General features: G+C 37.2%; 1 protein-coding gene across 8 annotated transcripts; it reads right to left on the bottom strand.

Annotated features, from left to right (window-relative positions):
• Positions 1-13604: 13604 nt before the first annotated feature.
• On the bottom strand, positions 13605-88562 carry PHF20L1 (PHD finger protein 20 like 1; the record flags this gene model as incomplete). 8 transcript variants are annotated; one of them, XM_079722777.1, is made up of 21 exons in its annotated part: positions 88328-88418; positions 86059-86178; positions 72071-72242; positions 71841-71925; positions 68017-68105; positions 67699-67788; positions 62835-63048; positions 62093-62218; positions 56919-57001; positions 53150-53402; positions 50818-51006; positions 50350-50556; positions 43788-43844; positions 42417-42524; positions 26905-27069; positions 23011-23192; positions 21919-22018; positions 20513-20708; positions 17033-17393; positions 15595-15757; positions 13605-13747 (listed from the first exon to the last, which is right to left on the bottom strand). In XM_079722777.1, exons 2-21 carry the CDS (start codon positions 86139-86141, stop codon positions 13605-13607), a joined length of 3066 nt encoding a protein of 1021 aa, XP_079578903.1. In that variant the 5' UTR covers positions 86142-86178; positions 88328-88418. The 8 variants fall into 8 exon arrangements, with proteins under 8 accessions (XP_079578903.1, XP_079578897.1, XP_079578896.1 ...); XM_079722771.1 differs by lacking the exon at positions 67699-67788 and having other exon boundaries at positions 62093-62221; positions 72071-72260; positions 86059-86174; positions 88328-88562; XM_079722770.1 differs by lacking the exon at positions 67699-67788 and having other exon boundaries at positions 62093-62221; positions 72071-72260.
• Between the last annotated feature and the right edge of the window lie 14420 nt (positions 88563-102982).

Genomic DNA, 102982 nt, shown 5'->3' with positions numbered 1-102982 from the left:
GTGTCTTCCACACGAAGCCTGCACATCAGTGTGTTTTCTCCACTTGCTTCTCCACTGGAAGGGGTAGGGGATGGAGGCTCACTCCACAGGTGCTCAGAAGGAAGCATGGGCAGGTCTTGAAGAGCACTTGGCCGTGGGGTCAGGGAGATAACTAACAACGCGACTTAGATTTCAGGCAAAGGTGATCTGAGGAGATGTGTTGGCATTTACTGGAAAATTAGAACTCCCCCCCATGTGGCCCCTTGCTACCCCCATTACACGGGGTAGTTCTACACATGCTATGGAGACCCTATAACAATATAATAAGCGTAGCCTTCTACAGCCCCTGCCATCTTTCCAGGTCCAGGTGTTCTAAAGTAGACTTTTCTAAAACATTGAAACCACAGTTAGAGGTCTACCAGAAACCCCACTCACCATGCTTCCTACTACCCCCAACACGCATGCACGGACCTTGCACAGGTCAGCCTGTGTGCTGAGTCATTCTCATTGGTCTGGCCTCTGGGAAGCAACAGAGTGGAGTCAACGAGGGTGAAAGCGTGCAGCCAGTGGGCCAGAGCCACATGGGCTTCCTTGAGAGTCAGCATGACGCATACCTGGAAGGAGAGGTGCTTCTCTCCACCCAAGCGATGGAGCGGTAAGCTTGGAGAGAACCACACCAAGACGCTGCCTCCTCACCATGAAAACCCCTTTCTCGTGATGACTCAGCTCCTTGTCACTGCTCTCACCTGATCCCCCCTGAGCTGGGAGGATGTACAAGTTTTTGTGGTAACTCTGAGTGGCAGTGCCCTGGTCTGGCCTCCCCCAGTCTGCTCCTGGCTCAGGCCTCCATCACTCCAGCAGGCTCTTCACCACTGGCCCTGTCACCTCTCCCTCCCTCCTCGATCCTAATACAATCACATAATCTTCTCGTTCATCTCTTTCATTCTTGAAGACTAGGGTGCTAGGTATAATAAGCACCTACTGGAGATTTGGGGGAAATGGAGAATAATTGGAATCCAGAGGAGGAAATTGCTTCAAAACAAACATCAGATGCCACTCTTTCTGGCCCACCACAGAGAACTGCTTACTAGCCATCTCTCCTAGAACTCCGCTTGCTGCCATGTTGCTGGGTCCCCTGCCACTGCCTTGGACAGCTACTCTCATCTCCCACATAACCAGTGACTCAAAGCCACATTCCTCTTTCTCCTTGGTTGCCAGAGCAATAATCAAAATTCCTGGAACTTGACTTCTGCTTCCAGAAGATGGAATAGACACATTTTTTCCCTATTCCTCCTGCTAGTACATCTAAAACCCCTGGATATTATATGTAACACAAACAGAATAAGACACTAAAAGATGGATAGAAGAAGACAACCATCAAGCAACCTCAGGACCAGAGGAACAATATGGTAGCAAGTTCCCTGAATGTTATTTTGCCTCATGTATCTCAGACTGGGTGTTAGAGAAGACAGCAACCAGAAATGCCAATAAGCACAGACCCCCAAAAAAGCCCCGAGAAAAGCTTTTCGAGCCAAAGGTCCAGGAAAGGGGAGCCTGGCAAGACAGAAAACTTTGAGACAATAATTGCTCTATTCCAGCAACCCTCACAGGAAAACACTGTGGCTCCACCCCAACCCATGCCAGCAAAAGCCAGCGGGGGAGACTTGGGAATTCCACCCTTGCCAAGTTAAGGAGGCTCTCCAAGCCCCCACCAGGGTGGTGACTGAAAGGCCATGTGAGAAGCCAGAATTTTTACCCCAGTTGGGCTGGAATGAGCCCCCTCTCTCTGTGGGGTCAGTAGAGACCATGTGGGCAGCCTGAACTTCCACCCACCCCCAGCCAGCAATAGTAAGGATGCCAACCCTCCCAGCTAGGGTTGCATCAGCAATGGCCAACAGGGGAGCCTAAACTCCCACACCCAACCAACTGATATCTGTCAGGTGGCAATGGAGATGGAGCAAGAATTTGGACATCTATCCTTACGAACAGCAACGAGGTGGTGTCCCTTTTCTCCCACCTCAGTGATGTCAAGAGTTCTACTAAAACAAAAGATTTAATAAGATCTAGATTTTCTTAACACACAACCAAACTGTCCAGGTTTTGACCAAAAATCACTCATCCTACCAAGAATCAGGAAAATATCAACTAGAATGAGAAACGACAATCAGCAAATGCCAATAACAAGATGATACAGATATTATTATTTTAAAAGAATTTTAAAGCAGTAATTATAAAAATGCTTCAACGAACAATTATGAACATACTCAAAACAAGTGGAACTATAGAAAGTTTCAGTAAAGGCATAGTCACGAACAAAGAAACAGAAGATGTAAAAAAGAACCATATGGAAATTTTAGAGCTAAAAAATAAAATAACCAAAATAAAAAACTTTGTATATGGGTTAAACAATAAAGTGGAAGGAACAGAGCAAAGTATTCATGAACTTGAAGACAGAACAATAAAAATGACCCAACCTGAACAACCAGACAGAAATGTATCAAGGATATGGAAGAACTCAACAGCACCATCAACCAGAGGATCTAATCAACATTCACAGAACACTCCAACCCACAAGAGCAGAATACACATTCTTCTCAACACCCATGGAGTATATACTAAGATCATATCCTGGGTCATAAAACAAATCTCAACAACTCTAAAAGATTTGATGTCATACTCTGACTACAATGGAAATGAACTAGAAATCAATGCCAGAAAGACAACAGGAAAATTTTCAAACAACTAAACATCAGACTTGTAAATAATCCATGGGTCAAAGAGGAAGTCTCAAGGGAAATTTAAAAATATGTTGAAGTGAATGAAAATGTAAACACAACATATCAAAATTTGTGGGACACAGCTAAAGCAGTAATGAGAGGGAAATTTATAGCACAATGTTTACATTAGAAAAAAGGGAGTTACCTGCCAACCTGGTAACTAACAACATCCATGGAAAAGTAAGGGGTGGAATAAGGGGCCAAGAGCACTTAAGGGAAAATCCCTTCTCATGGACTGAAAACCAGGAACAAGGCAGGGCATTTACCTTCTAACAATTCTCTAACATACTCCTCCATCCATAAATCCAATAGTCTTAACCATTTAAAGCAGAATGGCTAAGTCTTGGAGAGGAAAATTTCATCCATCAGAGTAGTCCTACTCCCACCTCAATGAGATCCTACCAAGAGTACCAATGGCATGACCTTGGACAAGCTACTTAATCTCTCCATGCCCCAATTTTTCCATCTATGAAGTTGTAATGTAATTAGTGCCCAAACTCATAGGATGATGTGATTACTAAATACATAAATATAAGATGCATAGTGCAGGGCCTGGCACACAATAAGCACACGATGTTCTTTTTCTTGTAAAACTGAGAAATTTCCAGTGGTGGGAGCACCAGACATCAGTCTCATTTAAGGTACATTTCTTTCCCTTCAACATACTTAAAATCTCAACTTCTATTTCCTCTTTAAGCTCAATGTGCTGCACTGAAGGTAGGTGTTTATCTGGCAATACCTCATCCACTAGCTTGGGTGGGCAGTCATTCACAGCCTTGCCCCACACTGACTGTCGTCCTGGAATTTTGTCACCCTCTTAAACCTTGGCCTTGGCAATGTTTCCTCCTCATCACCATTTTTTTCAGCTGTAGAATCATTCTCAGCTCATTGCAGCTTTTGAAGTCCATGGCACCATGGAACTGGTGGGACCATGTCAACTGAAACAAAAATGCCCAGTGTAAGAGTTGTGAGTTTTTTTTATTCAGGAATCTTGCTGAGGACTGTAGCCTGGGAGATGGTCTTTTAGTAGTTCTGAAGATGTAGGGGAGAAACCAGCTTCTAAATGCTTTTTGGCTAGGGAATACATGTAGGCAGGCATACATCTTGGTAAAAGACTGCTAGTCACAAAGAACAGATACCACGAGTTAATAATTTAGTGCTTTTCTATGTATGGGAAGATGCAAGAATCTGGGTTCATTAAAATTCTTCCTGAGATATACATCTAACTATCTTATCTAAGGGGCCTGTTTTCCCAAAGCACAGAGTGCCTCATTCTGTTCTTCATCCTGAATTCCTCGCAGGGTGCATTGTGAGTCACTGACTGCAGTGCCTGACAACTTAATCCTTGTAGAACTGGGGGGTGAGCAACGCTCTTTGTTCTTTGTTTGCAACCAGAAGCCTGATGCTCCTGAATCATCGCTCCTCCTCACTTTCAACTCTTCAGGTCTTGAGCAGTATGTGTTTTGCTGTATTATTTTCTGCAACAGAGGAATATGATGCTGACATTTTAATTACCATGGTGGTTCTCCTTTTGCTTTCAGGAAGGCTCAGCCTATTTTCTAATGCTTTAAATAGCTTCTTAAGTCACTCACTTCTCTCCTCTGGTTCATTTTGACTGGTATTGTTTGCTGGATTTGAGTTTCTCTCTTTCCCCTTTTCCTTATGGAAAATACATATATTTAACATCTATGTCTCATGTATGTCTCTAGGTTTTGTCCTTCTGGGTCTTTCAAGTTGGAAGAGATAAAAATCATGAAGCTCAGGGACTGGCAGAGCATCAGTTATTCAGCCCAATCTTGTCTGCTGCCATGTCCTCTGCTGTCACAGTCAAGGCATTCTGCCATCCAATCAAGAAACCGAACACGGATGCTGTCTTGTTCTGCCCAGCTTCCCTCCAATGGGTTTCTTATCTGTGTGCCTTAACTTTAGAGTCAACATTTGATAAAATCCTCAGGCATGTTCCTCAGGGCATAAGTACTATCTGTACTTCTACCTCTGCATGAAGGTGGCTGCCTCACCTTGAAACTCACTGAAATTACTTGGAGTATTCTGTGCTGATCTTCCTGGTCCAATCTTCTCACATCTGTCTAGATTTTCTGTAAGCATCTCACACAATGGCCCATTCAAGGTGTTGGAGAGAAGACATTTTCCTTTACTCTTCTAGGTTCTTCTCGCTAGTCCAAGAATTAAGTCAACATGAGACAAATTAACAGGTGAAAATCAAAAGTTTAATAACATGTACACATGGGAGAGACCCACAAGAACTGAATAATGTGCCAAAATGGCCTAAATCCTCACCTTAAATACTATCTTCAGCTACAAACAAGGATATTATGGGTAGTGATCTGGGACTTCAAAGGGGAGGAAAGCAATTGGCATGGAGATGGAAAAGCAAATGTTTGGTAAACAAATGCTTGCTGGGCCAAGCAGAGACAATGAGACCCAGAGTGGACTCTGATCTCCAGGCCCTGCTGAGTTCCCCACCCCAACTCAACCCATATTCTTTGCAGAGATCTCCAGTGATAGCTCTGTTCTGGAACAAGCCCTGTATCTAAATTCTCTTAGGCAGTTACGAGGAAGCTCAAAGTTTCTTCCGGAGTCTTTTGGGCCTCAATTGTTTTCAGCTCAAAATAACCCACATTGCTGAAGAGACATTTGGGGGTGGCAAATTTTGCTCCCCTATAAAGGGATGGTTCCCCCTCACTCTTACTATGAGCCCTCCATTTGTGGCTTTAAGATGGAGCTTCTCAATAGTCTCCTGATCACCTTACATTTCATTTACCTATAAGGTCTCCTTAGTTTCCTCCCTAGAAAATAGTTTGAAATATGCAAAAATTCTAGGATTAATAAGTGAGTTTGACAATGTTATAGGATACAAGATATAAAAAATCAATTTTATTCATATTCTAGTAATTAAACATCTGAAAACAAAATTGAGGAAACAGTTCCATTTACAATATCATCAAAAAGAAGAAAATACTTAGAAATAAATTTAACAAGTGCAAAATCTGAACACTGAAAACTACAAAATTTTGCTGAAAAAAAAATACAGAAATCCTAAACAAATGGAGAAACACAGCATGCTCTTGGATCAAAAGACTCAATGGTGTTAGAATGGTAACTGATCTGTAGATTCTGTGCAATTCCTGTCAAAATGCCAGCAGGTTTTTAAAAGAAGGTAACAAATCTGATCCTAAAACTTTTATAGAAATGCAAAGAAACCAAAATTGGCAAAAACAGGTAAGAAAGAACATAATTAAAGGAATTACACCATCCAATTGATTCCAAACCTTACTCTTAAGCTACAGTAATCAAGATAGTGTGACATTTGCATAAGGACATATAGATCAATGGGAGGAGTGTGGAAATAAACCTACATAATTATGGTCAACTGATTTTTGACAAAGGAACCTAGGTAATTCAAAGGGAAAATAATATTTTTAACAAAAGGCACTGGAGCAATTGGATATCTACTTGCAAATTAAAAGGATGTATCACTTCACACCTATTAAAATGGTTAACATCCAAAACATTGGCAAACACCAAATAAACACTGGCAAGGAAGGATGTGGAACAACAAGAACTCTCCTTCATTCAATTGACCATATTTTTTTAGGTCGATTTCTAGATTCCCTATTCTGTACTATCAATCTACATCTCTATCTTTATGCTACTTCTACACCACCTTGGCTACTATAGCTTATTAAGACACCAAGTCAGAAATTATATGTCCCTCAACTTTAGTTCTTCCTTCTCAAAATTGTTCAGGGTATTCTAGGTCCTTTACATTTCCATATAAAATTTAGAATCAGTTCACTAATTTCTATTTCAAAAAGTCTGCTGGGATTTTACTCAGGATTGCATTATATTTATCAATCCATTTTGGGAGAACTGACAAATGTTAACAGTACTGTGTCTTCCAATCCATGTTCTTAGTGTATCTTTCTATTCATTTATCTCTTTATTCTAGGCATTGTTTTATAGTTTTCTGTGTACAGGTTCTGCATGTTTTCAGATGTTATGTATTTTTTTATGCTATTGAAAATGGCATTTAAAAAACTCTAACTTCCAATATCCCCTTGCTAATGTATAGAAACATTAGTTCTAGTGGCATTTTGATAGGCTCCTTAGACTTTTCCAGGTACACAGCACATCATCTGCAAATGTTTCTTCTTCCTTTCCAAGTGCTATGCCTTTTATTTTTCCTCCTTTATTGCCCAGTGCCATATTGCACTAGCAGGACCTCCAGATTAATGTTGGATAATAACGGTGATACTGGATATTCTGGACTTGCTCCTTAGAGAAAAGTATTCATTTACCACTATGAGGTTTAAGTTTCTTGATGGATGCCCTATATTGTTATACAAATTCTTTTCTATCCTTTTCTGGTAGTTTTTAATCATGAATGGATACTGAAATTTATGAAAACCTTTATCTTAATTTAGTGAGATTAACATAATTTCATTATTTTATTGACATTAAACCAACTTTGTATTGGTCTCCTTGTATTGGTATTCCTGTGGAATACCCAACTTGATCTTGATAATATTATCCTTATTGTATAGGACTGGGTTCACACTGCTAATATTTTGTGGGGACTGTGTCTATGTTCAAAAGGGATATATATTAGTCTGTAATTTCCTTTCCTTGCAGTGTTTTTTTCTGGTTCTGGCATGAGGTCAAAGTTGGTCTTGAAACAAGTGTTCCTTTCTTCTCTATTTTCTGTCAGTGCTTGTGTAAAATCAAGTTTTCTTCCTTAAATGTTTGATAGAAGTCACATTTAGGCCTGGAGTTTTTTTTTTAAAGAAGGGATTGGGTCTTTTTTTTTTTTTTAATTTGTTTATTTTTGGCTGCTTTGGGTTTTCGTTGCCAGGCGTGGGCTTCCTCTAGTTGCAGCGAGCAGGGGCTACTCTTCATTGCAGTGTGTGGGCTTCTCATTGCAGTGGCTTCTCTTGTTATGGAGCATGGGCTCTAGGCACATGGGCTGCAGTAGTTGTGGCACGCAGGCTCAGTAGTTGTGGCTTGCGGGCTATAGAGCACAAGGCCTGGAGTTCTGAGGGAACATTTTCAATTTCAAATTCAATTTATTTAATTTCTTGAGTCAGTTTTGCTAACTTGTATCTTTTGAGGAATTTCTCTGTTTCATGTAAGCTGTTAAACTTACTGGCACTGGTTTTTCATAATACCCTTTTAAAAAAAATTGTATGTTGGATGTTTTAATGTTCCCTCTTCCATTCTAATTTCCGATCAGTCTATGTAGGAGTTAACCAATTTTATCTTTCTGTGCAAAGAATCAGCTTTTTCATTTATATTGATGCTTCCCTACTATTCGTCCATTTAGTATTTCATTGATTTCAGCACATTTCTTTCCTTTTCCATTTATTTTGGTTTTAATTTGTTTGTTTTTCTAGTTTTTTTAAAATCTTAAACCAGTGATTTTGTACCTTTTATATTTAAAATGTCTATGTTTTTTAATTGAGGCATAATTGACATTAGTTTCAGGTGTACAATAAGATTCAATATTTGTATATATTGCAAAATGACAAGTCTAGTTAAAATCTGTACCTTGCTTTTTATTATAAGCATTAAAAACCGTAAATTTCCCTCTAATATTGAGCTGCATCCCACAAATTTTAACATGATGTATTTTCATTTTCATTCAATTAAAAATATTTTTTAATTTTACTTGTAACTTTTTTGAGTCATGGATTGTTTTACAAGTATGTGATAATTTCCAAACACATTGGGGTTTTTTCAGTTATCTAATACTGACTTCCAGTTTAATTTCATTATTGTTGGAGAACATGTTATGCATTTCAATTTTAAATGAGTTGAGACCTGTTTTGTAGCCTAGTATGTAGTCCATCTTTTTGAGTGTTCCATGTGTATTAAAAAGGAAATTTGTATTCTCATGTTGTTGGGTGAAACAGTCTATCAATGTCAATTACGTCAAGTTGAGTGTTCATCTTTGTTCAAGTCTTCTATCCTGATTTTCTGTCTACTTGTTCTATCAATTAGTGTTAAAGGAGGGCTAAAATCTTCAACTATAATTGCAGATTTTTCTATTTTCTATTCAGTGATATTAGTGTTTGCTTCATGTATTTTGATACTCTATTAAGAAGCCTATAAATACGTTTTAAAAATGCAATTTACTTTTTTGTGTGTATGTGGACAAAAGTACAAGAGGATGACAAAGGCCTGTAAGTATAAAAGAAGATAACATTCTATTAGGAAGCAAACTGAAAAGGCAAAAAATAGAATATAAAATTTGTAAAATTTTCAAATGTTAAAGAAGAGCTTGCTCATGTATTTTTAAAATAGATGTTGGTAAGTAGCAAAATTGTATTGATTCTATTGCATACATTTTAAAATAACAGGTTGATTTTAATAGGCCAATATTTACAAATTAGAAATCACACTCTTTGTAACTGTTTAAATTTATGATGAACAATTTCAAATGGCAGAATCAAAGCCCCACTGCCCACAGCACTGTTCTCAATTGTGCATATTTACCTTGGCTTTTTCCTCTCCTTCCCTACCTTTCCCTCTTCCTCACTCCAACTTCCTCTTAAATAAACGAAATACACTTAAGTCTTGTCTCCAGATCTCCAGGTACCAGAAATGAATTACAATTTTTCAAAATTCGTACAGAGAGGTCACAGTCAAAAAACATTCAAAGATCACCACTTTAATTAACATATATATTCTATGTCCCCCAAACCTCTCCACCTACAAGTCTAGTTATCTTTCCTTTCTTTTGCCTCTGTGGTTCCTTACACTCTTTGCTGTCACCTATCTTGTTGAAAAAATATTTTTTAATGTTTCCGTTAGCCTGTAGACTGTGGTTCCATTAATGTTAACTCCATAACCAACCATATGACTTAATGGCTGGCACACAGATGGCATTCAATGTGTCTCCTATATTTAACTTTCAACTTTATAATTTAAATACTTTATTTGCTTCATTTAACTCACAAAACCAGGTTCTAGCCTAAGTATTATTCCCATTTTATACATAAGAAAACCAAAGCTCAGACACATCACTGCTGGTAAACGCCAGAGTGAAAATCTGAGTAGAGAATTGCAAAGCTCATGCCTGTTCCACTACAGGAAATATATTATTCAGTGACAAGGTTCCTGCACGTCAGTAAAATGCAGGATACTATAAGAGGCCTTCAACAATGGACTGCTTCTCTTAGGAAGAGAAAGTGAAACCTGAAGAACTGTCTGCATTTATAGAGACACAACAAACAAAGGAGAATTTTCCAGAAGAGGAAAATAATATGAAGGCAAGAGATGGAAACAAGCATAGTCTATCTAAACAGTGAGGCTATATTTAAATGGATTTGAGAATTGGTTAGGTAAAATACAAAAGATCCAGATTACACAGACCTGACTTGGTTTGAAATAGGGAGTCACCAATGATATCAGAAAACACAAATGACAGGAATAGGTGAAACACTCCTGCTAGGAAAAGAACATGAGTTTGAACAGCACAGGGTTTGCGTCTTGAACCTGCCACTGACCTATGACAAGTCTCTAAATGTTTCTAAACCTCAGCTTCCCCATCTTAAAAATGATCCTGTCTTACCTTTCCACAAAAGAACGAAATTAGATGCTGCAGGTAACATGTACAATACCCGGCACAGAGCAGTCACTCAATGTTAATCCCCTAGCTTGACAGTGACCATTTTGATGAATCAGAATGAAGACAAAATTAAAATTTCAGAAGCCCACAGTAATACCTCCATGACATGATTTTATAAAAGACAGTGTACTACTGGTGGGATTGAGAAGGAGGAAGATGACACCATCCATTTTGAGGAACCAGCACATCTAGTGAAGAAATGGATAAGGGGGAGGGACTGCAAGTTTCAAGCCGGGGCTCTTAGGGTGGTGATATTAAAGCAGAGAGAGTGAAGCTGGCAGGAGACCCAGTTGGCTGGAGGGGAAATGGGCTCCTTCATTTTGAACATACAGAATATGAACATCTGAGAGGATGGAAGTCAGTGGAAATAAGGTGAGTGTTAGGAAAAAGGATTTTACCTGAAATTATGAGAATAATCAATTTCCTTTAAGGAAAGTGTGCATTACTCTTAAGTTTGAAAATAATAAGTCAGTAGAAACACACAGGAGCATGAGGAAGTACAAATTATACTTATCAGTACCATACTAAGAAGGATCCTTCCCCACCAATGTCAGTCTATTCTGTCTGGGTAGCAATGAAAAGTTACCTTTTCAAGAAACACCCTCTCTAATTTATTGCTTATATTTAAATATATATACTCACATTTTTAAAGTAAGACTAAGTGGAAAGAAAACTCATCTGAAACCTCACACAATGGACTTACTTCTCAAAAATGAATTCACTTTCCTAAATTAAGGAATGACTCAGCCTGCTAGTTGCTAAAAGGCTTCAACCAATTGTTGATATACTCTATATTAAGTGGGTATGTGCATACAAGTAATCTGATACAGATTTACTTTAAAAATATAAAGTAAAAATTCAGACTCCCAATTCATATGCATAAAAGCAGAGCAAAAATTCAATATTCTAATTATTAGTTGAACTTCTAGTTTGCTGGCTGCTAACAAATAAAGTGATCTAATTTTAAGATACTCCAAGAACAAATGCACATTAACTTAACTGTGGTCATCAGGGATTAAGAATATGAGTGTCACTGGGTACAAAGGGTCCTCTGTGCATGTGACAAGAATCTAGGCAACACCGCTATTCACAGCCTGTTAAGGATGCTACTTGCTCCATTCTGAAAAAAAAGATATAAATTAAATGTCTAGAATTTAACCATAATAGGGAAAAGATTAGAGCCATTGTTTTAAAACACAAATGAAAGACAAAGTATCAAACTTGAAATACAGACATTAGCAAATTTACTCCACACATGAAATATAGGCACTATTATTTTTACTTTAATATGCAAATTTAATAACTACTTCATATCCCTCTACTAAAGCTTTTCACTTCTCAGTAAGATTTTTGACAAAGTTAATGTATCATAAGTAAATACACAGGGCTGTATTTTATGTCTGTGATCTTTGGCACATTTGTCAAGTTGGAGAATGTCAAAAGGCAATAAAAATGTCTAATGACTGTTTTGCACATTCTTTTAATCATCTTTACATCAAAATATAAGGCTGCAAAAAGGCAAGCTGAAATTTTATGATATGTGGAATTGTTTTAATAAAGAGTTTTACATACAGTACCTTACATATAGAACAGTGTGTTTGCAAATTTAAATAATATCTGAATGTACAGTGGCATGTATTCTTATCAAAGATAAATTCAAGTTTACTGTCCATCAGTTCTAAAATGCATTTATACAGATTGCTAGAACTGATAAACAGAACGAGGCATAAAATATTCAAGTGTTATATGTCATCAAATAGCCTCCTAACAGTCTTTTTTCCTCTTTTTAAAAAAGTTTCAAAACCTGTACATACATTTTTAATTTTTAAAAACAGTCTGTTAAAAGGTAACATTTCATGTTAACCACCAATTCTTATAGTCTATAGTAATAAAACTAGATATGTGTAGATATAAATATGTGTAGATTATGTACATATGTACGTTGAGTGTTTGTTTCAAACAAGCACACACACTTAACGCATACCTGCACGCAGAGCACTGGGGGCAGCACACAACTCACAAGAGCACTGGCAGACGGGAGGGCCTGGGCTCGAAATCCAGCAAGAGCTGACACAGCAACTGAGTTGCCTTTGGTTTCAGAAATCTGTCCATTTGTGATCAAAGCTAAGAGTTTTGAGAGCGTATGTATTTTTTAAAAATAAAATTCATCTTCAGAAATGAAGCTTTTCCAGTATTCCACTACCAGCAGTTAAAAAATCCACAGCCACAAATTATTTTGATATTTTTGTCACTCCTCATCCCAGCTGAGGTTATTTACAACTTCTTTTTTTCTGAAGGCAAAAACCAAGCATACTCAGGATCAAACTGTACGTTGAAACCTGAATACTGAAATTTGACTACATATATTCTCTATATAGTATATGTGATATATGCGTTTCTGATGGGCTGATGGCATTATGTAAGACTTGGGTGAGAGAACTCCCACAGGATTTAAAATTCTCTTTCCAGCAGTAACATCATCATTTGGCACACTGACCCTTCTGTGAGCCATTCTGTTTTTTACAGTGAGCTTAATGCCAGCAATAAACTCCAATTATTTTGTTGTTTGTTTTTACAATATATTCATAATGAAGTAAGAATTCCACAACTGTTTTCCTCAGAAGTGAGACTTCTACTGTCAGTTTTCTGATTAAGGACATTCATCACCTAAGAAACAGCTCATGATCCTATAAAAGTTTCTATACTCTAAACTTCAGTGCAGCTAGATCAACTGCAGAGAAGACAGTTCTTACAACAAGCTTATAGAACTCTCCAGAATTTAAATTTCCTCTACAATTTTGGTTTGGGCCAAATGTTGGTTTATAAACATAGATCTTTCTACTAAAAACTATGTAATACACCATATTTCTTTCTACAGGTATCTCGAGCTTCATGTTAGCAACTATTCAAAACTCCTGCCAGTCTGATTCCCTTAGCACAGATTATATTCTACCTCCACTGATCCTTGGCATATGACACGTTATCATTTGTATCTAGCTCATAAATTTTTTTAATATTAGCTTCCTTGATAAAGTTGTTCTTCATTTTCCTTTCCAAGGTGCCATCCTATTGATGTCACAAATCAGTAATGACCAAACATCACTAAGCTTTTTAACTATCCACTTAGCAGCCGTGTGGATAATAAAAATTAGTCGACTGAACAGAGCCACATTCTTTGCATTAGGTGTTGTTCACTGCTGTCATACAGAGCAGAGAGTTGCTATTTGTTGTACTTTGCCCATGTCAATTAGGAGCTGTTTGATGTGGCGTTTAAGTTGGGGCAGCCTCGCGAGAGGATCAGGTGGCTCCAACTCCCCTGTGAAATCAAGCCAGCTTTCCAGAACTAAAAGAGAGAAGAGAAGAACAAACACATTTAAACGGCAACTGAAAACAGTCAAAAAATGGTATAATTAGAAGGCTGAAAAAGTGACGGAGAAAGAGTTCACTTCCCTTTCGCTAGAAAGCCAATCTGTAGAAGTCACTTCTGAGCAGTTAAGCATCCTCTACACCTCATCCCACAAGAATTCTAGCCCCTCTTAGTAATCCTTATCTGTTGTTCTATCTGTCGTGATTTTAGGTAATTTTTCCTTTTAAAGATATAAAGTAACTGCATTTTGAGTGTCTCCTTTTACCCTCTTCTGGAACAGGAAACAACATTCCCTGTTCCTGCTCAAGCTTTCTATTAATTTAGGCTTAAATCATCTCCATTTTAAATGAAACTTAGCTACTCTAACCATTTTTTTAAATCTAGAAGTTCTTTTTAACAAAGGAAAGGAGGTAGCAATTTCTTAGTGTCCTTTCATTCCCACGATTTTATCAGTACTTTAAAAAAAAAAGAAGCATATTAGAAGTTCAGGCAGAATGCAATTAATTACATTCTATACTTTTTATTAATAATAATAGGGGATAGCATCAAGTTGCATTTTCTTCTTCTTCAAAAATCTACTTAAGGGCTTCCCTGGTGGCACAGTGGTTGAGAATCTGCCTGCCAATGCAGGAGACACGGGTTCGAGCCCTGGTCCAGGAAGATCCCACATGCTGCAGAGCAACTAAGCCCATGCACCACAACTACTGAGCCTGCAAGCCACAACTACTGAAGCGCGCCTAGATCCCATGCTCCACAACAAGAGAAGCCACCGCAATGAGAAGCCTGCGCACCACAACAAAGAGCAGCCCCCGCTCCCTTCAAATAGAGAAAGCCCGCGCACAGCAATGAAGACCCAATGCAGCCAAAATAAATAAATTAAATAAATAAATTTATATATATAAAAAATCTACTTAAAACTAACTAAACTAACTCTACAACTGGCTTATAACCAAATGGAAGATGCTTCTGAAATGGGTTTCCATTTCTTCTTTTCACAGGGAAAAACGAAGCAGTAGAAACTCTAACTTACTGGGGGAGGAAAGCAGCACATACTTTTGCAAATAAAAAAGGGGGGGGTGGGCAGGAGGTACAATCTATGAGGTTAAAAAAATGGAGTCAAAAAGCATAGGAAAACACTAGATTAGGAATCGAGTAATCTAAATTACTCTATCTTCTCAACTATAAAATTGGGATAACATTTTTCCTGTCCACTCCTTAGGCCTCCGGTGCAATAAAATTTTTAAATATAAAAGAAAAACATTTGAAAATGTGTATGCAAACTTAAGGATTATCTACTTAAACTTGCAGGAGTTCTTTGTTGTTAATTTCACTAAACAAACACTGTCCAAAGTGAAAACAAAATGTTTTCCCCCATATTTCAAATATGCTTAAAGTCCTTATGCTGACTTCCAAAAAAACCCACAGTTCAATGAAAATATTCATTGAATATTATTTATAGAATAATAATTTATTGAATAATATTATTCAATGAATAATAATAATATTATTTTTCATTGAATAAAAAATATTCCATATGGTATATACTGAGCCTGGCAGGTGGGCAATATTTAATAAATATCCATCTTAAAAAACAAAATCCCTAAAATATCCAGTCATATTGTCTTGAGACTAAAAGACCCTAAATGCCAGATGTGTTAAATACAATGTAAAGGGAGCAGCAAAGCACCATCAGCCTGGACAGCATCTGTAGTTTTTGTCCCATAATTTCAAAACTTCAAATAACTTCAATTAAATTATTCAAAAGTGTAATAAATACACTTTACAGACTACAGCAATTGTATTTCAGTTCTTTCTTAAATTACCATCAACTTCTTTTTCTATCAGGTCCATCCTGCTGGTGACTTCATTCTGCACATTCTCTATGTGTGTAAGGAGATTGAGTTGCCACTGAAGATGTGAGTCTCCCGGGTCTTCAGTGCCCTTTTTATCATTATAAACAAATACTGTATTCCTTTCAGCTGAATTCTTCTCCAAAGAGCCAACAGAAAAAACAAAGAATTGGATGAAATGTAATGTCATAAAGGGAAAGATGCATTAAAAATCTCATTACCCACAATGATCGGTAAAATCCAACCTGACTCCCAGAATATTTTTAAAGGAAGTACTAGCACATAACTAAATTACATCTGATGGTCCTGAAAAGCAGACATGCCTGCTATGTCTCTTCACAATGCCTAGTGGAGTGAGTGCTACACAGGGTAGAAGGCCTTCAATAAAACCTGCTGAAGAAATGAAAGGAGCTAATTATATTCTGTAACTAGAAAGCCCAGCTAATTTAGACTGACCCTTTCCTCAGTTTATCTAAGCTGTGTCACAAGTGGAGTGAAGGCAAAAAGCAGTGATGGAAAAAAATTAAGATAGTTGGCAAAGGCTAGTATAAAGCCTAATTAACTGCAGACTGGATTTTATTATGGCAGCTAAATCAATGAGGTGAGGGAAAGAGAAAAACCCCTTAAAAACTTAAAAAGTGCAGACAGCTTAACACACACACAAAATCTGACCTCAGTTTCACCAGCAATAACTCATTTCATAAGAGGGATATTAATTTGACAAAATAATTTACCACAAAATTTCGGGTAATATAAGCTTTTCAAATTCAGTTAAGTATTTATTTATAGAACTTACTTGATAAAAGAGGCCAGAAAAATAAAGAATTTTAAAGCAGTATTGCTAATTGAAAAATCAATAAAAAATGAAGGCACGACATCTCTAAGTTGTGAACAAGAAATAAGCTTACAAATATTCAATGTACACAGAGCTATAAGAATTCAACTTAGTGCATAATGTGATTGATATGTATATACAAATATGCTATAATTTTTAAAAAGATGATTTTTTAGATAAAAAGTGCCACTTTTTATCTAAAACACATACAAAAGGAACACAAATTATATTAATATATACACACCCACATGCACTTTCATGTCTTCACACGCAGACATTCTCATTTGGAAAAAAATGTGGCTCATGGTTTTTAGAGGCATCTAAGTGTACTTATAAACTTGAAACTTTTGTTAAGGCAAAAGTTTAATGAATTACTACATTTCTGAATTAGGGGATAATTAAATGTTCAAATGGCCAGTGTTCTCCTGTAGCGAAAGCAAAAAATGTCTTTACCCTAACAAGGTACTTGTGAACTTGGAAATGTAAGTAAAATCTGGGATCTCAGTATGTTTTATTTCACAAAATTTTCCTTTGTTCTATCGTATTTCCAAGCAAAGACAAATGAACTAGTTATACCTTTCCGGGCTTTCCATCTTCTTTTACTGGGTATTGTAAACGGTTTTTATCTCTCATGTGAAATTCCTGTTCTTCTTCAAAACTACTAACATCATCATCATCTGAGCTCCCAGGGTCTGCGAGAGTTTTGCAGTCTTGACCAAAACTTTGTGGCTTTTGGTAGCTGTGTTCACTTGTTATATAAGTTCCCTCCACTTTTAGGGGCAAACGAGGTGGTTCTTTATGGTTCTGTACATGATACTTCTTTTCTTCCACATTAACTGTGTCTTGCACCATTAGTTTTCTTTCCACCCCAGCAATTACTTGATCTTTCCTCTTCCCAGAACAAGCCCAGAGACGAAGGTCAGGATGATGTTTATTCCTTAAAATAAAGTTGGAGAAACAGCAGCTCAGAAAAAAAAAAGTCCAGTAACAAGTATAATGCCACAATAAATTTCAGAAGGTACAATTACATAGTTAACCCTCAGTTATCCATGCCTTTTGTATGTTCAGTGTACTGACTTAGGTGGACCGATCCCCACCTCTCTATTGAAGACCTAGACCACTGCCAAGCGAACAAGGTTAGCAGGAGGTCAGGCACTCAAGACAAAAGTAAAGGTACTTTCTAGGTTAACCTGCCCCAGAACTTCATCCAAAATGTAAATTTTCATAATTTTATAGAAATAAAACTCAGGTAGAAAAGCAATAATGAATGTACTTTTGTGATAGTTCACATCATCATCTGATATATTCATTTCTTTTACTCATTTTTCATTGTATTTTTTAAAATTGTACAACATGAAAAACTTTTACATGAGCATATTTTAACATCTTTAGTCAATCAAAAAGTGATACTTCCTCATGACAAAAAATTCAGATTATAAATGTGTACAAAGTAAAAACCTCCCTGCCATGGCAATCATAATCTTCCACACTTTTTCTGTACATATAAAATTATTTTTTAAGTGGGTAAGCACACCCTTTTTCTTTTTACACAAATGGGGCTCTCATACAATTTGCCTTCTTCATATATAACACGTAAGGGCATCTTGCCTTGTGAGTACATAGAGATTTTCCCTTACTTTCACTCTAGTAGCTGAACAGTATTAATGTGCTGCAGTCTAGTCTCACCAACCAATTCCCCGCCAATACACGTGTGTGTGTTTGCATGTGTGTACCTCTGCATACAAGTGGGAATTTATCAGTCAGATAAATTTCTAGATATGAAATTCCTAGATAACGTATGCACATTTTAATTCTGACAGGTACTGCCAAAGTGGCCTCCAAAGAGGCTGTGCTAATTACATGCTCACTAACCGTCCATGATAATATCCCTTTACCCCCATCCTCACTAAACATGTGAGCATAATATCGCATAGTTAATTCTGTAGTAATTAAAATTCTGTAGTAAACAAAAGAGGAATCCATTCATCATATTCTGTAGTAAGTAAAAGGAGGATATTCTGGAGGCATAAACCTTTGAGAAGGCTCAATAATGTTTGTGAACTGATAATTTCCAAATTAGATAAATACCAGGAAACAAATTAGTTTTCTTTCTAATAATAAGCCTTGTTTCTGAAATTATAAATTTTATCTTTTGAACCCCTAATAGTTTAATAGCCAGAAAATACAAAAATTCTTCAACAGTAAAAGGCATAGTAGAAGGAAAGCTAGACTTGTAATTCAATAGTCCAACGTGTTGAATCCTGCTGTGCCTTAGAGGAGGAGTTTGGACAAGTTACAGAACCTCTATCTTTGACTACCCATCTATCAAGCAAAGTAAGAACTTTATTGTAAGGATTAAATGAAATAGCACATGAAACCACCAATTTCAGGTTTTGTAGTAGACTTCCAATAAATAGTAGCTAGTGATAATAACTATTATTATTAGAAAAATTAACACAAAGAGAGCCTATAGGCATAAGGCAAAATTTGTCCAGTTGAAATCCTTAGTGAAATTATGAATGTACAGAAATTCATATTGATGTCAAGGACAACCAGGTTTTAAAAAAAAAGCTTAGCTTAATAATTTAGTTTCTCCTTTGAGTTTTAGCATTTGCATGGCCTTTTTACAAATAAATCCATATTCAGGTTTATGACATAAAACTGAAGCAAATTCCATTCAACAATTACTGAGTACTTATCCCTCCACTAACCTCTAGGAATAAAATGATGAATAAGACACAAGCCCTACCTTCAAGGAATCCATGGCTTAGTAAGGGGAGGCAGACATAAACAAGGTGCACCAAAGTGCCTGAAACGCATGGAGTCTGCCAAGGATGCGATCAGCTCTAGTTGGGAAGGTAATCGTGAAAAAGCATTTGCTAGAAGGACTAATGGTAGAAGGTTATTCTGGCTCTGAGTAAAGGCCTGGAGCTATGAAAAAGCATGCTTCATTCAGCGATTATGGTTTGGTACAGCTGGAACATTTGGGGGAAAAATTAGGAGAGGGAACACATGACAACAAAATGACAGAGAGAATACGCATCGTGGAAGGATTCAGAGTGCATGCTGAACAAGCCTGCACTCTTCTCACTGGGCACTGGGAAGACACGATGGTATATTAAGCTCCAAAGAGACAAACTCCTCTTTATCTTTCACTAGATCACATTGGCAACAGTATGAAGGACGAACTGAAAGAACACAAGACTGGAGCCACCGGGAATTTACAAGGTACGGCAACTGTTCACGTGAGAAGAACAGCCCGCTCAGACAGTCTTGGTGAGGAGAGAGACGGGGACGGTAAGGAACCACAGGGACAGAGTACTCAGTGGGCCTCGCCACTGTGGGAGGGGCGGGACGGAGATGGAAGGAAGGGAAGGGGCACGTTCCCGGCCCAGGCAAGTGAGTCAAAATAAAGAAAATCTTGTGAAGAACCAGTGAATCACCCTGTTCTATATAAAATATGTATACTTTTAAAGAGAAATCCTAGGGAGGTATTAGGAAGAACTAAAAACAAGGACTTCAAGAACATTCTGATACGTATGGAGGCTCAGTGTTTTTTCTGTTTTTGTTTTGTTTTGTTTTTAAGGAGAAATTGCCCGGGATGACTAAAACATATTTGGCGCACAGGAGACAAATGGATTACATGACCTATTGGCTCCCTTCAAAGCCAATCTTAAGGTAATTTAAAAATATACCTTTGCATCTATTTCATCGGGACAGCATTCCTGAAGGAGGACACACACCAAAGGGTTCACCACAGCAACTGTACTTTTGTGCACAAGGTGAGCCCACAAAACAGTGTGACGGGACTAACATTTGCTGAAATACTAGACGCCGTTGTTATTCACCCACGCTTCTCTATTCCAGGACAATAGGCATGAAGGAGCTATTCATCCAAAAAGTTACTAACCTTTCCTTTTTTCTAAAGTTAAAATTTGTTCAAATATCTATTCTGTCTTCCAAGCTGCTAATCTGAACCTGCAAAAAGCCAACCGATTTAGTTTAAATTAAAATTCACACTAAAGTATGCCCCTCCCTTCGGCGCCCTTCACTTACTTTAGGATTCCAATCTTCAGCTGTAACCCATGCAGGACTTCTGTAACACCATAGACATCAGCAAGCAGGTGGTGTGTGGAAACTATCTTTTTGGCATTGAGATGAGAGTAGTTTTCTTTTAAAAATGATAATCCGCACATTCTCCCATTATTCAACCAATCCTTATCATAACGATATTTTGCGCTCCATCTCTGACCTGTAGAAAAAGTTGACATTAAAGTGACAAACTCCATAAAGGATGTGGTCAGTGGCAGGTCACACCTGCAGAGGAACCTTGAGTGTGTTGCTTTCCATTTTTTATGTCTCTGTCATCTGTTTTCTAAAAAGGCCAAAAGGGCTCGATAGAAATTAGACAGGGGCACCTGTTTCTCTCACTAACATTTGTTTTGAACTGGGCGAAACAAAGAGTTCTAGTTAACTGACTAAGGACCCCTCCCTCACATCTAAGAGCTCACAGAATCCAATATAATCCTATATCTTCACCACCGATAGTAATTATTTCCTATTACAATTAGTTGCTTCTATGTCTGTGTCCCCTACTATACTGTGAGAGAGAGGAAGGCGTGGTTAGAATCAATCACCTTACCTCTCACCACAGATTTTGGCAAATAGAAAGCATCCGATAAATGCTGCTGAATGAATGAATGAACAAATGCCTACCTTCATGTAGGTTTGGATAACTCTCCTGCTTCTTAATGTTATTATTATTATTATTATTTCTGATAGACAGAACAAGGCAGCAGCCTTTCATTTGAGATGTCTAGATGGGTTCTGCCTCGGAGATGGAAGTGCACACGATATGCAGACACTGCTGCTCAGAGAGCCTCTGCGTGGAGGAAGGCACCTAGTGGACAGAGAGCCCAAAGGCACAGGTCTTCCTCTCAGTGCGGCCAGTCTAGCACCATCCTTGTGCACGAGGCATGCGACATTCTGTGCCCTAGCTGCCTCATCAGTAAACTAAAGGGGTTGGGCGTGATAACTGGACATCCCTTCTGCTCTAACGTTAGGTTCATTTGCAACACTATCAGACACTCATTCAAAACCATGTCAGGAGGAGCATGAGTTCAGACTCTGAGTCCGTTCAAATAGCCGTATGTTAATCTATTTAGAAATCAATACACAGGAGTAGATTAAGGAGCTAGTTCTTTTCAGGTGAAAGCCACAACCCTCTCCTCCCAGTAAGGCAGTTAATTATGCTGAGGAATTTATGCTAATGCTTTTGCCTAAATAATTAATATGGAAAATGAAACTATAACATACAGCGAAAACCACTTTTAAATTTTAACATGGAAGCGGAGTCTAGCTGACACAGAAGTCATGGTGTCTCAGACAGCTGACGTACAATGGAACCTGTATGTAACAAGACATCCAGACACCTTGCGATGAGCACGGGGACCGAAGCTTACCTGGAGGGTCCCGGCAGATGTAGCAGAGGTACTGCTCCGGGATGCTCTCCTCCAGCAGCCCCATGCACACGCTGTGCTGCCAGCACAGGCACTCTTCACACTGCCGGGAAACAACCGTGCTTTACTCGCTAGAAATCAAGACAGACCCCCTTCTCTTCAACTAGCTGGCTGAGTCTTGCTGTGGCAGCGGCTGCGGCAGCTGCCACCAGTTCAATTCTTAATCCACGTAACAAAAGCAAGTGATGACTTACGAGAAATTTCACTTCTGAAACAGTCAGCTATTTCAAGCACTTCCTCTCGTTGCACCCATTAAAATGTGCTTTGATAAACTGGTTTAACCATAAAAAAGGCATAAGATTATTTCTCCCATCTATTTCACACATCCTTAGAACTCTTAAAAATAGCTTATTGAAGTGCAAAAATTAAAAAAAGAAAAAGGCGACTTTGTAGCAGTGCGTTAGGTAACAACCTCTTAAAGTACTACCTGTGTGGTGAACCTATAAATTTGTAGTTCCCTTATTGAGAAAACCACTGAAAAGGGGGAAAGAGATGATTACTTTTTCTTCATTTCTATAACTAACATCTCCGAATCTTCCAAATGTAACCACAAAATATGGGTTATGCTTTCCTTTTTTCTTAAAGATACTTTTTCTACAGGGAGAGGTTATTTGTAATGGTAATCTTTGCAACAAAGCTTTCCTTTAATCTTCAATATTGTGGAAACTTTTCTACCCTTTGAAGGGTGACTATATAACATAAATTATTAAACAACAGGATCCAGACCAGCAGGAAAAGAATTGCTATGGTCTACCCTTCAGTGTGGATGCTTAGCCACCTTAATGGCTCTTGTAAAGAATTTCAGCTAGAAGACCTCATAATAAACACCCCCGAGAGAGATCCTCATGTAAGAAAACAGTCTACTTCATCTGGAGAAGAGATCTGCCAATCATTACAACTGGTACTTTAAACTTGATGCTAAGCTAGAAGCCTCCATCTTCAAAAGGACGGTGAGGAAAAAGAGAACACAGGTGCCCCACGAACGTGCTGAGCACCTGAACTACCTCATTCAGTGCCGAAGGGAAGACAGGTCACCTGAATCATGAAGCCGTTCTCCTCGTCCATTTCACAAATGCATCGCACAATTTCATTAAGCGCATCATCTTCATCTTGAGATTCCTCAAAATTGGTTGAATCAAAGTCCTGATTGTACTCATCCCCACTTAGGAGCAAACTCTCCGTTGAAGAATCATCTAGGAAATCCACATCCGACAAGTCTAGAATATACATAAAAGCATACTCAGCATTTTTTTTCATTTTTACGTCATTTTCTAGAAAGAAAGGCACGATGGGAAGTGATTATAAGCTATTAAGTATTTAGAAAGGGAGGGCAGATGAATGGGAATACAGTATTTGTCTCTAGACAAAAAAACAAATGATTTTTGAAGCTTAGGCAACTAGGATTGTTTTACAGTAACTCAGAAAGTATCCCTTAGTCCAGGTGCTTACAGAGGTTAGGGCTAAGGTTGATATTAACAATTAAAATTTGCAGTTCTCAAATGCTTTCACAAACATCCCTTCTGATCCTCACAATGGCTTGTAAAAAGAACAGGGTTCATTATTTGCACCATACAGCTACACAGCACTTCACAGAGGTAGAAGGAGCTTGCCTGGGGTCCTAACAGCAATACTGTGATTCTTAACAGGAACAGTATCATCGACTACAACTGTACTTAATATACACCAGGTACCATCCGAAGCACTTTAAATATGACATGACTTGCTTGGTAATGCAGCCAGCCAGTGGTAAAGCCGACTGCACACCAGAACTGCCTGACTCTACAACCTGTGCTCTCTTAACGATTTCAGCATTTCTTAAACTGGGATTATGAGTTCCCTAACGAATTTTAAAATGTTTTAAGTTTCATTTTGATAAAAATCTTTAAAAAAATAAATAAGTATACCCTAGAAGTTAGGTTATATTGATGACCACTATATACAACCCTGTTTAAATCCTAGGCTTTAGGTTGTACTTATAACAGCGTTGAGTCAAAGGCTATCATTTAGCTCAGGCTACTGAGGAAAAAAAATCAAGGCAAATATAAGGAAATGTTTAATCATGACAAAGGGAAAGAAATGATGACAGGACACTACAGGTTTGCCGGAGTGTGGGTGGAGAACTGTTGGGGAAACTGAGTCATCACATGGCACGTGACACAAGACCTCACCACTGCTCACAGGCTCCTGGAATGGAGGCTGCTCCTCAGAACAGAAAGCAGAGCTGGCTCCTCCCTACCTCACCGCCCTAACCTGCAGTCACGTTCTCAACCATTCCTTCACCTGCTGCTTTCATCTCCCCTTTCTAGAATGTCAAGAGCCCATGAGAGCAAGCAAGAGTCCACTGCATTGTTGAATGCTCTGTAGTCAGTGCTTAGGATGAAGCCTGATACATATGATAGCCACTCCAGAATGTTTCTGGAAGAGGGAAGGAGGGAGTCGTTATATAGAGAAAAAATTTTCAGACTTAATCAGACCAGGTGGAAGTTGCCTGAATTCAAACTAAATAATTCATGCAATTTATATTTTAAATATTTCATATGACTTAGTGTTTTCCTTATCAGCTTCTAATCGTGCTTATTTTTTCCCTGACTCAATGTTTTTGAATGTTTTGTTTCTGATTTATAAAAGGTTAATGTTTTCTAGAAAAATAAATGTTTTCTTCTCTTTGGGATCTTAGGACATCTTGGAGAGAGTAAGGTCAGTAGAAATGAGACAATGGTACAGAAATACAAAAGAACATTCAAGGAACCAGAAGTAAATCAATTAGATATTATAAAATCTTTCTAATATTAACAATATGGGTAGTTTTGAGAACCTGAAGAATAAAGTTCATTTATTCATAATCTTGCTAACTTAAATCCAAAATTTGTACTTTCTCTTGGGCTTTCTTGAATACAAGTTCATGTTTCAAAATGGCAGACTAGAACATGGATGAACAGTTTCAAACACTGCTGCAGCACGTATGTGGTATTCAATGAATGGCAATCGTAACAGGGTTAGCAATGAATTTAATGTAAAAACTACTATCATTGAAAGGAATTAGTGTATATCTCACATAGGCTTGTATGGCCAAAGCAGCCAGGCTTTAGGGTGCTAGAAGGCAAATTTAAAATATTGGCCAGAAAATCCAGTTCAACTAACTCGCATGCATCAAAGCAGTGTTTGGCTGAATTCTGGAGGCTAAGTAAATGGGCCACTGGGTTGAAAGTTAAATAAGAAAAGCAAGTACAAGTTCTCACACTGAAATGGCCACCTGGACAACAGCTCCAACTGAGTGGCCACAGAACACTGTTATCTTGTAACTGCTGCCCCTTGAACTAACATTGCTGTTTCCCCAGACAGTATTCTCAAAGTGTGGTTTCCACATCAGCATCACCTGGAAACTTGTCAGAAATCAGAAATACTATGGGTAAGACCCAGAACTGTGTTTTAAGAAGCTCTCCAGGTGGTTCTGATGCACAGTAACATTTGAGAACCTCTCCAGTTTTCTTCTCAGAGCTCAACGCTTGAATACGTGAAGGGCAGGGGAAAGACAGTGGGACTGAGGGTGCACAGTCATGACACACTTCCCAGCCCTCTCTCTCTCTCAAGTGTTCTAGTTCCAGCAACACCGGTCATCCAGATATTATCTCCCACTCTCCATCACTCTGTATAAAAAGGCAATTTTGAGACCTTGATGGCTCACAGTATGGCTGTTATGTGATTTTCAACCCCGGCTACTGGGGCTGTCTTGCCAGGACCCACCCTCCGAGAAATCCCAGATTTGTGCTCCACTGAAGGACCTGGTATCATATATTTTAGCATCACACCAATGAATCTAATGTACACCTGAGGTTAAGAACCACTGGCCCAAAAGGGAAAAGGGGACTTGTATTTGTTAGAAAAGGGGATAGAACTTTTTCCTAATCCCCCCCAATTTTATTTTTTTTTAGATTTGAGATTAAAAAATCTCAAAAGTGCTATGTGCTTATTTTAGGGGAAAGGGAAGAATATGCTTTTCTCCACAGTGAGCTAGAGGGGAGTTAGGCCTGGAAGAGAATAGGCAGTAACAGTGCCAGAGAAAACACATGACCTGGCATCTGCTATGTAGGGCACTTAAGGAAAAGACAGGGCATTCCCCATAAATATCCCTGGGATTTTACGTAGGATGAACCCCCATCCCTCACTCTTCATTCCTTGACTCTGGTTCCTACTGTGCTAGAGCTCTGGTCTCAAGCCATCAATATCTGCCGTTGGGAGAGTTCCTCTTCCCATTGCTTCGAACACTGGCAGGTCAGAGTCCTCAACACCTTCCACTGTCAGGACTGGACCTACAGGAAAACCTTAGAGATTCCAACTCCAGGGCTTGTGTCACCACCTAACACGGCCTTCTGTCTACGTGCTTAATACCTGAATGTGTTCAAATCACTGATCTGACCACATTTCCAGACTTTTGGTTACAGACCTCTCTGTGATCAGGAATTCAAAGTGCATTTTTAAGACTATGATAAATATTTGGCAGAAAAAGCATTACCTTAGGAGTTAAGATAGACCTTGGTTTGCGTTTTAATTCTAATGCTAACTAGCCCCATAAGTTACTTAACCTATAAGCCTCTGCTTGTTTATGTAGTGGGTAACAATAGCTACTTTATAAGCGGGTAGTGAAGAATATGAAAATACATGTAAAAACACCCGCAGAAGACCAGTACATAGTAGACACTAATTGTTTCCTTACTACCTGTCCTACGGGTAAGTATAAATGCCAATTTTACTTTATATAAATTAAAAAGTAGCTCAAATTTCTAATGTTGAGATTTTCATATTAGTTCATGGAATAACTTTTTAAATTGTGTGCCCTGCTCAGATAGGCCTCATTAAAGTGTGTTTTATTTTCGGTTCCACATTTAAGACTCTTAAGACTTGTGTTAAGCATTACATGGTTACACATACTTTCACCACTAAGATCAACTGACAGAATTGCCCTTGGGTACTGATATGTTGCATTTTTCTCCGTAAACGTGCTTCGTAGAGCCAGGGAACTCCCGGAAGATCGAGGTAGTGGAGAGGAGCACCTTCCCAAACATTCTAGGCAACTGTCTTCACAGTCTGAATAGTCTGCAACATAAGATACACAGAGAAACATTAATAAGGTGTCAAGGAATCAGGAAGAGTCACTATACAAATAACGAGAAAGTCATGTTTTATGATACATACATAATCAGGCCACCACTTTCTCTTCTCATCCATGAACAGCTAGATCATTAGGCATCTGATGAACTAGGTTAGGCAAGAACACTTGGGAAATACACCCCAGGCAGTATATACATAGCGGGGAGCACCATGTTCTAACTGGTACCCATAAGCTCTTATTAAGTGGTCCAGAAGTGAAAAAGGATTATAGCTACATTTCCTCTTCATTATAGTCACAGCTATGTCTACAGTAAGATGTGCAAGATGGAAATTAACCTTTTTTTTTTTAAAGAGGTTCTCGTGATGTCTAGCATGTCAATTATTATAGTGATAATTCGATCAATAAATTCTTCAGCAGAAAACCTCTGAACTAAATTAAATGGTCCTGAAAGAAATTAGCTCTGTCTTCCTCAACTTAGAATGAGTCATGAAGATGGATAAGCAGAGTGGGGTGGGGAAGCGAAGACAGGAGAGGGTATGAGTCTAGGCACGTGGGGAGGCCACAAAGCAGAATACCTGGCACATCTGACAAACTACAAGACCGTGGTTGGAGCACACTGAGTGAGGGAGATGAGCAACGAGGCTAGAGTGACACCAGCCAGATCAGGCTAAAGTTTTTTTGTTTTTAAGTTTTATCCTGAAAGCAACAGAAAGTCAAAGTTTGTAAGGGGAAGCAAGATGTGACACACATCCGGTTCCATTTTTCAGCTGTGGAATGGAGGAAGGAGTCCAGGGAGCGCAAGTAGTGGCGGGGACACAGTTCAGAGGCAGCGGCCTGGGCTGGGAGGCAGCTGAGGTGACATTTGAGAGGCAGATGCAGTGACCTGTGGACTGGAGATAGAAGACTGAGATGCTACCTTCAAGGGCGATTTCCAGGTTTCTGCTTGAATAACTAGGTGTTGAAACTGGCATTCTGAGATGGAGCTGAAGTGTAAATGGAAGGTGGAGAAATCAGAGGAGAAATGCGGATTCAGAGGAGGGCTTTTTAAAGATGGGAGATCCTACACATTGTCCATATAAATCTAAAAATCCGGGGGTGGGGAGGCAGGCAGTGAGAAATGCCAGGATTTTAAGAAGAGAAAGACAGACAGTCTCTTCATTTTAGTAGAGGCAAAGGAGAAGATTGATATATTCAGGTAAGTATGTAGATGTGGTGGATAAGAGATGAGCAAGTGCTCATCTGGTGGCTTCTATTTCCTCAACTGAGTATGAGGCAAAGGATGTAAACTGATGCAGATTAGGGAATAAATAAGAGGTAGAAAAAGCTGAAGAAAGGTAGAGAGTGGAAAAGCAAGTTTACAAGAGAAGAGTAGTCCAATGCTGGTGTGCACTGAGTATCATGCATCAGAAGCTGGTAGTGTGGGAAGCAGAATAATGGTCCCCCAAAACGTCCACAGCCTAATCCCCAGACTTGTGAATAGGCTGGGTTACATGGCAAAGGGGAATTAAGGTTGCTGATAGAACCAGGCTGGAAATCAGCTGACCTTAAAATAAGACATTATCCTGACTTATCTGGGTTGGCCTAATATCAACACGAGGGTCCCTAAAAGTAAAAGAGGGGGCAAAAGAGTCAGTGCCAGAGTGATGTAAAGTAAGAAAAGACTCGAGCCACCACTGCTGGCTTTGCAGATGTGAGTGGGACAAGGGCCAGGACACTTGGCAGCCTCTGGAATCTGGAAAAGGCAAGAAAACGGATTCTCCCCTAGAGCCTCCAGAAAGGAATGCAGTCCTGACACACTGATTTTAGCCCAGTGAGACCCATTTTGGACTTCTGACCTTCAGAACCTTAAGGTAATCAATGTGTGTTTTTAAGTCACTGTTACATAGTTGTGGCAGCAGCAGTGGGAAGCTAATACAGTGGTCATCGTAAATATCACAGCAGAGCTCACGTTTACCAAGACCTCTCTATGTGCCAAACTGGATGGACTCTAAGTGCTTTATGTGTACTAACTCGCAATCCTCACAACTATCCAATAAGGAAGCCTCAACTGCTAGTGCTGTTTTACAAATGAAAAAACAGAGGCAGAAAAAGTTAAGTTGCCCAAGAATACACAGCTATCAATGGCAAATCCAACATTTGAGCCCAGATAGCCTGACTACAGAAGCCTTACTCTTCAACAAAAAGCATCACTAGTGGATTTCAACATTTAACGTGTACACACACTGGAAAGCTTGTTCAAACCACTTCCTGGGCCTCACGCCTGCGTCATTCAGCAGTGGGGCCACTCCCAGATGATGCTGGTGCTGTCAGCCTACTGAGCCTTCTCTCATAGCCTCCCAGAAACTGCAGAGCTGCCAGCACCATGTTACTCAAGCACAGGCATGGAAATGTGAAGAGCACTGATTAAACGCTAGCCAGGCACTGGGTTAAGTATCGATACTTCACAATTATCTTAAGGCATCCTAACAATAAACCTACATAGTAGAAACTATCATTACCATTTTACAAGTGAGGAAACTGAGGTTTATAGAATTTAAATAACTTGCCAAAGGTCACCCAAGCTCTAAGTGTTGCAATCAGGATTTGAACCCACACACTCAGCTCTCAAAAGCTGCCCCTTTCATCCATGACATGCTATAATGCCCTCTCAGCAAAAGTGAAAGCAGAAGTACTGGCTGAGTATAAAAATGGTAAAAATCTCAATTTGGTGTTAAAAATAAAACACGGCTGACATTTAATCTCTTTACATTATATTAGCAACTGAACAATATTTCTTAGCATTCTACACCCCTCCTGTATTCCCCACTCCCATGCCCTCGGGCTATTATGAATAAAAGTCTACTGCTATGTTTCAGGGTTAGAGCAATGTAATCTTCTACATAAAGCTTCTCTAAATAGAATTTATTTTGTTCTGCTTTTACCACACACAAAACACATCATACCTTTCCTAGCAGATATTTATGCATGCTTTTTACCAGTCTTAACATATACGCTTGCTTACAAGTGCCTGGAAGGGAATCTTTGTTTTTACTATACAATACTTTGAATTCTCTTTGCATTTCTCATTCTAGTTCTTTTAAACCTCTGTATGCCTTCAGTTTTCTCATATTTACAGATACATGAAAGACAAAGAGATGATGAGATTTGCTCAAAATAACAAAGTTAAAGACTGGCAAAGATGTCACTCTTAAATAGAATCCAACACGGCAATTTCTCACACAGATTGAACACAATGTTAGTTTTATATTATGTAAACTAATTCTGGTAATTGAAACATGTCAACCCACTCTTGAATGGGATAATTATAAAGAACTACATAACTCAATTACTACTTTCCATAACTTCATTTAAACAGATAACTACTGACTTAGTATGCCAACAAACACAAGGAGGGAAGGATACACAGCCTAGTAAACAATCTTTAAGACACAGAAGGTAAGATTAACAACACAGCATGATGGTTAAAGTTAAAATTAAGACTCAGAAGCCAGACTGCCTGGGTTTCAATCTGCTTTCCTCCACTTACTAGCCACGTGAGCTTGGACAACTCTCTTCATCTGTTTTAGTTAACTGTTTATAAACTGGGGATAACAGGCCCCACCGTAAAAGGTTAATGTGGGGATTAAATGAACTAGTATATGTAAAATGCTTAGCGTTTGGTACATAATAAGCACCAGCAGGATATGCAAAATCACACTGAGTCATGAAAAGAAAGATTTTTTTAAACTCCTTAATGGCAGTAATTGCAGACTAAAATACATATTCTATTAGGAACCTCACATAGTAATAATGCGAATTCTTTAAAATTAAGCTGTCTTTGAAATTTCAAAGTTACTTAAAACCCCCTATTTCCAGTTTAAAGAACACTCTTCTAATTTAATCATCTGGGGAAAAGTGTCATTTCCAAGATAAATGTAAATAGCCCAGAAAAAATTCTCCTCAAATGTAATAACTAATTGCAAAGATGTTGGTGATTACTCGACCCAACACCTGCTGTGTACGAAGAGTAATGCTTCTGTACATCGTTAGTATTTACCAGGACTCTACTTTCAAAGTTAAGATTTTCATTTATAGATCTAATTTTAAAACATTTTTTAAAGGTTTATTTTTTTAATGGCTCTTTATAAATAGGGTTACCATAGGTAATGGTGGGTTACAATTCTGAGGTGCAAATTTTCTCTGCACTTTTTTCTCTAAGACTTATTAATCCTAATCACTCTCCTTTCTTTCAAGTTACCACTTCCTGCATTCTCATAAGTACCCCTCACTTTGCTACCAGGTACGGCCCACTTCTTACTTTGTTCTTTGTCAGCCCCTCCCTGTTATCTTTTCCCCACTTTCACAGGTGTTTTGGTACACAGGATTCTGCATCTGCTGCTGTAGTACTGGAAGAGACCTGTTTGCCGATGCAACGTAAGGTGACTTAAAAAGCTTGGCCCTTCCTGCCCTCACGCCTCGGTGTCTCTGTTGGAATACCCAAGGCAGCCAAATCCCCTCAGCCTCTGCTCAGCTGCGAGTTCATCGGGCAGTCTGGTCTGCAGTGTGAAGCTTGTCATTTCTGCATTCTGATACATAATCACGGGAGGGTAGTCACTAAACAAGGGAATCTGTGGTTCATGGTTTCCTACAGAGCTCCAGAGCCTCCTAACGTTAGGTTCTCTCTAGTATGGATTCCATAGAGCTATCTGTGAAGGGGTGGGGTGGAGGAGAAAGGCTGAGGACCAGTGCAGACACAGAAGTGTCCAGAGATGTTCAAGATACTCTCCGGGAAGTGGTTTCAAGTTTTTCAATCCCATTTTGATCCCATATCTTTAAATTTACTTTGGTAACTTTAGAGTTAGAAAATGTAGAAACTTCATATCCTGTGGCAAGATTAGATATTATTTTTGGCCTATAGAGAGAGTTAAAATCTGAAGAATTTACCAAAAGTGACTACCAACTCTGAAATTACCTCGTTGGCTTTACAGTTTTTAAAACTGTTTTTTTTTTTTTTTTTTTTTTTTTTTTTTTTTTTTTTTTTTTTTTTTTTTTTTTTGTGGTACGCGGGCCTCTCACTGTTGTGGCCTCTCCCGTTGCGGAGCACAGGCTCCGGATGCGCAGGCTCAGCAGCCATGGCTCACGGGCCCAGCCGCTCCGCGGCATATGGGATCCTCCCAGACCGGGGCACGAACCCGTATCCCCTGCATCGGCAGGCGGACTCTCAACCACTGCGCCACCAGGGAGGCCCCAAAACTGTTTTTTTTTTTTTTAGTGTTTGATGAATACGGGGAAAAAATGGGTATGACATAAAGCACATAAATACTACAAAAGACTTAGGTACTCATCATAAAATTTAAGAGGATATCATTGTCAGTTTTGAAGCTTCCTTTGTACCACTTTCCAATTTGAACTAATAAATTTCCTTCGTCCACCTCAGAGGTAATCACTATCCTAAATTTCTATTCATCATTCTCTTGCTTTCCTTCATGCTTTTGATACATAGATTTGAATCTCTAAAAAATATACTTAACAGTTTTACAAATTTTTGATCTTTACATAAATGAAATCATATTACTGTACATGTTTTCTTCAGTGACTTGATTTTTATTTATTTATTCTTCTTAGTTATCCATTTTATACATATTAGTGTATACATGTCAATCCCAATCTCCCAATTCATCCCACCACCACCACCACCCCGCCACTTTCCCCCCTGGTGTCCATACGTTTATTCTCTACATCTGTGTCTCTATTTCTGCCCTGCAAACCGGTTCATCTGTACCATTTTTCTAAGTTCCACATATATGCGTTAATATACGATATTTGTTTTTCTCTTTCTGACTTACTTCACTCTGTATGACAGTCTCTAGATCCATCCACGTCTCTACAAATGACCCAACTTCATTCCTTTTTATGGCTAACACTCCATTGTGTATATGTACCACATCTTCTTTATCCATTTGTCTGTCGATGGGCATTTCAGTTGCTTCCATGACCTGCCTATGGTAAATAGTGCTGCAATGAACACTGGGGGGTGTATGTGTCTTTTTGAATTACGGTTTTCCCTGGGTATATGCCCAGTAGTGGGATTACTGGTTCATATGTTAATTCTATTTTTAGTTTTATAAGGAACCTCCATACTGTTCTCCATAGTGGCTGTATCAACTTACATTCCCACCAACAGTGCAAGAGGGTTCCCTTTTCTCCACACCCTCTCCAGCATTTATTGTTTCTAGATTTTTTGATGATGGCCATTCTGACTGGTGTGAGGTGATACCTCATTGTAGTTTTGATTTGCATTTCTCTAATGATTAGTGATGTTGAGCATCCTTTCATGTGTTTGTTGGAAATCTGTATATCTTCTTTGGAGAAATGTTTGTTTAGCTCGTCTGCCCATTATTGGATTGGGTTGTTTTTTTGATTTTGAGCTGCATGAGCAACTTGTGCATTTTGGAGATTAATCCTTTGTCAGTTGCTTCGTTTGCAAATATTTTCTCCCATTCTGAGGACTGTCTTTTAATCTTGTTTATAGTGTCCTTTGCTTTGCAAAAGCTTTTAAGTTTCATTAGGTCCCATTTGTTTATTTCTGATTTTATTTCCATTACTCTAGGAGGTGGATCAAAAAAGATCTTGCTATGATTTATGTCAAAGAGTGTTCTTCCTATGTTTTCCTCTAAGAGCTTTGTAGTGTCCAGTCTTACATTTAGGTCTCTAATCCATTTTGAATTTATTTTTGTGTATGGTGTTACGGAGTGTTCTAATTTCATTCTTTTACATGTAGCTGTCCAGTTTTCCCAGCACCATTTATTGAAGAGACTGTCTTTTCTCCATTGTATATTCTTGCCTCCTTTATCAAAGACAAGGTGACCATATGTGTGTGGGTTTATCTCTGGGATTTCTATCCTGTTCCATTGATCTATATTTCTGTTTTTGTGCCAGTACCATATTGTCTTGATTACTGTAGCTTTGTAGTACAGTCTGAAGCCAGGGAGTCTGATTCCTCCAGCTCCGTTTTTTTTTCCCTCAAGACTGCTTTGGTTATTCAGGATCTTCTGTGTCTCCATACAAATTTTAAGACTTTTTTGTTCTGGTTCTGTAAAAAATGCCATTGCTAACTAGATAGGAATTGCATTGAATCTGTAGATTGCTTTGGGTAGTATAGTCATTTTCACAATATTGATTCTTCCAGGCCAGGAAAGTGGTATATCTCTCCATCTGTTGGTATCATCTTTAATTTCTTTCATCAGTGTCTTATAGTTTTCTGCATACAGGTCTTTTGTCAACATAGGTAGCTTTATTCCTAGGTATTTTATTCTTTTTGTTGCAATGGTAAATGGGAGTGTTTCCTTAATTTATCTTTCAGATTTTTCATCATTAGTGTATAGGAACGCAAGAGATTTCTGTGCATTAATTTGGTATCCTGCAACTTTACCAAATTCATTGATTAGCTCTAGTAGTTTTCTGGTGGCATCTTTAGGATTCTCTATGTATAGTATCATGTCATCTGCAAACAGTGACAGATTACTTCTTCTTTTCCAGTTTGTATTGCTTTTATTTCTTTTCCTTCTCTGACTGCTGTGGCTAGGACTTCCAAAACTATGTAGAATAATAGTGGTGAGAGTGGACATCCTTGACTTGTTCCTGATCTTAGAGGAAATGCTTTCAGTTTTCCACCATTGAGAATGATGTTTGCTGTGGGTCTGTCGTATATGGCCTTTATTATGTTGAGGTAGGTTCCCTCTATGCCCACTTTCTGGAGAGGTTTTATCATAAAAGGTTGTTGGATTTTGTCAAAAGCTTTTTCTCCATCTATTGAGATGATCATATGGTTTTTAATTCTTCAATATATTAATATGGTGTATCACATTGATTGATTTGCATATATTGAAGAATCCCTGCATCCCTGGGATGAATCCCACTTCATCATGGTGTATGATCCTTTTAATGTGTTGTTGGATTCTGTTTGCTAGTATTTTGTTGAGGATTTTTGCATCTGTATTCATCAGTGATACTGGTAATTTTCTTTTTTTACAGTATCTTTGTCTGGTTTTGGTATCAGGGTGATGGTGGCCTCATAGAATGAGTTTGGGAGTGTTCCTTCCTCTGCATTTTTTTGGAACAGTTTGAGAAGGATGGGTGTTAGCTCTTCTCTAAATGTTTGATAGAATTCGCCTGTGAAGCCATCTGGTCCTGGACTTTTGATTGGTGTAAGATTTTTAATCACAGTTTCAATTTCATTACTTGCGATTGGTCTGTTCATATTTTCTATTTCTTCCTGGTTCACTCTTGAAAGGTTATACCTTTCTAAGAATTTGTCCATTTCTTCCAGGTTGTCCATTTTATTGGCATAGGGTTGCTTGTAGTAGTCTCTTAGGATGCTTTGTATTTCTGCGGTGTCTGTTGTAACTTCTTTTTCATTCTGATTTTATTGATTTGAGTCTTCTCCCTCTTTTTCTTGATGAGTCTGGCTAACGGTTTATCAATTTTGTTTATCTTCTTGAAGAACAAGCTTTTATTTTTATGGATCTTTGCTACTCTTTTGTTTCTATTTCACTTATTTCTGCTCTGATCTTTATGATTTCTTCCCTTCTGCTAACTTTGGGTTTTGTTTGCTCTTCTTTCTCTAGTTCCTTTAGGTGTAAGGTTAGATTGTTTATTTGAGACTTTTCTTGTTTCTTGAGGTAGGCTTGTAATGCTATAAACTTTCCTCTTAGAACGGCTTTTGCTGCATCCCATAGGTTTTCGATTGTTGTGTTTTCATTGTCATTTGTCTCTAGGTATTTTTTGATTTCCTCTTTGATTTCTTCAGTGATCTCTTGGTTATTTACTAATGTATTGTTTAGCCTCCGTGTGTTCGTTGTTTTTACATATTTTTCCCTGTAATTGATTTCTAATCTCATAGTGTTGTGGTCAGAAAAGATGCTTGATATGATTTCAACTTTCTTAAATTTACTGAAACTTGATTTGTGATCCAAGATGTGATCTACCCTGGAGAATGTTCCGTGTGCACTTGAGAAGAAAGTGTAATCTGCTGTTTTTGGATGGAATGTCCTATAAATATCAATTAAATCTATCTGGTCTATTGTGTCATTTAAAGCTTGTGTTTCCTTGTTAATTTTCTGCTTGGATGATCTGTCCATTGGTGTAAGTGAGGTGTTAAAGCCGCCACTATTATTATGTTACTGTCGATTTCCTCTTTCACAGCTGTTAGCAGTTGCCTTATGTATTGAGGTGCTCCTATGTTCAGTTCATATATATTTATGTGTTATATCATCTCCTTGGATTGATCCCTTGATCATGATGTAGTGTCCTTCCTTGTCTCTTGTAACATTCTTTATTTTAAAGTCTATTTTATCTGATAGGAGTACTGCTACTCCAGCTTTCTTTTGACTTCCATTTGCATGGAGTATCTTTTTCCATTCCCTCACTTTCAGTCTGTATGTCCCTAGGCCTGAAGTGGGTCTCTTTAGACAGCATATATATGGGTCTTGTTTTTGTATCCATTCAGCGAGCCTGTGTCTTTTGGTTGGAGCATTTAACCCATTCATGTTTAAGGTAATTATTGATATGCATGTTCCTATTACCATTTTCTTAATTGTTTTGAGTTTGTGTTTGTATGTTCTTTTCTTCTCGTTTCCCACTTAGAGAAGTTCCTTTAGCATTTGTTGTGGAGCTGGTTTGGTAGTGCTGAATTCTCTTGGCTTTTGCTTGTCTGTAAAGCTTCTGATTTCTCCATCGAATCTGAACGAGATTCTTGCCAGGTAGAGTAATCTTGGTTGTATGTTCTTCCCTTTCATCACTTTAAATATGTCATGCCACTCACTCCCTTCTGACTTGTAGAGTTTCTGCTGAGAAATCAGCTGTTAACCTTATGGGAGTTCTCTTGTATGTTATTTGTTGTTTTTCTCTTGCTGCTTTCAATAATTTTTCTTTGTCTTTAATTTTTGCCAATTTGATTACTGTGTTTCTCCTTGGGTTTATTCTGTATGGGACTCTCTGCGCTTCCTGGACTTGGGTGGCTATTTCCTTTCCCATGTTTGGGAAGTTTTCAACTATAATCTCTTCAAATATTTTCTCTGGTCCTTTCTCTCTCTCTTCTCCTTCTGGGACCCCTATAATGCGAATGTTGTTGTGTTTAATGCTGTCCCAGAGGTCTCTTAGACTGTCTTCATTTCTTTTCATTCTTTTTTCTTTATTCGGTTCTGCAGCAGTGAATTTCACCATTCTGTCTTCCAGGTCACTTATTCATTCTTCTGCCTCAGTTATTCTGCTATTGATTCCTTCTAGTGAATTTTTCATTTCAGTTATTGTATTGTTCATCTCTGTTTGTTTGTTCTTTAATTCTTCTAAGTCTTTGTTAAACATTTCTTGCATCTTCTCGCTCTTTGCCTCTATTCTTTTTCCAAGGTCCTGGATCATCTTCGTTATCATTATTCTGAATTCTTTTTCTGGAAGGTTGCCTATCTCCACTTCACGTAGTTGCTTCTCTAGGGTTTTATCTTGTTCCTTCATCTGGTACATAGCCCTCTTCTTTTTCATCTTGTCTATCTTTCTGTGAATGTGGTTTTTGTTCCACAGGCTGCAGGATTGTAGTTCTTCTTGCTTCTGCTGTCTGCCCTCCGGTGGATGAGGCTATCTAAGAGGTTTGTGCAAGTTTCCTGATGGGAGGGACTGGTGGTGGGTAGAGCTGGCTGTTGCTCTGGTGGGCAGAGCTCTGTAAAACTTTAATCTGCTTGTCTGCTGATGGATGGGGCTCTGTTCCCTCCCTGTTCGTTGTTTGGCCTGAGGTGACCCAACACTGGAACCTACCCAGGCTCTTTGATGGGGCTAATGGCAGACTCTGTGAGGAGTCACGCCAAGGAGTACTTCCTAGAACTTCTGCCGCTAGTGTCCTTGTCCTCACGGTGAGATACAGCCACCCCCCACCTCTGCAGGAGACCCTCCAACACTAGCAGGTTAAGTCTGGTTCAGTCACCTATGGGGTCACTGCTCCTTCCTGTGGGTCCCGATGTGCACACTACTTTGTGTGTGCCCTCCAAGAGTGGAGTCTCTGTTTCCCCCAGTCCTGTCAAAGTCCTGCAATCAAATCCCACTAGCTTTCAAAGTCTGATCTCTAGGAATTCCTCCTCCTGTTGCCAGACCCCCAGGTTGGGAAGCCTAATGTGGGGCTCAGAACCTTTACTCCGGTGGGTGTACTTCTGTGGTATAAGTGTTCTCCAGTCTGTGAGTCACCCACCCAGCAGTTATGGGATTTGAGTTTATTGTGATTGTGCCCCTCCTACCGTCTCATTGTGGCTTCTCCTTTGTCTTTGGATATAGGGTATCTTTTCTGGTGAGTTCCAGTGTCTTCCTGTCAATGACTGTTCAGCAGTTAGTTGTGACTCCGGTGCTCTCGCACGAGGGAGTGAGAGCACATCCTTCTACTCTGCCATCTTGAACCAATTCAGTGACTTGATTTTTAGCTTAACCATTTTGTTGATGAGATTCCAGTGGGTATAATCCATTTATTTACATAGTGTTACAGAGTCCACTGAATGGACAGGTGGACACCTGGGCCAATGCCAGTGCTGCTGTGAACGTTCTTATATATGTCTCCTGATGTACCTTCAGTGTGAGTTTAGTTAGGAATCTGAGGTCATGTGGTAAGCACATTGTCAACTCTACTGTCATCAGAAAAGCATCACTGCTTTTCTATAGCAGTTGTACAGCTGTCTCCATCTCCTCAGCAACATCTGACATCATCCACCTTGTAATTTCTGCCCATGTGGCAGATAGGAAATAGATTTCACCAGGTCCTGAAAACTGCATTATGCAGCTTCTCGTAAGAGTGAGCACTGTATTATATAATCATTTTATCATTTTCAGGTTTCCACTTCTGTGAAATACCTGTTGAAACCTTTTGTCCATTTTCATACTGGGCTTTCTTTTCCTTTTTGATCTGTAAGGGTTTGAAATACATTTTGAATACTAATGCTTTGTCAGGTATTTGCATTGCCAGTATCTTCTTATGGTTTGTACTGTGTTTTCACTCTCTTTATAATGCTTGTGATGAACCAAAGTTCATTTCAGTCTAGTCACATTTTCAACCTTTTTGTTTTGGGTTAGCATTTTTTGTTTAGAAATATCTGCCCAAAGTTCATAAAGGTGTTTTCCTATACTTTCGAAGTTCTATAGTTTTGTCTTTCACATACTAAGTCTTCAATCAACCTGGAATTGATTTTTGTGTACGGTGTAAGGTGGAGTCCAGTTTCATTCTTCTTCACCATATGGATTATAAATTGTTCTAATACCAATTACTGAAAAGTTAACCCCTTACCTGTTAAACTAAGATGCCAGCTTTGAATAAACCAAGTTTTGAAATATGTATGAATCTGCTTTGGATTATCCTGTTCTTAATAAATCTATTCTTTCAAAATATCTCACTGCTGTAATAACTATAACTGAACAGTAATTCTTCTCCTTATTCTTCTTCAAGAGTGACTGTATTATATTTGGCTCTTTACTCTTCCATATTAAGTTTTAGAATCAGCAATGAACCTATAGATTTATTTGAAGTGACATCAATAGCGAATCTACAACCCCATGAACATGAATTATTTCCCATTTGTTTAGGCCTTCTTTACGTTTCTAAATGAAGTTTTATAATCTGCTATTCATAGTTTTTTTTTCAAACATAAGTACACATGGATGTATCAAATGGTTTTTCTACATTTATCAAAACTGTAATGTTACTGTGGTGAATTTCATTGATTTTCTAATGTCAAACCAACTCTGCATTCCAAAGCTATGCGGTCATACTTTTAAATATACTGTTAGATTTAATTCCAGAACATTTATTTATGTATTTCGCATCTTTGTCCATAAATAAGAACAGCCTGTGATTGTCCTTTCCCATACCATTCTCTTCTGATTTTGAGAGCAAAGTTTCTTAAATCATCTAAAGTGAATTTGGAGTTGTATTAGTTTCCTAGGGCTGCCCCAACAAATTACCACAAATTTGGTGGACTCAAACAATAGAAATTTATTCTCTCTCAGTTTTGGGGGCCAGAAGTCCAATTAGGTCTCAGCAGGGCCATCTCCCTCTGAAGTCTCTAGGGGCAAATTCTTGCTTGCCTCTTGTAGCTTTTGGTGGCTCAAGCTCCTTGGCTTGGAACTGCATCACTCCAATCACTTCCTATGTGTTTGCACAGGCTTCTCCCCTGTGTCTCAGATCCCCCTCTCCTTTCTCTTATAAGACACCAGTCATTGGCTTTAGGGTCCACTCCAAAACCCAGATGACCTCAATCTTAATCATATCAGCAAAGATCCTATTCCCGAATGCAGTCACATTCACAGGTATGGGGGTCAGGAGTTGGACACCTACTTGTGGGGGACACGATTCATCCCACTACAGGAGTGCGCCCTCTTTTTCTACATTCTAAAATGATTTATGTAAGTTTGGAATAATCTGCTTCTTTAATGCTTGGTAGAACTTGACAGCAAAACTTGTTGGACCTGGATGTCTTTCTTTGTGAAAAGATTTTAAAATGCTGATTAAATTTCTTTCAAGGTTTGAAGACTATTCAGGTTTCTACCTTCCTGAATTGGCAATTGCCCATACCTTCAAATAACCTCTCAAGTTCACTGGCATAAAGTTGTTTACATTATCTTATTTTTATGTCTGGAGCATCTGTAGTTATGCTCTCTTTATTCTTAATATCGTTTATTTGTACATTTTGTCTTTTTTTTCTTAACAGCCTTCGCGGAGGTTTGTTGATCTTATTTGTTTTTTACAAAAAAATTAATTTTGGCATTTTTCATTTCTTCCTAGCATGTCTTTTTAGTTTATTAATTTCTGCTCATATGTTTATTATTCATATTCACTTCTACTTTTTTTGGACTTATTCTAACTTCTTAAGCTCAAGACTTAGCTGACTTTCAGTCTTCTTTTCTAATATAAGTATGTACACCAATTGATATTCTTCTTCAAAGTGCCATTTTAATTACATTCTCAAGTTTTGACACATATATAACATTTTCATCACCTGTCAGGTTCTTAACATCTTACCTTCCCTTTGGTACTGTGCTTTCATCCATAAATTACATAAAAATATTTTGCTTGATTTCTAAACAGATGGGACTTTTTGTCTTTTCAATACTGATTTTTAGTTAACTATAATATCTTTAAAATGTGTTGAGGTTTGCTTGAAGCTGCATCCCATGGTCAATTTTAATAAATGTTTGTGTCTGTTTGATAAAACTGTCTACTCTGCAGTGGCTGAGTCCAGTGTCCTGAACAGGTCTGTTAGATCAACTGTGCAGCTGCCAACTTTCTTAGTACCCTTACAGATACTTTTGAGTTTTGTTAATTTATTAATTACTAAGAAAGATATGAGGATGTTACTCAGTGATGAAATTTAGAAATTGTATGTCTAGAAACACATAAAGTGAACTGAACCTTTCTCATTATATGGTAACCTCTTACCTCCAGGAATGATTTTTGCTTTAATGACTATCTAAAAGGACATCCTTTAGAGACAGGCTATTGATAGAAAAATAATTTGTCTTTTTCCAGGTTTTTCTAAAAATATTTTCCCTCATTTTTGAAAGCTAATTCAAGGGACTGTAAGATTCTAGATTGAGAATAACTCCTTCAGTACACAGAAGGGTACTTGGTCAGGGTATCCAGTCCACCACAACGCTGGCAATGAAAGATTCTATCAGTTGCAGTGATTAATTTACAAACCACTTAACTTACAGACTGTAGTAAAACAGAGCTGCAATTTTCAAAATTAGCAAGACAAGGGAAAGCTACTACAGGAACTTCTCAGCTGTCAAGAACATGGGAATATTGTCCTACCATAATTTTGGTAGAAAAGGACAGTTGAAAGCATCTTAGAATTTTTAAAAATGGGAATCACCGGGCTTCCCTGGTGGCGCAGTGGTAGAGAATCTGCCTGCCGATGCAGGGGACAAGGGTTCATGCCCCGGTCCGGGAAGATGCCACATGCCGCGGAGCAGCTAGGCCTGTGAGCCACAGCCACTGAACCTGCACGTCTGGAGCCTGTGCTCCGCAATGGGAGAGGCCACAACAGTGAGAGGCCCGTGTACCGCAAAAAAAAAAAAAAAATGGGAATCACCATTTTAGCATACAGTCAGCACTCTGCATCCACAAGTTCTGCGACTAGGGATTTAACCAACTGCGGATCAATTTTCAATTTCCAAGGATATGGAACCACAGGTATGAAGGGCTGAATATACCATGCCATTTGATATAAGAAACTTGGGCATCAGTGGATTTTGGTATCTGCTGGGGGTCCTGGAACCAATCCCTCTCCCCACCAACCAGATACTGAGGGAAGACTGGACTTACCATGCTGCTTAGATTTCTTTTTCTTTTTCTTCTTCTTCTTCTGCTTTGGTTTGTAGTGATCTTTGTCCCTCCTCTCTTTTCTTTCTTTATCCTTTTCTTTTCTCTTACCTAAATGACCAAAGTGAGTAAGTTAGTAATCATGACTGATCCTGAGTTGTTCCTCTGTGGTTAACCTAAAAGCAGCATTTATGTTTTAATCAGCTATTCCAGTCACCTGCCCAGAGTGGATGGATTCAATTAAACTGTTCCTGTCATGAGTCTGGAACTCCTGATTAGCTTATTGGGCTATAAGAGGGGATCTTCATTAGCAGTGTTGAGAAATCCCAACTCCTGACACCTTAAAGTTAACACAGACAGTAGTTAAAATCTTTAAATGAGTAATATAACTCAGTTTCCTGATGTGGCAAGAAATAAACTCCATAACTTAAGAAAGACCTGACTGAGGAGACTCAGCATTTCCACACAAAATTTAATGAGAAAATATACTAGAAGCTTAAAAAATAAAAAACAAAAAAACTTGAACTTTTTTTCCTTTGGAAAAACAAAAAAACTAGATCATTTCCACAAATAATTCCTTCAGTCTTTCAATACTTTCCCAGTGTATACAAGAATGAAAATAAAAAGCACAAAGAAAAAAAACTTATTTCATTAAACTAAATTTTGTCCCCAAATTTTAAAATATTCCTTTTTCCCAATCATATGCACTTTAAAGAAAATGAACAGATGTTAAAACAGTTTCCTAGAGTATTTTATTTAAAATTAATTCATCACATATATTCAACTATTGTTCCAACTCAGAAAGGTTTAGCCCATAACTTATCAACCATATTAAACCAACTTTCAGTAACTCAAGCTCCAGGTAGCTAATCTGTAGAATACTTAAGACTATTATCCATTATTCTAAAACTTTTAGTCATTGTAGCACAGAAGACAGAAAAGATAGCAGAAAAACTTTTAGTCATTATAGCACAGAAGACAGAAAAGACAGCAGAAAACTTAGTAACTTTTTATAAAGTAAATTTTTTTTTAAAAGGCTGAAAAAATGACTATTTTAATTTACCATCCATTCTCTAAGTTTCAACAATATTAAATGGTAGCTTATTTTTAAACAGTCATAGTTTTAAAGATGTTCAGAAACATCAAGTTCTCAGAGAAAGCCTTAGGCTCCCTTGACAAAAAATACACATACTACTGCAAGATATGTATCTAAGAAATCACATATTTGGAGCCGAATAACACTAATAAACACTAAAACAGATGATCACTTACACCTAAAGGAGCACTAACAGGTAAAAAGCAAGGGACAGACTATGTCCTCCCACTGCCAAGCCATCTATAGCCTTTTGCTTAAAGATTACTTTCTGTTCATACCAAATGTAGTTGAGCTTTTTTCTTCCAATTTCACTTTTTTTTCTGCTTTCGATATTCCTGCAGGTTTAGGGGAAAAATATGTAAGTTTAGTCAGAAAGGGTTAAAAGTATGGGACAATGTTTTAAATTACAATTGCTCACAAAACTCTACCTAAGACTCTTTTCCCCTAAAGGTCTACATTATTTTATTGCCTGACCTAGTAACAAAGAAGTGGGATTTCTTACTTCAAAGGAATAATAAATTAAGAATGATTTTTGTTCCCTCAGACTACTCAGATTAGATTCCTAGTTCCACCATTTATTAGCTCACAGCCTCGAGTAAATCATTTAATCTCTCAGTGCTTCAGTTTCTTTATCTGCTAAATAGGACTGAGAGCATCTACCTCCTGTTGTTATCAGTATAAGGTGAGTCAAAATGTGTACTGATGAAATGCTTAGTGTCTGATAACTACTAAGTGTTTTTTTTCAATTTCTCCTTTATGGTGGGGTAATAATTTGAGACTACATCAGTTCTAGAAATAGCATAAATATGGGTCTGAACATAAAAAATGTTAGGATAAATGCACTAGGCAATCAGTTAAGATCAACTCCGGCATCACAGCCTTTGGCAATCCACGTTGAAATGCACTCCAGTGGTAGGTCCACGTAACATTTCTGCTCCTGTGACAATTATGACAAAATGCTTTTCCAGTCATCCAAATGAAATATTAAATTTCACATTAAATTATACTGGTTTTCAACAATCTGCATAAAATTTTTAAACTAATATTTAACCTCTGTTGCCTAAACAAACTGGTACCTTTGAACGCCATCATGAATGTGTTATTAGGTAACGATAAAAGCCAAAACAGAATTATTCTATAAATTATTTTGGTCTTTATCCAAATATAAGATATAAAGGCTTATTATCACATACAAAATATTCAACCTTAGTGGAACTTAGGTCTTATTATCGAATAGTCCAAAATATATTTTTAAACCAATAGTGCACCTCATGAACTGTGCTGCTGACACAGACACACTTAACCAAGCTTCTCAACTCATATTCAACCACTGCCAATGCTAATATCTTATGTGTGTCTAGGGTTAATCTAAGAAAAACACTCTAGTGCATTTAAAATACAATTTCAATCTATTAAATTATATTTTAATATCACCAGTTCTGAGTTCTTTGATTTTTAAATCACTGCAGTACAGTATCAAAAAAGCTAGCACTCTATTCATCTTACTGCAAATAATTTACATAATTTAAATAAAACACAATAAAAATGTAAAAATACCATTCAACTTGAATTAAATGCTAATAAGGCTCTAATAATTAAGTTTCAAATTAAGTAAAAATATTGATAACCTCCATGACAAAAAGATTTCTTATGACAAAAAAATGAAAAGGACATCAGAGCAAAGAGAAATACAATTAAACTTCCTTATTATCAAAACTGTTGAACAAATGCCTCACTTCCATTTACTAATTACTGTTTACTAACAATTAATGCCATAAAAATTCCACAAATTTGATGCAATTTTCTTGAAAATGACAAGGCATTTACAACAGAAACAGTAAGAGATTTGCTTTCTAAATCCTCTGTGATAGTAGAGCTATACCAGAAGCAGCCCTTGATCATCATTATTGCCTTGTAGGTCCCTCCCTAATCCCCAGGAGCACTGAATCTCCAGAGTGAAAGGTGGAGCAAGGCCAGAATCCCCTGGGGTGATTCAAATGGAAGGAACTGCCTTACAGGGCTGCCTTTCCTGACTGGAATGTGTGGGATCCCTCAGGTACTTGGAAGACAAATAAAATGGTCCTGAACCTCAGCTCCGGAACACAGGTCAGCACAGCAGAACAGATTCAGTAACTAGAAGAGTGCTTTCAGAAGAACCAGTTCTAGATTGTTTTCACATGTTCTGGTGGGTCCCAAACCTTTATATTTCTTAACTGATAAAATTTTGAAAGTAAAATTGGGGAACTGAGAAAGGCTTGTCAACATTTTACACAATTAAGGATATTAAAATAAATATTCCTATATGCAATAATGGCAGGACTTTTAAAAACACCCATGCCCAAATAGAAAAAAAAAATAGATCTATTCAAGAATTCTACAATAGAATCAATTTCATTTTATGAGAAGTTCTCTACATTGACCTTATTTCTTATTTCACCATGCACTAGAATTTGGGAATCAAAGTACGTGGATATTACAGAATAGTGATTTTTACACTAAATTTTATCAACAGAACATTTTCATCAAACAAAATATTACATAATATGCCAATATATAATACACCCCCCCCCACCGCCAAATGAAAAACACAATAAAAAAACGAATGGAGCTGTTTAGATTAAAGCAAGAGCTACAGATCTCTGAGCCATGCCTGCTTTCACACCCTGCAAGGCGCAGTAATGTGGAGGTTTCGGCAGTGTGCTAAATATCTGATTCTCCTGGCAAAAAAGGAGGCTATCCCTGAGACTCTCCGTGGAAACCCCAGGCTCTGTACAAGCCATGAACATCTGCTGTGGGGTGGAGGGAGATTACGGAGTCTCTGGTTGTAGTTTTGTTTTGTACAATTCTGGAAAAAAACTGAAAAACACTTTAAAACAAAAAGGCTTTTTAGAAAGTAAATGTGAAATTGGTGTCCCCGCAAGTCAGAATGTGACTGTTATTGTCTCACCCATCCATACACTGAGCTTCCATATTTTAACTCCTTGAAGGGGTCAGAGTAATTCAGCATTTGTTATATCAGTACATATATCCAGTAGATAAAAAAGAAAACTAGTTAACATCCCAGTTAGCGACAGAACTAAGAGTAACAGAACTAACGCTCTATCCTTACCTAAAACTGGTTGGCTCTGTTAGAGAAAGCATTCTGATAATAAAATAAAAACAAAGGCACCGATTTTTACAAGGGCACCAATGACTGTTTTTGGTAATGAGGGCAGCAGTAGTATTCTTAACCTTGGTTAGTCATATTCTATGCATGCTTCCCAGTGGAAGAATGCAGAGGATTAGGACAAGTTCATTATCTTTACTGGAAGAACAAGTGTTAACCTATTAAGAACACATGTATATAATAATTGGATAATTCACATAATCTCATTAATTCTTTACCATGACTGTGATATGAGCATGCACATATCACTCACACGAAAAAGTAAAACTCTAAGTCTGTTAAACTATTTCACAGTTAACGACTAACATCCTCATCATTCTTAATACCCTCAAAATTCCAATTTGAAAAAAATACCACCAGAAAATGTCTTTGATACAAGTTCTGGTAAATAATGCTTTCTACAGAAGTTTTAAAATTCAACAGTTAGAAAATTTACTTTTATAATTAACATGAAACAAATCAAGCAAACAAATTAAAAAATTAAAAAGAAAGAAGAAACAAAAACAAAACACCTGGTACTTTGACTGCAGATGGAAGACAACTTGGGAAGCAGATAGAAGGCCAACAAATACTACAAAACAGTTTCGAGAGGGTAGCTAACAAAAGTGTTGAGAGAAAAAAGCACGCAGACCACTGAGAATTTCAGTGCAGGTCAGACAGATTCACAAGGTTTTAATCAAAAGATGTCCAATTAGAACATGACCTGAATTCCATTACTTCCCTCAAAAAATAAAAAATTAAAAGGGGTAATAGAGGGCTTCCCTGGGGGCACAGTGGTCGAGAGTCCGCCTGCTGATGCAGGGGACACGGGTTCGTGCCCCGGTCCGGGAAGATCCCACATGCCGCGGAGCGGCTGGGCCCGTGAGCCATGGCCGCTGAGCCTGTGTGTCCAGAGCCTGTGCTCTGCAACGGGAGAGACCACAACAGTGAGAGGCCCGCGTACCGCAAAAAAAAAAAAAAAAAAAAAAAAAAGGGGGTAATAGAAATAAATCAGAATCCCCCCAAACACCACATTCAAATGCTGTGACTGTATTCAACCCTCTAACAAATGGACTTCCAGTAATTAACATTTAAATCCATGCATTTCCTTGATTTAAGCAATTAAAGTTGCCGGTCATCACCATACATAAGATGATCCTCACTCTTCAACAAATTTACAAATACATCACATTATATATCCAAACTCCTCTCCACCTTTCACTTTTCCAGAAAACTATCTTACAACTTTGACTTTCTCAAATAGTTTTTCGAATACTTAAAAAGGAAAAAAATATTGTGCCTTCCCTCTACCTCAGTACATTTTTTAACCATTATAAGAAACAAGAACCACACCCCAATGATAATTAGCTACATCTCCACAAATATACTAGAAATTCTGGGGAGAAAACGAAAAACCACTAGGCTAGTACTCTGATTAGACACAAAATCACTGGAATTAAAGATTTCAATGTACAATCACTACTTTGATATTTTAGGATACATCATTCAACTAACATAACTTAGTTATTATACAGCTATTTACATTCGTCTATCTTTCAGTCTTGTTACTATTGCTATATAAAAGAAAATACAAACGTTTTCAAATGCACATCTCAAAATAAATTCCCCGGGCTTCCCTGGTGGTGCAGTGGTTAAGTATCCACCTGCCAATGCAGGGTACACAGGTTCGAGCCCTGGTCTGGGAAGATCCCACATGCTGCAGAGCAACTAAGCCCGTGTGCCACAACTACTGAGCCTGCACTCCAGGGCCCATGAGCCACAACTACTGAGCCCACGCGCCTAGTGCCCGTGCTCTGCAACAAAAGAAGCCACCGCGATGAGAAGCCCGCACGCAGCAATGAAGACCCGAAGCAGCCAAAAATAAATAAATTAAATACATAAATTAAAAATATACACATTGGGGGCTTCCTTGGTGGCGCAGTGGTTGAGAAGCTGCCTGCCAATGCAGGGATCATGGGTTTGAGCCCTGATCTGGGAAGATCCCACATGCTACGGAACAAGTGGGCCCGTGAGCCACAACTACTGAGCCTGCGTGTCTGGAGCCTGTGCTCCGCAACGAGAGGCCGAGGCCACGATGGTGACAGGCCCGCGCACCGCAATGAAGAGTGGCCCCCGCTTGCTGCAACTAGAGAAAGCCCTCGCACAGAAACAAAGACCCAACACAGCCCAAAATAAATAAATTTATAAAAAAATATATATATACACATTTTAAAAACTAATGACTTTATCATTTTAAAAATAAATAAATAAAAATAAATTCCTCAATGAATATATATCATTTTAACTTGAACGTATTTTTCATATATTCAGTACAGCAACAAATTCCAGATTGTTAAAGGACTCATAAGAACTTCACCAGGAAAAGTATCTCAAAGGGTTAAAGGTAATTCAGAAATCTTGTGAAAACAGGGAAAAGAAAAATTAATTACCCTACAGATAGAAGGGGCTTAGAAATTGTCCAAAGACAATGGATCAGTTTTGGGAAATGACAAGAAATGTTTCAAAGCCTACAAATCTTCAAATATGGGCACTGATTTTTTTAAAACAAGATATGGAAACACTATCACGTACAAAATAACTTCAATCTTTTATTGATTAATGGAATTGTAGAACACTGTATGTTTAATATTAGTTACACTTTCACTTTGAAAGAAGGAACAAGAAGGTAACAGCAGTAATATAAAAAGTATGCTTCTTAAGTTACTTCAGTCATTTTATTTTAATATACACCACCACCAGAAAAGAGCAAGCTCTATTTTATACTTCACCCAAGGATTTGATAAAGTGGTTTCAGAGATGCTACTAAAATCGATTATCCCAATACTCTCTGGCTGCTAATCAAAAAACAGTTTTATGTTTTTCCCTACTTTTGAACTGACTCAATTCACCTTATTCATCCATCTACGGATAATTCCAAACTAGTAATTTACTGGAAAAGCATTTGAAATTAGTATTTGCCTTTTTTTTTTCTTTTACTGTAGGGGCTCTTTGGTTGAGGTTGAAATTCTATAAAACTTCCAAGTAAAATAAAGTAACCATATAAGGGAAATATAAATAAATATAAATCTAATATTGTTAGATTAAAATATCAACTTGATAAAATACCTCTGAAAGATTTCAGATTACAGTAAGTGTCATAAAATCATCGAAAAATGTCTTACTGAGTATGGCTGATTTTACACATTAGACTCCCAAAATAACATTACAACAAATTACATTTAAATTTTGGAGATTCTGCTCCAAAATATGGGATTATATGTAAGATACAGGTATATAAATTAATTTAAGCTAAGTGTTTCTTAAATATTAAATTCTATTAAATCCTTAAACCTAAGTATTGAGCCCATTAAGTTATTTTCTGGCTTCAAAACCAAGAAACTTCTGTAATTATATTTAGCTCTAATAATTCCTATTTAGTAGAAACAGAATATAAGAAAGTAGTAGAGAGAAGGAAGTAGATAAAAGTGACAAAATAAGAAGTATATCCAGAGAATATGATAGTAAATGGTCACACAAAAGGACGTTAAACAGACTGAGAAGCCCTATCTTCCACAGATGTTATGGAGAAGTATTTATAAAGAGGAACTACATATTAAAATAATGTAATTATACATCAAACTGTTTTTACTGTATAAATGCAAGCCTAGCTAACTTGTAAAATGCATCTTTTTTACCTGATGCTGTTGGAGCTCCTCTTCCATCAGTTACTGCTTTGGAAGAAAGATTTGTAAGCATCTGTGTATCTTCCTTTTCTGCCCTGGGGCATTCATTATGGTAAGAGGGATCTGGGGCTAGCGTTGCTGTAACTTCCGAACCACGACTTAAGTCAAGAGGGAGACAGGGTCCCAGTTTCTCAAGTGACAAATGTGCAACATCAGGCACTACACAAAATAAAGAATATAATATGTTAATATAAATACACTGTCTCGGTTAATATCCATGTGGATTAAAACGTTATATAAATTAAACAGTGCCTGGAAATAAAGAAGGCACTAAATAAATACTTGTAGAATTAAATGAAGTGCTTATAAGTCCAAAAGCTGTTAAGGAAAAAGCGGAAATTTCTTAATATTTTAATAATCTTTATCTCAGTGTTTTGTCTTCTTTTATGTTTGGTTCTATAGAAAAGCAATATACATTACCCTCTGGTACTGAAGACTCTTGCTGATTTTGAGAACTGATGGAGAATACTTTCCCATCAGTGGCTGGAGAGGGAGGAGAACCCTTTTCTACAGAATCATCAGGCATGGGCAAGGTGGCTAAACGCTGAGATCTTCTTCTCCGCTCACTATGCTTGAAAGGTCTAGGGGGGTTCACAGGCTGTGGAGGACCTAGAAAAAGATCTTCAATGTTCACGAAGCAGATACATGCCAGGATCATCTTATAATACTTAAGGAGAAAAATGGGAAAAATGATTCAAATTCTGCCCTCTGATGTTGTAAGGTATCCACAAGGAACGGCATGTTCCAAAAGTAATCAAAGGCAAAAACTGCCCTCATTCACAAGGGTTAATCAAAACTTCTAAAATCTAAAGCCTACCAGAACCAAAAAAAAAAATAACATGGAACATTAATTTCAGGTAGTTTCCCAAGTAACAGACTACAGTTAATTCTCTAATTGCAGATCCTTGTTAGTTGCCATTTTTCCTTTGGGAAAATAATCTCTGTATAGCCAAAGATTTAAAAAAAAAAAAAAAAATATATATATATATATATATATATATATATATATATATATATATATATCCCTTTTGCTACATTACAAATCTAGAAACTCTAAGAAAAAAAAAAAGGCAGGGGCATAGGTGACAAAAATCTGACATGCATTGTAGAGTTAGTGCTTTACTTGCCAACGTAAAACTAATGTAAGTAATTTTATCCCACCCTCGTTCCCGCAAATGGATTTTTATAAACATATATTTGGGCCTGATTCATTAAAAAAAATTCAACACAAACAACTTTAAGTACTCATTATGGGCAAAAACCGAGGATTTTTAAAGAATATGACACTGTTCTTGCCCTCGCGTGTTTTTTGTTTTGTTTTAAAAAACTTGGTGAGCCATTTAAGCATCTTCTAGCTATGTATTAACAGAAGTTTGGAAATTTTTTTTTAACCTTTCATTTTCTTCTTTCTACATGGCATGTAAATATGTTTGATGATTTAGAACAGGCAGGGCTACATAAGCCAATATATGCATGTTAATTTAGAAGGAGGAAATAAGAGTAGTCTAAAAAGGTTGATGCTTTGGGTATTTAAAAATAATTTTACAAAAATCAAAATGCAAAAGACATGATCATAATTGAAAAAAAAAAAGAATAAAATTCAATTGCTGTAACACTGGTCATAATACCAAAATACAAAACAATTGCAAAATAAAATACGTATCAATGTCATGTGACATTGTAGTGACTACTAATGATATTATTTCATGATAAATGCCATAATGAAATGAAGCTTATAAAGAAACAATTGAGTTTTTCTGTTTCCATCCTTTCTACTCATTTATTAAAAAGAACCAAAACAAGACAAAGAAGTACCAAAACCTGATCAAAAATTGAAAAACACGTTTGGCAAAAAAAATATAGCAATGGAATGCAAGAGGAAGTTAATATATTTGATTGATAGAAGTCTTCTCAATGTCACCATTTTTAATTGTTGTGGAAGATATGATATGGAGAAGTTCATAAGGAAATGTGTCATATTCATTTAATAATCAGGTTACTAATTCATTCACTGTATAAACAGCAAAATTATCTTTTACCCAGTGACTTTTCAGGTAATTATTTTTCATATGTCTCTAACTTAGAATACTAAAACATGAGAAACACACAGTCAACACAAATCTTGTCTTATATATATCCAAACCCATGTCAAAAGGCTATTTAAAAAAAGACCAAGTTAACTCTTGAAAGATCAGTGGTATTGAAACAGTAAAATCTTTAAAAATAAGATCAAGGAAGCAATCTTCTTCTTTCATTAGTAAGATTAAACTGAAGTTTGCACTCTAAATCCTACAATAAGAACTGAATAAAATGTATTGCCGAAGCGGGTACAGACAACTGGGGACAATAACTAAATCTATCCATAAGAATAGTCTTAGGAGTTCAGGAAAACATCCACCATGGGTCTTTTTGTATCTCATAATGGTTTTGTTCTGTTTTTTTGTAATGAATCAGGCCTCTCATTGTGCTTGGATTATTAGTTGAGGAGAGTCAAACTACAGTGGAATTTTGGTTATTAAATGCTAAGGTTTCTTAACCAGCAGTATAGTCACTGTACCTCTCTCTGTACAATACATCAGTCAGAAATGTAAATGTTTTTTGCCCCTAAAATAGTTTCAAGTCTTCCCTATCATATCCACTTAAGTTTGAATTTTTAAAATGCAACTTCATAAAAATACAATATAACTACAACCAAACTGCTTTTAATGTATCTTATAGGATAAGTAACTATTTTTTAAAAATCTGTGCTCACTAGTTTTATTTATCATTGAAGAAGAAAGCTGAGATACAAGCGTCAAATCCTCGACTTGTATTAATTCTGGGGAAAGTGGTGATTTAGGGGGTTTTATACACCCAGAAGAATCTCCAGATTCATGTTTGCATTTCTTGCTGCGAGCCTTCCCTGAAGACAAAGTTGAGGATAACAGTGCAGGTTTCTGAGTGTTGGCAGAGCTGCTAATGTCAGCTTCATTTTTTTTCTGACTTTGAGGTTTAGGTGAAATCGCCTGAATAAATAATAAAAAATTGATATTTTTATTTTGGTTTCTTCATTTTTGTTGTTTTCTATTTTGATTGTTAAGCAACTTTAGTATCCAAAAACATTGTTAAGCAACATATAACATTTCTATTACAAATGAAAAACCAAAAAGAACCCCGCAAATTATTAACTAAAAGTTGAATAGGCTGTCTTTAAAGGGATGCTGTCAACTTGTAGTCTAAATTTAGGTTTTTTAAAATGTATTATTTATAATATTCTCTGAAAATAAAATGTTATCTAACTGGACAACTATGTTCCATATTGAGTTAAAATATACCTCTTTTGACACCATAATTACCAATGACGTTGATAATAATTAGGTAAATAAACAGCATTTTCAAATTTTAGAGCACTGGAGGAATACATTTAAGCTTCTTTCAGATTTTTTTTTTATAAAATAATTTCCTTTATCGAGTTCAATGCAGAGGTTTAAGAAGACAATTTCCCTTTAAAGAAAGATCTCAACAGGAAAACAATGATCAAATTAACGAAACATTATCTTTAACTCATTTTAGTGCTGAAAGCTAGAGTTTCATAAGCATAATGCTTCATGAAATCAAAGCCACCAGCAATAGAGTTAAAAGACTAAAAAACAATACAAAACAAGCAACAACAACAACAACAACAAAAAAGGAGTAAAACCAAGTGTAAGTTAAAAACATTGGATTTAAAAACAAAATACGTCGCATTCTTAGATGAGAGTTTTTACCTTCTTCCTGCCAACTGATACTTTTAAAAAAAAATTAGAACTTTGTCAGTTCTTTCATAAAGAATATCTCCATTCATTTGGCAGTAAAATGTCCTACATATGTAAATCTATATGTGAATGTGTCCTAAGACAACAGAGAACAGCCACATTAGATGGATTTGCAAACTACGGTGTTGGAATGCCTATACTGTATCTCTTTTTGATATATGTTATCTGAGAGCAAAGTATGAGATACACTTTTTTTAAAAAAACCTATACTAAAATAGGCTTTTATAAAGAACCAAACTACTAGCTCTATGAACAAGATGCTTGTCCCCAAGATACCTTTTTACTTCCATATCTTTTGTGAGGGATGACCATCAGGTCTGCAGTCTGCAGTTCTCTGGAATATGGAAGATCATTGTCTGGGGACCAAACAGCTTTCTGTTCCCACTAAAAATATTTATAAAGTGCTCAAATTTTGGTGGAAAAAAAGTGAATATTTGGTATTAAGTATGGCACCTTTGTGCTACAGATGGCATGTTGGACATACCACATAAAAGGGCTGGTGTCAAGTGTCTCATTCATTGAGTTGTCATCATTTCTATTCTTGAATTTACTCATTACACATGTGTATAAGTGCAGATTAATCATTTAAAAAAAAAACTCCATATACAGAAAGGATTCCTAAGCTTATCATTAAAGGTGTTGCCAGAAAAGTAATTAGAGCCATTACTTGTAAATAAACAATTTTATTGTTCATCTTCACATATGTGAGAGACATCACTACAGCATCCATTACTCTCAAGTTACAAAGTTATAAAACAAGATTTTAATACTTAAATTAATATCTTGATAAGGTGCTTAACCTCTAAACAAGGACAAATTAACATTTTTTAAAACTTACTGAATTATGCATCTAATGCAGGTTTTATCCAAAAGTAAATATAACATGACAATTCCCTAATACAATTAAATAATCTATAATTAATAATCTGAGAACTGGGGTTCAAGACCACAGAGTTTGAGTTTTTTTTTAATGTAAATAAATAAATCCCTTAGGACAGTAAGTTTTGGCCTTAGGCCTGTTATAAATCTACGTCATGAGTGGCATTATTTTACTCATTAGGGCAACAGAGGTTAGTGACAATCTCTCTCCTTCAAGTCTATTGTTGATCCCGAGATGCAATTAAGAAGTTTATAACTCGGCTTTTTAACTTTGAAGAAGGGCAAACACTTAGCACAAAAATTAAGAGTATGGTTACAAAACATTTCACATTGAAATCAGCCTGAATGACAAAAAAGGGGGCGAACAGCATTCTGTTCCTTAAAAATATAAAATAATTTACAGAGTTTTCATTAATGATCATTGGTCTCTTTGTTACAAAACTGGGAAGGACTCTCAAAATTTTTTTAATTATGTAAATAAAAACAGCCGAGTTACTCAATTTTTCTTTTTTTTAAGCTCAGTTTCAAAATGTTGTATTTCTCTCTGAAATGGGCACTGCCCTCTACACTAACTTTCACATATAATAAATAATTTTCACAATCACATTCATCTCAGCAGGATTGTGCATAATGAAAGATTGACATTGTAATGAATTTTCCAGAAACATTTTATTACCCAAGTCCCTGATTTATTGCATTCTGAGAATACCATAAACAGTGGTGAAAATACAAAATATTGTTATATCTGGGACGTTGAATATAGTAATACACAGTAAAAAAAGTCACTTAAAATTTGGTTGATATACTGACAATAACGGCAAAGACTTAACCGTTTGATGACCACAGAAAATCAGAAGGTATGATTTGCTGACACATTAATCAATTTAAAAGATCACTGATTCAATACAACATTAATGGAGGCACCAAAACAATGCACTGTTATCAAATCAGGCCTAAAATAACCCTGAAAAACTCAATACAATATCAATTAAATTTGGACTGTTTTTTAAAACGCATATAGAGAAGAGCAACAGGTACTCATTTTAAAGTCTTCTTTATTAGGCTACTAATAAAGAAAATTAAAATAATACAAAAAGGGTATATTAAAACTACATTAAGGCTCAGATTTTAAAACAGGAGAACCAAGGAAATCCAGATATGGCTATTACTGTGTTCTTATAGTCTTACAGTGCCCAAGAAGGTAAGCCCTTAGAAAATGGAAAAGCATGCACAGTCCACTATATACAGGTATTGTGGGAATCTGAAGGTAGCCAAGGCAAAATCTAGCAACTGCAACCTTCACTTTTAAATTCCTCTATTAGGTGGTTTAAAGACAGACCCTTAATAGTTTTTAAAAATTTTTTTTGTAGTTATTAAAATATACATCCTAGCAAAAATGTATGGCTCATTGATCAATTCATAAAACACATAGTCAGTCTAACAACACCAATTGTTACAATATAAAAGAAACTTCTTACAAAAGAAGCTTTATTAGATGTCAAAAAACCCTGTTTTAACTCACAAATGAAAAGTATTTGTGTAAGGGTCTTTTTGTAAGCTAGTTAAATGTGATCCAGCTGGAAGCCTATACCCTGGGATGCCTGCCTCCAGGCTTTCAACTGTTGGGGGACAAAGGCTTTAATGCCAGCCTACTGAAAATAAACACTAATGAAGTCTGTAGTTTATCTGTATACCTTGGAGAAGGCAGAGTTAAAAATATAGCATCAATTAATTACCTTCCTATTCCCATATCTGATCAAAAGGGCAATTTCAATTATGTGGGTACTATAGCTCCGTGATCATTCCAGTTGGGAACCTTGAAAAAAATCAAATGCTACCATTTCATACCTGCTCCAGCATTGGAGCCGTTTCACTGTAGTCTTCCTTTTTTTCAGCACCATCCACCCCAACAGCTTTGGATGCCAACAAACCTTGAGAAAAATTGTACAGAAATTGCTTATTAGAAAAAATATCGACTTTCACACTAATTAACTTCTCAAAAATTTTAGCAGTTGAAATCCCCTATACTTTTTTATAGAAAGTAAATACAACACTCTCAGAAGTTTACTTGTCAAAAATACAAACACCCTTAATAATGGCTAAAGGGGCTGAATCAGAACTTGAGAGTTGCCTACACAATTAGTTTTTAAAATAAAAAAATTAAAAATACCCTTTTAAAAAAATCACACATATACACATTTATTCTGTACAAATTTAAATTTCTATGGTTTAATGTCCCAAAACCTAAGATGGCTTAGACTGTTAATACTTAGGCTTTGTCTATACAACTGAAATAAAATATGGAATTAATATTAAGATATAAGGAATCCTTCCAAACATCCAGAATATAAAATAAGATTGCTGTTGTTGTTGGATTATTAGTTTAAAAAATACTCCCAATTTTTTATTTCACCTGGATCCTTTAACCTAAGCTTTACAGGTTTGTTTCTATACCCAGTTGTAGCTTACCTTCTTACAAAAGTGGTGAAAACATGGATGCATCCATTTTATGTTAATGGAAAAGAGTACAGATCCTTCCTACAACATTTGAACTTACTTAATATTATAGCCTCATTCTACAATTAATGAAATAAACTGGGAGTTCCAGTTTTCACCAATATATACCATTAATTCTGAATTTTAGAAGACAGAATATTTTATCTGGAGTGTACATAATTAACTTTACAAGACATTAAAACTCTGCTTTAATTTAGAAATTACAGGCATTTACTCAGTCAAGATTCTTTGCTAAGCACCAGATAGTACCCTCAATGGAATCAAATTTATTTGCTGCTTCTTATGGCCACCAAGCACATAAAAAGTCCCCCCAAATCATTTTTGTGTCATTTCAAAGTCAGGCACACAAAACCTTGGCCTCAACGGAAGCATGTTTAATAACTGACAAAATAATAGTAAACTTACTTCAGCAATTATACCACTATATTATTAAAGCTGTCTACATCATATTTAATAGGAGAAAAAAGGTGCCCCAAAATGCCACCTAACTTCGAGATACCCTGTGGCAACATCACTTGACTTTTTCAGGTAACAAGCTCAAAGATGTTAAGTAATCTAAGTGGAAATTCAAATATTAAAATTGTATTCTCAAAGTAGTACTAGAGCCAAGTGTTAAATCAGGCAAAAGGCATCTTTCCATTATTAGATAATAAAGTTGAATATCTATCACTCAGAATTGTAATTCAAAACAGCAAAGGCTGAGAATAAAACAATGATTTTGATACAGCAATGATTGGTATTAAAACTGCTATTTGGGGCTTCCCTGGTGGCGCAGTGGTTGAGAGTCTGCCTGCCAATGCAGGGGACACGGGTTCGTGCCCCGGTCCGGTCCGGGAAGATCCCACATGCCTCGGAGCAGCTAGGCCTGTGAGCCATGGCCGCTGAGCCTGCGCGTCTGGAGCCTGTGCTCTGCAGCGGGAGAGGCCACAACAGTGAGAGGCCTGCGTACCGCAAAAAAAAAAAACAAACAAACAAAAAAAACCTGCTATTTGGTGCAGTTTGAGATAATCCATATTGCTCAAGTCCCACACAGTATTAAGTGTAGGTTGAAATGGAGAAAAAAAGACCCAATGTATAAGTAATTTTACAAAAATAGTTTATAAATCATAAATTCAATCTTAACTATATTAATATAACTTTTGAACACATTTTTAGATGACTAAAAAAGATGTAGCACCAAATATTTCTTTAACATTTAAAGCTGCATTCACTAGGTTTCTCTTCTCTAGCTAATATTTTTGAGGTTAAATACTACTAAAAATAAAAAGAAAAATAATTAGGAAATTAGGTTCTTCTTTTGCAGGGAACTGAGTAGAGGCCCTACTTCAAAGGGGTACGCAAAGAGGACAAATATTTGCTATTCAATCTACTAAATACACTTTACGTTTTTCGTTTCCTTTCATATAGGTGGTGGAAATACTTCTAAATCACATCAATAGATGAAATAGATCACAACCCTCAAGAATTAATTGGAGGAAAATAAATACAAATGAAATTAATTTTTGTTATTTGCAAATACATATTAATTATCAATATATTACTTATCAATATTACTAACACGTCCTCATCCAAATAAGATATGTATAAACATTTTAACAGAATGTGTCATGCAGTTTCAAGAAATTATTTAAATATCAGGTAGAAGTAGAATATAAATTTTTATAAGTCCCACCCACAAAGTGATAATTTCTCAATACTCTACTTCAGCTATAAAACAGAATTGTCTCTCACTGCTGATAGGAATAAACAGAACAGAGGCCAGGGCATCTGGTAATGGGGAAGATAGAAAGAGCAAAGTGGTTAAATTCATGGTCTACTTTTCATACAGTGATTCCAAAACAAAATATTCTTGCTTAGATTAAGAACCAAATATCCTGGATATTATTATCAATAACTTATTACTGGCCAATTCAAATATCTGGGGTTTTTAAATTATTTTTTAAATTCCTTAAGCTGTACAAACATATCTAAACTGGCTGAACATCCAGGAACTCCTAGAACTATTACAAACAGACCATGCACCAACTGCTGCTGCTTCTTTTACTCTCTGACAACCCATACTTTAAAATCTACTCAAATTTGCTTACAGTTTGCTTGCAACTTTGTCCCAAAGTATAAACTTTATTATCTTTGTAAAATTGTTTGTTCTAAATCAGTATGCATAAAGTATCAATAATTATCAATAAGGTGCATGACAATGAAAAATAAGATTCTGGTAGAACATATATATACTATGCAACAATAATTTCAGTGTCTACTTATTTGAAAATTTTGAAGAAAGCCATCCTATTCCATTCTCTGTAGAGAAATCATGTTTGGAATCTCTGTAGGGTGTATATATGAGGAAGAAATAGAAAGAGAGTGAATAAATACATGAATTAAATTTATCCAGCGGCTGGCCCACTTATTTCCTGTTAGAATTATTTAAAAAATAAATAAAATGGTGTGCGTGGCGGGGGTAATACATCAGAGCAGGCTGAGATGCTGCCATGTTACCAGCCTATTCCTCTCAGTAGTAAAGGGACAAAAAGACAGATATAAGTGAGCTTGAGAAATTTAAAATATACCATAATTCCATAACAAAATTGCTATTTCATATTAGTTCTCATCTCTTTTTATGGTCCACAGATGAAATTTACTGTACAGAGGCAAGCCTGCGTTTCAATCATAAAAGACAATCTTAAAATATCTATTATCTTTTTGCATGATATAGTTGTAACATGAAATCAGAAATAGATGCAGAGATGAACTATTAAAAAAACTAACATACATCTTCTGAGTAAATAAAGGGAAAAGATCATAACAGTTTCACATTCGTAAAATCTTATGCCTTTCTACTGTTGCCCAAACTATTACTCGTTGATTTGAGATTCCCAAGAGGAAGTGAAGACAAAGTCCCTCCACAGAAGGCACAGGGTGTTACTAAAGCAACCAGTATTAGAACTTCCTTGAGGTACACGGTAAAATGGTTTTCCCCCCACTACTGTCTTTTCAAGGCCAAGCGGAAATACTGCATCATTGTGGATTGAGCTGTTTTCTTACTTCTTTAAATGGTGAGCTTGAACTTCTCAGTAAGACACGTTAAGAGTATACTGACTGAAACTAAAATCAGATTATCCAGATTGTAGGAAAAACCATGATGCTGGGAAACTGGCAGTTGTAGCGTCAGTGTCACTTCCATCTTCCTTGATCTTGGCTCCCCCAATAAGGCTGTTTCAATCTTGGTATCACAGCAGTTAGAAGTACTATTCCACGGTACAGAGCTTGGAGTTCCATTATTCTAAGTCAAAACGGAAGTCTCAAGTTGCCATCATAATAATCACTAGGATAACATTTTGGCTTTCTCCAAAGCTAATAGTTTCTAAGGAAAAGGTGGAATGGGAATGGGTAAATTGATTTGAAATATTTCCTGTCCTGGGGCCAAATATATCCTTTATCAGAGAAAGGCACAAAAATAATATTAACAATGGAAAGACTAAATATTCTCACTTGTTGAAACCAATTATAATTACTTAGATGAATACTGTAATAAAACAGTGGCACTAAAGAACCCTCAGCTGCGAAGTCATCTTTCAGTAGGATTACACTCTTTAGAAAATGGTCAAAATATTTAATTTACATTTATTCTTGGGTCTGACAATGAAACCAAGCTTTTTCAAGTTATTTAAAAGAATGTCAACAAAGATTTACATAGCTTTATTAGGCCAAAGGCACAAAAAATCATTTGTCCTTAAAATAAGAGCGTATGATTGAATATTAATTAAAATATTTTACCTCCCCTTTTATAACATATACTCAGAAAAATTAAATATATTCACAATTTTTTTTAAAGATTAGAATCATTAGGCTGAATGGAACTGTGGGTCTTAGTATGACTGGCCCCTTCTTCTGTAAACACTAACCAGGCTAGAATTTCCAGTGCTCTTCATCATCCTAGTATTCTACTTCCTAATTACAACAAGGCATAGAGAAATAAGCCCAAATTCTAGAGACCAACCTTAAGATAAGAATAGAAATTTTAAAAACGTATAGAAGTACTTTTACATTGGGCAGAACAAATTTGGGAGCTGAATTTAATTCAGTATTCATCTTTCCAACCATATATGGTACCATCTTTAATGAGACCAGTCAAGAGTAAGAATGTGTAATATTTAGAACCTCAGACATTATGTCACCATAAGCTGACAAAAGCGTGTAATTCAGTTCTTAGAGAAACTACTCCTACCACCCAGGTGATTTTAAAACTATGGAATTTTGTAACATTTGATCCTATGGATCCTCACAACATCCCTGTGAGGTAGGCAGAAAATATGTAATACTTTTCACATTTCCAACAGAAAAAGCCCCTGGTGTTGAAAGGGATGACCTTGAAGAAACAAAACAACTGTCTTTCTTATTAACCAGTTAGCTACACTAAACCAATAGATACATTTTCCTTTATTAAAAACAAACTACTATAAAATTAAACCCTCCATTCCCCCCCAAAAAGAATCATTGTAGTTTACCAGTAATCTTGTTAAGTCGAGCTCTCTTTGCCTGAAATGAGTTGCCTTGATTATTTTTCCTCTTGTTTGATAATGTGCTCTCTGGCTGTGGAAAGACCATCTTTGGAACGTTCTCTACATGAAGTCCTACTTTTAACAGAACATATATATATGAGAGTTTATCTAGAATCCAAAGTTAAAACACATGAATATTTTTTAAATAGCAAAATAATAAAAAATCTTTGCACTTAATTTTTTCAATCTAGTGCTTGACCCAACTTTAAAAAACAAAAATCTCTCTAGACCAATATATTAGAAATAAAAAAACTACTAAGCAGTTATGCTTTAGGAAAGGAATGACTTACTGCTTTTTCTGTATTATATATTGAAATGCTTGCAGAAGCATTTTAAAGGCTAAAGAAAACAAAACAAACAAACAAAAAAACCCACACAAAAGAAATCCCAAAACCTACTTGGTAGAAGTTACAGATCAAATTCTCAATGCATTTCTATTCAAGAATACTGAGGGTAAAAAAAAAAAAAAAAAAAGAATACTGAGGGTAATCATTATCAAGCACCCATATTAGGCCATTAATCTTCAGATCTGTAAGATGCTAAAAAACTTAATCATCATATTATGCTAGGAAAAAAATCCTAATAATTCCATTACATGTTCAAATTACGGGCAGCCAAAGGATTTGACTTATTCACTATGTGAGTTTACCACTGCCACAGGGAATGAATGTAAGAACATATTTTGTACCAAATGTTTCACTAGATGTGGGCAGATCTTCCTTCTTCTCAACTTCTGGTGTGGCTATAGAAGCTGAAGTTTCTTCCTTTTTTGAAGGTACTTTAAACCATTTTCTCTCATCTTTCTCTTTATCTTTATTGCTGTTAGCGCTAGTCCGAGGTTTGTTCCCTGTTTTATTCTTGGCTGCAGCTGCAGCAGCTGCTTTGACTAAAGCTATCCAATCCTCCAAAGGAAAAACACAAAACATATGAAGCATTAAAAATTAATTAAAATTTAATTATACTAATGAATAAAAACATGTATCACATTTTCAAAGCTACTTTCACTCACATGCACACAAATATAAAAATCAAATTAACTACATTTACAAGGTAGATCATCAACATGGTAGATTATCAAATTTAATAATCTAATTGGTTACATGATCTTACATAAAATGGGAAAATATTCAATATCAAATACTCTTTTGATGGAATAAAATCTAAAATATAAGAAAACCTATGACAAATGTGGAATATTACATGACATTCTACCTTGGTAACTTTAGGGTTTAAACGCTGAATTATGTTTCTTCTCTACAATGCAACAGATCATAAAAGTAATAAGAAAAAAAAGCTTATGTTGTAATTCTGCAAAGATTAAAAGAAACGTACAGTCAGCCCACCCTATCCTTGGGTTCTGCAGGAGTGTATTCAACCAACTGTGGATCAAAAATAGTTGGGAAAAAAAATTCCAGAAAGTTCCAAAAAGCAAAACTTGAATTTGCCATACTCTGGCAACTATTTACATAGCATTTACACTGTATTTACAACTATTTACATAGCTTTTACCTTGTATTAGGTATTGTAAGTAATCTAGAGATGATTTGGGAGCATGTGAATAGGTTATATGCAATATTGTGCCATTTTATAAAAGGGACTTGAGCATCTACAGACTTTGGTATCCATGAGGGTCCTGGAACCAATCTCCTGCAGATAATGAGGGATGACTGTATTACCACTGAACAAATTACTATTCCTTATTAGGAAGAATGTATCACTCAAGGTAAGGTCAATTTCATAGAAATCAAAGTATGATTTTATTATTTTTTAAAGCTTTTAAAGTTTGGATACCTATTTATCACAACAGCTTAATATTACTAGTAAAAAAAAAAAAAAAAAAAAAAAAAGAGCTACTTGACTTGACCAAGGTAAAGTACACACTGTCAGACTCCAGTTTAATTTCCCTCCCTCTACAATTTCCTGAATCTGTATTAGTTACCATTCTTCTGAGATGCAAATATTTATATTTCCTGTGTTAATTTTTTTAGTTTGTGGCTAAATAATTTTTACTGTTTTACTTTTAACTAAAAACACTTATTGTAATAAGTATGGAAAGATGTAAAGAAGTGGTACTAACATGTAAATTTTCACAATCAAAAAGACTTTTTTAAAACAAATATTTATAATATCTCTACAGAGTTAATCTTCAACTGATGACTGATGCCACTAAGCTATCAAACAGACCACTGATTCAGACTCAACCAAAATGTGTAATACGTTAAATTCTTAGTCCAAGCAACTAAAAACAATTTCACAACATCAAATGCATTTAATTCATGGGTTACATTAACAAACACAGGCCATTAAGCAATTCAAGTTGATGGCCCCTCAGTCTTGAAAATATATGGTAAAGACAATAAGCTATTAAAAGCAAACATACAAAATCTGTCTCTCTCTCCCCCATGACTGAAATGAACTGAAAACATCATGCGATGTTGCACCTAACACATTCATTCACCAATTTTCTATTGGATACCCTATTACATATACCAGGAAACATGCTAAGCTAATAAAAGATGCTAGATGAAAACCCCAGGAACCCACTGGCCTGGAGTGACCACATCTTTGCTCCTGCCTGGAAGACACCCAATATCCAGATTTCCCCGTATTTTAAAATACATCCCCAATGCATGTCTTATTAGAAAATGAATTATGACAAAGTTGTGAAATAAAATTTTATATCTCTAGTTTGTAAAACCAAAGAACACCAGATGCACCAGTATTGTCCAATCCAAGTTTTACTCAGAACCACCTCCTTTTTTAGTCCTGCCCATAACGAACTGACAGGCAAATAAAATTAACTATAAGACAATGTGACAGGAGAGACAGTAGAGAATAAACAAAATATTACAGGAGAACAACAAAATTTTGACTGAAGAGAAAGACCAGTGGAAGGCTTCAGGGAAAATGATAAATGATTTGAACCCTAAAGTAGGAATTTGCTAGGGAAAAAGGCAAAGAAAAGAAATGGACACTCCAAGCAAAAGGAAAACCATTAAACAAAGGGGTGGCAAAGTGTACACTAAGAGGAAAGAGGGGTTTACGGTCAAGGAGCAATCTGGGTGACTTAAGTATCATGGCTAAGTTGAGCCTTGAGACTAACATTTAAGTAGAAGGAAAAAAGCAACACCAATGAAAACAACTTATAGAGTGCCATCAACAAAGCAGAAAGAAAAACAGAAGTACAACAGGCAAGCAAAGGAAAGTGATAATTCAGCAGAGGTCATATATTTGCGGTCTTATTAAGAACAGGGAATTTAATTCTGGGTTCCACATTGCGAGGAAAATGTTAAGTTGTTAAGAGAAGTGCTAAAAGATGCCAGGGATAAATTCCATGCCCAGTTGCTTTCTCTCTCCAATAAAGAGAAAACTAGAAGAAAGAGATTCATGCTGTACTCTTTAAAAGTGAAATTAGATAAAACAGTTCTTGATCACATGACTTGTTAATCATGGGAATCACTGCAGTTGCGTGATTAAAGAATTCTCCCATTATTTTGTTCTTCCATTTTTTAACTGGAAAGATTCACTATCAAAAATAACTCGTGTAGGGACTCTGGCGGTCTAGTGGTTAAGCCTTCGCCTTCCAATGCAGGGGGTGTGGGTTCGATCCCTGGTCGGGAGCTAAGATCCCACATGCCTCGGGGCCAAAAAACCAAAACATAAAACAGAGGCACTATTGTAACAAATTCAATAAAGACTTTAAAAATGGTCCACATCAAAAAAAAATCTTTTAAATAAATAAATAAATAAATAAATAAATAACTGGTGTGATCCTTCCATTAATGAGAACTAAAGATATGTTTCAAAGTTTCCTGTAGATAACACAGAGCACTGCACTATAATGAACACTATAATGAAATCAGATATGAGTTCAGTCACTCTGCACACTATGGTTGAGTGAAATTTTAGGTAAGTCATTCTCTAAATTCTGAATTCCTCAACTGTGAAATAGAAATATCAGCTATACCTATGTCAAAGGATTTGCTATAAGAATCCAATAAAACAATGTATACAAAAAATGTTCTAAAAATGGTAAAGGATCTTATGAGCCAATCTTTAACACTAGTGAGTTACAGTGTAAATTTTGTATCAGCTCACTCTCAAGAAGAAAAATAGGTGAGAAGAAGCTACAGAAAGTTTAAAGAAGAACATTTCCACAGTGCATTTATTTGATTCCTTATCCTTTGCTGGTTTAATAAAAGAAATTTTACTGTATAGTTTTATAAAGGAATTCTCAAAGGACTCAAAATTTAGATGATAATATGCAAAGTGGGATTCTCTTAGCATGGCCCAAACAACACCTGATTTATTAAGACATTCAAAAAATAAGGACATTTTATAAAAAACAATTCTACAAATGTTTTGAATGTGCTCGTAATTAAAAATTATGAAGAAAATGTAAAATTAAAGGAAATATACTACTAATATTTTCTTCTAGAGTTTGTACTTGACATTGATTTTAATGTTAAATACATCATGGTGTGACTAGGATACTAATTAAAAATAAACATCCAATACATCCAAAAAATTAATTTTTACAACTTATTATTTTACCATGAACCAAACTGGCTCAATGTCTCTTTGGAAAAAATAAAGTTTCAAGGTTAGTGCCATCTCATAAACATTCGAATGACTAGAATGACAAAATAATAGTTTTGAAGCAAAAAAAAAAAAAATTGAGAATTTTAATTAAACAGGTACTAACTTCCCAATGTTTAAATCAATCTTTCCATGCAGTAACCAAGGAATCACACCACTGAATGCTTAAGAGAACATTTTATTTATACATACAAGTAGGAAGACACAAAGCAATTTCATGATCAAAAGCATTTCCATTTTAAATGGCATTTCCACATTAATTGGGGGAAAAAAAACTCTGCTAGCTGATTATTTCAAAATTAAATTTTTGAAAACCACATCACTTAAAACACTCATGCACTTCTCAGAAAACATCAAAAATAATTTTTTAACTGTGATAGTCTACATTCTAGACTACTAAATATATACCCTTGACTGGAACTGACCATGTGATTTCAACACAGTTCAGGATGATATTTTTTACTGCATGGTATGCAATAAATATGTAGCATATTTCCATATTAGACATTTTTATAGATCACTTTCAATTTCTTAAAATTAATTGTAGGTCCAGGTGCTGAAAATCCCAAATAACAGCAGAACATAAAAGAAAATATTTTAAATTTCTACCGGCACCTTTTCTTTCCAGTATTTCAGGAAACATATTCAACCATAATGGAATTATGGTTTTAACTTCATCCCAGATTCTCCTTCAAATGCTTACCGTTCATTCTTGCTTTGAGCAGTGACAAAGCATGTAATACACTGCTTACATCATATAACTCAGAAAGCCCTACCTGAAACAGCCTACAGAGTGTCAGGTAAGCGCCTTTTGAAAGAAGATTAACGACTATGATTTATAGAAGAAAAGAAGAAGATAAGAAACTCAATATAAAATTTTATATTAAAAATTAACTTTCTAAATGATACTATATACCAGGAAAAACAAAACAAAATTAAAAAAAGGCACTTACCTCACTTCCCATAGACTGGTTACACGATCCAGCTGGGTCGATAGGACAACACCAGCTTAGTGGATGCTGGGATTTCACCTGGAACAGAAACTAGTGACCTATAACTTTAGCAGGTCTAAAACCAAAGAAGCAAAAATCAAGTGTATAATTTATTTTACATTCTAAGCTTCTCTTTCTTGCTGCTATTTGGGGCTATCAGCACATAATCCTACAATTAGTTCACTTTAAAATATATATATGTCTGTATATATATATTTTGATCAGTCACCATTCAAGAAAACATCCCTGTGGGTAACTAGGAATGCTGAACACTCTTACCTGCCCCTTAGCATCCTCGGGCATGGCTTTAATGTGCATTCTCTTTAAACAACGAATAACTCCATCATAAAACTGAACTGTGAAAGTTCCTGAAATAGGAGCGAGTCAGCATCATTAGAAAATATAATTCAACCTTAACAGCAACACATGATATAGAAACAAGTAATGCCCCGACAGAAATAAACACCCTATGATTGCAGTAACTGCAAACACACACCCCTGCTAAGGACCCCACCAAGTTTACTGAGTTTATTGTCTCTTTCCCTGTAAAAATAACTTTGATTTCCCTTATAAAGTACACTAATTAAATCTTGATAAGTTAGTTGCATGTAATTTTGATTTTTACTGGAGGATTTTAAAATTTATAACAATTTAAGTATATGTTTAAATAACATATCAGGTATGTTATACCTGAAGAAAATAAAACCATTACTTACAAAAATGTATAATATTTCTAAGAATCACCATTTGCTCTCTTTGAAAGCTTCTAAATAATGGAGAGAAAGATCTGCTTATAGGGAAAAAATCATTTTCTCAGGAAAGGATTATTCCTTTGCAAGATTAATTAACTGGCAAACAAGAATTACAGATTCACAGGCTTTTCAGCTAGAAAATATACATATCATCTGCATAGTAGTTTTCCTGTGCAGATAAGAACACTGACTTCCAGGGAGGTGAAATGCTGCATCCAATGACAGCTAAGCAGCAGCACAGCCATTAACTAGAAACCCTGATTCCCCTGTCTTTCCCACTGAACCATTCTGCTTTTAGGACTCAATATTCTGTTTATATGGCTATTTCAAAGCATATTCACTTTTTGTTACAGACTCCATGCTTTCAAGTCTTTTACTGTACTATCAGTACTATCAGAAAACGTATCAGTTACGTAGATTTTATACTTATGAAAATTCCCATGTTTTTCTATCATTTCCTATACAAATGAGGGCAGAGTGCCACTTCAAGTAAACAGATACTTGACCTTTACGAAAGAGGTATAAACAATTGGCGCCAAAGCCAATAAATCTACGTACAAAGATTTTTCTTTTCTTTGTAATCTGAATAACACCATTGATTTCATATCTTTCTATAATTAGCATAATGTACACATCACAGATATAAAGATCTAAACCCAAGTTATGAAAACAACTGATGAGCTGAATAGCAAGAACGTGAAGAATCTGGAAAGAGTGTGAGAATGCCAAACCACATGAACCCCTTACACCCCAACATGCTTGCCCCTGGCCTCCTCCTTCTTCACAGGGCGCTGCAGACAAGCAGCAGGCTCTTCACTACGCAGACCGTGCATTCATCCCTCCCTGCCGTTGCTCACACTGCTTCGGCTGCTGTGATGCCGTCCTCCTTCCTAACTCCAGCCCACTCTTCGAGGATCAGCTCTTCCAATCCCACCCATAATATGAAAACTTCCCTGACCACTCCAAGCTACACTGATTTGCCCCTTCTCTTCAACTTCTCTAAAACATATTACATATACCTAAATGTTCACATCTGTTAGTTTTGTTTAGCTTTTGTAGTCAACAGAAAACTCTCTGAGGGCTTCCTTTTTCTTTCTTTTTTTTGTGGGGGGGCGGGGGGATAGTGGCAGGCGGCGGGGGAGGCTCATCCACCATGTGGGACATACAGAAAAATGACCAAATTAATACTTCCCATGGAAATTCTTTAAAAACAAGCTATATCTGCCAATATTTCACTAAGGGCTTACTCAAAACTAGTCCTGAAATGGCAGAGGCTGCCATCAGTAACATCACTCTTCCACTGATGTAAGCTTAAATTTCTATATAACATGCCCATGGACAAACAGGATAGAATAAAAAATGAGGGTGGTTTGTTTTTGTGTATGTTGTATGTGTGTATGCATATACTTGTAAAAGAAGCTTTAAGCATGGAAGAAAGGTCCCAAAGCTCACACATTTAAAGAAATCTCTCCTAATGAAAAGAGAGAGCATTGTTTAATTTTGCTTTGCTTTGTTCCATTTTGGGTAGATCCTATTATCCTACGAAACTGATTCAATACTTCTTTTCCTTCCAAAAATTGTTACTGATTGCCTACTCTGTGCTGGGCTCTGGACTAGACACTTGGGGAGCAAGTGTGAGTTAAGACACGGGAATAAGAGCTCCATAACACAGCTCTCCAGAAGTTTAAGTGAACAGTGATTTAAAGGGCCCACTAGAAAAGAAGTAACCTGCAAACTTAATAACTGAGATGTCCCTCAGGTGACCAGTAATAAACTCATAGCCATATTTGTTATTTCAATTAGGTAAACCAACAAATTGGACCTTGGCTTTTGTAAAGTTACATTATCATTTCTAGCTAGACAACTATGATTTACTTTTTTACACCTAACATTTTTTAATATATGTCTTTTTAAATGTTTTCCTCTTCTATCTTCTCTTACCTCAATTTTTCTCAAGTTTTTTGTTAGTTTAAATTCTCAGCTTAAATCCCTTCCATGGTTCCCATCACCTCCAAGTAAAATTCAAATTCCTTAGGAAGACTACAAGATACTTCATATGCCAATCCTTGCTTCTCTCTCCCACGTCTTCTGCTATTCTACAACCTTTAAAGGAATCCTTCATTCCAGTCACATCAAAGATTTGCAGTTCCTTAAAAATGGCATGCCTTTCTACTATTCTTTTGCATACACCATTTCTTCTGACAGAAAAACCTTTTCATCTGTCCTTTTCTAGATAACTTGTCTGGCTTTCAAGATACAGTTTAAAGTAAGTATCCCCTTACTTAGGTTAAATGCCCTCCTTGCAAAGAAGTTGTCACTCAATGTGTTTTTTTCTTTTCTTTTTTTTTTTCGGCCATGCCATGTGGCTTGTGGGATCTTAGTTCCCTGACCAGGGATTGAACCCAGGCCCTCGGCAGTGAAAGCGCCGAGTCCTAACCACTGGACCACCTGGGAATTCCCTCAATGTGTTTCTTTAGTGAAAAGAATGAATGAGTGGTCATGTTTAAGAAATAACTAATAGAAAACTAATGTATTTTGGAAAATATACTTACAAGTATTTCACGAATGTTTTAAGTGAGATTTTAAACAAGAAGTTTAAAAAATAAAATATTTAAGTATATTTCCAATAATAATTTAATGCCTTTCTAAATTAATGCTTTTCTAAATGAATCGGTCTACAATTTTTAAAATTCATTACCTGTCCAACAGGTTCTCTCGTTTTATGCCACACTAACACACCTGATTTCTGTGGTACTTTCAACATTTCTGATAAGTTCAGTAACTTTTGCTCAGTGGTAATATTAGATACCACAAATGGCTATTAGAAAAACTAATTCTCAATTATCTACAGAAATCAAGAAAAAAAGAGCAGGGAGAAAAATGCAATAAAGGAAATCCTCAAATTGATAAGTTCCATACTCTTTCCTCAGAAAATTGTACTGTGTTTCACTTCCAAGTTGAACTGATTTGAATTTTCCTATATCTTTAGCACTCAGGTTGAGATCTTCATAAAATAACTTAGCCAACAAACTGGAAACAGAGAAGTAGAAATAAAATGCATATAATATAAGCCTGTCAACTGAAAGCTGAAAAATTTTAAGCAACTATTTACCTCTACTAATTTAAACAGTCTATTTAGGCAGTATATTATGTATCATCTTATTCTATACAATATATAACATATTGAATGCCCCTAGGAAAGAGTATTATTAGAAGATTCATTAGGTAAAGTATAAAACAAAGAGAAGCAACAGCTATATGTAACAATTTCATACATTAATTAAAATTAGAAATATAGTTAAATTTTACTATAAATCCCATTTTAATTCTCAGATCATTCCAAACACATACCTTCTTTGTTAATCGCCTCAATCTTGGCAGGGTAATAGCGACAGTCTGTCCAACGAGCCAGAACTTCTTCTCCGGCTTTAAAATCCTATTTTAAACAACTTTTAAGATCAATACCATGTATAATAAATAAGCACTTCCTTAATAAAAAACAAGCTTTTGTAAAATTTAACAGAATTCCTTTTAAAAAAACATCATTACATATCTGGCAAACAGAAAAGCTTGCTACTTACAAAGAAGTCTTCCTCGTCTTTTAGCCCTTCTTTTCTTAATGCAGGTCTCTCAAGGGGTCTCAACCTATTGCTATCCCAGTAAATCCACTCATCATAACGATGACTCCAGCGCTCAAAATGGACCAACATCTTGCCCTCCTCGTAGTCGATTTTTTCAATTCGTGATGGATACCTCAAAAATAAAAAGAGCCTTCATATCACAAGAAAATTCTTACATTTGTTTATACAAAGTATTAACTGAAATACTGCTTACTATTACAACCATAAACAAAACAATATGGATCCATATTTTTAAACTACTGACCAACAGTTTGCTTTATGCTTTGTCTTTTCTTTTTAATGATTGCTCTCAAGACCTAATGAAATAATTTGATACACTCCCAGTGGAAATATAAATTATATAATTTAGAATATAAATTGTGCTGTCTTGGGAAATAATTTAATAACATGTATCAAGTGCCTTAAACATATCCCTCCTTTTTGATCAAATAATTCCAATTCTGGAACTATATACACAAAACATTTATAATAACAAAAAGTAGAAACCATATGATTAAGAAAACTGAAGACTGTCTATAACTATACAAACAATGGTATATCCACTGAATGGAATATTATATAGACTTTAAATGTAATGCTTACAAATGATTTATAATGTAGGAAAATGTAAAAAAGTAGTACTATGCTCACTAGAATTACAAGTATAGAAAATAAATTTGTCTAGCAAAAAATATCAACATGTACATTTATCTCTATATGGCAAAAAAAAATACTTTCCCTTTTCTGTTTTTCTACACTTTCCAATATTTTATAATGAGCATCAATGACGGTAGGGAAAGCTCAAACCTTCAATTTAAAAATATAAAAATAACATCACATTGTTCTGTCTTCATGTGTGCTGATTCTCTTATGATGAATTCCAAAATAAAAATTAGTTAACTTGAAACTTTTAACACAAAAAAGGCCTCTTCAAAAAAATTAAAAAAGGCCTCTTCATTCTTAATGTACTGTATTAAATGTTCACAGTGACTCAAAGGTTTTTTTAAAAGTAACATTAAATAACATTCAGAATTCAACAGCAGCACATGGTAGATGATTCAGCCATAGAGTTTATCTCATACTTTTGCTGGTTTTTGATAAATCTCAATTTTTTATTTTCCCTGTGGAATAAATGTAAATTTATGTTGTTAACATAAATTTAAATATAAAGCACAATAGACCTCACATAACTTTGAAATCTAGGCACCAATTACTACCTGCTTCACAGATCCCTCATGCTGTTCAAGGCTTTTTATGCGTCTCCGGGGCCCTGAATTGTTGTCTGGTATAGCTTCTTTCCTTACTTCAGTCTAAGGAACTGAGCTGTTTGGAGTTTCCTCAAACACAACAACGCGCTGTCAAACGTTTGTGCTTTTGTACCTTCTGTTCTTTCTGCCTGGACCTAAGCTGCCCTTCCCTTCCTCTGTACGCCCATCATTCAAGACTTGGTTTAACATGTAGTCACTTGTGTGAAGACTTCCCCAGATCCCCTCCTCCTGGTGCTCTCACTGCACCCGTCTCATCATAATCATCTCTGTGCACATTCCTAAACTGTGTGCTGTGGAGCATTTACAGCCCTTGAGACATTAATACGTGTGACACAAAAAAAGGGTCCCATGGTCAAATAAGCTAGGAAAATACTGGATTAAATAAACCGTTTTCTTTACCGAAAGACTTCTTGGTCCTGCCAATAACACAGAAATAAAGCATGCGCTATTACCAAACCATGTCACCCTTTCATCACAAAGTATTTATGAACATTTCCTGAGAGAGTAGAGGTCTAAGGAACATGATGTTAGCAACTACTCTGGCCTGTGAGTTTCGGGGACTTAGTCATGGTCACCTTTGTACCCCCAGCATCTTCACAGTGACAGACACACACTGGCTACTCAGGGAATGCTCGGCATGAATAAGAAGTGACGTTAAAGAAAGAAAATCTGCACATTTCTTCAGAACTAAGAAAGCTGTCGACCCAATTATAACCTTATGTTAGATCTTACTCTTAAGACTTTTTGAGGGAATAGGTGTGGGTAAGAAAACGTTTTGTCCAAGAAAAGCATGAAAACAAGAAAACCTAGGGGATTAATATACTCCCTGAGGTGCATATGCCAATTCCACTCATTCAGAATCAGTGCTATAATGCTTTCTTTTGCAGTGTTGCTTTGTTTTTGCTGCTTTGGTTTTTAAAACATAAAAAATGTCAATAGCATTAAGGGAAGCTTAGAGATAGGTTGTCCTTTAGTTTATTTTTCAACATTCACTAGCCACTTAACTACTATAAACAGATGTTCTATCAGTTCTAAGTTTCTAATTGATGTGTTTATTATCACATCTTTCTGATTTTGAAAAAAAATTAGGTTTATTCCATAGGTTCCTTCAAATTCTAAATGTACACAATTAAATCGTAGGTTAAAAGGAAACATAATTAACTCTTATCTTCAAGGAGCTTAGCTTAGTGTTAGATGAAGAGAGAGAAGCAGCAGAATATTGACAGAGTCATAAATCCGTCAGGCCCTATGTTCTTTCTTTACTGAGCATCAGCTGATTTTTATATACCTTATCTCATTAGATCCTGGTAACCATCCAAGGTACAGATAACACAGTCACCATTTAACAGATGAAGACTGTCCAAGGATACACATGGTAAGAGTATTCAAAGTCAAAGCTAACTGGCACAAAAAGCCTATAGGAGAAATGGGATAAGGCCTGTATCAAAGTAATTATACCATACATGGTAAACTGGTAAGTATATATAACATTTTTTTTCTCCTTTGTATCAAGCTTTTATTTCTGTAAAACCATGAATATTGAGGTAGACATATAATAACAATTATTTGGTAAGGGCCCAGATATTATGCTTTTGACATAGCATGAGGTTAATGACATTATATCAAAGGTATCTAAAAAGAAAACAAAAATTTTTGTCAGAGTTGATTCTCTCATTAACAGACCTCCTAACAAATTTAGTTAGTTCTTCCTGAAGACAGTGAGCAGTGGGATACTAACTTCATGCTAATTTTGACTATGATTTCTCTCTGCCACTACTTTTGTGGCAGAAAAATAATCCACCCTAAATTGTTTATTAGGTTTAATGGAAACAAATAGCATTCAGAAACACTGAGAAGTCTTTACAATGATTCTTGCTGAATTTAACAGAGTTCTCAAACATGCAATTCTACTACTGTAATCTCTCAATTGATTTCTTAGGACTCTTTCTGAATCAGTGTGGTCAAAATCCTCTAATGGTCAAGTTCAACTGTAACAACAGAGTAGAGCAAGACCATTAACAAAAATGAAAATAATTTTCACCTTCTCTGAACTCTTGTAACTCTTTATTACCTCATCTAATACCAGCATTTTAACACTGTCACTGGTGCCTCCCACTTACACAAGATCGTTCAGAGAATCAAGATTTATGGATTCTGAACTAAACCTGTAACCCAATAAGAACCAGATACTGACCAAAGAGGTTAGCTACACACTGAATATACTGTATTGGTTCCCTGTAACATCAACTCTTGTGTGTTGTCAAAACACAAAGAGAAGTGAGAAACCTAAAATGGGAATTACCATTACAGATGAATTACTATACTGGCTCACGGTGTTAACTGTTTTAGATGGGCAGATCCTGACTGACAGCTAGATCAGGAAACCATGATCCCCTGAGGCTATATGAAAAAAAACACTTTGGTGTAGATGTGTATGAGTATCCTCTTGAGAGAGGGGTTCCCAACTTTAATCAGATTTCAAAGGGGTCCATGATCAAAAAAAAAAAATTCTCTGGAAGGCAAGATCATCTATTAACACTGAAAACTATAGGTGCCCCACTCTTCTTGGAAGGAAGAAAGAAATGATGGGCATGCAGCTATGCCAGAACTACAATCTGATAGATTAAAAAAATACTTTTATATTCAATGCAGTAACAGTAAAACAATTAAACATGATTTGAATTTAGAGAACTCGATCTGATTTATCACCTAGTTTGATACATCATTTTTACCTGTATTGATAAAGAACATCAACCATGAGGAAATGATAAGGGAAATTCCTTGATACACTGATGGCCTACAATCTCCTACACTTAAGCCAAAGGACATGGTTGTTAACTACTCATTGATAGGTTACAACCCCCTGAGCAAGGCCAGACTTTATCAAATGTCCCAAAAACCATGAGAATTCACTCTGAGATTTAACTAATCATCTGAATAAGTGCTGTATAAATCAAAAAGGCAATTAACCCAATATATTATTCAAATTATGTATTTTAAATAATAGTCCTGTTCCTGTTTATATTGGTAAGACAATAAAATTTCTAATTTATATAAATTTAAAAACTGACAGTTCCTCATCCATTTCATTTAACGCCAACACTGAGTCTCTAATTCACTGTATGTCAGACACTAAACTAGGAATAAAGCTACAAATACAAATAATCAACAAACTCAGATTCAGCAGGGAGGGGAGAGAAAAAGGGAATCAATAAGCTAATACAATTACAATACAGCACATAGAAGGAGTACATAAATTAGATGTTCTCTTGGATAAAGTAGCTCTTCGATTTTTAAAGGATGAAATACACTTAAAATATGACAAGCATAATTTAAATGTTAGCAGAATCTTTGGGAGTTAGAATTCACAATTCAGGACAGTCTTGTTTATAAGAACTTCATAAGCAAGAAACTCTAACATGGTATCATAAAAAATGACTAAAACATATTGCAAGAGATAGAAATAGAGACCTTCCTTACATACAATTGTCAGGAAGAGGATTATTTGCCAAATAATAAAAATTAATGTAGAATGAAGTCCAAAGCAAACATAATATTCCTATAACCTACTAACCTTTAAAATTTTTTAGCTTCCTGGAAATACTTTAAATTTACATTATGCTTTGTAATTTTCAAGTGTTTTCTCACCATTCACTCTCTACAACAATGTTACCTATTATTACAGTATTTTTAGATGATGTGCTTGTAGGTATTGCATGTTAATTTGTTTCACACTTGAGGAACAGACTGAAAACAAAACCCTTTTGATTAATTCAAACCTGATATTCCAAAATAAAGTATAAATCCAAAGAATCTATTAATAGAATTTCAAGAACATTCAGAGGATGGTTATATATGTCAAAATCACATCTTTTGCAACACTGAATTCTAAGGATCTCAGTGCATTATCCCTCAGGTCCTCTTTTCAGACCCATTCATCCCCAGGACACATGTTCAACACAAGCAGCCAGACCACCCTGCTTCCTACCTGTCCATGATCTTTGCAGCAAAGAATGGGTAAGATCAGAGTTAGCTATGTATTTTGCTTCAGTAACTCGGAGCAGCCACCTTTCAAATTAAGGCTTCATTTCAAATCACTGGATTTATTTAAACTCCTCTTCCTCTCTACCTCCTTGCCATGCCTACATTCGTTCATACCATCAGTGCTGACCAAATCAAAATGCCCACCCCACAGCCTTTATGCTCGTTACTGTCTCCTGCCGTAAGAATCAATTAGACTATCAAAAATTCCTTTCCCACGCCACCAAAAACGCCACCAGTATTCTACTCAAAGTTTATGTACTTCATAAAATTTGTTCAGGCCAACATGACCATTCTTTGTTATTTAATTGTTACAAAACTCCAAACTCTAGCAGGTTGCAGTCCACCCAGTTTCTATTTCTTAATATTTAGCATTTAAAAATTATTTTAATACTACAGATAGTCATATATGCTTATACACCTATGATTAAAGTTTTAAGAATTTACACTGACTCCTCTCCCATTAGATTCTACTTTCTTAGAATAACTAATATTCATGCTATTATTATTACTAAAGCTAACATTTATTAAGTGCCTACCATGTGGCAGAAAACATGAAAAGCTCTAAATGTGCACCGTCTTGCTTATCCTCAAACAACCCTTTGAGTTAGGTACTACTACTGTTCCCAGTCATTTAAGGAGGTCATAGAGGCTCTGAAAGTCCACCAATTTTCTCAAGTCGAAACAGTGGTGGATCCCTGAATGGAGGAATGTCTACTTCTTAAAGAATTTGCTTTTGATCATTATATATTCTGCATCTTACAACTGATCATTTTCAGCTCTTGTAAAACTTACTGCAGTATTTCAAATATAGGGGGCTCTTTATCAAGAGGTCCTGAAAACAAAAACAATATAAAATCAAGTCATCTGTTTATTTTTTCTTGCAAATTTACTCTTCTGCTTCTGATACAAAATAAAATGTGTAAAGCTTTTTGTTAGCCCAGAGAGTATGGACAACGGCTTTTATTATACTGTACAAAATAAACATCCCCCCTCCCTTGTGTAATTCATAATAGTTTGACAAAGATCATTTTATGCTTAGTTTTCAACCAGTAAGTCACAATTCATTTGCAGTAGTGTTCTGCAATGGTAACCAGATTTCAGAATATCCCCAAAACTTTTGGGTTCATTCTTTACCAACCCACCAAAATTCAATGAACTTTGCTGGACACCTTTTATGAGTAAAAGGGGCTAGGCCTTGTATATAATTCATTTCACATCAGTAGCTTATTCTTCAGTACGTTACCTACCCATGATGTAGTAGAAACGTATTCATTTTTAATTGAAGAGGGTTGGTTTTTTGGCAATGAGAAAACAGACTTTTAAGACACACTGAATATTAAATATCCACATTCTTTCTTCAATTTTATTGCAACAATTCTCTCCAAGTTGTGTTAACTTAAATGACTGAAATAACATAATACTTACATACCAGTTTCTAATTTAATAAGAAGAAAAATTTTATCTGCTGATTAATGATCCGCAGGAGGTGGTAGGAGGAATGGTCAATAGTTCTTCAATACAAAGTCATATAAAAATACTAAAACACTGAAACCCTTACGAAGAATAGCAAAACTAAGCTGCCTTTTCAATACCATGTTAATTTCTTTTAAGAAATTATACTTCCAATTTTTAAAACTTAAAGCTAGTATTCTCTCCCTCAGTTAAAAAAATCATTTAAAAATAAAATTAAAAACCCTTAAGTATCTGCAGATACAGTTCTGTCTACTCAGCAAAACTAGAATTGCAAAACATTCTTTTTTGTAAAATTGATTACCACCACAGATAAATTATTTCCTAATTATTGACTTTAATCAATTACTCACCACAAAACTAAGCATTACGTAATGTGGTAAGACAAGTGTAAAATCTCGCAACACATAATAATAATATTCAGCAGGAAAAATGTAACAAATACGGAACTGGATGTGTGTGATAGATGATGACCGAACTTCAACCAAATATCAGATAAGCAAATAAAACTGTCTTCTCTCTTGATCCAGCCCTTGCCATTACATGAGTGCACACAAAGCACAGAACAATAAAAGTCAATCTGTGATTAACCATAACCACAGGTAGCCTTTTTTTTTTTTTTTTTTTTTTAATAAAGCAACAAGGGCCTAACCCCTAACAACTATCCAGCCAGATAGCGCTTGGGACTACAGAAAGAGGAGGAGCAAGAAAACTGACGCACATTAAAGTACGCGCAGCTCAATAGACTCTGTTGTACTGAAAAATAACAAAAAAGGATTTTTGGATCATGCATCACTTTGTCCATACTTACATTTTACTTCCTCCAACTAACATAAACAGTTAAAACAGACTACAAATTCAAAAAATAATCCAGGATATTTCCACTGCTGTCCGCCTCAAAAACTGTATCTTCAGGTTAACAATTCTGTATGGTCTAGACCGGTGTTTCTCGTATGTGGTCCCTAGACCAGCAGCATGGGCATCATGTGGAGACCTGTTAGAATGCACACTATCGCCCCCACCTCAGACCTACTAAATTAGAAGCTTGTAGCTGTTGGGCCCACGAATCTGTGCCTGACAAACCCTTCAGGTGATTCTTATGCAGGCTCATGTTTAAGAACTACTCTTTCAGACTTCACCTGAATCACTTTCAAAACTGTAGGATCAATGAACTTTGTAAGAGAACCAATTTGTTAGTGAATGGGTACTACACAGAAAGTTAGTGAGTTAAAGTACTAAAGCCAATAGTTATGATGCTAAGTAATTTCAAAATTAAACAGTTAATGAGAAAGCATTTAAATGATGGGAGAGCAGGATGTAGAAAGAGTAACTACCGGCCCAATACCACTACGCTACAAATACTTCAAACCTCTATATTTTTGTTCCCAATTATATTCACCTTTCTCCACCTTTTTCGATACATTTTCTCTTCTTCTAGAGACCAGCAGTTTTGGGCAAACTACATTGGACTTCTAGTCCTTGCCTACTTTACTTCTGCCTCAAGCCATTATTTACCTATCTAAAAGTGAGATTAAAAAACCTGTCGCCCCTGAATAGGTGAGAAGTAGATAAAAGAGCTTGAGTTTCTAGTTCAAGGGATCTGAGAGATCACTGAATATGTCACACCTTCACTTTAAGGACATTAAAGCAGAGAAGTAAGTCTCCAAAGTCCCACAGTCCATGGCAGAACAGCACCTAGAACCCCCATTTTCTGACTTTAGTTAAATTTACTTTTTTCAATATTCCTTTTCCCTTGCCTTTCAAGAAATCTAGAATAAGCAAAAAATTTGAGCAGAAAAGAAAAAGCTCAATTTAAAAAAAACATGAATCAACATAATGAAAGGAAGACTATTAGGGAAAGAACAATAAGAACAAAGCAGGTGTGTTTCAAAATAAATATGTCGACTCCTATTTCTAATCTTGCTTTCAACATTTTTTTGTGGGGGGGAGAAGGGGAGGGGAAGGGAGAACTTTATCTTCAAAAGTTCATGGGGTTTTCTTTTGTGGAAATTTTAAAAATTAAACTACTAAAATGTTTGTACACTGGTGCAGACCTGTTTGATGATTATTAAACTGAGGGTTCACTTAGATCTTAGGATTCAAAACTTGTGACTTTCTGAATGTAAAGAATCTCAGAATTTAAAACCAAGTCTTAGGAATTTCAATTTGAAATTTTCTACAGACAGGGTCCTTAATCTGGAGTCCACGGGTTAAGTTTTCTACCACCACCCATAATATATATTACTCAGTTATTTTGGTATATAAACACGATTGTACATTTTTCTGAGTCTACAGCTGAAATTAGGTTGTCAAAGGTGGTGACTCAAAATTAGAATCAATACTTGCCAAGTACAAAGAGATTTAGGAAAGGTCAACATACAAAAGGACAAATTTTATTTATATTAGCAAAATAATATTTTAAAAGTATTCACCTATGGTTTCTACAAATTCCAAACTCACCTAATGTAATTTAAATGTGTTTTCAGTTTTTAAATTTGATCTACATACTATTTTTCAGGAGCACACTTCTGTTCCAAATATAGATCACACAACTTATCTCTACTAGTGTTTTCCTTTGAATAGCAAATCCAATCAGTAAAAGACAATCCCTTTTAATTCAGACAATACGTAATTTTATTTAAATTAGAAAGTATTTGTACTTCCTAGAATCTAAATTTCTTTGATTTTCCCACTCTACTAAAATTCTGTTCATGAACAGTTTAAAAACTCACATTTGCAAATGTTCCATACAGTTCAAAAAACTCCAAATGTGTGGAAACAGCATTTGTCAATTCAAATTTATACTGTTCTATCAAACTCTGTACTTGCAGACATCTCCACATTTTTTTTATCTTTCATTTTCCTTTCCTTTAGATCTAGAAGAGAATTACATAGAAATATTCCAATAAAGGTCGGATGGGTGTAACTCATCTGAATATTTTTAAATGACTTTATAATTTCAAGTTGAAGAATAACACCAGAGCATATTACTTTGTTTTGTTTTCACAACTAAAACTTGCTATAGAGTATTCTAATTTCAGTCAAAAAGTTAAATCAGTAGTCAAAACTGGTTTATCACATTTTTTACTGAACAATGTTCAGAATGATTAGATACTTTAACATTTTTAAGGGTGTTTTCTAAATTATAAAACTCTGCAAAAACAAAGATTTTATTATCACCTCAAAAAGGTTTTATAGCATGTTGCAATGACATGATATTCCTTCTGTATTCCAGGCCATTCTCATGTCAACACTAAGGCTACATTTAAAAACTTACACATTGAGTCTTCAGATCCCCAAAGATATATTTTTCAACTCTCCCTCTTCCCTTGCATTTACCTCAGTGCTTTATAATTATGTATTATTTTATATAATTTGAAGCAAGTTTAAATACATTATTTTATTTGATCCTTAAAATAATTCTGTAAGTAAAAGTCAGTAACACTGCTTGCATTTTACTGCGAAGCCAACCAAGTTCAAGGACTTAACTCATATTTACAGGATCAGAAAGTGGCAGTCTGAATTTGAACCTGCCTCTTTCCTCTTTAGAATCCACTGATAGTGTCTCAAATATAACTTCAACTCTGAACTTTCTCTTTCCCCAAACACATTCCTGTATCAACGACCCGTATTTATTTTCATTCTTATGATGTTACTGCATTCAAGAAATTATAAAGCTAATATGTTCAGGTTTGGATATACAGAGGCTGTGGTGGCATATATGAGGGAGATAAGACAGAAAATGGTTGATTGTGTTAGCTGTGAACATTAACACATTAAAAGTCTTTTCACAGACTTTTAAATTAAAAGACTGTTGAGAAAGCCATTAAAATGTTTTGAGTAAAACTACAAGTTTTTTAAAAATTAAAGCAACCCACACTTCTCAGTAAGAGTTAGGTTTAGTCCATATAGAAGAGATCCAGGTATCAAAAACCACACACTGGAACAGAAGGCGACTGGCCTCTCACTGGCTTCTCAGGGCCTGCATTCATTAGTATTGGTAAATAATCAAACCACCAGGGTTCTCCGATGTAACTGGAAAATTACTTTGAAAGCAAAAAGTAATAAATTGCTACTTAAAATGTGGAGTCTATTTTCGAGGATGAAGTATCTTTCTGAACTTTAAAGAATATGTGATATGGTTTGCTCAAGGAATAATAATGTACTTTCCCCCCAAAAAATAGGTTGAGTCTTCCTCTTAAATCAAATATACCCCAAACCTAAATGTGGGAGCTTAACTTTAATTTCTGCCCACTAAATTTAGAGTTTATCCTTTTATTTCTAGAGCGCATACTAAAAAATATTTTCCTTTTTTTAATATAGGACAAACCTTCTACATATAAGACAAATGGGCATTCAGGTGCCCTACTATCACAACTTTCCCTCTGTACTTCTCTTTAAAAGCTAATGAATCAACGTATAAGTTATTTTCTTAGTAATAGCTATACTGCTTATTGTAAATGTCTTACGTACAAAGAGAGTAAGATATACTTGCATTTCTGCCTGTCCCTCCCTGTCCAATGCCTATAATTCAAAAGACATTTATGGAATAGTATTGAGTAGGGCCTCAATACTATTCCAACTGAATGAATAAATGTGGAAGACTAAGCACTCAATGTGGATGCAACCCAAAGAGAATATGAAAGAAAGTAGAGAGGGAGGGATGAAAGACGGAAGGAAATTAGTTCAGTATATTTTCAGTGATTAACTGTTTTGCCCTCATAAGAATATCAAAGTTTCTCAACACTTAAATAATCCTTCTATATTTTTACATGATATTAAAGCAAAAATTTGTGGAATTTATAGGGGATACAGAATGGCCCTTAACAAAAGAAACAATATAAAGAATAAAGTTTATCTCATTTAAAAATAAAATCTGTTAAGAGCACCATGTCTCACAGAACTTCTTTTGTGCCCCATATAAAATTCAATAAATCTTAGCAGTTAATTACTTGTCCTACAGTAAAGTACTTTAATACTAAATTAAAGGGCCACCCAAGCCGAAACACTTCTTGAGACTACTGACAGTAACAAAGTCGCAAGAAAGTTATTTCTTTCAATTACCTAGAATATGTATATACAATACTCTTAATTCTTTTGTAATTAAAGCACCACTATAGCAGAATGCTAAAATCTTCATATAAGTGAGCTCACAAAACTCGAACTGACAGCAAGTTGCAGTGATTATCGTATGTGATTATTTTGGCTAATGTTGACTCACTTTAAAGAGACCGTTATTACTGGGGTCATTAAAATTAAATCTAACCTTCATCAATGAGTACATCTGCATGATATCACTCTATCTAAGCGCTTGGGAATTTTTTGATGAGAAGCATAAGATAATGAAAAAATTAAGCTACAACTTTTATTTGTTTTCTGACATTCCAAATACTCTAAAAGCAAACTCAGACTTAATTTTTAAAGTAGTTCTTTTTCATAATCTTTTTAACTACTGAATCACCAATTTAACAGCTGATGAATTAGGAAACATTTCACCACTAAAAGTGAGTTTCTTACTAATACCAGTTAATTATGTCAATATCCCTTAAGGCCATTGGGAGAACTAATAAACTATGTGCTTTTCCAAAACTGGAAGCTAGTTCAATTGCAACTTTGTCAGTTTGGAAGCCTAAGAAAAGAGTAATATGAATTAACTAATAATTCAAAAAGCCAGTAACTTTAAAAAAAGAAAATAAATAATTTAAGATTAACATCAAAGTAGCATTTCTCATACTCTTGCATCACAGAGAGGTTCAATAGTGTGTCCCTTCAGAGCAAAAAGCTTCTTTTGGTCAAAATCAGAACCAAAGAGAGCCAATTACTGACTAAAATAGCACCTTTCATCATATGGTCTAATGCAGTGGCTCTCAATCAGGAGCACATAAGCCCTCCACCCCCCCACCCCCCAAAAAAAACATTCGGCAACATCTGGAGACACTGTTTACCATCGTGACTGGGAGGGAGGCTACCGCCTGGGTCCCAGGTGCTTTCCAAGCCCCTCCTGAGAACACTGTGTACATTCTCCAGCTGATGAGGGTAATTAAGCCCCCTAAAAAGAAGCACTCACTGAGATGCAGCTTGGAGGCATGAGGCCAAATAACTGTGCCTTCCCACCTCAAACTACAGATTCCAACTGTCCCAAGCAGAGCCCTTTAAGCTGGGGGTCACGGACGTTTGCCGAGTTCCAAAACCTTTGTTTTTGCTAATAGACAAAAACCCCAGGCTGGTCTAAAGTCAAGTATCATGACTAATCAAGATTTCTCTGCCTGCCATTGCCAACTCAGGAAGTTGACTTAATACAAATCAATCAAAGACAAATCTACAAAATGCCCACTACATTTTAAAGGGAGTTGTAGTGAAAAGAAAATGTCAAAAAGGCTGGTAAAGTTGTTGAACTGCTAGACCCCTCATCAAAATAAATGGGCTTCAAGAGGAACTGAGGCTGAACCAAGAGACAGCCACCCAGAGAGCAGAACTAGAGGCCAGCTAACAGGAAGGAGGAAGGCATTCCCTAGGAGAAAGAGGGAATTCTTATTCCTACTGCAGTCCAGTGATCCTGGTGTGTGCTAGTTCCCCTTCTCTCCTTTCCAGGTGGTGATTTTATCCTAGGTAACCAATTTCTCCTACACCACTGTATGTAGGGGTATGTTGGAGGTGTCTCAATTCACCCCTTATCACAGATGGCTGGTATAGGAGAAAAAATAAGAGAAGGCCTGAAAGGATTACTCATTTAAAACTGGAAACAGTAACAACTTGCCTTTAGGTCAGTGCACTCTGGGGAAGGAGGAGGTAAACTGGGTTTTGGTTTTAGGTGGAACAGTGAATCACCACTCTGCTAACCATCAACATATTCTGCAGTTTGAAGGACCACCTCTGACACAGGCCAAAAAAAGTAGATTTGCATCAAGTTTTATCTGAAACTTGGGAATCTGGTTATCTGGATTAATATCTTCTCCCTCCTACCACACACAGAGCTCATATTAAGTACAAAAGAGTACTGATAACTGCAAAATCTGAAGAGTAGGAAAACTGAAAAAACAATGTATATGTTTATTCAAAACGTGAACAAGTTAACGTTTCTGCCACTGTCAGAAGAAGAGCAATTAACCAGCCCATGTAAAACTACAGATATCATGCTTTAGGTCAAGGGTTCCATATTTTCCATACCATTTTTGTAAGTAGTCCAGTGCCTCCAAACGAGCACCAATCTCAAAAGTGATTCCAGGACGATTTGGGGGCTTTTTACTCATCTTGAGATCCTGTTCTTCGGAATTCTCTTTTCACTACCTCAAGAGAAGAAAAAAAAAGTTAGATTCTGATGCATAAAAGGCACAAGGGATTAAACAGAATTTTTTAAACATTACATGAGAAGTTAAAGTAACTGCCAAATTTTTAAGAAATTTGAATGATGATTACCAATACCTCTATGTAAAGTACTGTACAACTTGCAGGCAATCTTAACAATGAATTAAGAAAAGGGACATTAAAAAGCTAACTACTGTAAAAGAATGAATAGATGGGGATTAAAACTAATGGCTAAAATGCTTTAAATTTTAACTCAAAAATACCCAAGAAAATTCTTCAGGATAACAGCTGAAAATGTTTTTCTGTCTTTGAAAACTCAGGACAATTGAGTGTTCTGGCATATGACTATTGAAATTCTTAAGAGAACAAATTAACCAAGTTTTTCAACAAATATTTATTGAGTGCCTTGTAACATAAAACACTTGATAACACACTAAAGAATATAATGATGGAAGAAACAGTAGACACACTCTTCCAGTGCAGATTTAGTAATTCCTCTTGTGATTAGGATTTTTCATTACCTATGATCTCCCACCTTGGTAGCACATGATTCAATAATTTTAATTTAACATATAAACTTGCAGAGGAAATTTCTTTTTCTTCACATTCAACAAGCAACAATGATACAGATATTTCTTAACTCTGAGAATTTATTTCTACTATATTTCAATATAGACAGTACCCACACTGACAATAAAAATGGTTGTACTTTCAAACAAACAAAAAACTACAAAGGAATACCTATTCCTCTCTAGACCATGGACATATGGAATATTCATAATCCTCTTGGCCGGTGGCAAGCCAGCACACTTGAGGTAGCCTCTTTTTCACTAACTAGCACCAGAGGAATATGAATGCATTTTGCAACAGCCCAATCAAAATATAATATTTAATCAGGAATGGAAACCTACTGGGGGAGAGGAGAAATCTCTAAAACCGTTTTGAAATTTCGAATTACTAATATGACTATGCTCCCTCCCAATTTAAAAAAGAAAACACACAACTATGTCATGTTTTTTCAATGGTTTTGTCACAATTCAAAAGGGACAAAACAGCAAGCATAAAAACCAACTGCCCTTTCCTCTTAGAAAGAATCTGCTAAGTAAGGGAAAATACATGCCATATACGCCAAATACAACAATACATGTCATAAAAATACATAAAATCAAACTTAAATACTCATGGGGGGTGGGCGGGGGGTAGACAGCCCCCTGCCTGCCATGGCAGCAGCAAAGATTAATGCATTAAAGTTAACAGTAGGCTCAGCCAGAGGGCGTTTGGTGCAAAAGAAACAGTAGTATGAATATTTTTAATAGCGGTCTGGTCAGTGTGCAACATACAAGGCAGTTACTTGTAGAAATGTAATCCACCTTTTCTGCTGCTCTTCACAGGGAGAACTTGGTAAGGCGTAACTGACAAGTTACACTAACATTTTCTAGGATCAAACTTAGAACCCACAAGAAGTGACAAAGTTAATACATATAATTCCCCCCCCCCAGTGACACTGCGGGATGAGGTGCCAGAAAAGGAAAGATTTCTTCTTCTTGGGTGGAGAGGGGCAGATGGGGAGGTATCTGAATTAAGGAAAAGTAAGACAAATAAACAGTCTATTCGGGGAGGGGGGTAAAACCTGAAGCAGAAAGAGAAAAGGGGGACGGAGAGAACGGAGAGGAATAAATCGGGAAGGAAAACGAACAAGAAAGCAAAAATATATAAGGGTGGTGAAACCTGAGGACCTGACAAACGGGAAGGAAGAGTAAATCAGCAAGAAGATACAACCCTGGGAAAGTGAAGCAATGGTCAGAGAACGGCCGCGGGGCCAAAAAAAAAACGGTCGGGGGAGGTGGTGCGGGGCGGGAGGGGGCTGACCAGAGACAGACAGGAAAGGCTCAGACACGGCGGCCAGGGTGCTGGAGACGCCTCCAGGTTTGACAGCCGTCCGGCCCTCGGCAGGGGGGGAAGGAAGGGAGGGGTAGAGGGAGCGGCGGCGCCCAGACAATAGGGGCGGCAAGTTACGGAGAGGGACGCGGGAGGGGAGCGGGCCAGAGACAGACACCAGCGCTGGGGTGTCCCGGGCGGCCAGGCGGGGGCCAGGCGGCCTCCAGGCCCTGCAGGCGCCGCCGCCTCTTACCGACTCGGCCTCCTCTTTGCACAGTTGCCGGGCTGTCCGGGGCCGAGCCGGGGCGCGAACAGGACGGCCAGCCCGGGACTCCGCCTCCGCCTCCTCCCAGGCAGCGGTCGGGGAGGGAGCAGCAACGGAGCGGAGCGAGCTGGGGCCGCAACGCGGGGTCGGGCTCGAGGTCGCGCGGAAGGGAGCAGGTCCGAGCCCTCAAGCCCGCTCAGTGTCCGCTGCCATCGCCTCCTCCGCCGCCGGCCAGCCCTGACGCGACGCCGGCCCAGACGACGTCAGCCGCCCGCGACGAACCGGAAGCGGGCCTGGTCGCGTCACGTGACGCGTGAGGGTTTGGCCCGGGCCGTGCGACCGATTGGAGGACCGCCCTGGGAGGCGGGGCTTTGCGGCAGTTGGCTGACAGCTGGCGGGAGGGGCTCTGGTTAGCGAAGGAAGGAACGCGGGCCCCGGGACCCCATTGGCAGTTGTGAAGTGTTTGACCTTTGGGAGATGAGGGCGAAGCCCACTGAATGTCATTGTTGTTGATTTGTTGGGAACCAGGTTCTCAAAATTCCTCAATCCCAGCACCCTGGCCAAACTTTTGTAAATGCACACTACACGCTTTCTTAGATATCCACCCCATTCCACATTAAGAATAGAGCAAATGGTTACTGTTATAAAGTAAATAAACGTCTATTGAATGAATGCTTAGTGGCAGGCACTGTGCTGTAAGTACATCACATGACAACCACAATTGCACAGTTGTATTCCTTTATAGTCTAGAAGATCCTTACAACACAAAAGGCAAATATTACTAAGACATTCTGTGTGTATTGCATGTGAGTGTGTGTGTGTGTGTGTGTGTGCAGCTCAAGAACCTATGGCTAAATCGACATGACTTTCCTAAGAATACACAACTAATGACAGCAGAACTACTTTTCTTGAATATTTACCATATCCCAAACTCTGTACTATGCACAGAAGAAAGTGTCCCCACTTTGGGGAAACCAACAAGTGAACACATTCAAAGCAATATTGAGATAAGCATCTTTTTTCTCTTTCCAGTGTGCCACTCTGCTTCTCAAGCTTTCTAAATGCAACACTGCATGCAAATAATACAATTATCATGCTTTACAAAGTGCAGTTAAAATAGCAAAGTATCACTCTTTAAGCTTCAATTATAGTGAGACTCAGTAATTTAAACAAACACATCCATATCCTCTTATTCAACAGACGTTCAATCAGCACTTACTATGTTACTAATAACTACTGAATTACACCGAGGATGGCAATATACAGAAAAGATATAAATAAGACAGTCTCTAGTGGACATTTGTCTTCTTGGTTTTCGGTTGACCAGCATCTGAAATCCCTTTCCATGTTTGGGAAATTTCCCATCATGGTTGTCATTAGTACAGTATACCATATATTTCCAGATTTCACATGACAGGATTATACTTTGCACCCTCCTTAGAATTATATGTGACCATTTGATTTGCTTTGGCTAATAAAAGGAAATTGGAAGTGAGTTTTGTCAAAACCAGTTGGTAATTTAAAAAAATCCAGTTCACCAAGCTTTTTGTCTCTGGCACAGCAAAATGCAGTTTTTGAGGTGGTGGCTGCTCTAACAACCCATATTCTAAAGAGATTATGATGATGCTAATCCACAACTGATATGTAGTATAAGGAAAAAAATAAATATTTGTTGGTTTAAGCTATTGAAATTTTTAGAGTTGTTTGTTACACAGCATAACCTAATGCAAACTGACATATACACCCACCTATGAGCCTTAAGGCAAAGTCAACCTCACACTAAATAAGATGAAAATATACAAAACTCATGTTCCCTGTTTCCCTTGCGGCTAAAGTTCTATTCTTGGCTATACCAATTAGACTCTCCCACTGAGAACTATATATCAGAAGCTGCTGGTGACGTTCAAAATAAGGAAAATTTTCTCCAGCAGCAGTGGCAATACCAGTAATCAAATTTCTAACGTTCAGCCCAGAGCTAACTAACTGAACCGTGGCAAAATTCCTGCTGACCCACAAACCAATAGGTGAGAAAAAAATAAATATTTGTTGTTTTACATCACCGAAAATTTGAGATTGTTTGTGATTTAAACAAAATGCATAATGTAAAGGATAGCACAGATTCTGTCCAATTTCCACAGTTTGCTGACAATCTACCAATCTACCCTGAACAGATGATTCTTCCATTTTAATTGGGACTTAACAAGAGATCCCTTCAATAATGTAACCTGAAAGAAAATAAATGGAAATTGGGTCTAATGTATCAATAAATGATTCTTGGCTTGAATTGGTTGTATAGGTGAGTGTCCTCAATGGAGTCAATACTGTCCTTTAGAAGGCACCTTGGGAATGGGCAGAGGAGGCATATTTTTAGTTGTCACATGATTGGAGGAAGGCATTGCTGCAACTTAATGGGGAGGGGCCAGGGCTGCTAGACACCCTGAAATGCACAATGCAGTCCCATACCTTGAAGAATTGCCCCAGGTCGTACATGACTTTTGAATGGCCCTCCGAACTTTCACGTAGGTTAAAAAAAAAAAAACTGTTGATCAGTTTCGGAGCCTAGAACTCAGTTTTACACATAAGCACAAAGTATTTTTGCAAGGTTTTAATATGCGCTCAGTTTTCGAGGAATGAGGCCACTATATAACATGAGGGAAGGCTGTCCTCTTTGTATGAATATTACCAAGATTTTACTGCATTTTTAAAATTCATACCACCAATGGCAAAGCTACTCATAGTATTTGAGGCATTGATAGAACACACCTATATCACTCTGCACTTTATAGCTGTTACATTCAGGATAAATCTAAATTTCCATACTAGCACTTGACTGCTTCATTGTGGCTCTTCGTGAGTCATGGCTGACCACTTAAGTACTGAGATAGATATTATTTTTATTGTGAATTACTTTCATAAATGTATTCTTACATTATTGTTAGGGCACTGTATTGATTTTTTAAAAATATGTGGAGCTTGATTATTTCATTTATGGATTTAATTTCAGAAGAGTGCAGAAGATGTGACATAGGATTAACTCTAAAAGGGGGACATTAAGTCTGATAAGACTGATAGAAAACTCATATAGGCTATCATCGCTGCTTTTGACCCTACAAAGTCAAAGGTCAGAACCAGGGAAGGGATACAACATACTGTATAGAAAAGTCTGGAGATGACTCGCCAGCCATACAGTGAAGCTATGCATCACTATGTCCCCTCTCCTCTCGTACCCAACACACCCCTCGTCCAGATGGTAAATGTTAGCCATCAGACACTTCATCTCCAAATTTAGAAAGAAAGAACTTACAGCTGTGTTTGAGTAGAACCAAACAAGCAGTGGGCAAATTATCTTGAAACAAGGGTCCTTAGGCAGAAATCACTGAACTAAATTTCTCCAACATTAAAAATATGAATATGGAACCATAATATCTCCTGGAATATTTAACAACTGTATATACCTATTTTAAGGGGAGAAGTCGTTACTAAATACCAGATATTCCTTCATTACATGCAAAACACAGAAAGCTATTTTGTGTGTTTTCTTTAATATATATAATCAGTGAAGAAAATCAAAGCAATTTAAAGATTTTTTTAGATAGACTAGTTTAGTAGAAACCTAACCTACTGCAACAGACACCCTTGGCTTATCTACCTATTCCATTTTAAAATCTTTGAGAATGGCACTAATATCACATCCTTCACCTGCCAAAGAACTTAGTTGTCTTGTCTCTCTAGCACCATATCCTTTTATCAACTGACCAGAAGTGATAGTTGCTCCAGAATTAATCTCTGGCAGTTGAGCTCCTAGACCAGGTATGAACGTGACAAAGAAATATCATCTCTCTCATATGTTCACACACAGCATTCTGCTCATATTCCTAAGGTATTATATTTCCCATTGAATATGAAATCAACTCTTAATTCCTCAATGGATTTTCCCATTTGTGATGCTGGAACAAAGGATGGGCTCTTTACTTTCAGCTACTATATTGATACTTCGAAACTCCTCTGATTCTGGTTATTGTTGTTTACTGTTATCACTTCCATGAACTCTCTCAGTGTTTCTCAAGCATCGGTCCATCAATCATCTGCATTAGATGCACCCAGGCTGTTTGTTAAAATGCAAGTTCATGGGCCCTAACCTGTATCTTGGTCTTAGAGACCGGAAACTTGTATTTTAAAAGCCATCCTAGGGCTTCCCTGGTGGTGCAGAGGTTGAGAGTCCGTCTGCCGATGCAGGGGACACGGGTTCGTGCCCCGGTCCGGGAAGATCCCACATGCCGCGGAGCGGCTGGGCCCGTGAGCCATGGCTGCTGAGCCTGCGCGTCCGGAGCCTGTGCTCTGCGGCGGGAGAGGCCACAGTGGTGAGCACCTCCCCCCCCAAAAAAAAAGAAAATCAAGGAAGACTGCATAGAGGAAGTGACATTTGAAATACGCTTTGAAGGATGAGTAAGCTTCAAATAAGATTCTATACAGATTCCAAAGTTATTATTGCCCTCTGGTTCTTTACAGGTTTTTTTAATTGATGTATAGTTGATGTACAATATTAACTAAGTTACAGGGGTACAATATAGTGATGCACAATTTTTAAAGGTTATACTCCATTTATAGTTATCATAAAATATTGGCTATATTCCCCATGTTGCACATTATAGTCTTGTAGCTTATTTTACACCTGTTTATAACTCTTAATCCTTACCCTTATATTGCCCCTCCCTTTTCTCTCTCCCCACTTGTAACCACTGGTTTGTTCTCTATACCTCTGAGCCTGCTTCTTTTTTGTTATATTCACTAGTTCTTGTATTTTTTGGATTCCACATATATGTGATATCATACAGTATTTGTCTATCTCTGTCTGACTTATTTCACTTAACGTAATGCCAAGTCCATCCATGTTGCTGCAAATGGCAAAATTTCATTCTTTTTTATGGCTGAATGGTAGTCCATTATATTCCATTCCATATGTACCACATCTTCTTTAGCCACTCATCTGTTGATGCATACTCTTTATAGTTTTGATTCAAGCCCTGACACATAAAAAACAGCATTCTACTTCCAATTCTTTCCCACAGCATTTATTGAACATCTGCAATGTGCCAAGTTCAGTGCTAGCACCAAGGAGCATAAGGATGAAAAGTCTTATTTCCTGATCATAAGGCACTTAACAGTGTAGTCAAGCAGACCAACACACTAATAGGTCATCCTTATACAGTGTAAGCATGCAGGAATATGCAGGGTTAGGATATGTGCTCTAACTGGTCACTTGCCATTTAACTAAGTGTCTGTCCTTTTGGTCAGGACCAGAAAACAATACCAACATCTCCAAGGTAACTGCCAGACACTCAGATGAAAGAGAGTTCTCCCCGTGGGGGAGGGGAGAGGGCTGGACCGGGGCAGAGAACTTGTTAGCACATGCATTGCCACAGTTCTGCCTCAGTAAAAACATACTGAGGCAATCCAACTTCGTGGTATTAGATTACTTCCTCATTTGTAGTTTGCAAAACATTCAACAGAGCCAGTTTCCCCAACACAAGGGTAAACATCCTTTGATTTTCTTTATTTTCTTTCCTTTTTATTTATTTATTTATTTTCAGAACTATGGGTATCATGCAGGTCATAGGAGGCTATACATTTGAAGGAAATGAAATCCATTACCTTATTTCTTGCTGTTGTTTTTTAATGGCAACTTAAAATAGAAAGCGTATGAGAGCCAGGGATTTGGAAAAAGACCAGGAATTGGATGTTAGACCTGACACCATCACCAGAGTGGTTGAGGTCTAGACACTTATCTGATTTTCCTTTCCTCACACGTAAGTGAGAATCTTAAATCTACTTCACAGAGTTGTAATGAAGATTAAATTAGAAAGAACCAGCTATATGTGTTTTGCAAATGATAATTGAGGTACAAATGCCAGGTGTTTCCAAATGTTCCTTTTTCACCTTTCCCAGGGACCCTTATACCTAGTTGCTGTAATCTCTGAGGGTACTCCCAGTTTCACTCACTGTGATTCCATGAAAACACACATTTTTCTGAAGACTTACTTTGCTTCAAGTCCTGCGTTTGCTGCTGGGGCTTCCGGAGATGAGTAAGATGCTGTTCTTGCTGCCAAGAATGCAAGCCTTTATTAAGACTTTATTACTGGGTTTTCACTAACTAATCAGTCTCTCTCGATTCTCCTCCTCTAAAAACTGCCCCCCCCACCCCCCAGTTTCTCAGTCTGTCTCTTGTCTCTCTCCATCTCTCTCTCTCTCTTTAAAAAAGGTATTACCACTGCAATTAGAATATGAACTCTGAGCACACAGTAAGGACATACGTAGAGCATTTTTAAGTGACTACTTGCAAGAATTATTGTACAAATCCTAAAAAGACACATTAGCAACAAAGGAAGTTTGAGAACATCAGTTAAAGACAAATATCATATGATGTCGCTTATATGTGGAACCAAAAAAAGGGTACCAGTGAACTTATCTACAAAACAGAAATAGAGTCACAGATGCAGAAAACAAACTTATGGTTACCAGTGGGGGAATGGGGGTAGGGATAAATTGGGAGATTTGGATTGACATGTACACACGACTAAATATACAAAATAAACAACTAGGGCTTCCCTGGTGGCGCAGTGGTTGGGAGTCCGCCTGCCGATGCAGGGGACACGGGTTCGTGCCCCGGTCCGGGAAGATCCCACGTGGTGTGGAGCTGCTAGGCCCGTGAGCCATGGCCGCTGAGCCTGCACGTCTGGAGCCTGTGCTCCGCAACGGGAGAGGCCACAACAGTGAGAGGCCCGCGTACCGCAAATAATAATAATAATAATAAATAAATAAATAATAAAGACCTATTGTATAGCACAGGGAACCCTACTCGATACTCTGTAATGACCTATATGGAGAATGAATCTAAAAAAAGAGTTGATATACGTATATGTATAAGTGATTCACTTTGCTGTATAGCTGAAACTAATACAACATCGTAAACCAAATATACTTCAATAAAAACTTTTTAAAAAAATGAATGAATGTAAAGGCAAATAATAAAAGTATTGTGATGAATCTGTGTTGAATTGTAAGCTCTGAAAATCAGAAGAAATCATTAGAGATTTCATTCTTCTATCACCATCTGAACATGTGATACTCTAGTATTATTACAAGGGAATTAAAGTGGACCAGTTTAATTAAATCCAGATCTATCCTGGCTGGCCATTTTTTCTGATTTCTTTGTCTTTTCTTAGTGTATCACTCACACCTGAATTATCATGCTCCCCAAATACTTATATGTAAATCCCCATCCCTACCCCCATAGTACCTACAGGGCAAAATAACCCCCTATTGGCATTCTGGTCTTACAATCTGATCACAATGCATATTGCTGACAGCATCTATTACTCACAAAACCAAACAATTTGAAAGTTCTTCCAAGACAGTGTCCATAAATTATGCATATGATACATGACAAATACCCAAGAAACGGGTAATCTGACAAATTCAAGGTGCCAGCAATTAAAAACAGAGATGCATATGTCTCAAAAGAATTATAGGTAAGGATATTGGCACAGGGAGTTGACAGGAATCAAGTAAATAAAAGACAGTTGACTACGTTTTTGATAGACTCTCCAACCAAAGAGGTACTAGCTTGGTATCAAAGAGATGATGACAATTTAAAGCTTCAAAGGACCTCTTCCACTTTCCAACTTCCAGGAACGAAAGTAGGCTGAGAAAGTTGCTCGGCTGCCAAGGAAAGCATATTCACTTATCTCCAGAGGTAGCCAAGGAGAGTAAGGAAAAGGAGTGAATTTTACTTTCCAGAGGGTGAAGCAGGAGCCACGAAACAATTGCCTGGGTTGCCCTACCCGGGGAGCAGAATCAGAGCCTTATCAGGAGCATTTTCCATCCACAGGATGTAGGACTCTTGCAATGTCTGACCATTCAGTTACAGAATTTCCATGCAACAGCCACTGCTGTGTGTCTGCCATTATGCCCCTTTCTAAACAGGAAAGTTTGGGTGGAACTTATTCTGTCCCTCTTCTAGTACTGTATGTTGGGTGTAGGGGGCAAGGTGGTTCAGAAATCTCCATATCAAAAGGAATCAATATAGAAATATTAGAAGACTTTAGATTTGAAATCTGTTGCCATGATTGAATGGCACTGGGGGGTATCCTCTTTGGAAATACATCCTCTCAGCATTTTTGAAAGTGAGAGAGGGAGGTAAATATTTAGGACGGAGATGGAGGACTGCAAATCACATAATTATTTCAAGTTATTCCCTTGCCTCTCTACATATGTCTGTTCCCGTCTCCATTCATTGCCCTGTGACTTGCAGTGCTTCCCCATGGAGATGTGTACTTACCCCACTGACTTTGAGCTTGTCCACACGATCCATCTGGACCAGTAAAGTATGAGTGGAAATTTCAGATGCCCTGAAAAGAAGTTTTGAGAGGCTTTATGTACTTCTGCCAGCTCTTTTGTTCCCTCTCTGCGTTGAGAAAGACACGTCCCTCATAGGGGCTGATCCTCCAGCCTGGCTTCTGGAATAAAGTCATGAGGGACAGAGCTATAGCCAACTTGCAGCCAACATAGGACAAGATGTGTTGGTCAGATTCAAGCAAAGAAGCAGAACCACCAGGAATGATGTAGAATACGTAATTTTTCAACGTAAGCATTGAATCTTAGATGACTTTATTTTACTTTTGCAGATATAATTATTATTGCTATTTAAGAGAATTGCTCTTAGAAGGGAAAGAATCTTCTTTTGGTGACAACACAAAGTCTGTGAAAATGCAGTGTGATTAAATATATGTTGAAAAAGAAAACCCTATTGCCAGTTGTTTACCACTGATCAGGCAGTTGGCTAGCAGAAGGATGTGAGTTACCAAAATGAACAGCGTAAACACATGCAACTGGTCATCCTCACAATAGGAAGAAAAATCATGCTACTTACTGTTTGCTTATAAAGATGCTACAGGGAATGCGTGGTTGCTGGAGGAGGTCATGGAGAGGACGTGACCAAAGGGTGACCTGTGGGCTGGACCTGGCTAATGGGAGGCTCCTCATCCACTCCCCTGTCTTGGCAATGTTTGTTCTGCCTGCTGTTCCAGCAGTGGGAGCCATTTTCAAGGATGAAGCCTTGAGAGAGTAAGATGTTGTTGGGACCATCTGGGCTGAACACGTGACTGAACCCCCTTAAAACCTCTATATAAACTTTGGAGATTCAGGCAGGTGCGTGCAGAGATCTATTCATCTTGCAGCACCCAAGACAAGCCTCACAGGTAAGTTCCCTTGTTTATTCAACCTGCCACATACCAACCTGGAGTTCTCTGCCTCTTTCTTTGGTGTCTCCTTGCCCTCTGTGTATGGGGGCCAGGCTGTGAACCAAGAGTGTTCCAGGCCCTCTGAAATTATGTTAGATATACATATTCTATTTTTATAGTTTCTCTGTGTTAGGTTTTTGAGGGAGAGGAGAGTCTTAGACAATTTTAGACACTGGCGAGAGAGTTTCAGTCTATTTGGCTGTTCCAGGGGTGCTGAACCTGACATTGTAGGACAGTTGCTCAGGATCAGAGGAAGCGGGGTGAGTGGGGACCACTGGAATCCCTGAAGAACCAGCTGGGACATGACTGTCTATCACTGAAACTCACGTTGGCCTCTTCCCATCTCTAAACCTCCAACTTCATGGCCGTGGATGCCCTGCTGTAGAGACACACTCACTTCTATACCAGGATTTAGGAAGCTGAACAAAGCAATCCCAGAGGGACTGGAGCTTTGGGCCCAGTCCATGCAGTGAGCCAGCAGATCTGTGAAAATTTGTAGGAGTGGCAATGAAGCCTGAGCCACATGGACCTTCCAAGGACCACCATGGCTCCTGATGCATTCTCACTTTCCATCTCTTGCACTAACTGCACTTGGGGCCCATCCTAACCAGGGACATACAAAGAAAGGAATTCTGGGACATATGGTCGGCTTACCCACATTGACACATAAAGCCACCATGTGGAACAGTACCTGATTATTGCTACAAGCCACTAAGATTTGGGCTTTGACTTTTACTATAGCATAACTGTGATACAATGGCTGGCCTCTGTCTCCTTCTAAGACTAAGATCATTGGTCTTTCCAGGCGTTGGCCCATATATCTTCTTCTGGCCCCCATAAAGTTCTGTGCTATGTAGCAAAGAGCCCAGCCAGACTTAGATGGTGTCAAATCCTATTCATTCATTATTAAGTGCCTACTGTGCACCAGACACGATGCCAAACATAGAAACCACAATACCAAACTAGAAAATCATGGTTCCTATTCTTCCAAAGCTCACGGTATTGCATGAGAGATAAATATCAATAAAAACCTGGTCCATTTACCACAATTGTGATACATGTTCCAAAGGAAAAGTACAGTCAGCTGTGAGACCTAGAACCTGATCTGGGAGGTTAGAGAGGCTGCTCAGAGAAAGAACTATTTGCACCTAAAAGATGAACAGGAGAGACAGAGGCTGGGGAAGGAGATGGCAAGAGGCAAAGGAAATAGCGTGTTCAAAAAGCTTGAGGTAGGACCAAGCTTGAGAACCTGAAAAAATAGTCACAGTGGTTGAATTCTACAAAGATGGGGTGTGGTGAGGAAAGGGAAAAGGCTGGAAAATAGGTGGGACTGGACCCCACAGGACCTTGTAGGTATTACAAGAGATTTTGAACTTGATCTGAGAGAGGAGCAAAGGCAAGCCACTGAAAGATTTGATCAGAGGAGCAACCTAATCAGATATTTACACAGCAGAGATCATTCTGGCTGTGGCTTGGAGAATATATTGGAGAGAGGCCAGTGACAGAAAGTTGGTACCAAAGTCCAGACAAGAGAAGGTGGCCTCTGGAGCTCCACAGCTGACAGTGGAGATGGAGAGAGTGTCTCATTCAAGGGTTACAGAGGGGATAGTGTTGAGTCCTCCTAGTTTCCTGACCTGAGCAGTAGAATGGAAGGTGATGCCATTTAATGGAACACAGAATACCAGAGGCGGGTGAGGCTTAGGTAGGAAGGGAGATCGTGAGTACTTGAAGGATTTAAATAAGATGCAGGTGTGTTTATTTATTGTTTATAGTATTTTTAAATTAATTCATCACACGCACCAAGTTATAATAACATTGCCCAAAATGCATTCACTAGCATCCTGCCCATCAAAAAACAGTCTGTGGACCAGCAGCGTTTTCACCTGGAGCTGGTTAAAAATGCAGAGTCTCGGGGCTTCCCTGGTGGCGCAGTGGTTGAGAATCTGCCTGCTAATGCAGGGGACACGGGTTCGTGCCCTGGTCTGGGAGGATCCCACATGCCGTGGAGCAACTAGGCCCGTGAACCACAACTACTGAGCCTGCGCGTCTGGAGCCTGTGCTCCACAACAAGAGAGGCCGCGACAGTGAGAGGCCCACGCACCGCAATGAAGAGTGGCCCCGCTTGCCACAACTAGAGAAAGCCCTCGCACAGAAACGAAGACCCAACACAGCAAAAATTAATTAATTAATTAATAAACTCCTACCCCCAACATCTTAAAAAAAAATGCAGAGTCTCTGTTGCTACCTCAGGTATTATGCTGTTCAGTAGATCTCTAAGACTTATTCATCTTTCATAACTAAAACTTTGTATCCTTTGACCAACACTCCCCTGTTTCCCCCTCCTCCCAGCCCCTGGCAACCACCATCCTACTTTCAAGCTCACAGTGGTTGTTGGCTGCAATCTTGACTTATGGACTCAGGACCACAGTTCCTCACTGGCTTTTGAGACAACTTTCAGATCCTTGCCACATGTGCTTCTCCAACATGGCAGCTTGCTCAATCCAAGTGTGTAAGCCCAGAAGGTTACAGAGAGCCCAGCAAGACAGATGCTGCCATCTTTGGTGACCTAATCATAGTAGTGGCAACCCATCACCTCTTGTCTTATTCTGTTTAGGAGAAGCAAATTATTAGCTTCAGCCCACACTCAAGGGGAGGGAATTCTGTAAGGATTTTTGAGGACCATCTTTAAAAACTGCCTACCACAGACTAGATGGGTTCACCTCCTAACAGCTTCCCTTGCCTGGGGGTGTTCTACAGAGGACCCCCCCCTACCTTTGGCCATAACCTCAGGGGGAAAGGAAACCCCAAGAAAGAATGAGATTAACTTTTCTGCCAGCCTGACGACTGGTGCCTCAGAAAGGAAGTTGATTTACAGAAAAACAAATAAGGAATCCATTTTGCACATCTGAGCTAAGGACTGAATTCTCATTATTTTTATCTCATTTAATGTGCCAAGCCATTAAATTTATAATTGAGAAAGTTACAACTCAGAGGTTAAGTCATAAATCTGAGGTCACAGCTAGTGTGGCAAACAGGGTTTGAATCTCAGTCTGTGTGACTCTCCATTATCCAATGCATCTCAGTGTTGCTGGAATGTCTATTTCTTTTACCACTGACAATAGCAGAGGTCTGTACAGACCCAAAAGTAGCATCCAGCTCTTCAGCTCTACAAACATATAAATTTAAAATTTTGGGGCTTCCCTGGTGGCGCAGTGGTTGAGAGTCCGCCTGCCGATGCAGCGAACATGGGTTCGTGCCCCAGTCCGGGAAGATCCCACGTGCCGCAGAGTGGCTGGGCCCGTGAGCCATGGCTGCTGAGCCTGCGCGTCTGGAGCCTGTGCTCCGCAATGGGAGAGGCCACAACAGTGAGAGGCCCGTGTACCGCAAAAAAAAAAAAGTTTGAATGCCACTTACAGAGATCCTTGGAAAGTCCAACCTTTGGTGGATCAACCTACTGGCACTGCAGACATTTTCAGAAGATCAAGCTCTGGTATTTGATGGTATTCTCAATTTAATAGCATCAGTGCATGATCACCAGTAATGATTTGGACAAAGCACTACTATGTGCTACACTCATACTGAAAATAGCCAGAAGATGATAAGCAAAGTGCTGCTTCTCTGAAAGTTTTCCTTATGTTCTCACAGCTGGGGTGACAAAAGGTTAGCTCGGAAGAGCAACCCTCGAGTGACTGTGATGTATCCAGCGGGTCTGATTCACCCCCCACTGCTGGTCCAGGAGACAGCTTTCATCTTCACCATGTTCCTCAGCGTGAAAGCCACTGACATGAGCCCCACGGGAAGTGTGACCTCATTCTGCCTCTCAGCAGAACGGTTACGCAGGCTGTTTTTAAAAGAAAACAAGAGCAGTTGTAGGCTGCCTTTCCCAAGAACTACAAGCTCTTCTATTCTAGGAAACAGCCAAAAGAACAAGAGGCTGCCGAAGACAAAATTTCTCTGCAAGGGCCTGCACAGGGCAATGTGTGCAGCCATCTTTTAGGGGGAGGACAAGGTAGGACTTTCCTTTCTTAACAGACTTCTGCACCTGTTGATATGCTGATGCTGTTTTCAGCCAAAGAACTGCTAAGTCCTGGATTTCTCTGCTCTCAACCACAGGAAACTTCATATTTCAGTAATTTTTTTTTGTTATTTATCAATCGGAAGAAGGGACTGGGAACTTTCTTTGGAAGGAATATGTATGGGCAAATTATTTTTCAGTACAGATGAGTTGCTTTGATGGAACTGGTAGATGCGATCTGTTTCTTGAAAAGTCTTAGAGCTGCAACTGAAGTCTTTTTCAGTGTTACTAATACTTGATTAACTATTAGTTAACTGTAGCCTGTTATAACTATTCGTGAGATGTAGCAGCAAGACCTTGCTTTCTGCTATGCAATTTGTTGGCTTAAAATTAAACTTGATGATTGGGAGTAACTAACATAGGGTAATTTGGGCTGGACAAAAAGCGAAAGGACAAGTGACATACTATTATGTTATAGAGCAAACAATATTATTTTATATTCCAAGCCATTAAAATCTATGAATGTTTTGACTTAGAGATCTTCCAAGGAATGCCAGAAAGTTCTCCTGATTTCTCTTAAGGTCTCTGTAAGGTAGGATCTATATTGTCTAAAAGGTTTTGTGTATAGTTTATTGAAAGAATCAATTTGAAGTTATAGAATTATTTGGGTTTGTTTTAATGTGTGACAGCTAGGAAAACAATCCATTACTAGTTATCACATTTGAAAAACGTGGATAGAGGTGATGAATCAGAAAAGAATTTAGTCTTACGTTACTATGCTACTAGGATAGTGATATACACAAAATTTAAGTCATTGGAAAGTAGATCTATGTCATGAGTGGTAAGTGATCAAAGTTTACCTAATTTACACACTTGGATATGTGTTTAATTTGTAACTGAGAAAGTAAATTATATGTTCAGGAGCACTGAGTTTTGAAATCTGCCCAGTGACATACTATTTTTAGTGCAATGCTACTTATGCTACTTAGAAATGTCCAGGGTGGTAGTAACTGGAAAAGACCACCAGCCCCCTCTGTAACTACCTGTCAATGGTTTGAAGTGTTGGGTGCTGGACACCAATCCCCTAGCATTGTTTGAACTTGATAATGAAGTTGATGTGTGTTGGATGATGAAAATACAAATACATCTATTTAGAGGGTTCTAGAACCAATCTTTTTTTTCTGATTTCTTAATCAAATAATTAATTTTTATTATTTTATTTTAATTACAAGTCAACCTTTGTAAGCCTAGCTTTCCTGAATAAAATGTTGTGCTTATTTAGAGAAAAAAATTATTTAGATGCACTGAGCAAGACGATGGAAAATGTAA

This window comes from Hyperoodon ampullatus, assembly GCF_949752795.1.
Source record: "Hyperoodon ampullatus genome assembly, chromosome: 17".
In the NCBI taxonomy this organism is placed as follows: Eukaryota; Metazoa; Chordata; class Mammalia; order Artiodactyla; family Ziphiidae; genus Hyperoodon; species Hyperoodon ampullatus.
The sequence above is the reverse complement of the archived record's forward strand: the minus strand, read 5'-3'. Positions and strand labels throughout refer to the sequence as shown.